The 117,804-nt window shown below is 40.3% G+C and overlaps 3 protein-coding genes across 6 annotated transcripts; 1 reads left to right on the top strand and 2 right to left on the bottom strand.

Annotated features, from left to right (window-relative positions):
* Nucleotides 1–11,674: 11,674 nt before the first annotated feature.
* On the bottom strand, nt 11,675–48,740 carry ACO1 (aconitase 1). Of its 4 annotated transcripts, none has more exons than XM_072154148.1 (21): nt 48,715–48,740; nt 29,840–29,944; nt 29,558–29,726; nt 29,012–29,149; nt 28,383–28,452; nt 28,090–28,273; nt 25,255–25,394; nt 24,326–24,497; nt 23,036–23,136; nt 22,803–22,919; nt 21,556–21,715; nt 21,294–21,429; nt 20,011–20,095; nt 19,672–19,828; nt 19,319–19,443; nt 18,572–18,676; nt 16,048–16,190; nt 15,001–15,148; nt 14,787–14,909; nt 14,401–14,592; nt 11,675–12,649 (listed from the first exon to the last, which is right to left on the bottom strand). In XM_072154148.1, exons 2-21 carry the CDS (start codon nt 29,934–29,936, stop codon nt 12,530–12,532), a joined length of 2,682 nt encoding a protein of 893 aa, XP_072010249.1. In that variant the 5' UTR covers nt 29,937–29,944; nt 48,715–48,740; the 3' UTR covers nt 11,675–12,529. The 4 variants fall into 4 exon arrangements, with proteins under 4 accessions (XP_072010249.1, XP_072010278.1, XP_072010270.1 ...); XM_072154177.1 differs by having other exon boundaries at nt 28,383–28,443; XM_072154169.1 differs by lacking the exon at nt 48,715–48,740 and adding an exon at nt 46,340–46,358.
* Nucleotides 48,741–50,260: 1,520 nt separating this feature from the next.
* CCDC171 (coiled-coil domain containing 171) lies at nt 50,261–91,839 on the top strand. Its single transcript, XM_072139403.1, has 26 exons — nt 50,261–50,297; nt 52,307–52,356; nt 52,885–52,982; nt 55,094–55,208; nt 57,326–57,500; nt 58,655–58,845; nt 59,889–60,035; nt 61,419–61,511; nt 64,900–65,060; nt 65,490–65,628; nt 67,050–67,152; nt 70,806–70,909; nt 74,638–74,727; nt 76,401–76,601; nt 76,977–77,144; nt 77,610–77,798; nt 79,423–79,924; nt 82,035–82,151; nt 82,292–82,476; nt 83,573–83,755; nt 85,799–85,984; nt 87,011–87,156; nt 87,336–87,390; nt 87,842–87,973; nt 88,197–88,349; nt 90,501–91,839. The coding sequence occupies exons 1-26, from the start codon at nt 50,261–50,263 to the stop codon at nt 90,681–90,683; spliced, it is 3,903 nt and encodes a 1,300-aa protein (XP_071995504.1). The 3' UTR covers nt 90,684–91,839.
* A 455-nt stretch (nt 91,840–92,294) lies between these two features.
* Nucleotides 92,295–99,847, bottom strand: OPN3 (opsin 3). The gene is made up of 5 exons (XM_072139312.1): nt 99,837–99,847; nt 98,623–98,786; nt 95,315–95,634; nt 94,609–94,860; nt 92,295–93,830 (listed from the first exon to the last, which is right to left on the bottom strand). The coding sequence occupies exons 1-5, from the start codon at nt 99,845–99,847 to the stop codon at nt 93,558–93,560; spliced, it is 1,020 nt and encodes a 339-aa protein (XP_071995413.1). The 3' UTR covers nt 92,295–93,557.
* Nucleotides 99,848–117,804: the final 17,957 nt, after the last annotated feature.

Here is a 117,804-nt window from a genome sequence, read left to right as displayed (position 1 = left end):
TAATGGGGGGTCATTTATCCTATATATTCGAGTATAAGCCAAGGTACCTAATTTTACCACAAAAAACTCGGAAAACCTATTGACTGGAGTATAAGCCAAGGGTGAGCCCATATCCACCAGTATATAGCATGCCAGCCCTTGCCCCCCAGTATACAGCTAGCCCCTCCCGCTCACCAGTTTATAGCTTGCCAGCCCCCACCCTTACTATGTAGCCATCAGCCTCTGCTAACCCCTCTAGCCAGTCCTTCCCCCAAGTATATAGCCGGCCAGCCCCTGCCCCAAGCATGCCATTCCTATAAAAGAAAAAAATATTAACACTGTACTCACCTTTCCGACTCCCCCCGCAGGACCTCTCCAGGTGGCGGTCGGCACATACAATGACGTCAGCCGTTTGGCGACGTCATTGTGTGCGCCATCGGCATCGCATAGGGACCCGAAGAGGAACTGCGGGGGGCATAGAAATGGTGAGTACTGTGTTCATTTTTTTTATAGACTCGATTATAAGCCGAGTTCGGGTTTTTCAGCACAATTTTTGCACAAAGCAATGGCTTCAGAACAACTCTGTGACCATTCTTGACTGGCCCAGCCAGAGCCTGGACCTAAACCCAATTGAGCATTGTTACGCTTGCTCCTGCGACCCATCCCCCTGGTCGCAGGTGCACCTGTGTGCCTCCCTATGCCCCTGGATCCCTTCTGCAGCCTCACTTACCTTCCCTAGCTCCAGCAGTGTGCCCCCGCCTCCTAGTGCGTATGTGCCAGTTGTGTAACATTTAAAGGGACAGCACAGCGATAATTGGGGCTGGCAGTGCCTTTGAGAAAACTTTCCTGTTTTTACCCTGTGCCATTATAGTAGTTTCCCGTTATGACCTCGATTCCGTTTCTGACTTCATCTTCTGACTTGTTCCTGACTCCGATCCTGTGCCACCTGTCCTGAACTCCTGTCTGACCACGACTCTGTCTCAGCCTATTCTTTTTTTTATCTTATCAATTGACTTCAATGTAACAAAGAGTGAAAAATTTAAAGGGGTCTTAATACTTTCCGTACCCACTGTAAACACAATCGAGAACTCTCTTCCTGTCTACCCGGGGAGAAAACAGGGTTATGGAACAGCGGAGTCATGGGGCCTCTCATCTTTATCATGACATTCTTGGCAGCTAGCTTGTCCGAGGTGGAGAAGAAGTAGGGTGAAAACAAGAAGTGAGACCCAGGGGAGGGTGCGAACTGTGGATTAAAGTTTCAATTGAACCCATTTTTTTGTGTCCAGACAACAAGTTGTTGAATAATAACCTCCATGTGATATAGGGAGGCTTACACCTCAGCTGGGCTTTGTATATTTGGATATTGGTGTCCTGCCTTTTAAAGGAGAATTGAGAGGAAAGATGGCAAGTTCTGTGAAGAGAGACATTCAGTGATGATTCAGTGATGACACCTATGCTTTAGAGAAGTTAACCTTGCAACTGCTGAGGGAACCAACTGGGATGGAGATTGTAGGGTGAGAAATATAGGGGAGAAGACTGTCAGCATAGAGGGTGATTTTATATTGTTGAGGACTATGCACATTGGGGTTGTTACTAGAGATGAGCGAGCACTAAAATGCTCGGGTGCTCGTTATTCGAGACAAACTTTTCCCGATGCTCGAGTGCTCGTCTCGAATAACGAACCCCATTGAAGTCTATGGGAGACTCAAGCATTTTTCAAGGGGACCAAGGGTCTGCACAGGGAAGCTTGGCCAAACACCTGGAAACCTCAGAAAATGATGGAAACACCACGGAAATGGACAGAAAACAGCAGGGGCAGCATGCATGGATGCCTCTGAGGCTGCTTAATCATTATGCACCATTATGCCAAAATTATGGGCAACAGCATGGCGATGACAGAGTGACCAAATGAGGCTAGATAGCATCTAAAACATCCAATAATTGACCCTGACACTATAGAAGACGGCATGCAGAGGCAGCGGCAGCAGCGGCAGGCAAGAGAGTGGCATGGCGACATACCCTAAATGGACTCAGGCTTCACCAAAGGAGGTGAGTAAGAAGCGCTGAAATGATTTCCTATGTGAACAAAAGGTTGACAGTATATTTAGTCGATAACACAGCATGGTGGCGACATAGTGACCAAGTTCCATAACGTATCTGGTGAAAAATTAGCCTGACACAGCTCTTTTGATAAGTGGACGACATGTGGAGGCAGCCATGGAGACGACTTCCATGATTAAGAGCGACAGTATGGGGCATCCATATTGCGCTGCTATGATTGAAACTTCAGGTCTCCAGCATGGCGGCGACAGATTAGCCGAGTTCCATTATGTATCTGGTGAAACACCGGATAATTCTGCCTGACACAGTACGTTTGATAAGGGGATGATGTGCTGTATTTTCTCTCGCGCTCCAGTGTCTGGGGTATAGAGAGTTGAAAGTTGCGCATGGAGACATTGGTGGACGCTGTGGAGGATCGTGGAGGCGAAATGGACAGGAAACAGCAGGGGCAGTATGCATGGATGCCTCTGAGGCTGCCTAATCTTGGGATGGAGCTGGCGGTCCGCTGCCAGACGAGCTTTCGCCTGTCCAAGCCCCTGTCTCTCGGCTCCTCCCCACCCAAAATGGGCCTGTGGGCCAGAAGCGTTTACTTTGAAAAAATTATAATTTTCAAAGCAGACGGGGTCGTTTGAATATTTCATCTAGGAATAATGGAATAGCATAGTGGTTCTATTTTTAATAGTTTTTTCAGAATTGGTTCCATGATTAAGAGCGACAGTATGGGGCATCCATATTGCGCTGCTATGATTGCAACTTCAGGTCTCCAGCATGGCAGCGACAGATGGGCCGAGTTCCATTATGTATCTGGTGAAACACCTGAAAATTCTGCCTGACACAGCTTGTTTGATAAGGGGATGATGTGCTGTATTTCCTCTCGCGCTCAAGCGTCTGGGGTATAGCAGTTGAAAGTTGCGCATGTAGACATTGGTGGATGCTGTGGAGGATCGTGGAGGCGAAATGGACAGGAAACAGCAGGGGCAGTATGCATGGATGCCTCTGAGGCTGCCTAATCTTGGGATGGAGCTGGCAGTTCGCTGCCAGGTGAGCTTTCGCCTGTCCAAGCCCCTGTCTCTCGGCTCCTCCCCACCCAAAATGAGCCTGGGGGCCAGAAGCGTTTACTTTGAAAAAATTATAATTTTCAAAGCAGGCGGGGGCTACAAACAGCACTTCTAAGAACCTTTTGCATAAGATCAAGTGTAGTACTGTTCTTAAAAGTTTTGGTTATGGCGGGTGAGGGGAATGTAAACAGATGCGCAAGAAGCGCTGAAATAATATTGGTAAATGATAAAAGTTTGCCAGTATATTTTGTGGATAACACAGCAGGGTGGCGACAAAGTTAACAAGTTTGATGTGGAAGCCATGAAAACAACCCAAAATTCTGCCTGATACAGCTCGTTTACTAAGAGGACGATGTATGGAGGCAGCTATATGGATGACTTTGGGAGGCAGCTATGGAGATGATGTGTGGAGGTAGCAATGGAGACAACGTGTGGAGGCAGCTATAAAGACGACGTGTGGAGGTTGCTATGGAGACAATTAAATTTGGATAGTGCCTGTATGTGGCAGTCCAAAAAAGTTTTCAAACCAGAGGAGCAGGTAGGTGGTCCTCCAGAAAAATTAAATAGATTGAGTGCCTGTATGTGGCACTCCCAAAAATTGTTTAAAACAGAGGACCAGGTAGGTGGCTTTCCAGAAAAATAAAATACATAGAGTACTATAGCTAGAGCCAGTTGGCCCTGGCAAAAAATAGCCAGTTTCCTCTGCTTTAGTGCACAAAGAGGAGGAGAAGGAGGAAAATGAGGAGGAGGAGGAGTGCATACATTATTCAGGTTGAGCTTCTTTCACCTGGTGGAGAATGGAAATCCTGAGAAATCCAGGCTTTATTCATCTTGATAAGCGTCAGCCTGTGAGCGCTGTCAGTCGACAGGCGTGTACACTTATCGGTGATGATGCCACCAGCTGCACTGAAAACCCGCTCAGACAACACGCTAGCGGCAGGGCAGGTAAGAACCTCCAAGGCATACAGCGCCAGTTTGTGCCACATGTCCAGCTTTGAAACCCAGTAGTTGTAGGGAGCTGTGTGATCATTTAGGACGATGGTATGGTCAGCTACGTACTCCCTCACCATCTTTCTGTAAAGATCAGCCCTACTCTGCCGAGACTGGGGACAGGTGACAGTGTCTTGCTGGGGTGACATAAAGCTGGCAAAAGCCTTGTAAAGCGTACCCTTGCCAGTGCTGGACAAGCTGCCTGCTCGCCTACTCTCCCTCGCTACTTGTCCCGCAGAACTACGCACTCTGCCGCTAGCGCTGTCAGAAGGGAAATAGTGTTTCAGCTTGTGCACCAGGGCCTGCTGGTATTCATGCATTCGCACACTCCTTTCCTCTCCAGGAGAGTGTAAAGATTTTGCTTGCACCGTGGGTCCAGGAGAGTGAATACCCAGTAATCGGTGCTGGAATAAATTCTTTGGCGCATATGGTATATTTCATGCTAGACTGCCTATCCCGTGACCCTCGCGTTCAGAGTCCCAACTCGCAAGAATTCACACCCCTCACTGGCATGACTGTCCATTTCCTCCTCCTCCAACTCCTCTTCTTCTGCCCATACACGCTGAACAGTGAAGGACTGAGCAATACTCCCCTCTTCTGTCTCGCCAACATTCTCCTCCTCTTCCTCCTCATCCTCCTCCACCTCCTCCGATATGCGCTGAGAAACAGACCTGAGGGTGCTTTGGCTATTAACAAGGGAATCTTCTTCCCCCGTCTCTTGTGACGAGCGCAAAGCTTCTGACTTCATGCTGACCAGAGAGTTTTTCAACAGGCCAAGCAGCGGGATGGTGAGGCTGATGATGGCGGCATCGCCACTGACCATCTGTGTTGACTCCTCAAAGTTACTCAGCACCTGACAGATATCAGACATCCACGTCCACTCCTCATTGTAGACTTTAGCAAGCTGACTGACCTGACTACCAGTTCTGGTGGAAGTTGACATCTGGCAGTCTACAATCGCTCTGCGCTGCTGGTAAACTATGGATAACATGGTTAATGTTGAATTCCACCTCGTGGGCACGTCGCACAACAGTCGGTGAGCGGGCAGTTGGAGTGGCAGCATCTGTGCTGGACTTCCTGAAATGCACACAGATGTGGCGCACCTTCGTGAGCAAATCAGACAGATTGGGGTATGTCTTGAGGAACCGCTGAACTATGAACTATGAGATTTAACACATGGGCCAGGCATTGCACATGTATCAGTCTGCCGAGTTGCAGAGCCGCCACCAGGTTACGGCCGTTGTCACACACAACCATGCCTGGCTTCAGGTTCAGCGGTGCCAGCCACAGATCAGTCTGCACCGTGATGCCCTGTGATAGCTCTTGGGCTTTTATCGCCTAGGCTCAGCAGTTTGAGCACAGCCTGCTGTCGCTTAGCGACGGCACTGCTGCTGTGCCTAGAGCTAGCGACTGATGACGCCATGCCCACGCATGGTAATTCAGAGGAGAAGGTGGAGGAGGGGTGGAAGGAGGAGGAGGCATAGTAGGCCTGAGAGACCTGGACCGAGGTAGGCCCTGCAATCCTCGGCGTCGGCAGTATATGACCAGCCCCAGGGTCAGACTCGGTCCCAGCCTCCACCAAGTTAACCCAATGTGCCATCAGCGATATATAGTGGCCCTGCTCGGCAGCACTCGTCCACGTTTCCGTGGTCAGGCGGACCTTGTCAGAAACGGCGTTGGTCAGGGCATGGATGATGTTGTCTGACATGTGCTGGTGCAGGGCTGGGACGGCACATCTGGAAAAGTAGTGGTGGCTGGCGACCGAATACCGAGGGGCGGCCGCCGCCATGAGGTTGCGAAAGGCCTCGGTCTCTACCAGCCTATAGGGCAGCATCTCCAGGCTCAGTAATTTGGAGATGTGGACGTTGAGGGCTTGGGCGTGTGGGTGAGTTGCACTGTATTTCCTCTTTCGCTCCAGCGTCTGGGGTATAGAGAGCTGGACGCTGCGCATGGAGACATTGGTGGATGCTGTGGAGGATCGTGGAGGCGAAGGTGTGGATTTCGCACGGGAGGTGTTTGGGCCGGGGTCCTGGGCAGTGGGCTGACTAGCAGAGGCAGCAGATGACACAGGGGAAGGAGCAGTGGTGTGCCCGGCCGGAGGTGATCGGCAGACTGTGCCTAATTCAATCAAACCCCTAATAAATTGTCCCACTTAGGTGTTTGAGATGGATATGTGTGTCACTAAGAGCTAAATATAACGTTCGCAAGTCTCCCTGCAAATTCGTCACAATATGGTACTAGCTGCACTACTAGTGCCAGCAAGGCCAGCCACAAGCAAAGAAAAAAAAAAATATTCTAGCCCTAACAAGGGCTGTTGGGTTCTTGTAGACTCACTCCTGCCTAACACTAAGCTAATATAACACCCTAACGCTATCCCTGCAGCAGCAGCAGCTCTCTCACTAACAGCATCCAGACAGAGAATGATGCGAGCAGTGCGGGCAGGGGCTAGTCTAATCCAGGGTCACCTGATCAGGCCAGCCAACCACTGCTATCGACGTGTAAGTGTACCACGTCATGCTGGGTGGAGTGCAGAGTCTCCTGGCTTGTGATTGGCTCTGTTTCTGGCCGCCAAAAATCAAAACGGCGAGAGATGCCACTTTCTGGAGCTGGCGAAATATTCGTCCGAGCAACGAGCAGTTGCGAGTACGCTAATGCTTGAACGAGCATCAAGCTCGGACGAGTGTATTCGCTCATCTCTAGTTGTTACAGATGGCAACAGCCATATGTTCCATGGCTAATACATATACGAGAGGAGATAAGGGACAACCTTGCGTATCTGCGCTGTTGGAGCCAAGTGTAGTGCCTTTTTCAGACCTAGGAAATGAGGACCAATCACAATCTGTGTTAGAGAGGTCTAGATGAACCTTCTGTATACACGGTCAAAGGCCTTCTCTGCATCCACCGACAGCAAGCACATTTGTTGCTTAGTCGACTTGGCAGAGACAAAAGAAGCAGAGTTTTGCTAGTGTTAACTCAACCCCTTTCTCCCCTGAATGAAGCCCACCTGATTGTTATGTATAATGGAGGGGAGGGAAGCCACAAGCCGACTGGCCATTAATTTAGAGAGTAATCTACATTGATAAGGGAGATAGGGCAATAATTAGTATATATGGAATAGTCTTTCTCAGCTTAAGGTTAACCGGAATTACTGCCTGCAGGGATTGGCATGGTGTAGGGGCTGATGCAGAGATGCAGTTAAACGTATATGTTAACAGAGGGACTAGTTCAGCCTAGGACAGTGATGGCGAACCTTTTAGAGTGCCGACGCCATGCCCAGGGTCTCTCTGTGCAGGAAGAATGGTGGGTCCAGCAGGATGACTTCCAAATATAATGCAGTTATGTCAACACCTGGGGCGATGGCCTGAGTGCCCACAGAAAGGGCTCAGAGTGCCACCTCTGGCACCCGTGCCATAGGTTCCCCACCACTGGCCTAGGAGCTTCAAATTTTGAAATTGTTTTCTCGTGACACATTGTACTTCATGTTAGATGAAAAATTTTGGTGGTTTGTTTTGCGTTTATAAATAAAAAAAAACAGATGTTCAGTGAAAATTTGGAAAAATTCTCAATTTTCAAAGTAGCAAAAAAATTTGATAGCTAACAATAACCGAATGTCTGCTTTATGTTAACATGGCTTTTCATGCATTCTCTCATTTTTTTACGATATTATGGGGCTTAGAAATCACGCTAGTGAGGGACCGGCTCAGGTTTCAAGTCATTTTGAGAGGCCTAAATTATAGCAAAACCCGATAAATTACCTCATTATAGAAACTACACCCCTCAACGTATGTAAAACAACTTTTATGAAGTTTGTTCACTTTTTAATTGTTTTACAAGGGATAAAGAGATACAAGAATTTTTTTTTTTTGGCTACAAATGTGTTTTTCCAAAAAATTTACACATTCTCACTGGATAAAATACCAAAACAGTCCACAAAGTTTGATACTCAATTTCTCCCTAGTAAAACAATGCTCCATATGTGGTGGTCACCTGCTGTATGGGTACAGGTCATGGCATTGAAGGGTGCGCCATTCAAAGCAGATTATGCCTTGTCACTTTATAATGGCTATACAATCTTTATTTTTTGGGCAATTTGGTCATATAACGGCTTATTTTCTGCTAGATTAGATGCACTTTACAAATACTTCATTTTAGTGGGTCATTAGCTTATTGATTTTGTATTTTTTGGGAGCTGTATACTGTGCCATAAAAATAATAATCTTTATTCTATAGATCACTATGGTTACGGTGATACCTCATTTATATCGGTTTTTTTAATTTATTTTTTATAATTTTACTGTCGAAAAAGTTATATAGAGAAAATCTCATTTGTTTTCGTATTGCCATCTTTTCAGAGACATAACTCTAATATTTTTGGGTTGACAGACCTGGTTTATGTAATAATATTTCTGAGTTATTGTACAGATGGACACGGCAATACCAAATATGTAGATTTTTTTTTTTTGTGAGTGTCTTTTTTTTTACTTTATTAGATGTGTAAAGGGAATTTTTGTGCAAAGGGACTTTAATTTTAATTTAATTCATTCTTTAAATAAAAAACACTTTTTAATAAAGTGTTTTAAACTGTTTTTTTTTTCTTTACAGGTTGGCTTGAACAAACGATGCTCTGATCACCAGTTTAAGCTCTTATTCATATAACACAGTATAACACAGTATAACACAGTATAACACAGTGGGGGGGGGGGGGGGTTAACAATGTGTTTCAGGTACCAGCAGTTTGTAGCTGGAAAACACTTGTCTTTTGCTGCGCCAGATTTATCACTGTGATGATGAATTCTGGGGCAGGATAAGACTGTCGGTTCCTACTTTAGACCTACATTTTGCTGGTCTAAACTGTATGCCAAAATTTTGGACGCAACGACGATTTCCCGCAAGCCACACCCCTTTCTTGAGCGGTCACACCCATCTCCCGAAGGACACGCCCCATTAACCAGACAAGTCAGGAAACTGCCAAAAAGTCTAAAAGCCTTGATGACTGTGGTGCAATGCATTTTAGACACCAAAACCATGGAAAACCACCAGAATTGTGGCACGTGCGTTTATAAATCCCCCCAGTTTAGTTATACAGGTATAGTTAAAACAGTGTCCTGCGAAGAGGCACGCTATCACGGCATGAATAGGGTTAAAGCCCCTAGAGACCAGCTTCTGCTACAGGCTTTAGGGGCCGGTGCCAGAATGCTCCTCACACATGCAGTACTATTATGTCAAATGTTGGGAAGGGCTTAAGGTCTCCCACTGTATTGGAAGTGACGGTTGGGCTCCTGTATGTACAGTGAAGAACTCAGCGATTTGTTTGCAGAGTCTTTCAGCACATTGTCATTGAGTCGACATCACCAGATAGATGAATGAGGGCCTAGGACAGTGGTGGCGAACCTATGGCACGGGTGCCAGAGGTGGCACTCAGAGCCCTTTTTGTGAGCACTCAGACCATCACCAGAGATGACTCCAGGTATCTTCCTGCAGTCCCAGACAGCCCAGGACTTGCTGTGCACAGAGCTATTTTAAAGTGACAACACTACCTGGGACTACTCGAGGGAGTGGGAAGGTGTGGACAAATCTGGGTGATCATTGTAGCTCCGGCCCTGACAATTCTTCCTGTTTATGGGACCTTGGAGGGAAGCTACAATGATCATCTAAATTTCTTCTATTTTCTGCTTTATTGGTGTCCTCAGGGTGCTGGTATCAATGAAAGCTGTGACAGAGCAGGGAGTATAAATCTCGATTTAAATTTCTGTGTTGGCACTTTGCAACAAATAAGTGGGTATTGGTTGTAGTTTGGGCACTCGGTCACTAAAAGGTTCGCCATCACTGGCCTAGGACTTCCAAATCGAGATTATTGGACCACAAAAAAGAAGCTATAGTAGATTCTGGCTTCCATGTGAGGTGACTTAAAAGAACATATCTATCTGGCTGTATGACTGGTGGGTAGTGGAATAGTAAGCATAGTCTCATGCCTGCGGAAGAAGGACACTCCAGACGAGCTATAAGTAACAAAGGGATTGCTGTAATTTCTGCATCTGGGAGGGGGCGTGGAAGGTCGTTACAAAAGCAGTAACATCTACATTGGGAAGTAAAGTAGACATAATAATAATAATCCCTTCATAGGTCCTCCCATGTCCAAATTGGCAAAAAAAAAAAAAAATTGTTTACCCTGTAAAAAGTGACAATGCAAATCTTTTCAGAATGGCCCCGTTTTCCTTCAATGCCATGGTATCGGCATACTCGGGAAATATATCCGGTATTAAACTTTTCGGAGCGTTTTGGTATTTATCCATTGTGAATTTGTACCTTTTTTGAAAAATACACTCATTTAAACAAAAAAAAGTTTTTTTTTTAACACCTGTGAAACACTTGTAAACCAAGCACACTGACCAAAGCATAAGAAGCTAAAAGAATAGCATAGGCATAGGGTGGCACACTCCAGTAGGCCAGTATGCCTTCATCCTGGTGATTGTTAACCCTGCAAAGGACATCTTACTTCATAAAAGTTGTTTTACACACGTTGAGCAGTACCGTTTCTATAATGGGTGAATTTATAAAGTTTAAACATTATTTAGGTCTCTCAAAGTCACGTGAAAGCTGACCCAGCCCCTCAAAAGTATGATTTTGTGGTTTCAATGAAAATGTGAAAAGTCACACCTAAACATTGTAAGCTTCATAACATCCCACAAAAATAATAGGACACATAAAAACCCCATTCCAACATAAAGCATTCGTGAAATGTTAGGTATCAAATTATTTTGGAATTTGTAATTTTTGCTGTATATCTGTTTTTTCATAAACAAACATAAAACATATCAACCCAATTTTTCAACTTACACAAAGTGCAATGTGTCACAAGAAAACAATCTCAAAATCCCCTGGAAAGTGTTCCAAAGCTATAACCACTTACAGTGACACAGGGCAGATTTGAAGAATTGATATTTATGATAGATGAATTACATGAAATGTGCATGCCCATATGGGAATACTCCCATAAGAGATAAATAAATTGAGAAATATCAACACCACATAAAGTATTGCATAATAAATGTTCTTGGACTGGGAAATGGAAGAAAAGAGATTTGACAGCTTGCTATGTGCAGGTACAGGGAACCCATCCATTTTTGGCCAGTGGTTTAGGGATCTAAATAAACATATCCTAATGTCAGGCTACATTAAATAATAAATTACAATTAAAAAAAAAAAGAACTTTAATCTTCCTCAGCCTCTGCTTCCCATTGGAGCAGTGCAGTATGTTGGACCTCTGGCAGAGTCTGGTGTCCTTCTTTGGCTTCAGAACATCTGCATGAATTTGAGGAGTCTTATTCCCTATACAAGCATAATAATTTATTTATAGGAATGCAGCCTTAGACAAAGTTAGGAAGCGCCTTCCCAAGTACCCATATATAATAGACCGACAGGTGCCCTTTTACTCCATGCTCTGAGCCGACTGCTGCTTGGTAGGCATAGTGTAAATTGCTAGTTCCCAAAGCAAAGGAGAACATCATTGCCTAAGAGTTCCCAGTGTAAGCTTTTTAGGAAATAAGGTTTAGTCTACGCTTTTATAGAAAAGTTCTTACAATGTATATCTTTGAAAATAGATTTATTTCCATTGATTTTTTTTTTAAACAAAATCTTTGTGAAAATGACTTGAAGACGGCAAGCAGATTGGAAGGAATCGTAATGTAATCTGAACTGTAGAAGGAATTATCTTCCAGTGGGAGTTACTGAATAATGCTTTCCAGGCGGTTTATGCTCCATAATGTTCGTTGCTGTAGGCTCCAAATAGAAAATATATTTGAAGCAAAAACAGGACACAAATACAGCACCACTGTTATCCATGGGCTCGGTCGGGTGTAATGGCTTGATGTTAATGCAGCCAACAAATAACTTCAATGACATCCCATGAACAAGAGTGAAGATGGAGAATGCAAAAAAAAAAGGTTGGAAGAATGAGACAGAGTTTATTTTTTAAATGTATTTAGACCTAACCATTAAAAATAGTATAATTTGTGCCTGGACTAAAGTGAAAGTCACAATGTATAAAACATAAAATGACAGCTGCAAGGTGGGAAAAAAACCTAAAATAAAAGTATCACACCTTATTATGATAAAATGGTACATGTATTACCAGAGTTATCCGGTGCTATAATTGGAAGGCTTTGAATATGAGGGCAGCAAGCCCAAAAGGAATCCTCCTAACCCTAATACATATAACAGTCTCTTAGGTTGCTATATTAACTAGTTAGGCCGGACTGTGTCACTTTATTGTGGTCACAAAACTTATTCCTGAGTATTGTCATTAGCCTGAAGAAATATGGCAGCATGTGGATTCGCTCCTGCTCTATAACATTCACCAAAGACCCTGCATTGTAATTTAAGACACATGTGACAGTTTTATCTCCACCCTTCTTCATTACTGTACATATTCCAGATTTCTCTCAACAGGAATTGGCCATTTTACGGATCATGTAGTTCAGAATGCCTCCATTACGATAATAGGTAAGTTCCACATCTGTGTCAAATCTCATAATGGCTTCAAAAGTTTTTCCGGTGTCCAACTGTAAAGGAAAGAAAAAGATCATTGTTTGGATAATTCTAAATCGTCATGCCTCATGAAGAAAACTAAAAGTCGCCATCAAATTCATTAGCTGCAGTGATCACGATTTGTGACATCATACTGCAGGAGTATTGCCATGGACTTTTGCAGTACCCTCTTCGCAGCAGCAGTTGATTTTGATGGGGGATTCATTTGCCATTTTTTTCTAACCGCCTCTTGCTTTTAGGAAAATAACTTATGTATCTATGCTTTTAAGCCAAATTCTGTAACATACTTCATTAATGGAAAATTTCTGTAGCCCTGAGCTCTCACTAACCAGTAAGATATAAATATATATATCTATATATCACAAGAAGTAAATAGAGGCATGCACATGCTGCTTGCATTTAAAGAGTTAATATCTGCAGTTGAAGACCACACAGATAGCAGCTCGAAAGTGTGATTTTTGGCTGAAACGCGGCTTTGTAGAGCCAAAAATTATGGTTCCTGCTATTTTCTTACTAAGATTATGGGGCCTGTCCTCATGTCTGAGCTTTAAAAAGCATCTACCATCAGATTCTCTTTGGGCTCTGCCGTGAAGTAACTAAGTCACGCCAATAGAGTATTCAGAGATCATAATAGTCACTGTGAGCCGGATGACGTCACTGGCGGTGCCAGTCGGGCCGCGGGAATGAATAAATTACTTCACAGCAGAGGACCTCCCCACATTCAAAAATCTGTAACTTTTTTATTTTTCCATGTACAGAGCTGTGTGACGGCTTATTTTCTGCATAACAAATTACACTTCAAAATGGTGGTATTTAATATTCCATGGCGTATACTGGGAAGCGGGAAAAAAAGTCCAAATGCAGTGAAATTGTAAAAAAAACGCATTTGTGCCGTATTCTTGTGGGCTTGGATTTTAGGGATTTCACTGTACACCCCAAATGACATGTCTTCTTTATTCTTTGGGTCGGTACGATTACGGGGATACCAAATTTGTATAGGTTTTATAATGTTTTCATACATTTAAAAAAATCTTCTGCCGCTAATAACTTTTTCATACTTTGGTGTATGGAGCTGTGGGTGGTGCTGGCACCGATCGCGGGTGTTACCGGTAAGCCTTTGCTGCAATATGCAGCAAAGACTTACCGGCTATGGAGAGAGCTAGGCCCGCGAGCCTATCATTGCAGGAAGATTCTGTAGGAAGATTCTTTGAGTCCTGTCTGGTGAACTTCATGCTGGGGTGATGGTCTGGGTGCCCATAGAAAGGGCTCCGAGTGCGGCCTCTGGCACCAGTGCCATAGGTTCGCCACCACTGCTCTAGGACATCTTCTATTGTCAGTATTGCATGTAGTAGTGTTTTCTATAGTAGTATTATTCCAGTCCTGTCTGTGATTTATGGCAAGATATGTGCACAGAAAACCCCTACAGAATTAGCAAGTGTCAGTCTATTATTAAGCCTAGTGGCCAAAGTGAGAGCTACAAAAAGAAGTGTCAATCTACAATTCTGGAATTCAAATGCATTTTATACACATTTAACACGGTCTGTAGCTTTGTATGGTCAAAACGGTGTATTTCTTTATTTCTATAGCGAAATCCACATAAAAAATTGTGCTTCATTGGATTTTAAGTATGTTGCTAAAGAGTAACCAGAAAGATTTGCAGACATAGAAAAGGGATGATATCCTTATTATATACAATACTGTAAACATAGCCAATGCATTGATGCCTGAAGGAATTAGAGAAAGGGCTTTCATCCACAGATTTTACCTTGATCTCTACATTCATGCCTGGTCGAAGGTCCTTATCTTCAGGAATAAGGATGTTGTAACGCTCTTGCCCAGTAAGTCCCAATACTTCAGCATTTTCTTCTGGCAAGTACTGGAGAGGAATGATGCCCATCCCTACAAGGTTGCTGCGATGGATACGTTCATAGCTTTCAGCAAGTACAGCCTTGATTCCCTGCAAGTAAATGTTATCTGCGTTATCGAGTGAACGAAGGGGAGGACTAGCAATACAGATTTTTACTGTTGAGAGGGAAACAGCATTGGAATAAAGAACGAGTGGCTAAAGTGACACAGCACATCACATCACAATGCTCTCAAGACAAAGCCGCAAATATCCAAAGTTAACAGTTATGCTTAGGTGAGACATACCAGGAGGAAGGGTCCTTTGGCTGCCCAATCTCTAGAGCTCCCCGATCCATACTCCTTGCCAGTGAGAATTATTAAATTCTGTCCAGCCTCAATATATTTTTCTGCTGCATCAAAAATATCAAGCTAAAAAAAACAAATGCAATGTTTAGAAACTATTCACACACCCCAAGACAAGTAAATCTGTACAGTCTGTGTTGTGGACACATCAACCTACTTCTTCATTGGATGGAAAGTGCTTGGTTAACGGGGCCTGCCGATTGATGAACTTGTTGAATAAACGAATGTTAGCAAAGGTTCCTCTCGCCATCACAGCATCATTCCCTCTGCGGGAGCCATAAGAGTTGAACTCTCTCGGAGTTAAGCTATCAAGAAGAAAGATGCAATCAACAACTGTAAATCATAGACAGTTTCCTGAGAGCCATTTCCCCAAATATAGGTAACATATCTTTCTCTATATATTATATTAAATTAGTGTGTGTGTAGTAGGGTAAGGTGGGGGTGTGCAGGTTCAAGTTATAAAAAGAAACTTATGCTACTTGTCCAAGGGAAACACGTGGATTGTTCTTTAATCTAATTACCCCATTACATAGTTGTGATTTGTAATAAAAAATAAAAATGATCCTTTGAGCACCAGTGCTATACACCTATATGTGTGAAGCTGTGCTGCAGAAGGTCTTTTTAAGGCCAGCTGCAGACAAATTTGTTGGGCCCCTAGAAATGGACCGGTACATTGTTTCGATCCCACGGACTAAACACATTGCACAGGGAGGGAGTAATTGCATCCTACAGAAATATGATGGAAGGACTCTGTCTGCTAGCCGACTAGTCCTGCAACAACTGTTAGAGTGTTGGTGCTGAAGTTCATCCAGCAGACAGGGAGTCCTTGTATCATATTTCTGCATGATACAAGGACTCCCATTTTGTGCAATGTGTGCAATCTGTGGGACTGGAGCTACATATGGAGGCATTTCCACAGATGGCACACATTTGTCTGCAACCAGCATAGGTGGTATCTAGCATTAAAAATGAAATTAGTTAAATCCATAAAGAAGGTGTATCGAGCAAGGTTCTCTGTTAATCAGATGAACATTATTTATCATAGTTTAATCAAGTATTCAACGGAAAGTCTTAAAGAGAGACTATAAAACAATTATTAAATAGACAAAAATGTTTCTGTCTGCTGACCAGAAACATATTAAAGACTTTATACAGATTTTCCTCAAACTTGCTATTAGTGTATGCCAAAAATCGTTGTGCTTACCCTCGGACAGTCAGAAATCGGGCTGCGGGGCTGTTTCGTGCAATGTTTCCAGCTGGAGAAATGTGGTCAGTCGTCACAGAGTCGCCCAGGTTTAGGAGGACATAAGCATCAGTGATCGGTTTAGAAGGTACAAGTTCCATAGTCTAGTAAAAACACACATTTTTAATTATGTCTTTTTCAATCTAACATCCACAAACATTAACCACTTCATGACAGCTATACACGTCATATTTTGTATCTCCTGTACCTACAAACCTATTAAAGAGGAGAATCTCCCGTTTATTTCATCCCAGGATTGTGTTTCTAGGTGGCACCGAACTTGAGATACCCACTGTTAGTTGGGAACTGAGATCTGTATTTAAAAATGTAATTTATTACGGCAAATTTAATAGTGAAAGTCTCTGATTCTCTATCACCTAGAAACACAATCCTGATATGTTCTTAAAGGGGATATGTTCCTGAAGCGCACTTTACTATTACGGCACAGCATTGGGAAGAATCTGGAGAGGTCTCAAAAGCATGGTGGGCGTTTGTTGCATATTACAGCAAACACCCAATGGTAACACCAGTGGTCACACCAACATCTTCCATTCCATTGTCTCCCCTGCAGTATTGCAGTATATGGTAGAAGCAATCACACCCCCAGGAATTAACGTACCCTTGGAAATCTAAAAAAATAGTAAAAAAAATATATATATATATAAAAAAAGTGTAAAAACCTACAAGTTTAAATGACCACCTTTTCCCTATAAAAAATATAAAAAAAAAAAAATCATAAACATGTTATGTTTGCCATTGTCCCAAAAGTCCTGGTACAAAAATATAAAAATGGTCATTCCCAACAATGAACCCCAGAAAATAGCACCCAAATATCTGAACTTCATCATCATCTTGTCTTGAAAAAACTTACAGGTCTGTACGCTTTAGTATGAACAAGTTATTGGCGTCAGATTATGGAATATGGTATACGAGGGGTTAACAGGACACATTAGGGAAGACGCAAAAGTAAATTCACCCTGTACCTCTGAACATGTGAAATTATGATAAATTGACACATTTATAAATGTTCAGAAGCGTTCAGGTAATTGGTTTTCCATAATAAGGCCAGAGCTTACATCAGGGAAGTAAGAAGAGTCCCTTTGGAATAGATATACTGGTTTATCGATTATCATGCATGATGGCATTAGCTTTTCTGAAAAAGTCATGCTTGATATAAAGGGGACTTCCTTAGGCCCCTTCCACACTAGCGTTTTTCACGCGCGAGTTCTGCACTCTGTCCCATTGTTTCCAATTGGCTTATCCTTATTTGCGGTTTTTTTCACGCGCGTGCATGCGTTTGCTTTGACGCATGTCAAAATCGCAGCACGCTCTTCTTTTGCGTTTCATGCGCGTTTTTTCACGCCCCATTCAAGTCTATGGAGACGCATCAAAAACGCATTGCACTCACGAGCATTGCAAGTGCAATGGATGGGTAGCTAGGTGATGTGAAACAAAGTCATGAATTACCAATTTAAGAAGGATGTGATTTAAAAACCGCATGCGAAAAACGCACCGAAAACGCAAGAAAAACGCGAACAACACGCATGTGAAAAACACAAAAACGCTAATGACTCCAAGGAAAAAAGGACCAAAAACGTCAGTTTTTCACGCATTGCACGTGAACTGCAACGCTAGTGTGGAAGGGGCCTTACAAGGTAGCCAAGAAGCAAAGTTTTCTTTATCTTGGCATTTTCCCAGAATTCCCCATTGGAGAATCATCGGCCATGTGTCTCCATAAAGAGTCTTCTTACTTTCCTAACGGTCATATACACTCTCTGCTGGCTACCGGTTATTTACACGCCTCATTTCACATTTCATTCTTTTGCACATGGTTCACCTCTCTGGATACCATTTGTAGTTACAACAATAACAACATTCTGTAATATTGCACTATTTAATCCCTACATGATGCAGCCCTTTTCAGTTTTAGTGTTATCTGTACTCTCACAATTATGTATGATGGCTTGTTTTTTGCTGGACAATTATAAGTTACTAGTGGCACTATTTACTAACCCTGCAATGTACCGAGAAGCTGGACAAAATTACAAATGCAGAGGAATTGACAAAAATGCAGTTATGCTCTCTTCTTGCAGTCTTTGTTTTTACAGCTTTCACTGTGCACAAGCAGAAAATCTGGATCCAGAATTTTGGGCTGCGAAGGTACACTTTTTTAATTTAATTTTATGCCTTCTAGCGAAAAGGGGGCCATTGTATTTGCCACAATTAACTTAATAGATTTCCTGCCTCAGTCCAGCCAGCACCCACTGTGACCTGCCATGGATGGAGAGAACTTATTCTGTGTACCCTGCCCATATTGTACATCCTTAGCTGCACCATGACATAAAATTACGTTGTGATGCAGCAAGGGGTTAAATGAAAATGCAGTGTAATCCGCAGGCAGCATGTCTCGGAGCAGGGAGAACTAAACTGACCAGTAAGTAGGCAAACCCATTGAACTAGTATCTGTACTTGAAACTATACATACCAAGTTGTCAAAAAAAGGTGGAGATTTTATATAGGTTGACTTTGGATCCCATGGATATAACTGATCAGTTGGTGCCTTCAGGTTATTCCAGCTTTCATTGACTTTCTGCAAGAAAGTACAAAAAAGCAAATCCCCATAAATACATCTGATGAATACAAGCAGTCCCTTACTTAAGAGCAACCGACTTACAGACGACCCCTGATTACAAACGGTCCTCTGGATGTTGGGAATTTACAGTACTTTAGCCTTAGACTACAATAAACAGCTATAATAGTTATCACTGTTGTCTACAATGCAGCTTTATTGTTAATCCTGGTTCATATGACAACACAACATTTTTAAAAATCCAATTGTCACAGAGACCAAAAAATTTTTTGACTGGAACTATAATTTTAAAATATACAGTTCCGAATTACATACAAATTCAACTTAAGAACAAACCTACAGAACCTATCTTGTACGTAGCCCGGGGACTGCCTGTATTGATAAATTCAAGTTGATCTTTGGGCTTCCAATAAAGCCAATTTCCAGTCACTTTTAATCTAGTCACTGCAGCATTATACAGAGGCAGCATTCATTTTCCGCATGATCACTGTAAAAAACTAAAGGCAACCACAATCTTCGGACATTACATCGGTGACTACTTATCAGTGAGACCGCTCACAAATAAAATCAGTGCACCTACTTCCACTGTATGTATTCAACACTGGTTCCTGTCTGAAAAGTGCAAAATAAATGCCTCATTACCTCAATTTTTTCATAGACCTCTTTGAACATTCCAGGGATAACATATTTGCGCTCGACAGCCTGGATTTCATCCCTAGTAGGCCAGATATCCCTTAAGAATACTGGCTTGCCTTCCGCATTGACACCTATGGAGAAGCAAGTTATAAAAAGTGTTAAAAATATATAAAAAAAAGAAACAAAATAAATTCTATGATGCAAAAGTTATACATTTGATATAACAATCATCATGTCAGGAGAACTAGTATTCACGAAAGCTGGCCATCAAATATACGCAGTAAGGCAATTATTTTCACTCTTTTATAATAACCATCATCAAATGTAAGAGGTAAATAAATTGGTGCGGCATAACTTACCCAGAGGTTCGGTCTCAAAGTCGATCCTGATTGTCCCTGCTATGGCATAGGCAATAACAAGAGGGGGCGAGGCCAAGTAATTTGCACGCGTATTTGGATGAACACGGCCTTCAAAATTTCTATTGCCAGATAACACACCTACAGCAACTAAGTCTCCCTGCAGGTGACGAATAATAAAAGAGAAACGCCATCCATAAAGAAGTATGAACACAAGATATTTGCTCTGCTCTTTTTAACTATGAGAATCAGTTTAAAACGTACCACAACCTTTCATTAACATGGAAAATGGGTACTTATTAAGTACATTACGTCTGGTTCACAATAAATGTACAACAGTACCTGAACAATGGCTTCCACAACAGATTCAGGTAAAGGTCCACTGTTTCCAATGCAGGTCATGCAGCCGTATCCTACAACGTCAAAACTGAGAAAAAGACAGATTCAATGTGCAACTGATACAAGTCATTTTATGGCTGCCTGAAGTTAAAGGGGGTTCGTGCTAGTAAGAACAATGTCTTATCCTTGTTAAGTTAAAATTCCTAAAGAGAATTCTCTAAAGAGAATGAGGTCCACAAATCCCCTGTGAGAGTGGAAAAATAATGTGCAAGTGTGATCAGCGCTCTATACTGGTCTGTCAGACCTCTGTAAGCCTTCCTTATTATGTCCCAAAGGAGGAAACATAAGGGACTTTGGGGAGCACCGGTTTTTGATCCAGAGAATCCAGACACATATTACATACCCTCTAAATTGGGGGCAATTGTTGCTAGTGAAAAAAACCTTTAACCCTAAACTCTAGTGCTAGATTGCAAGTCAAGCATAGTCATGTAGAGTAATATGTAAACTAACTTAAGATCCCAATGAGGTTTCAATGTTTGTGTTTTTTTTTTTTTTTTAAGAACAGGTTATGGGTCTGTAAATGAAGCAAGCTACATGTTAGTAAATGGATGATTTATGCCTATATACCAGTCCGAATTATTAAAAGTCTATCAACATCCAAGCAAGATTTCAGAATTTGAAAAAAACGTATCCCAATGTTGATATACTGTATTAATAGAGTATTCAACCAGTGTCTATTTTTTGCAAGTGAAGGCACCCCTACTGATCACAAGAGCTCCAAGAATGGTTATGAGAAGAGCCTTTCCAGTCTAGTTGCTGGGCAGCCAACACCACCAATCCAGATAACAGAGCTATAATCTGCACAGCCACTGAGCTGGAGCAAGGAAAAAAAGGCATTAATTCTAGCAACCATGTGAAAAGTAGAAAACTCCTACAAAACTTAAATAAACAACTTATCACCAAATGTTATCAGAGAAAAGTGCTTATTCTTCTAATGGCTCGGCTCTTTTCATTCCCCCACCCACTGCTAAACTAACTTTAACAATGCTGCCGAAATCTGTCTTGCTAGCAAGATGAAGAGAAACCACACATATGTCAAATTACACAAAGGTCTATGGACAGGTGGAAGAGGAGTGGAGCAGCTAGTCTTCATCCACCATTTCTGTGAGAACACTGAATAAAAAGATGCAGAGTTCAAAACTACAGAAAAAAATGCCAACAATGGAGAGAAATATTGTTACTCCGCAAGTAGAAGGACGTAACAGACCAGATTTGAGGAAACCTACCCAAGTTTGGAAAGGTAAGGCATGACGCCACTGTCCCTGAGATAGTACGTCACCACCCCACTGCCAGGAGACAGACTTGTCTTGATGTAAGGCTTCACTGTTAGTCCAGCTTCCACAGCATTTTTGGCCAATAATCCTAGCATATGGAACAGAAAATGTGAACCTTGTGCACAGCTATAACTATAATGTTGTGAGAATCTGACTTTAAGTTTTATGACATTTAAATTTTTTTTATCCAGAAAAATGAAAAGATGGCGCTTACCTGCACCCAACATAACAGAAGGGTTACTGGTGTTGGTGCAGCTGGTAATAGCAGCTATGACCACAGAGCCATGCATCAGCTCATAATCCAAATCATTGTAGGAGAATTTCACTTTGTCACTATGGTGTCCTTGAGGAATTTGGAAGCCTTTAAAACCTTGCTGTGGTATACATAAAAGAAAATCATCTTCACCAATTGCAGATTAAATAAGGCATCTTACAGTAATAAGGAGAAATGTTGAAAAGGTTCCAGGCCCAAGGCTTAAGGCTACATTCACAGCCAACCTAATGGCCATGAGCTGGCTGCAAAAGGATAGAACAGGTTCTACTCATGCCCAGATTTGCAGCATGGCCTCCCCTTCCTTCACCTAGCAGAAAATGGGCCACATCTTCACACCAGTTCAGTCACACAGATGTGTGACTCTAGCCCAAGGTTGTACTACCCCAAGATTCTGTTAGCAACATGTTCCAATTACATTGAAGAAACCTTGTCAGGCTACCTATTGAAATACAATGGGGCACATTTACTTAGGCTTTACGGACTGTGCCCTATCTTTAATGGGAATACTGATTGCACAGGTATGTAAGTAGCGGGTGCGCTGTGATTGTGTTGCAGGTGACCCCTTTTTTGGCGCAGCTGCGTTGGCTTTCATGCGACACAAATTGGGGGGCAGGCCGTCGGACGATCTGATTGATTTGGACTGAGCGCAGGATTTCACTTTCAAATTGTGTCACAAGACAAAGGCACTTACATACAACTTTATATGAACTTGGGTGACGGGGTAAGTAAATGTGCCCCAATATCTACATCCTAACTTACTAATGTATTTGGCATATAAATCCAAGCAAACTATCCAAAACTGTATTCTACTCATAATTGTTGTTTGAACTTGTTTACATAGTTTCTACATAGTACAGACTCCAGTGTTTTTCTGCAATATGAAACAATCTGATTTGAGTATCAAAATGATTGGGTTATTTTTATCAAAATATTGATGGCCTATTCTCAAGAAAGGTCATCATCATCATCAGACTGGCGGCTGCCTGCCATCTGCAGTACTGTGTATGACATCATAGCCCTGTGACACACAGCAGTGTATGGAGTACCCCCTATCTGATGTTAATGACCGACCCTAAGGATGGGCATTTCGTATTCTAGTTTCTGAAAACACCTTAATGTAACTGTATAAAATAAAAGAGAAACACACTAACAAACTATATGAACAATAAATGAGTGGATTTTGTTACCTTTGCTCCCAGGCAACTCTCAAAGTCCGTTTTCATGTCAGACACAGCTACTTTATCCTGAGGCCTCTTAGGTCCACTACAACAAGGCACCACCGTACTCAAATCCAACTCCACCACCTGCACAAATAATACATTAGCCAAACTACTACATATTGCGGATGTAAAGACAATAATTCTGGAATAATATATAGGATAATCACATATAATATTCTCATATACAGGCTTTGGCATACCTGACTGAAATCAGGGTCCTGTTCTGTATTACTGAAGTCCCGGAATAGCCCTGCGGCCTCTAAATACTTCTGAATGTACTTCACTTTATCCTCTTCACGGCCTGTGAGCGGGAAACACAGCGGGTAACAATCCATCATTGAAGCTCATTTGACAGAATTTAGCTACAACTGAAGAACACTGGTTTTCATTGTCTTCCCTAACCACCAAGTATTTATTCCAGGAAACACCATCATTTCTATGTTCCTCTTTCATGGATTCTTAGTATTAAATGTTTTATCCATAATACTTGGAAATAAGTAAGTATCCTATCTAGTAAGTTGTCTTGACTGATGATCACTAAAGCGAAAGGTATGCAAATGAGTTCTTTTTGATGGAAAACGGTGTTTCCTACCATCTATTGCCTGGGGAAGGGAACCTTTTCATTATAGGACTGTTATCTTTTATTAGGGGGTGCTATAGACACAGTATTTATTTGCATACGTTTTCCAAGATTCTATAGTGGTATGACAGCAAATGGAGTTCCACGACAGCAAGTAATGATCTATTTTACAAGCCAATTTACAATTATCAATCCCAATATCAGCCCTGTCAACCCAGTCATGAGGCGCAATCCAGGCTTCTCTACGCTTTCATGCCAAAGAACAGTTGAATTGGTATAGCGCAGCACAGGTGGTCCCTTTCTCCCTCCTTGTACCACAGGAAAGATACGGCAGCAGGGATGGAGTAAATATAATTGGCAATGGCTGCTGGGGGGTGGCCACTCTGGCTGCTGGGGCTGGGACACTGTGGATGCATATCACTCACCTATACTCTCTGTAAAACCTGTAGCAGACATCTGGTTGAGTACTACATCAGTCATTAAAAGCAGAGGGAAAAGGCCATGTAGCAATTCAGATCCAACACTGTCTGATGCTTTGTGTGGTCAAAACTGCTGACAAATTCCTCTTAAAACTTTAAAGTCTTATCCAAGTTAATCTCTCCTGAATAAACTACATAAAAAAATTGAATTCACTCCCAAATACCATCAAGTATGCCATTTGCTAACATTATGGCATACCAGACATGGTAAGTAAGGACAAAGCACCAAAGGGCAATTGTAAGATGTCAGAAATTTAATTTGTAGGCTTAGTAGAAGCCTAGTTTTTTCACACAGTAGAAATCAAGGGTGGCATTCATTAGACATGGCATCTTGCCAAAGGTCAGGATTTCAAGCTATATGGCTTGAAGCCTGTGCTAAACTTCATACAAATAAAATACATGGATTTTTAAGTTAAATGGGCTACTCTTACCAGTTTGTTGTAGATAGTGAATGCTGACCAAATCGACAGGGAAGAATGCTGCAGTGGCTCCATACTCAGGGCACATGTTGGCAATTGTGGCACGATCAGCAATGGAGAGCTGTGCCACGCCAGGGCCAAAAAATTCGACAAATTTTCCCACAACGCCAACTTGACGAAGGTGCTGCAATACAGAAAGGCACACCACTCGAAATTAGGCACATCATATTTTATCACAACTCCGACTCCACCAAAATGGTCTCTGTCTCCACAGCCCTGCACACAGATGTACTCATGATATTTATTTTGTGATAAGAGCACATGCCTACTTTTGGAGATGAAACATCCCGATCAAGCACTACAGGTCTCAATTACTACTGTAAATCCCAGTAGGTTATATGACAAGTTCCAGCCTGCATTCAGCGGGCAGCGTAGCAGTCTTTTTTTCCCACCATTAATGGAAAATAATGGCTCCTCCATTATCCAATATAACTTTAAGAAAATTGGCGTTTACAAGTTATCCATCTACTATGACCCAATTAATTAAAAGGATTACAGGCGGTCCCCTACTTAAGGACACCCGACTTACAGACAACCCATAGTTACAGACGCACCCCTCTGCCCACTGTGATCTCTGGTGAAGCTCTCTGGATGCTTTACTATAGTCCCAGACTGCAATGTTCTGCTGTAAGATGTCTGTAATGAAGCTTTATTGATAATTCTTGGTCCAATTACACCAAAAATTTTGAAACTCCGATTGTCACTGGGGCAAAAGAAAAAAAAATTGTCTAGAACTTCCATTATAAAATATACAGTTTCGACTTACATACAAATTCAACTTAAGAACAAACCTCCAGACCCTATCTTGTATGTAACCCGGGGACTGCCTGTACATAGGTGAAAGCCAACTGTTACAATGCAGGTTTCCCCACAAGTGATACCTTTGTCACTGTAAGCACAATATCTGTAGAAGTCACTAAATGGTGAGGGTTCCCAATCAATTTATATCCAATGACTTGGGGTAGCACCATACTGATAGGTTGGCCAAGCATGACTGCCTCGGCTTCAATGCCCCCGACACCTGAGAAAAAACACAAAAAAACATATCCCAGGTCAGGTATGAAATATACCATGAAACTGAATATAGCTACAAAATGTTATAAAAAACAATTTTTGTTAGAGGGTGGTAAATCTAAATGTTATTTACTCGTCAAGATCATTCCCAGTTTTTTGGAGAACAAGTCAGGCGAGTCACCTGCTAAACACAATTCACCAGAGATGGATCAATGCACAATAATATTGCCCTATATGCGGATGATGCCTTGATGTTTTCAGGTGAAACTGCTACCTCCTTGGCAGAAGCTAAGAACCTCCTAGGGCAGTGATGGCGAACCTTTTAGAGACCGAGTGCCCAAACTACAACCAAGACCCACTTATTTATCACAAAGTGCCATTCAGCTCACCGAGGACACCAATAAAGCAGAAAATAGGAGAAATTGGATGATCATTGTAGCTTCCCTCAAAGATCCCCTAGACAGAAAGAATTGTCAAGGCCAGAGCCGGAGCTACAATGATAAATCCAGTAGTCCCAGGTAGTCCTGTCACTTTAAAACAGCTCTGTACACAGCAAGCCCTGGGCTCTCTGGGACAGCAGAAAGATACCTGGAGTCCTCTCTGGTGATGGCCTGGGTGCCCACAGAGAGGGCTCCGAGTGCCGCCTCTGGCACCCGTGCCATAGGTTCGCCATCACTGTCCTAGGGGAATTTAATCTGATCCATTAGATGGGACCCTGAAGACAGTCTCCCCAATTCCTATTGTTCTGTCCTTTCAATGCTCTTATATTCAATATATGTTTGATTTTATTAAAGGGGTTGTCCACTTTCAGCAAATAAGTGATATGGTTTGTGTAAGGAAAAGTTATACCATATTTCCATTATACTTTCTGTATCAATTCCTCACTGTTTTCTAGATCTCTACTTGCTTTCCTACTATAGAAAGGTTCTATGGTTACTACCAGTGGACAGAAATCTGTCCATGGTCACACAGATGCACGGCTCATTATAGCACACAGCTCTGATTACTCTCTATAATACTAATGAGCCGTGCACCTGTGTGACCATGGACAGATTTATATGGACTGGAAGTAAACATAAAAGCTTCCTATAGAATGACAGCAAGCAGAGATCTGTGAGGAATTCATACATAAAGTATATTGAAAAATTGCATAACTTTTCCTTACACAAACTATATCAATTATTTGCTGAAAGTGGACAACCCCTTTAAGCAAAAATAAAACTAAAGTAATTGTTTGGTCTAAACTCCCACTATATGTCATTGGGCACCTATACTTATTTTAATTGCCCCATGGCTATACAACGCACCTGTATGGCTTACGCTCTCTAGTGGAAAAGATCTTGTCCTACCAAACCCTTGCATTTTCAAAGAAGGCCCAACATCTTGAGAGATGGGGTGGGCTGGGACGGCCAATATGTTATCTATGGTTATTAAATACCTACACCTACATGTGGCGAATCTCCTGCTGACACTGGAAAATGTAAGGATGACATAATGTTGGAGAGCTATGTTAACTAGAGAGCATATAGAGAGCATAAATTGCCACTTTATTTGATCAATTAAAACAAATTCATTTAAAGAGACAACATACACAGAAAAAGTCCACCGATGGTCAAATAACTAAATATACATGATAAATAAATCACAGTAACCTGTATAGAGATATGGACGGTATAGTCCTCAGAACAAGTCAAGGTATTTGCTTACAAACAAGTATTGCACATTACCCAGAGAAATAACAGAGGACAAGGGACACATACACAGGTCTACATACACACATACCCCTGGTGAAGCAAGGTGAAACAGGTGTCGGGTGGTGTTCACCCTGGGTCGGTATATACCTGTGTATGTGAATATGCAATGCTTGTTTTTAAGCAAATACCTTGACTTGTTCTAAGGACTACATCTTCTATACAGTTAATATGATCTATTTATCATGTATATTTCATTGTATTGACCATTGATGAACTTTTTCTGTGTATGTTTTCATTTTTAAGTGGATATGTTTTTATTGATCTAATAAAGTGTTACTTTATGCTTTCAATATTTTGGTGTTCGTTTCCTTTTTTGTGGTGTAACTAGAGAACAGTGTAATAATGAAACCTCCCACTCCTCCCCTCCATGAATCACACCTTCTATCTAGCCATCTATCCATCCCTATCTATTGAAGACTTGCATATGCACAGTGTATCACTGCTCTCTCTCTCTCTCCTTTCTGCCATTTCCTGCCGCCGTGTGGTTAGGGGGGTACGGAGACTGTGTATTTGTTTATATACACGTGTAGGGAAAGCCGAGGGTGTTCAGGGAGAGATATTTATTACATTAGGGAGAGACAGGAAGTGTACAGGGAGAGATTGTTACTACATTAGTGAGGGCTCCTAGCAGCACATGGCAGCCATGAGGAGAATGGAGTATTCAGCCCAGTGTGGACAGAAAGTGCCTAGCAATGGCCATCTGAGGCATCACTCATATCGGGCGGAAGGCTGCTGAATAGCAGTGAAAGGAGCAAGACTCTGGTAACTAATCCACTTGCAAAAGGGCATAAAACTGCATGTCCTATCAAATGTTTTTTTAATCGACGGTTACTCTTCAAGAGATGTATATTGGTAAATTACCTAATACCCTAATTCGACACATTACAAATAAAATGAGGTAAAGTGGCCGACCCCTTTAAGGAGAACGAGTCTCTCTTTTAAACATACCCCAGCCAAGAACTCCAAGTCCATCGATCATTGTGGTGTGCGAGTCCGTCCCCACAAGGCTATCAGGATAGTAGAGGCCATCCTGGTCAAAGACTACCCTGGCCAGATATTCTAGGTTGACCTGATGAATGATGCCAGAGCCTGGAGGGATTATTCTCATATTCTGGAAGGCTTGTGAGCCCCACTGGAATGAAAAAAATCAGCAAAAGCCAGTCAGTATCATCCTCTTTATTACATTTTATTATGACAGTACATTGCTCCGTAGTGTCTTTCTAACACTTTTAAAAACTCACTTTTAGAAACTCAAATCGTTCTCGGTTCCTTTCAAATTCCAATTCCTGATTCTTTTGTAAGCTGTCTTCCCTAAAACAAAGGACATAAGAAGGAGGAGAGGCGCAGATAAAGGTGACATTTCTTAGTCTGAGTTATGGGGAATATGTTCTATTGGCATGCAGAAGTGATGTTTGTAGAGGTCTCCCCTTCAGAAGCTCTCAGATCAAGCAGAATGTGTCTGCCATGCTTCAAAACAGGTCACATGCACCTTGGAAGTAATCAGCCGAGGAATCTGTGGAGAAGCTATGCAGATTGCCATGCACAATTTTATGGACTACATGTATCTCATGCTCAGTCATGTAATACCAGATACACCACATGGACATGGGTGGTGCTATTTTGAAAAATAAGGTAGAACCCATTAACTTGTTAAGGGCATTTAATCCATCCATGACATTGCTTCAAACAGCTACATGCAAGTTTATGTATGATACAGTTCAAAGGATGCATCAGAAAAATCACTAGCGTTAGCCGGCATCTATAAAAGTACTTAACATGTATATCAAGAACCAAGAGTGAGGCAGGCATCCAAGTCATGCAGAAAGTGAGCACAGCATTCAGAAGACAGTCTGCTTAGGAACCGTCTCACCTCCTGTTGAAATCAACTTGTATGGAATGATCAATCACCAAGTCTACTGGACATATGGGGTTGATTTTTTCCGGATTTCCTCCCAAACGGTTTACTGCATCCCGCATTGCTGCAAAATCCACCACTGCAGGGACACCACTGAAAATAATAATAGTAATAATAATAGTAATACTCACAAATCAGGGATATTAGAGAGGAAAAGCAGTAAGGTGAGGGGATCTTCTTAGGGCAAGAAGTTCTAGACTAGTTCTCATGGCTATATTATACTTTATATACATTCCATGTTATGGCATTATGTGTTTCCTGTTTGTACAGCAATGCCACTGATCATTTTATAGGAAATACACAATAAGTGAGTCAAGTTTACTCTAAAACCAACTATAGTACATATTTATATTGTACAGGGCAAGCCAAAAAATGTTCAAATGGTGAAAAATGTAAAAATGCTAAAATGTCACAGGATTTTAAGATAGAACATTTACAATAGTAGACAGGATTTTAAGATTAAGTTTAAAAGAAAGCAGAAAAAAAAACCCTGGTACTTACGTGAAATCCTGCAGAATAACTCTTGCTGGACGGAACGGGACTTCCACATTCTCATGCTGAGTGACTTTCCAGCTCAGGATATTATCAATATCTTTGCTCTTTACCAAAAATTCATCACAGTTTCTAATGGCGGACTCAAGGAGGACTCGAATGGAGAAGGGTAAACGGGCTGAAAAGAAATAGGACAAAAGATATTATGTCCAGAGCTATGAGAAAGCAAACTTCAATATGTCATTACATGGTCCTCCAGCAATGGACAGTGCAAAATAATGTAGTACATACCGTATCTTGGATCATTTAACTTATGGAGATTGAAAAATTTCTTGTTGGGTTCCGCAGGGTTGAGTAGCTCCAATAAGTGCTGAAAGGGGTTACTCATATTTCTTCCTACAAGCAGTGGGGATAAAAGGATAAAATGGTCAGACGTAGTCACAATAATACTATAGTACTATTTTGACTCTGGCCTTTAAGACCAACAATCGCCCAATTCTCAATTTTATATCCCGTTACCACTTCTCCCACCTAAATTGTATACTCTTACAAATTTTTACTCTACCATGCAAGTTCTTGCTCTGTAATGCCTCATGTGGCTCTGTAAAAAATGCTATATAAATAAAGTTTTTATTGAATAACTTTTTTTTTTTTTACTTTTCCACCATGGGACATGAACAAGCAATTATCTGATTGCTTGTTCATGACAATACTCTGCAATACTGATGTATTGCAGGGTATTAGCAGTGTCAGCCTATGCACATGCATAGGCAGAGCGGTCGTGGGGGAAAGACCCCCACAGGCAAGTTAAATGCAGCGGTTGGAGCCCACTCTGACCCTGGGTGTTACACTGGGGCAGGGGTCGGGAACCTATGGCTCGCGAGCCAGATATGGCTCTTTTGATGGCTGCATCTGGCTCGCAGCCAGGGCTCCTATCCAGGGGCATTACTACAGCCGTGGCATCTGCTGCGCTGCCTGTCAAGACCAGGGGCCCTTACCTGGCTCCTGTTGTGCCCCTGGCTGTAGTAATGCCCCTGGATGTAATAGGCAGAGCAGCGCAGGGTCCGCGGCGTTAATTCTGGGGCGGCACCTCCGTCTCCCTCCCTGCAGCAGTCTCCTCCGTGTGTGAGAGAGGGAGGGGAGGAGACTGTGTGCCTGCAGCCAATCCCGGGGCTGGATGTAGCAGCGCGGGAGATTCAGACAGAGGAGACCAGAGAGCTGCATACTGAGGAGACATCCAGCCACAGAAGGAGTCAGCAGCCGGGGATCAGCCACAGATAAGTGCTCCCTCCCCCCAGTGTCTCCTCACACTCTGCACTAACCCCTTAGTGTCCTGTGTGCAGGAGCAGCTATTAAGCTCCTAAGTGTCCCTTACAGACCCCTCTGCATCATCCCCTCATATCTTCCCCCACCACTGCATTTCTACATTAATGTGAGGTTCTGCAGCAGCTGAGATACAAAATAGCTAGGACCTAAGACAAAATTGTGGTGCATGTCAGTAATAAATGTGGCACATGGTCCGGCTTAGCAGTAACAGCAGTCTAGCAGTCTTGTGGGACACAGAGCAGCCGCCACATAAAACTGGCGCAGACACTTTAACAAATGTGTATTGGGATGTTCTGCGGGAGGTGGCGTGTGTATAATAATGTTCTGTGGGGGGTGGCATGTGTATAATAATGTTCTGCGGGGGGTGGCGTGTGTATTATAATGTTCTGCGGGGGGTGGCGTGTGTATAATAATGTTCTGCGGGGGGTGGCATGTGTATAATAATGTTCTGCGGGGGGTGGCGTGTGTATTATAATGTTCTGCGGGGGGTGGCGTGTGTATTATAATGTTCTGCGGGGGGTGGCGTGTGTATTATAATGTTCTGCGGGGGGTGGCGTGTGTATTAGAATGTTCTGCGGGGGGTGGCGTGTGTATAATAATGTTCTGCGGGGGGTGGCGTGTGTATAATAATGTTCTGCGGGGGGTGGCGTGTGTATAATAATGTTCTGCGGGGGGTGGCGTGTGTATAATAATGTTCTGCGGGGGGTGGCGTGTGTATTATAATGTTCTGCAGGGGGTGGCGTGTGTATTATAATGTTCTGCGGGGGGTGGCGTGTGTATTATAATGTTCTGCGGGGGGTGGCGTGTGTATAATAATGTTCTGCGGGGGTGGCGTGTGTATTATAATGTTCTGCGGGGGATGGCGTGTGTATTATAATGTTCTGCGGGGGGTGGCGTGTGTATTATAATGTTCTGCGGGGGGTGGCGTGTGTATTATAATGTTCTGCGGGGGTGGCGTGTGTATTATAATGTTCTGCGGGGGGTGGCGTGTGTATAATAATGTTCTGCGGGGGTGGCGTGTGTATTATAATGTTCTGCGGGGGATGGCGTGTGTATTATAATGTTCTGCGGGGGGTGGCGTGTGTATTATAATGTTCTGCGGGGGGTGGCGTGTGTATAATAATGTTCTGCGGGGGTGGCGTGTGTATTATAATGTTCTGCGGGGGATGGCGTGTGTATTATAATGTTCTGCGGGGGGTGGCGTGTGTATTATAATGTTCTGCGGGGGGTGGCGTGTGTATTATAATGTTCTGCGGCGGGTGGCGTGATCCCCGACAAAAATGTGGCCTCGGGACCCTCAGTAAATAAGCCCCATTGTACGGCTCTCGCAGAATTATATTTTAAAATATGTGGCGCTTATGGCTCTCTCAGCCAAAAAGGTTCCTGACCCCTGCACTGGGGTGTCGGCTATCAGATCTTGAGCTGAACCAGCATCGGCTCTGCGTCCAATATATCGGAGGCTGAGCGCTAAGTCACTGAGCTCAGCTTCCGATATATCGGACGCAGAACGGGAAGGGGTTAAAAGGATCTAGTCAGCAAAGTTATATACAGCTGAAACAAAATTACATACTCTATATTAAAAAATATATACGTTTTTTCTTTTTTCCTCCCAGTCTGTCATGAAATCAGAATAAATGGTTAAATACATTGAATAAACTCCAAAAGAAACAAAAAGCCAAATTAATATTTGCAAAGGAACAAAGCCCTTCATTTTTGTCCTGTGGTCCGACGGAACTAAAATTGGGCTGTTTGGCCATAATGACCATCTTAACGATTGGAGGAAAAGGAAGAAGCATGTCAGCCTGAGAACATCATGCCAGCTGTGAAACACGGGGGTGGCAGCATTATGTTGTGGGGTTGTTTTGCTGCAGGAGGCACTGGTGCACTTCACTTAATAGATGGCATCATGAGGAAGAACATCATGTGGCAATACTGAAGCAGTGACTCAAGACATAAGCCAAGAAAGTTGAAGATTGGGCTCAAATAGACAATGACCTGAAGCATACTACCAAACTGGTTACAAAGTGGCTAAGGATAAAAAAAAGTCATGTAATCTAATCCAGAGAAAAGCGAGGCGGCACTCACCGCTGTGTAGAACTTCTTTATTCAGACAAGGTGCAGTACAAGGGAAGAGCGGGGCCGGGCGACTGGCTGCTTCACGCTAGATCAAGCTTTCTCAAGCCGTTTAAAAAGGTCACGTATTGGAGTGGCCATCACGTCAAGTCATGTTTTGGAGTAGCCACCACAATGCCCTCATCTCAATCCTATGTAAAAATATATGGGCAAACCGGAGAAGGCAAGTGCAAGAAAGGCAGCCTACAAACATGGATCAGTTACACCAGTTCTGTCAGGAGGAATGGGCTCATATTCCTACCAACTATTGTGAGAAACTTGTGCAAGGATATACAAAACATTTTACCCAATTCATACAGTTTAACACCTTCGCGACCGAGGACGAACTATATCGTTCTTGTGCTGCAAAGGGGGTATGGGGAGAGCTCACGAGCTGAGCTCTCTCCATACACAGAGGGTGATGGCTGTATAACACGGCTGACACGCCCCTGTTACTGCCGTGGTCACTGCTGGCACCGATCGCTGCAGTTAACCTGTTAAGTGCCATGGTTGAACCCGACCACGGCACCTAACTTACCTTACATGGGCAACCCCATCGGACGTCATCGGAGGGTGGCGATCGGTTGGCATGGCAGCCTACAGTATCATTGAGACTCGTAGGCTTGCCATGTGCAATGATCTCTAATAACCAGCAGAGGGCAGGCTATTAGAAATCATAGTAAAATAGCTATATACTGCAATACAATAGTATTGCAGTAGATAGTATTAGCAATCGGACCATGCAGGGTTAAATTATCCTGGAGGATCTGAATTTTTTTTTTTTTTAAAATATGAAAAAATAGTAAAAAAAAAAGTAAAAGCTTAAATCAAAAGAATCAGAAGAATCATAAACACTTTAGGTATCATCGCGTCCCAAAACGTCCGATATATCAAAATATATTAGCGATTTTTCCCAGCGTTTAACCCTGTAACGGAAAATGGCGCCCAAAGTCGAGAATGGCAATTTTTTGCCATTTTGAAAAATATAAAGAGTGATCAAAAACACCATACAGTCCTCCAAATAATAGCATTAAAAACCTCATCTAATGTAGCAGAAAATGACACCACCCACAGCTCCGTACACTGCAATATGAAGAAGTTATTAGTGCCAGAACATGGAAAAATGAAGTTTTTTTTTTTTGTACCAAAGGTTTTAATTTTTTAAATGTATGAAAACATTATAAAACCTATATAAATTTGGTATCCTCATGATCGTACCGAACCAAAGAATAAAGTAGACATGTGATTTGGGGCGCTCAGTGAAAGCTGTAAAATCCAAGCCCACAAGAATATGGTGCAAATGCGGTTTTTCATAATTTTCACTGCATTCAGAATTTTTTCCTGCTTCACAGTATACGGCATGGAATGATAAAAACCATCACTATGAAGTGCAATTTGTTAAGCCCAAGCCCAAACAGTGCTCTTTACATGGAAAAATAAAAAAAAGTTATAGATTTTTGAAGGTGGGGAGTGAAAAATGAAAATGCAAAAACGAAAAAGGGCCAAAAGGGGTTAAGGACAATTGTACCAAATATTAATAAAATGTACTGTGTAAACTTTTGACTTTCCAGAAAGTAATAAAAATATATTTTCTCTCTCCCATTGTTACCAAATATCATAATAATAATAATTTAGGTAACCCTAATTGATCTAAAACAGGATATTTTTTCTGATTTCATGTCAGATAGTGAGAAGAACATGCATATTTGTCTTTTTATATAGTGTACTTCTGGCTTAAACTGTTTGTATAACTGTATAAATGCAATTTACAGTAACTTTATGTGTGAAAGGGGACATTTCTCCGGTCAATTATACATATATATCCTAGTTTTGGAATGTTAAGGGTAAACAGAAAACTGTTCACTCAGCAGAACACAGGGTTTCTCTGTTTTCAGCTTTCTACACCTTGGACTCGATACAGGGACAAAGTTCATGGAAGCAATTTTATATTCTTCAGAAGAATGCTACTTTGCAGGAGGAGGGTGACTAAAACAGGAGAGCAATAAAATATATTACAGAGCTTTTCCAAAATAATGACATTTTCCGAACACAAATCTTTGTAAAATTGTGCAGAACACAACTACTATCTATCTATGTATAATCACTGCACTGTGTACCACTAACACACAAGCCACATGCCTATATAAACTGTATAGAAAGTCCTTGTAACAACATGTCTATAACTAGGGGATGCAATATTTACATCAGATATAAAAGGATACAGTGTTCATTTTGCATTTCCTTCTGAAATCAGAGCAAGATAATCTATTGGTAAGAAACCAGCATCAGCCAATAAAGAGCTATCAAAACAATCATCTGTATGAAAGACATGAACACTGGATAAGAGGGATTTTATATGATGCGGGTGAAAACTGAATTTAAAGGGAAACTCAGCAGATTTTAACCCAGATTTTTCAACTACAAGCCCACACAGGTAGGGTATGAAATGTCCTTTCTAGAATTCCATCTTTTAGGTCAAATCTCACCTTTTTGGATGTAAATAATCTCCTCCAAAGTCATGTGAAAATGAGCAGAGAGGAGTCACTTTTAGAGGCTGAAAGAGGAGCATCACTTCAGTTCTATAGAACCCTGCTTTTGGTGTCATATTAAAGATAAGTCATCTTTAAGACTGCATTAGGCTCTCTGCACATATTGCAGACTATCATGCAGAAAATGCACATTTTTATATGTGGATTTCATGCACTTTTTTCTATTTATGGTTGCATTTTTTGTATGTTTTCTATGCACATTTTCCACATGCATTTTTTTTCCCTCTTTTTTTCACATCCCTTTAGGCTGGGGGAATTCTGCATGAAAACCACATACTCATGCAAATTTTCACTCTCCCAGACTTAAATGGAAAAATAGGCATACAAAAATGTGCAAGAAAAGTAACATGATCACTATTTTATTTTCTGCATTGAGAAACAATTTCTGCATCATCTACATTATTTTTTTTACTATTTTTTCCAATTCACAATCACTTTAAACGCAACTGTTATACACAGCAGATTTTATGCACCAAAACCTGCATGTAAAATCTGTACAGAATCTAAATCATGTTCAGATAGTCTTAGGCTTGTGGTTTGGCGAGCTACATGCAGTTAAAGAAAATGATGGAAAAGGGATGCAATCTAAACCCCATTGCACATTTTGAGAAATGTATGGTCAGTTGCCACATCCCGACGTACATGTATGTCTCCGCCATCGCCTGGGCTCAGTAGTAGAGCTTGTGCGATTGCTGCGGGAGCTCAGCTGTATGTGACAGTACTACTGTAATACTTGCGATCCCGGCTGTTTAACCCCATAGACTATGACTATAATGGTCCCCAGGAGTCCCCCACTAAGTGCAAAGCATAGGCTGACTAAGGTAATATACTGCAATACATTAGAGGAGGCACTGGTGCACTTCACAAAATAGATGCCATCAGGAGGAAGAACATCATGAGGCAATACTGAAGAAACATAAAGCGGACATTCAGGAAATGTTATTTATATAGTTATTTGGGTGCTATGCTTATCTACTTGAAAAGCAAAGAATTTAGAACTTTGAAAATTTTAATTTTTCAACATTTTTGACAAATTTCTATTTCTTTCTTGAAATAACGGAAAAAATATCATCCAAATATTTACACAAATTTGAAGTACTATGTGTGACGGGAAAGCAGACCCCAAATTACCTGGATATGGTAAAGCATTTGAAGGTTATAACCACTTATAGTGAGAAAGGGCAGATTTTAAAGAAATCGTGCTTGGTCCTTGAGAAGTTAAGGACAAATTTCAAGATAAGGGAATCTGAAGCGACCCTCCCCCTATAGCCCCTGTACTTGACTTGTCTCAGGTAAAATATGACACATCTCTGCTCATTTCTATGCGACTTTGGAAGGATTTTCAGTATCCTAGATTCAACCCTTATTTTTCAGATGCAAAAAAATCCTGAGCATTTGTGGAACCATGTGGTATACATGAAAAACAACAAAGCACACTTGTCTGGTGACTCAGCAGAAAGCCCTGGCAATGTCAGTCCTGGCCATCCCCCTCCCTACGCACAGAGAACTTTGCCTCAACAATCTACAGTATCAAAGGTGAAGTTTCAGTTCCCAAATCCAGTATATTCTCATAAAAACTAAAACCATTTTCCACAGATACCAGCAGAGATATGAAACTGAGTGAAAGGGCAGTAACTAGATCTCACATATATTATAGTGATAGAGATTACAGAAACACGGACACACAGAGCTGCACTAGCTGTTCACACACGGCAGATTTCTTCTAAACAATCCCAATGTAAACTACAAGGAATCCGCAGCAATAACCAAAAAACTGGGATTTCTGTTACACGTGTGCTAATGGATCCACATGCAAAATGGCTGCTTATGTGTTCAATAAGGGGAGCATTCAATATTCCACACAGTGTTACTGTACTTATAAGCAATTCACTAGGGTCTGAATTTGTCATATATGATGAGAGGTAAGGATTTGGAAATGGGTTCGGAGGTTTGCCCAGTCGCACAGATTGAACACCCTGCACAGGACGGGAGTCCTAGTATTATACAGGAATAGGATACAAGGTGAAGTACTTAACTTAACATTGCTGGCAGACAGAAAACTATTGCTTTATATTTCGGTATGATACAAGGACCCCTGTCCCGTGCAAAGTGTTCAATTCCATAGGCTGCACACAATGGTGTTCAGCTGACTTCAATCCAGAACATGTGAACAAGCCCAGCAGTGGCCAACAGCAGCATGTGCCCCAACAATAGTCGTAGTGCCACCACGCGGTAGCCAGTGGTTACAGTACACCTGCATTCTCCTGACACCCTCCCCAATATGTGGGAAATCAACATCTGTAAAGAGTTTGTATGTTCTCTCCGTGTTTGTGTGGGTTTCCTCCGGATCCTCCAGTTTCCTCCCACACTCCAAAACATACTGGTAGGTTGATTAGATTGTGAGCCCCATTGGGGACGGGGACCGATTTGACAAGCTCTGTGCAGTGCTGCATAATCTGTTAATGCTATATAAATGAAGGAATTGTTATTAAAAAATAAAAATCACTCACCTTTCCCCGCTTCCATTAGCAGCAGTCTTCTTCTCTTCCCCTGTGTGCAGCGACTGTATGCGCCAGCTCTGAACACGGCAGACATGATGGGATGAGATATGCAAGTAGCACAGCAGGGATACGGGCCAGATAACACAAGGCCACCAGCCGGATTTGACACTTATGCATTGAAGGAAACCTGCCATCCGGTTTTAGCCCATTAAACTACTAACCCCCTCAGATAGGGCAAAGCTAGAAAACATTTCATACCCTTTTATGCAAGATCTCATTTACCTATAAAAAAAAAAAAATTCTGCCAAAGTCATGTGAAAATGAGCAGAGAGGAGTCATATTTAGCACAAGGTGAGTCAAGTTTAGAAGTTGAAGGGAGAATGTCATTTTAGACTTCCCTATCTCTGGTTTTTGTTTATTAAATATATAAGAATCTTTAACATCACAATCAGGCTTGTGGTTCTGTAATCTAAAAAACAGAGATACTAGGAAATTCTACGTACAAGAGTACCAAAAATAGATGATTATGAAGTGACACTCCCCCTGGAGTAAACAAGAGGCTCTATGGTCATTGCTTAGGTCCTCAACGTATAAATATTAGGTCTCTTGACCATGAACGCTTTTCTTTACTAATCTACACCTGAACAGTCTATAGTACTATGCAAACTTCAGATCGTTTATACAATTAGAGAAAAAAGCAGCATGCACTTTTCTGTTCCGAGTTGTGGGTGAACGCAAGTGGACAGCACAAAATGCCATCCTGATGTCTTTAAAGGGCATTTACCACCAGGATGAAGGATTGTAAACAAAGTATACTTACAAGCTGGCGTTTTCTCCCTATGGCAGGATTTGCTCGTCTTTTAGCTTCTTATGCCCTGGTTTTTATAAAAGGCTTTAAAAATTATGCCTGGGGGGCTCCATAGTTGTTAATGGAGCCTGAAGCCCCTCAGGCTCATTTGCATAATTGTAAAGTCCCCTTTTCTTAAAAACAAGGGCATAAGAAGCTAAAAGATGAGCGGATCCTGACAGAGGTGGCACACACCAGTATGCCAGTGTGTTTGATTTACAATCCTTCATTCTGGGGTAGATGGCCATCAAATGATGTAACCAAAATTAGACTATTTAAACCGACCAAAATCATAAGATGTGGCACTCCGTTTGTTGGCAACTGACATAAGTGGCACTCTTCCTAATGCAACTCGCTGAGGCCAAAAGCTCACAGTAAAACACTGTCATTCTATACACTTGAGGTGTTTACTGGTGCATACAGACATTTCATTCACTATGAAGAACTGAACAAGATGTCCTCTTTGTTTTCAGCTACCATTAAACGCCTCAAAAGCAGCACTTAAAAAATTTTGTGTGATGATTATAATTCCAGGAACCTTCTACAGTAAATTTATCAACCTAGTCACTCACAGTAGAGAAGTGGCTAAAACATTGTAAATGCGTAATTTTACAATGTGTTACCTAAAGGATCCCTTTAACAAGGCAATCTTTGGGTACGTTTCAGGAATCTATTTGTATTGTAAAACACAATGGGGGTTATTTACTAAGGGCCGATTCGCGTTTTCCTCGACGTGTCACCCGAATATTTCCGATTTGCGCAGATTTTCCCTGTATTGCCCCGGGATTTCCGCGCACGCGATCGAATTGTGGCGCTTCGGCGACGGCATGCACGCGATGGAAATCGGGGGACGGGGCCGAGCAAAAACCCGACGGATTCGGAAAAACCACCGCATTTAAAACAATAAAAGTGACGCTTGGGACGCGCTTACCTTCACTTGGTCCGGCTCGGTGAATTTCAGGGCATTCGAATGCTTTTCAGCGCAGCAGCGCCACCTGGTGGACGGCGGAGGAACTACCTTGATGAATCCCGTCCGGACCCGAAACCAGCGCAGAGAACGCGCCGCTGGATCGCGAACGGACCTGGTAAGTAAATCTGCCCCATAGTGTTGTCTCTTGTATATAATAATAACAACAGAGGAAACAAATAGTAACATGTAAAGCTGTTGGCTATTCCCTCGGACTGTGGTCACGGAGCTGAAATGTATCATTACATCATGTCAATATAACCCATTCAGGCCACAGATACTTTAGCCTGCGGCCACTTTTTTCCTTTTCTTTCAGTCTAGTTCTACAGGCGTAACATTTTTATTTTTAAGTGCAAGTTGTTGGTTGAGGGTTGTGTTTTTGCAAGACAAGAACTATTTTTTGGTGGAGTCCATTTGGGGTGCCTTTAATTTCTTGACTAAGTTTTAACCCCTGCCAGACGCACACCATAATAATACGGCACGCATCGGCTGCTTGAAGAGTGATCACGGGCTAAGCCCTCTCCATAGCCAGAAAGTCTTTGCTGCGTATTGCAACAAACACTTAGCGGTACACTCACACTCTGCTAGCACCGACCGCGTTTAACCCCTCCATCGCTGCCGACAAAGCTGCCAGTGGCTTTAAAAAGTTCAACAAGCGGCACCTCCTTGGCAAAGATTGTCACTCTCAGTGACGTCAACAGGAGGCGGTGATCGGTTACCATGACAGCCTCGGGTCTTCCGAAGAAAAATCCCCATATACTGCCATACTGTAGTATGGCAGTAGGTTGTCTGATTGATCCTACATATAATGCGATCTGCCGGCCAGGGCACACTATGATGCGGCCGCTGGTGACGGCATAGTATGCCGGCAGTTAACATGGCCGCAACTCTGCCGGCTGTTACAGAAGAACGAAGAAAGAAGAGGAGCCACAGGGAAGACAGAGGGAGCTGAGCAACAGGGCCGCCAGAGGGTGAGTATATAAGTTTATTTTTTTTATTGACTCGTGTATAAGCTGAAAAACTCGGCTACCCCCCTTTCCCTAAAAGTTATATTAATATAAATAAACAGTAAAAAACATAAACAAATTAGGTTGGCCGCATCCCAAAATGCCTGATCTATTAAAATATAATAACGGTTTTTCAACCCTGTAACGGAAAATAGCACCATTTCGAAAAATAGAAAAAAAAAAAAAATCAATAAAAGTGATCAAAAGGCCATACAGTCCTTAAATTCATTAAAAGTCACAAAAAAATAACACCACCCACAGCTCTATAAACCAAAGTATGAAAAAAGTTATTAGTGCCAGAAGATGGCAAAATGAAGAAAAAAAAAAAAAGAATTGTACAGGAGGTTTTATAAATTATACAAATTTGTTATCCCTGTGATTGCACCAACCCAAAGAATAAAGTAGACATGTCATTTGGGGCGGAGAGTTAAAGCCATAAAATCCAAGTTAACAATAAAAAGGTGATGCAAATGCGTTTTTCACCAATTGCACTGCATTTGGAATTTTTTCCCTCTTCCCAGTACATGGCATGGAGTATTAAAAACCGTCACTATGAAGTGCAATTTGTTACGCAGAAAACAAGTCATCACAGAGCTCTTTACATGGAAAAATAAAAAAAGTTATAGATTTTTGATGATGGGGAGTGAAAAATGGAAATGCAAAAACAAAAAAGGCCCAGGTCGTTAAAGGGTTAATACCTATTTCTTGAGAGCATGAAAAAAGGAGTAACATATTTCACAGTTTAACATATGGCATAACAAAAATGTAACCTTAATTGTACTGGTCAGTACCATGTCAACAATATTTAATGATCTCATGGGTGCAATTCAAATGCATGGAAGCCCACCATCCACAGTGCGGGTAGTGGAGAAATTCACACCTTAGATCACAATAGACACTGCAGTCAGTACTGGGTTAAATAGCCACAATCGATTTTCACACTGATCATGGCAGTTGTAGCAGGAGCCCGGCTGCTGTTCCATATGTTGGTCCAATCCCATGGACTAAACACATTGCACATAGTATAATTTAGGGCTTATGTAGAAGGGGGTTTTCATGTCCGTGTGCTATCCTTTTTTTTGCGTATAGGAAACGGACCCACTGTTTCCTATGGTTCTGTTCACATGTCCATTTTTTTTTTACGGATGTGCAGACAGTGAGAAAAAATTTGCAGCATGAATTATTTTGTCTCATGTGTGGACCATGTACAGCCATAGAAGTCAATGGCTATGCAAAAAAAATGGACGTCACATGCATGACATCCGTATGCAGACTGTCTTTTCTTCAAATATTGCTAGACAACCAACTGAGCAGGGCAAGAAGTAGATTAGAAACCCATCAGCTTTATTTGCATATGTGAAAAAAAATGGATGACGTACGGATACAATATAGACTGATCACAGACATCACGTCCGCATTTTTTTGCAGATGAGCAGCAGGACACACCGTCTAAATGAGTGGGCCATCGGCCTATCCGACGGATTCGGACAACGCGCGGGATTTAGCCTTTAAATTTGTGTCGCAAGCCATGCACTTACATACACCAGGAAGAAGAAGGCGACACATGCATAAAATCGGGTGCCCGATCTTCGTGAATCGCGGCAGAGTTAACCTTTGTCGGACAGTCCAGATCGGGGATGTGCACAATTTTTATGTGCGTTTTTTTCATGTGGATTTGTCTATTTAGTGTTGCTAATTTTCCACCAGTTTTGTTTCACTTGATTTGACATAATTTCAAGCAAAAAATCTGCATCATGGTGCAGATTAAATGCAGATTTTCAATGCAGGTGAAGCAAAACTGGTTTAAAAAAAAAAAAACACACGTGGAAAATTAGCAACACTAAATAGACAAATCCACATGAAAAAAATGCACATAAAATTGTGCACATTGGGGCACATTTACTTACCCAGTCCCTGCGCAATCCCCGATCCGGACTGTTCGACGAAGATGAACTCTGCCACGATTCACGAAGATCGTGTGCCCGACATTCTGCATGTGTCGCTTCCCCGTCCACCAGAGTTCACCTTCTTCTTCCTGGTTTATGTAAGTGCATGGCTTGCGACACAAATTTAAATGTTACATCCCGCGCATAGTCCAAATCCGTCGCATCGGCTGATGGCCCACCCCCGATTTGTGTCGGGTGAAAGGAGACGCGATCCCCAAAAAGTCGGGAAACTTGACAAAAATGTGGTCGCGGGACCCTAACTAAATAAGCCCCATTGAATGTGGATTTTCCACGTGTGGATAATCTTTTATTTCATTGTATTGTATTAGAGGAGTTGTCCATATTAACGTTTATCTAAAGCTTGTGGGAAAGTGACAACAAATTTATAATTGTCTATTATTCAGGTTGCACAGATACCAGAATTTTGGGTCCAATACCTAAACCCGGAGAAGTATCGGAATACTTTATACCAATAAGATACTGGCAAGAAAAGAAAAAAGTAATGTTTATGGTGCGGTCACATGGGGCATTTAGAAATGCAATGCAAATGTCTGGTTGTGGGGCTCAGCCCAATCGCATATGAGTTTTCAATGAAACACATTCGATTAATAAGGGTGAATTTATCCTGATAATGTTAACAAAAAATGCATAATTTATTTTGTCTTATGCATTTTTATTAATTCAATTTAATTGTACTGCTTATATTAAAAAAAAATAAAAAACTCGACCAATTTGAAATGCTTGTGCAGCGCTGCGTAATCTGTGTGCGCTATATAAATAAAGAATTATTATTATTTATTATTAACTCTCTATATATCAGTGCATTGAACTTGTGTCACAGTGTAACTCTATGGAGGCTATAATGACGATCTTGGTTACATAAAATCTTTCCAATGACAACCAGTAAGTCCATAGACTAATAGATAGAGACTTATCAGTAGCCGTATGTAGCTTCGGGGCGTATAATTTGGGCAAAGTTTTGCGCGGACACCATTTAGTGAGTTTAAATGCCTGTCTGGGCAAAACAATTATTTAATTGAATAAAATGAATTATTTAGAGCCCTTGCGTCAGGGGTAGACCTGGGAGAAACACCATATATGGACAGTTCATGGTATTTCCCTGATGAAAACACACCCAACACAGCCGATTCCCTGCCCGATGTCTCCTCTGGGGATTCCCCTGCAGACAGCTACTAGCAATCTGTACAACAGCAGATGTCATTCAGTATTGAAGGGAGTATGAAAGTATCGCACAAGAATCAAGGTTTTGATACATTGTGCATCCCAAGCAATTATAAACAATATTCCAATCACGCTGTATTACCGTAGTTATGTGTACCAACAAACTAACAACAGAACATTGGCCACACATACAGAACTCTGTATGGCACAACTATAAGCATACAGTATTGTATGATTGCTTTGGTTATGACACACAGCGCTTTATGTTAGTTTACAATGGGTTAAAAGCATAACAAAGCCACCGTAAACTATCACAGTATCTAATATCTCTAGGAGCAAGACTCTGGCAATTGTTGGAACATTTTAGAAAGTTGCAGTTGATAAATCGGGTGTAGAAACAGCCAGACAGGCCAACTATGGCCACAATACAACTCCGTTCTGCTAAGTAAAAAAAAAAAACAAACAACCTAGAAAAGTGTTTTAATATCAGAATTTTGGAGTGCAGGACTTGCTAACCTCCTCCCCCGTGAAGTGGGGACGTTCTATGTAGATTTATTTTAGTAAAAGGTCATAGAATTCTGGCATATTTAATACATTTCCTCCATCACACAACAGAACTGAGTATTTTTTATATCGGTATACAAGACACTCAGGATTTGCTCAGCTTTCACTAACAGATATATCTATTATTATGTGCAGAAACACACAGATACTTACAATACAGAAGTAGCCGGACCTCAAACCCCACTCACAATACAAGCCAGCGTCACCCAGGACTTGAGCAGTCGTACACAGGCTACTGTATCAAGCAGAAGACTTTGACAAGTCACACTGCAGCCAGCTCCACCCTCGGGCCACACGCACGCCTCTCCATACATAGTGCAGATAGGTGGGACATGGGAAGGGAGGGGGATCAGCTGCTTATCCACTGTGCACGTTTCCCCAAGCCTTCTCCGGGTCCTCCTACTATCTCATGTGTATAGATAAGACACTTACCAGCCATCTTCACACAGCACAGCGATATTCAGCAGGCTTTATAGGTGTAGAATATTTCATAGTCCACATATATTCAGCCTCTGACATACCTCTCATGTACAATACCTTAAAGGACACCTGTCATCAGGTCTGTGTCACTAGTCCTGTCACCTCTACCTGTTGGAGCAGCTCACAAGGATCCCATCCCAGCCTTTATCTAGTCAATTCATACATTATTCATTGTAAAATCATCTATTTTTTATCATGTAAATGAGGCTGGTCACATGGTCAGAGGCAGTGATGTCACCCCTGTTACCCCTCCCCTCTCCTCCCCCTGCTCATGTCTGTGTGTAATGTATAGTAAAGCATGGCTAGTGTGTGTGCTGCATCTGCTGACATGCTGCATCCTCCTAATACACAGAGACACAGACATCAGCTACACATGAATCTGACATGTTCTGCTGTAACATGGCTGCCTGGAGCTGCTGTATCTCTCCTAAACACACGCACATGCACACACAGGCTGCAGGGGGCACCAGCACCAGGAAGCACATCATTATACAGCCTCACATCATTATACAGGCTGTCAGTCATGCACTGGGGGTGTGGCTGTGTCTCCCACTCATGAATAAGGTGGACAGCTTGAATATGCTAATGCTTCATTGGACATTTCACAGGTCATTTGCATACAGCTTTAGGACCTCATTGCTTAAGTTTACAGGCATGTAGAGGGACAATGAAGGGATAGAGGCAATGCTCTCTAATGGCAGTTTATGAAAATATATTTAGTTTAGGGGGGTTATTTTGCATGACGGGTTCTCTTTAACCATGGAATGTGATATAAAATGTACTTGTAGTGGTTTTAGAAATTTAGTAAATGCAGGCCCAAAATACATAATAGTGCCCCTAGTGACAGATGGACCTCTCTGCCCAATATGATATCTGGCGGTGCCCTCGGGATGCTGGAAATATACTGAACATTAGCCCAAGGCTGCAATAGTTATCATAAGTGTCTGCAACTAAGTTGCTGCTGTAGCTGATATGCAGCTATTGACGCTTTATCAGCCCTGAGCCTCTGTATCCTGAGTGAGGGGTGGCCCCACAATAAACCAGAGCGCCAGAGTGGGGGTGTATATGCTCTGTTATTTTTATGCCCCCAGGCATATTTATACTATATATAAATTAAATCCCAGAGAACCCCTTTAAGAAACTTAGCCATGTCTCATACATTGGTCTGAACAGGCTGTATGTACTTCGCCTAACGGTACCAAACAGAGTTGGAGAGTTGTTTATCCCTAACCTGTTAGTCCTTTTTCATATTTGGAGGTTTTTAGTACCCATTACACCTTATAGATAGGGTGGGAACTGTATTTACTTACTGTAGCTGTGCCGTCTCTTTCTTCCGAGGAACTGTGAAGCTGCTCAAAGCAGAGATATAGACAGAGCGTGGAGCTCTAATCTTTGAGACTGGTATACAGGGGTTCATGGAAGACAAATCCCCTCCCAGAATTCATTGCATAATGTGTGCTTAAAGTAATGGCAGCATCCTATAACACAGTATGAAGCTGACTCATTTACACTTTGTAATGTGTTTGCAAACAAAAGCAAAGCAATTGTACAGTAATTTAAGCGCCTGGCACCCAGAATCAGGTGCAATGAAATGTGATCCTGCCAGCTAGGAGTTTACCACTGGTGGAAGAGGCCAAAGTTTAGGAGATATGCAGCAAGGTTCTCCAGCTTTATGATGTTTACCAGGTGACCAATTACTTGGTTTTTTAATCTTGAATCACTAGAGAAAAAAATGTTGTAAAGGTGAGACTAAAGAGACGTCCTGTTAGCCACCTAATCATCCTCTGTACATTTTTGGGCTTAAATATGTTTTTTTTTTTTTTTTTGGATCTGGTAGCCGTTTATTGGGGTGGGAAAACTTGTTCCTTTCAGATATACGTAATTGTTTAGGGCTTAACTCTATAGGTTTTACTTTTGTTGCACTTTAGTCTTCTACCTCAGAATAGACATATTTTAGCCAGATCCATTATTATTGTTCTCGGAGTTTGATGTATACTGCATATTATTCCTGTACCCCTCATATCTTGCTGTCCAGCACACTCAGTCTGTGCATCCACCTTTGTTTTTTTTTTATCTTCCACTTTTTTTTTTAATGTGTACCCAATGAAATAGTATTTTATACTTTTGATATTGGTGGTCTCAATCTGTATTTTTGGTAATGCTATTATTTATTGAGAGGCCGACTTAGAATCGATTTGAGCCTTGTTAGTTGGTACCTAGCACCCATCTTTATGTATAATTCTGGTAATCATATACAACCTTTTTTTCGGTTTTGTGGTAGCCCCATTGGCCAGACTAACAGTACATTTTAAAACAAATGCAAAAGGTGTCTCAATCGTACTCCAATAAATAATAATAATCTTCACCATATACTGGCCATCAAATTCTGTAGTGCTTTACAGAATATGGTGAACATATACAAATAAAATAAACCATTACAGAGTAATTACATTGTAGTATGGAACAATAGGAGGGCCCTGCTCGCAATAGCTTACAGTCTAAGAGGATGAGTGGGTGACACAAGAGGGATAACAGCTTGTATAATGGCCCAGCCATTCTTTACGAGGGAATGGAATAAAATAATTTTATAAATAAATGTTGCTGCTTGAACCAGTCATCAGCTGGTTAAAGGGGTTAAATAGAAAGTGGAGCACATCTCAGATAAGCAGGGCCCTCATTCCTACAAAGTTATTGCTCTGTAATGTCCTATTTTGTATATACACAGCTCTGTGGAATATCATGGTGCTATATAAAGACATATGTTTAAAAGGTTTCATGATGATACATTTGGAAGATTTTCTGCCTCAAAATAGTATGTATGTGAGAAATCTGCAAACAAGCCTACAGTACTGAGTGAGCATACACCAACAAGGGTTTCGTCTGACAAGCAAATGCATGGCCTCCCATCATTTGTCCCATACTTATGGTCCTAACTTTTTGTCACACACGTCGTAGTCCTCTATGCATCAGTCATCACCATAAAATAATATAATATTTTGTCTATCACACCATCTAGGTAGGAGCTCAGGGCCTGAATAGTATGCTGTACATTATCATAATACAGTATTTAATCTATCAAGCCCGGAAACATGATATAAATGGTCAGCAGTACATTTTAATAATCTAATATTTCATCTATTACACCAGCCAATAGCCCAGTAGATTAATAGTCTGCTGTACATTATAATAATCTAATATTTAATGTATTACACCAGCTATGAGCAGGGCATGAATAGCCTGCTGTACATTATATTTCATGTACTACAGCAGCCAGGAGCAGAATATGAATAGTCAGATGAACATTATATTTGATATATTACAGCAGCAGGACATGAGTAGTTAGCTGTACATTATAATATTTCATGTACTACAGCTGCTAGAAGCCCAGGACCGAATAGTCATCTGTACATTATAATATTTCATGTATTACAGCAGCCAGGAGCAGAATATGAATAGTCAGCTGTACATTATATTTGATATATTACAGCAGCAGGACATGAGTAGTTAGCTGTACATTATAATATGTCACGTATTACAGCAGCAGGACCTGAATAGTCAGCTGTACATTATAATATTTTAAATATTACAGCAGCAGGACATTAATAATCAGCTGTACATTATAATAGTCCATGTATTGCAGCAGCTAGAAGCCCAGGACATGAATAGTCACTAGAGATCCCCTCACCTGCCAGTGGTGACTTCTCACAGAACCTCCTCACAGACGAGCAGTGACCCCGCACCTGACTCGGACCCTCCAAGGGATCAAAGCTCCACAAGAACGAGGAGGGGCAAGTCAGGGGCCCATAAAGGAAGTATAATATCTGAGCTGAATATCCAATAAAGTTTTTCTTGTTCAATGTTGACACCTTCTGTCTGTTAGTGGAGGGATCATCTTGTAGGCCACGCCCGCTGCGGCCTGATTGGTGGGAGTTCTGACAGAGCGCTGCTGTAAATGAATGGTGGACATTGAATGACGATCCTCGCTAGAAAACATAAGGCGCACACTATCTTATCCTGTCAGTGGCACCTACTGGTCATCGGTGTTACTGCAATGAGCCTTCTCTAACAAGTACTCCACCTTGTCATATTACTGTTATTCAGATAAGCAGATTATATACAAATAACAGTGTGTTACTTTCTATGTACCGGGTACTCCAATTTCCTGAGTAATCTGTATATTAAAGCGAACTCAACTCTACTGCTAGATTTTTAACCCTAATCGGCTTCCGTAGCGTCCTCCTCGTTGTTAATAGTAACTGGGAGTCCCACCGGAGAGTGGAATCCGGCTGCTTCCTTCCACCAATCAGCTCTCGGAGAGAACCGTTTCGACCAATCAGAGGCCGGAGATTGTTCCGGCGGTCGCTGCAGCGGGACCCAGCACCCGGAGGGACGTCATCAATAACAACGGCTGGAGCCTTGGAGGAGCTATGGAGCAGGTGAGTGCCCCGGCCTGCCCCCGATGTCGTCTCAGTCCTAACTTTATATGGCGTGCTGGGGCTTGTAGTTCCCCTTTTACTATACCTGGGGGATTCATGCAAGATCTACGAGTGTTTTCATTAAAAGAACGTCACTGGTATTCAGAGTATTCCCAGGGCCACTAGGTAGTATAGAGGAAATCACGTCCATAGAGTTGGTTATGTGACCAGTGTTGTGAACATGTTTTTGGAATCAATCAAATGTAATCAAAATTAAACTATATTAGGAAGTTATGAAGATATTAATAAGTGGTTACAAAGATTGTTGTAGAAACCTGTAAAACGAACTGGAAGCTCGAGTATCCTGGTAGGACTGTCTCTAGGATGATATGGGATGATACGGGTCGCCATGAAGGAATACAGGTTCCAAATATTATCATGGAACTCAGTGTCCCAAAGATATTGCAGTTGGGCCTATAGTTCCTACACACTAATAGAAGCAGTTTGCAGTCTATTGTGTAAAAGCTTACTTGTCGATTAATCTTAAAACTAGGCATTCTAATCTCATCTAGTGATTAGTGAACCCGATGTTTAAATTCCACGTTCAGGTTCGGACGCCTTACTCTAAATTGGCAACCGAACGCCCAATCCATCAAATGGACGCCAGTAACATAGTAACTATGGTTGCCAAAAAAACACTACAAGTAAATAAAAAAAAATCAATTTTATTAATTTTCATGAACTGGTAAAAAATATATAAAGACCACAGGTGGTGGTGCACAGAAAAAAAAAAGTTAATTGCCTCAGTGGACCAAAATGTCGGTAGAGATTCCCAATGACGGACACAACAGTGGTACTACAGGAAGGATCTCATATCTTAGCCATATCATATTAAATTTTAACTACACTCTGGTACCAGGGATACGGCCGTCCTCAACACATCTTAGATTAGCCGCCATCTGGGTCACAACTTGCATAGTATATTAAGCCAGAGCCAATAAGCAATGACTGCTAAATCATGTGACAGTATTACTTATTGCTCGCGCAATAACCTGAAACAAGTCTTTCGGGGCTGCACAGTAAATACTCAGTATACCCTGCAAATCAGGCTATAGATCATGTATCCAAGCAACTAAACACTCGATAAGGCAGATGTGCTTACGCTCACACACTAGATGTATTTATAAGAATTATTTACATATACAATAATAATATATATACACCGTGCATATTCATATAACAACTAGCCATGACTACAATTGGCCATTTACTCATAGCCATGGCTAGTTGTAAGGGCCGTTCATTTGTTGGATTGGCTGTATGGTTGCCAATCCAGTAGTATGTCTGGGTCATGCGGCCAAACCGGAAATTGAATGTTGGGTACGCTCATCTCTACTGACCAAGGAAGACATTCCTAGGAAATTTTAGTTGAGGAGGCTAAGAAATCCCAGATGTAAGTCCTGCCATTAAAGGCAGCACAGGTGGAGGATGTCCTGAACATGTCATTGCACTGTTAGTGTCCCTTAACTTGAAGGATTACCGTCTGCTGTATGTGGTGGCTCCCCAGATTATGACCAGTAGTTGGGACATTGGGGCATAGTCCTACGTTAATGCACTCTGCTGCGATTAACTAAGATTGTGCATCCTGCAGGTGTCACTTCCCTGTTCAGGTCCGACAGAGTTTACCTTCTTTTTTGTGGTGCATGTAAGTGCTTGGGCTTGCGGCACAATTTGAATGTTAAATCCCACACTCTGTCCGAATTGTTTGGATGGTCTGGCGGCACGCCCCCCCCCCCCCCCCCCCAATTTGTATTGCGTGGAAGCCAGCACAGCTGTGCCAAAAATCAGTAGCGTGCCCCAAAATCCTGTTGCAGACACTTGCTAAATACTAGTCCAAGCCGTGCAATCCCCGAAAACCGGCGCACAGTCTGACGACCCTTAGTGAACAAGCCCCAGTGTGTTGCTCCACAGTAATAGGCAGGATTCACATGCTCACCACAAGGCCACCATACTCAAAAACATTTACCATTGAATTACAAAAAGAACCCAGGTTCATTACTAAAGAGGATACAGTGCAGATTTCTTCACTCCAGTCTACACTGCAGACGAAGGCAATGGTCCCAAGACACGTAATGGGAAGATACAAGCATATGTACTGAAGGTGCCATCTGTGTCTGGGTAGTGGAAAACAAAACTCATAGAGTTGCTTGTGCTTTTCAACACGTCAAATAACGCTCTCTACTGCCGGTTTGATTTCTGGGAGTGTGTGCCCACATATAATAGCTGTTCCCAACAGCTAGGTCAGAAGGCCTGGTTCCTCCGAACTAGCGCCCTATTTATCAACTGGACAAAATGTCTATAAGCGCACCATAGAGGCCTGTCTAGAAGTCACTCACCTCTCACACTACTTAAAAGTAGCATCCAAGAGCTAGGACTTTGTGGAGGCTCCTTTACACCTTTTTGTGGTTAGAACTAGAGTGGAATCAGCAAAATATTTATCTATACACCCATGTTTTACTGCTCTAAACACAGAACAGGCAGCATTGTATAGTCTCCTCTTTCTGCCCTATAACAAGCTGCCTGCAGATGGGGCACCATGTATAATTTTCTAGAACTGTTCCCGATCCTGGGAGAACCTAAAATATATAAAATGCTAGTTATACTGAATCTCTTGCCATCTCCACCTGCTCTATGCCAGCAGATAGCCCTGCATTTTCAGAATGGTTATAGTTTGCCTAAAAATCTCCATGAAGATGTATTACCTCTCCTGACTTTAATAGTTGTATTATTGCTTCAGTTTCTATTCTGGAGCATGATTCCTAAAACCTTTGAATTGTGCTGTTCTTTGGTTTTTCTTCTTAGACATTTATGAGTACATTGAAAACTCTTCTAAAAGAGAAGGACAGTGTCCAGTAAGTGTTGTTTGTGTTGAGAAATGCCACTTCGGCAGTTTTTTCTTACATTTCTTCAAGGAACTGCACAACCCAGAGGATTATGAGAAAATCACTACTTATTAACAATCAGTGGTCAGTTTACTCAGAAACTTCTACAAAGAATAACATATGAATAGTGTAGGATTCTCCAGTTTGTCACTGTGCAGATCTCCTTGTGTTAGATTTCTATGTATATGTATGCCCATAGGTAGTACACCATCCACTCGCTTACATTGATGAAAGGATGCCCTAATGTAATGAATATGTGTCCTGTGACTAAATACACTAGTGACTTGCTGGTGGTTTGGTGTCCTTGTTTTTTTCCAGAGATTAAATATTAAATTAGTTCACTGACGGAGAGCTGGGGCTACGGCACAGTGCCTTTCTTCATAAAGGGTTTAATGTTCTTCCTTTAATAATTACATTTTTTTTCTTTCACACACAGTCATAAATCCATATAAGATGTCATCATGGTGCTCCGTGTCTGGAAGAAAAGGACCAATTTAACATAACAGACATTGTCCTGTTCAGAGCATAACAGCTGCGAACATGGACAAGATGACGTTCATTTCTCAAAACCACACCGCTGCTAATGAAGTTAAAAGGTAAGATTGTGATTAATAGTCATTTTTATTGTAGAGCTCATGTAGCTCCAGAACATGGAATCTGTTATTAACCAGTTGTGCTCCTAATTCTAATTGCACTAGTTCTCTGCAGTGTGACTTTTTGATTTGCTAGTTAAAGAAAACCTACCGTCAGATATCTACCTTTTTAAGTAGATCTGATGGTAGGTTGCCACTTACATACTAAACCCTAATCTATCTTTATCTAATACTAGAATACTATGTTCACTAAACAGCTTTTATTATAAATATACCAATTTCTGGCTAGAAGGCTGCTGTGGTGTGGAGTAGCCTCTTCGTGGAGCTTGAGCAAACGTCACTCCATGCCCAGTAGACTCTGCTGTCCCAGCCTACCCGCTCGTACCCCGGCTCGTACCCCGGCTCGCTTCCTCAGTGGTTGTGGGTCCTTAGCTCTGCTGTGCATCTATCCATGCAGAGCACATGTGCAAAGTGGCATCAGGTACCTGATAATCAGAGAGGCAGATAGGCAGTGATAATTTGTTCAGTGTAATATACTGCAATACATGCATTCTGCACTGTCTGACAAGAACATGTTAGATCATGCTGAAAGAGCGATCTAACAGGCATCTACTGAAGGACCCTTAGGGCTCCGTAGAAACTATTGGCATCTCTCATACCCAGCGCAAAGAGTGGGCTATAGGCTTAAACACCTGGGCCTGTGACTATCGATATCCCAGCTGTTATTGCTGGAGCCCAGCTGTCACATAATGTTGGGATCCCAAGGTGATCGCCTGGGCATGTTCTAACTGTATGTCATGGTGTTGTTACTACTCGCACCTTATGATGTACAGCTGCATCAAGGTGCAGGAAGGGGTTAAATGGGTGTTCCTATTCCACCAAATAATACTATTATTTGTATAATGCAAAGTCATAAGAACCAGGATTAACAATAAAGCTTAACTGCAGACACCTGTGATAACTGTTACAGATGATCATTGTTGCCTGGAACTAAAGTACAGTAAATTTCCAACATCCAGAGGGTCGTTTGTAACTAGGGGTCGTCTGTAAGTTGGATGTTCTTACGTATACTTTTTAGTTGGTTTACTATTTCAAAGACAAACGCTTCTCTGTTCTGTTTTCTTTGCTCCTTTCTTTGCTCCTTCTCATGTACTTGCATCCTAGATAAACAAATAAAGGAAGCTTAAGAATAACTTGTTACAATTCTAGAGAACATTTCCCTTAACGATTCAGCTCAAGTCATTAGACACTTTATCAGGTTCAGCCAGTAAGTCCTTGGTGTGCGATGTTCTACCATCAATATTCAGCATGATAAACCAAGGCACTCACTCATAGATTCAGGCATCGGGACTGTAATAATCTTCTTATATTTTTTTTTTATGGCCTCTTTCATTCTAACATCAACTTTGTGACTCATTAGCATAATTTTCAAAGGTTACTTTGCAATGTTACCAGTTGTTGCTTTACAGCCTGTTACACTAAGCAGGAGTACTCCTCCCACTGTGTGAGGAAACTTCCTCTTCTGCCCTGATATTACAGCAGACAGAGGGAGTGGGAAGTGAAGAGGGAGCAGGGGTGAGGGGGAAAACAGTGTACCAGCCTGTGATGCTACAGCACAGGGGGTCTATGATAGACCCCTTCTTGCTACTTAGCCTAATTTTTAAATTGGCAAGGGGGAAGTGCTCCTGCTTAGTGTAGAAGCTTGGAAAACAAGGAGGGGCTCTGTTAAGGCCACACAAAGCTTTTCAGACATATAATGTAAGCATAATGTTCATAGTTAGAAGAAAGGAGGCCATGGATAACAAATATAAGAAGATTACCACAGTCACAGTGCCTGGATCTATAAGTGTCCCTGGTTTATCTTGCTGAATTTTGAAGGTGGATTTCTTTTAAATAAGGAAGAAAAAGGACACTTGAAAAATTTTTGAAAAGTATATCACACTGATCACTGTTATTATCGACTCTTTTATTTACTTTTTATCCAAGTCCAAACCAGTGAGTATTTACAAATTGTATACGTTGTAAGACTTAGAAGACTATTTAGTTATTGCAAAGTGTGAATGAACTTTGATACTTTTTTTAATCTCTTCTACACATTACTGTCTATATTTTAGGTCTGTTCCATTTAAGCGTGAAAAAGAAAAACTTGATGAAATTGCAGAACTGCGCTACAAACTTACTAAGGCTAAAAATGAGACTGTAGAACTGGTAGCGAAACATAATGAAGAGGTGAGACTTTGCTGCTCTTCTCTCTTATTTTACATATGTATATGGATGGCCTTATTAAAGGAGAATGCAGACAGCACCATGATCAGCTGATTGAGTGCTACCAAGGTCTGCCATGTCATTTTATACTGCAGTGCGTGTTGCCAGGGATATTTAGTATGACATGAAACCAAAAATTACTCAGGCCAGCCAATAAGGAAATCTCTCACATTGAGTGTTTCTAAGTTACGGCCCATAGAAAAGGATCCTCTGCTTCAAATACAGTGTTTCTATGGGCAACTGGAACAGCTAGACATTTCTGATAAATAAATAAATTTCCCCTAGTGTCTCTATGGCAACAGTCATATTACGCACATATTTACGTTTGGAAAACTGCAGTGTAAATCTACCTGACACACAAACTTGCACACAATGGCTCCTTCTCCATTCTGTTTGTGACCTAAGTGTCATCAGCATGTGAGGTTTTCTCACATATCGATGACCGTATACCACGCACACTTACATGCAGGCGTGTGCCCTGAGTGGGCTCTTTTAGCAGCTATGGAGCCTGGAGCCCCTCAGGCTAATTTGCGTAATGTTTAAAGTTAAAAAAAAAACAAAAAAAAACAAGAGCATAAGAAGCTAAAAGAAGAGCAGATTCTGGCAGGAAGGGGACACACACCAGCATGTAATGTGCTTGGTTAACAATACTTGTCCCTGGTGGGAGATTTCTTTTAAGATTGTATTCTTCTTTTATGCTGGTTCTTTTAAAGAACTATTTAACTTATTTATTAATTATATAGAGGAAGGAATTAATAGCACTATACCTATTATTGCAGATGACACCAAGCTCTGTAGTGTAATACAGTCTATGGAGGATGTTCATAGGCTGCAGGGTGACTTGTTTGGTCATCCACTTGGCAAATGAGGTTCAATGTGGATAAATGTAAGGTTATGCACCTGGGGGCTAATAATCCAAAGGACAAAATATGTCCTTGGGGGAGTAAATCTGGGAGATTCCCTTGTAGAGAAGGACCTGGGTGTACTCATAGTTCATAGATTAAATAACCATGTGCAATGTCAATCAGCTGCCTCTAAAGCCAGCGAGATCTTGTCGTGTATCAAAAGTGGTATGGACTCTCAGAGATGTAATATTATGTACAAGGCATTGGTTTGGCCTCATCTGGAATATGCTGTCCAGCTCTGAGCTCCGGTCCATTAACAGGATGCCTTGGAGCTGAAGAGGGTACAACAAAGAGCCCCAAAAATGATAAGGGGTATGGAGGGAATGATTAAAACAACTAGAATGTTTTAGTTTTGAAAAGAGACGACTAAGAGTGAACATGATTAATTTGTATAAATATATGAATGGTCCATACAAAAATATACTGTGGAAAAATGTTCCAGGTTAAATCAAATCAAAAGACGAGGGGGCACTTTCTCCATCTGGAGAAAAGAAGGTTCAATTAGCATAGGCGAACAGTCAATCTGTGGAATATCCTGCTTCAGGCGCAGGTCACAGCAGGGACATCCGAGAGCTTCAAGAAGGGTCTAGATGGCTTTTTACACCTAAATAACATTGATGGTTATATTATATAGAATTGTTTCCCCTAAATCCCTTCCTCATCCAATCCCTTCCTTGCTTGAACTTGATGGACACGTGTCTTTGTTTCAACTGTATGAACTATGTAACATCTACCACCAGGATGAAGGATTGTAAACCAAGCATGCTTACATACTGGTGTGTGCCCCCTCTGGCAATATCTGCTCTTCTTTTAGCTTCTTAGGACTGGTTTAAAAAAAAAAGCTTTTAAAATTATGCAAATAAGCCTGATGGGCTCCAGGCACTGTATCAGTTAACTGAGCCTGACACCCCTTAGGCTAATTTGAATAATTTTTAAGCCTTTTTTAATTTAAAAAAGGGCATATGGAGCTTAAAGAAGAGCAGATCCTAGGGCACACACCTGCATGTAAGCTTGCTTGGTTTATAATCCTTTATCCTGGTGATGGATTTCCTTTAAATATGTGAGTCTGTGCTGTGGTTTGTGGCCTCCTGGGTTGACTACTGAATGTTCTATGATTATAAAGATTTGATTTTTACAATGTTAAATGTTCATATGACATTTTCTTCCTACCCCTAGTTGTCATCTTGTGAAAGCCAGTTGGCCAAGCTTCGCTCTGAGGTGGAGAAAGGAGAAGCCGTTCGTCAGAGCCTAGAGTATGAGTTAGCAGTAGCAAGAAAGCAATGTAGTATAGAAAGAATGGCTCTGCAAGAGGAAAAAGAAAATGCCTTTGTGAAGCAAGAACTTTTTAAAGGTAAATCTTCATATTCTGAAGATGGCCAATATGTCTGCATGAGAGATATTCTATATTTTTACATACCTATTGTTAAAATGCAGAGCTGACCACCATAGCAGCAGTGGACCTCCTCTATGACAAACCTGCAATTTATAGTCCTGGAATGTGTTACCCCACCCCAATACCAAAAATATTAATGTTTGTAAATATTACTTTATGTTGTGCTTTGAGACCAATGTAAGATAAAACACAATGGCTATTGTATATTTGATCACTAACCGGTATAATGAATGTCAATGGTATTTTATAGTACTTGGTTACATACTAGTTTCTTTCTCTCAATGATGGCAAATTGTGAAAGACTGTTGCATATGCAAATGATACTTTTTGTCTAAGAAACATACTGGCTTCTATAGATGTCATATTGCCTCCTAATGTACTGTATCTATACTTCATAAAGTTAGTGGGCATAGAATTTAAAGGGGTATTTCAGGAATAAGCATAATTCATATATAAATGGGTACTCAAAATATAAGCTAATGTGTAATTAGTTGTTATTTAAAATTTTGCTCCCCTTAGCAGAAAACGCTGGTGACATGTAATGACTGTAATGAAGAATAAAAATGCTACTGGCCCTTTAATCAGTCCGTTAATTTCCTCTGTGCGGTCCGTTGCAGAGCATACACAGGACAGAAGATGGGCGCTGGTCACATGTCCACATCACATGTCCTGCACCTGCCTGGGCAGGTCATGTGATCACCACTACTTTTGACTGTAGTCGGTTGGTTGCAGTGCATCCTGTATGGCCAGTGTTGTGGTGATGTGCAGTGATGGCAGTTACACATCATTACTATGGTAACAGAGCAAGAAAGTCTGTTACATCATCACTGGGGGCAGAGCATAAGAGGTAGGAGGAGTTACTGAGAACTAAAGGATAATGGGACTTGTAGTTTCCAGTGGCGGCCATATTAGTGATAACTCCACCTACTTTAGAGAGGCCATACTTTTTTAAATCATAAAATCAAACTATTTAAGCTCCGTTTTGTGACTAATGACATTGACTATTGTTGTATTCATTTATTTATATCATCATGGGTTTTTGTGTCAGACGTTCATATTCCCGGAATACCCCTTTAACTGTTTATTAATATTAACCATCACTATTTAAACAGCACAAATTGATGAACTCCAACAAAAGATGCTTTCTATAGAAGAAAATTTCCAAAGCACACAGTTTGGCTGGCAAGAGGCGCAGAAAAAACTTGAAAGTAACATAAAGGATCAAGATATTGAGATTGAAAATTTGAAGAAAGAACAGGAGCTACTTGTGTCAGAGAAAACCAGCCTGGAATCGTGTATGCAGGTAAGTGTGATGTATTGTACACCTGAGCCTGCTGCATGATCAGAATGAGGGTTTACAGTACAAGGGTGGAGAGAACTTAAATATTACAGATCCACATATGATATAAGTGTAACTTAAAGGGAACTTGTCACCAGGAACCTCATTGTCACTAAAGACCGGTTGCAGAAGTTCATCACACCTGCATTGCAAAAATGTCTTTACTGCCTTCTCTAAGTATTTGCATTGCAATATAACTGTGTGTTGTAACTTACCTGGCTTCCTGTCAGAATCCTTTGTGTAGTCCTAGGGGTTGGGCTTTGGTTTGGATGCATTTCAAAAAACAACATGTGACTGTGCTGCTCACTCCTCAGCTCTCAGCCCCCACCTTTTGTGCACCTTAACAGAAACAGAGCTCACAGGGTGGTGAGCTGACCTCAGTGGGGGAGGAGCAGTACAGGAGCACAAAGGTGGGGGCCTAGAGCTGAAGAGTGAGCAGAACAGACAAGTCACATGTTGGTTTTTGAAATGCATCCAAACCAAAACCAACCCCTGGGACTAAACAGAGGATTCTGTCATGGTGCATGTCAAGTTATAACACAATTATATTTTAATGCAAATGCTTAAAGGGAACCTGTCACCAGGTCCAGCTTTCCAAACCCGCAGTTTACCTGCATACAACCATAGGTGGAGATTTATCAGTGCTTCTATGCCCGTTTTCTGGTGTGGAAGCACTGAAATCATTGCAATTTCTTGCACACTACAAGGAATTGTGATTATTCTGCCCACTGATCCACTATAGCACAGTCCCTCCCCTCAGAGAAGTAGCAAGCTCCTTGTTAGATATTACAACAAAGGGGAGGCTAACTGTTTTTTAAATCCTTAGCAAAAATGCTCAAGATATTGCAGCTATATACTTGCTCAGTAGTTCAGTCGCACTCACTGGATCCTCTTCTTATGAGTAGGAGGGTAGTCCTTTAAGATTTAAAGGCTAAAATATAGCAATATGTAAATCAAAAAGGTCCATAAGGTGTTCATATTTATATAATGTAATCTTTTATTCCCAGAAACAAAGCAAAAACATCCAGGAATTACATCACAAATTAAGTGAATTGGATATAGAGAAGAATAGCCATCTAGATACTGTGAGGAGACAAAAGAGTGAGATTGCATTTGGCCTGGAAAGAGAAGACCGACTGAAGCAAGAACTTGAAGTAAGTCGTTTAAATGGTTCCAGTTTGATATTTCATTATTCAGAAATGATGTATATTAAACCTCCTACACTGCCTGTTAGATATGTACCCTATATACTTGAGTCTAAGCCGAGCAGGGCTTTTTCAGCACATGAAAAACATGTGCTGAAAAAACCCTGCTCGGCTTATACTCGAGTTAGTATAAAAAGCACACCTGATACAGAATGTGTGAGGGAGTCGGGCAGCTATGTCAGCGGGGTGTTAGAAGCTAAATCACCCAGCATAGAAGGCTGGCTGAGAGGCAGAGCGGGGGAGGAAGGGACGAGCTGCTGATCACAAAAACAGAGCTCAAGCACGTGCAAGGCTGAGCCTGCAAACAGGAGAGAGACAACACCTTATTGGCATCCTGAGAAGCAGTGCATACGGAGCTTCAGCAGACCAGAAGGTTAGGTTAGCAGTGAGTGTAAATACAGGGGTACTGTGTCTTCTCATTAATGTACACTCATGCACCCATCATGACAGAAAAAAAATCCCAGAAATGTAGATATTTTTGCTAATTTATTAAATAGGAAAAAATCATAAGTATTCAGCCGCTTTGCTCTGTATTGTGTAGAAGCAGCTTTTGCGCTAGTACAGCCATGAGTCTTCTTGGGAATGATGCAATGGTTTTTTACACCTGAATTTGGGGATCCTCAGAGGTTTTATGAAGCCACTTCTTTGTTATTTTAACTGTGGGCTTTGGATCATCGTCTTGTTAGAAGATGAACCTCCGGTCCAGTCTGAGGTCCAGAGCACTCTGGAAGAGGTTTTCATACAGAATTTCTCTGTATTTGGCCGCATTCATCTTTTCTTCATATGAAACCAGTCGTTCTGACCCTGCAGCTGAAAAAATAACCCATAGCATGATGCTGTCACCACTGTGTTTCACTGTTGGGATTGTATTTCACAGGTGATGAGCAGTGGCTGGTTTTCTCCACACATACCGCTTAGAATTAAGACCAAAAAGTTCAATCTTTGTCTCAACTGTACGCAGCCTTTCATATGTCTTGCACTGAGTAGAGGCTTCCATAAAGTCCTGACTGGTGGACCATGAATGAGGCTGCAGGGTGAATGCTTGACCTGTAATTCCACCCATCAGTGAGAACAGATCCTGTTCTGTGGTGAGCTGGGGGTCCTGTTGTCCTGATGGGTGGGGGCCTCAGCAGTTGGACTCTCCAGTCAGCTAGTTATGACCTATGCTGTGGATAGAGGATAAGCCGGGGCAACCCGTTTTATGAGCATGAGAGCTTGAACTACATCAGTTGTTGAGAATAGAAGATCTGAAGCATTTTAAAATTGTTTGCTGCTTTAAAACCTTTGTCTATTTCATTCTCATCCTCATGTCCTTTTATTGTTCTCCTACAGGCTACAAATCAGAGAGTTAAGAGACTGGAAGGGAGTGTTGAAGCAGAGAGAGCAGCACATCTGGAGTCCAAATTTAACTCGGAAATAATCCAGGTAGATCAGAGTACTTACTACAAAGCAACTTTGTTGAAACGATTCACCACTGCAATGTTGTGCCTGATTTCATGCAGCCATACAGTATGTCGTCTCCATGAATTACCATAATGTATGTGAAAAGCATTGTGGGATAATTTGAAATAGAAGTACCTTTATTTTGTTTTATCCCATAAAGAATTTCTCAAGAATATTCTTATTCTTCACCTATTCCTGATATTTATCACCTATATGATAGGTCATCAGTAACAAGAAATTCTAGAGAATCCTCTTGTTCATTGCTGAACAGTTTATGGTGCTGATTTTTTTAACTTTAGTTACTCAGTATTTCCATTAACATTGTCTATATTTTAACTTTACAATTGAGAAAATTGTTTACATTTACCCACATTTTTTATTTGCTCATATCAATTTGCTTCTGAAAGAATTTTTCTTTTTCAAAAGTCAATAACATATATTTATGATAGAAGGTGGGGCAACAAAGAGCTCATGCTCTTTGCATTGCAGGTAGTTCTCCTGTAGGATAAAAGGGGTATGGGCTGAGCTACTCCAATATCTTTATTTCGCAAGCTTATCGGTGATTCTAGACAGTATAGTAATGGCATATCTTGCTAATGTTTTATAACTTTATAAGATTGGTTTAACCCTTTTGTGTCTATCCAACAGTATACAGTGGTTACGGAAAGTATTTAGGCCCCTTTACATTTTTCACTGTGTGTTTCATTTCAGCCAATTGGTAAGGTCAAAATATTTCTCTCTGCACCCCATCTCACCAGAAATATAGATATGTTTTCTATTTTTTGCTAAAAACTGAAATATTCCATAGTCAGAAATATTTAGACCCTTTGCTGTAATACTCATATTTAACTCACATGGTGTCCATTTCCCTTCTGATCCTCATTGAGATGGTTATACTCCTTCATTGGACTCCAGCTGTGTTTGATCCCTTAACAACCAGGCCCTTTTTGTTTTTCACATTTTCAATTTTTCAATCCCCACCCACCAAAAACCATAACTTTTTTTTATTTCTCCATGTAAAACGCTGTATGAGGGCTTGTTTTCTGCATAACAAATTGCACTTTACAGTGACTGTGGGCTTGGAGTTTACGGCTTTCACTGAGTGCCCCAAATGACGTGTACTCTTTGGGTCAGTAAAATCACGGGGATAGCAAATTTATATAGTTTTTTTTATAATATTGTGAACATTTACAAAAATTAAAACCTCCTGTTCATTTTGCCTTGTTCTGGCGCTAATAACTTTATCATAATTTGGTGTACAGAGCTGTATTTGGTGTAATTTTTTGCGATTTTTGATGATGTTTTCAATGCTATCGTTTTTAAGATTATACAGCCTTTTAATCACTTTTTATAGAATTTTTTATGTTTTTAAAATAAAACTTTTACCCTGTAACGGAAAATTTTGGCCAAACACGGTAATAACCGTTATTATATTTTGATTGGCCAATTTGGGAGGCGACGATACCTAACATGTTTTGTGAATTTTACTGTTTATATAAGTTCTAAGGAAAAGGGGGGGGGAAGAATTTTTAGGGTTTTTTTAAACTTTTTTTTTTTTCTATTTTCATTTTTTTTTTTAAGTATTTTTTTATTTATTTTAACAAAACAATAAGGTTACATACAGTAATTTGTGCTGCCACCTAACAACATACTTGATTGCTTAGTGATCAATGGACATATATTTTGAACATTACAACTGAGTTGATCACTTAGTCGTACATCAGACCCTAGGGTACTTTAAACCTAGGTTGTCATATGGGTATTTTACACATCATGTATTGCAATGTACAAATCGCACATTGTAATTCTTTGAGTCCCTTTGTGTGACCCAAGGCTGTCATCAATATGCAGCAAACACTTACCGGCTATGGAGTCGGCCAGGGGTGGACTGGGAATTTATAGTGGCCCCGTAAAATTTTTTAAAAGTGTCCCCATTCTGTGGGCGAATCAAAGCAAGTAGCCGTGGCAATGTGATTTGGGGAGTTACTAAACTGTTGATAGATGGTATTAATCAACATGTACAGCGTAAAGAAAGAGATTTATAATGCCTCCCTTGTGCAGAAATAAAGCATCCTTTTTAAAAGAACACAACTTAATACCGCTTTATATATACAAAAACAACCCTACTACAATACCTTCACCAATGAACAAGAATGTAATTACAATAAAACTGTCCCTAAGTAAAATATATTATAATACTGCATTTTATGTACAAGAATATAACTACTATAATATTGCCCCCTATGTAAAAGAATATAAATACTATAAAACTGCCCCCTAGGTACGGGAACATAGCCACTATAATAATGCCCCCTATGTGCAGTAATATAACTACTATTACTAGTATGCCATATAACACTGCCAGTCCTCCCCCTGTGTACAGGCATCCAGTCCTCCCTCCAGTACATAGCCAGCCAGTCCTCCCCCCAGTATATATCCAGCTAGCCCCCCCAGTCTATATTTCAAACAGTCCCCCCAGTATACAGCCAGTCTGCCCCCAAGATCATTGTCGAACTTGGAGAAAGTTCCGCAAAGTCAACTATCGCTGCAACCCTCCACCAGTCGGGGCTTTATGTCAGAGTGTGCCGATAGAAGCCTCTCCTCGGTGCAAGACATATGAAAACCCACATACAGTTTGCAAAAAAAAAAAAAAACACATGAAGGACTCCGAAACTATAGGAAATAATATTCTGTGATCTGATGAGACAAAGATTGAAAATTTTGGTATTAATTCTAAACGATATGTGTGGAGAAAACTTGGCACTTCTCATCACCTGCTAAATACAATCCCAACAGTGACACGTGCTGGCGGAAGCATCATGCTATGGGGGGTGTTTTTCAGCTCCAGGGACAGGTTGACTAGTTTCAAGTGAAGGGAAGATGAATGTGGCCAAGTACAGAGATATCCTGGATGAAAACCTCAGACTGGGCCGAAGGTTCACCTTCTTAACAACACAATGATCCTGAACACACAGCTAAAATAACAAAGCCTCGGCTTCAGAACAACTCTGTGACCATTCTTGACTGGCCCAGGTAGAGCCCTGACCTAAACATACTTGAGCATCTAAAGAAAGACTTGAAAATGGCAGTCCAACAAATGTTCACCTTCCATCCTGAGGGATCTTTGATATTCCCAATTGGCTGCAATGAAACATAGAGTGAAAAATTTAAAGGGGTCTGAATACTTTCCTTACCCACTGTATACTTCTTGGCTGTAGCCGGTTGTTTTTAGCACCTAGACATAGACATAAGAGTTTTTTGGGGGTAAAATCAATTGTTTAATTGACAATAAACTTCACATAAAGAGCATTGGTTTGCCCACTTGGAATGAGCAGGGACACAGTAATATCCAGATGCTTCTCTTTCACAGCTGCGCATTCGGGATCTGGAGGCGTCGTTACAAGTGGAGAAGGCCAGCCAGGCACAAAGCACATCAGATTTAGACCTTGTAAAGAGTGAATTTAGAGAAGTGGAAAAAGCCTATAACAGAGAAAAAGCCACTGCAGAAGAATTGGGAGACAAACTGCACACGTAAATAAAACTATAGTGCTTCAACAGGATATCCTAAAAACAACCCATAGTGGAGTATCCTAACTGCTCAGACATCAGCAATTGCCATTATAAGAGTAATGCAGTCTTGGTATTGCACAGGATATACCACAAATGCCCTGTTGATGCTGGGTTCATTGATAGGACCTTCATTTCTCTAAAAAAAGAAAAAACAGGGGCCCCCAGATACTGTGATTTGAAAGGTTGCTGAACACATTTCTAGTCTTTTTCTTTTTTTAAATGCTTCTGTAGAAATGTGAGCTCAGAGAAATTTAATGGGGAATCGGGAGTTCTGCAGCATCGCTGAAGCACAATATGGCGCTCTTGTTGGTTTGTTGTATTTTTTAGTAAATTTAGTGATGTGTGAATCTTTGTTGCAGTGATATATTGTGTGTGTTCTCTAAATTCCAGATTGAAGAAAGAGTATTCCTACATGGTAAATGAGTTTAAAGCGGAAATCGAGAAGCAAAACCATATTATTGCCGATTTGTCTGTGAAACTTAGGACCTCTGAAGAAAGCCTGGCTGTAATGGAACAGAAGCTTGAAAAGGTAAAAGCTTACATCTAGGGGTCCTTCCTATATACATTTATATATAATACATCTTTTCTGGCAACAATACAGCACATGAAGTCCGTTTTTTTAGTTGTCAGCACCGTCGCCGTAACTTAAAGCTCATTTGCATAAAGTTAAAGACAGAATTTTCTCTAAAATTACATAATGGAGTATAACCAAAAAGTTTTATACCATAGGATTATTATTATTATTATGTTTAGTCCATGGGGCATGTCATGACAGGTTCCAATAGCCTCTGGCATGTTGATTTAAAAAAATGCCTTTGTTGTTCATCTGAATAATGTTCTGTTTTGTTACGCTTTATCAGTGAGGGTCTGACACTCTTACCTCACACCACTGTTGTTTCAGGCACACAAGAACACAGTAAATATAAAGAGCTCCCCTCCTATTCTCCTAAGTTACAGGACTCCGGCACGGCCAATATACCAGGCACAGGGCCTACTGATGCCAGCCCCTTTCCACTGTATATTTATGGTGCGCAACTATTGATCAGTGCACGGTCACAGTTTTAGACTCCTACCAATCTGCCTCTGATGACATGTCCTCCAGAGACCAGAAATCCCTCATTTACTTGTTGGGCAGCCATATAGAGCAGGAAGTAATTTGTGACAATTTCATATTATAAGTGTGGTACATGGAAACTGTAATAGGCTGAGCTTTATATGTAACTAGCTGTATCTCCTGGCATTACCGGGGATAGTAAAAAAACTGCTCTTAGCTACAACAAAATAGAATGGGTTAACAAAAATATTTTATATGTATCTATAGACTGTCTCTGACCGTCTCTGTCGCTGACAGTCCCTTTTTTTAATAAACTTTTTGGACGTCTTTGCCGCTAGCACTCTCATTCCAGTGGCTGTCTCTGTCCCTGACTGTCACTTTGTCTATGGGGAGATTCATCAGAAGTGTCTGACTGTCTCTTTCAGTGACTGCCTCTGTCCGTCTGCCCCTGACCGCTTCTTTCAGTGACTGTCACTAACTCTCTGTCAATAACCTTCTCTTTCAGTGACTGTGACTGTCACTAAAATTCCCGCTGATCTCTGATTGGTTTCCATGGGCAACTGGACCAGTTTTACCTCAGACATTTCTGATAAAACTCCCCCTATCTCTGTATCCCTATCCAGCTTACCTCACACGTGAGTTTTCTTCTACTCATTGCCTGTAGTAGCCAATGAAAGCTTAGAGCTCATAATCACCTGTGGCAGAACAATCTCTGCTCAGCTTCCAACTACCACAGCAGCAGCAGACAATGGCCCCTGTGTATGGTGGTTAATAAGGGGATTTTTGGAAAGCACGGGGTGAAAATTTTTGCACAAAACGGACATACATACATACATACATACACTCAGCTTTATGTATTAGATTCTGAATGTAATAACCTTTTTATTGTCAACCAGAGTGAAAAACAGCAACTATCCTTAGAAGAAACTTACAGATCTTGCGTGAGAGAACTACAGACATTGGTAGAAAGCTTTGGCACATCAAGCCATCGTATATCAGGTTGGTTGAAAGTGTAATGTGACAGATGCATCTGTCAGTGTTTTAAATTGACATTGTGGGAATTGTACAGATGTCTCCTTCAGGCACCTTCCACACACTTTCTCATTCGATGACATGATTGAAGTAGTCCTCACAGCAGTCCACTACTCTGACCTCCCAGGAACGGCTAAGGGGAAGAGGACCTGCTGTTGTCAGTCCATGAGTTGATTTACACGTTGTATAATTTTGGAGAACCATCAGGAAAGGGCACACAGGTTACACATTGAATCCAACAGAGAAAAAGGTCTTCTCAATGTACCTGCATAGGGAGCAGATGCTTTCATGGGACAGAGCCAAATCCTACGTCTCATGTAAGGTTGTGGATTCATAAAGGTTATGTAGAACACTAAAGACTGAACAAGACTATTACTTTTCCATCTTTTTGCATGTTCTGGGTAAAAATTACATTATATTTCATGTTATTCATTTGAAAAAGTCCAATTGCGTAACAAAAAAAATCCCATAATTATATGGAATATAGCTCAATTACAGGCAGTTTTTCGGAACTGTATATTTTATAATTGTAACCCCAGCTAAAAAACTTTTTGGTCTCCTAGGACAGCAATCTTTAGTTTTTTTGGACACCTTTTAATAAGTGTTACAGCTGATATTGTAGCCTAGGTCTGAATTACAGTAAATTACCAGCATCCAGGGGTGTTCTTAACTCTGGCACCATCACTGATAATTGTCAAAAATATCCCCTCACAAGAAAATGTTATGAAAAGTAATCAAAAAGTCGTAATTGCCACTAAATTGAACCAACGATTTTCCTGCAAAAAACAACCAGCTCCGTCCTTAGGAAAAAAAGGTTCCTATGGAAACATGGTGATGTTTTTTTGTTCAGCAAAAATAGTAAAAACATGCAAACAAATATTATAAAGGCCGTCATAGTGACCCATAGAATAAAGGTAAACTTAAATATTCTCTATGGGAAATGACAGAAAAAAATGTTAAAATCAACAACATTTATTTATTTTACCCCTCCTCAAAAAAGGTTTGTCATCAATTTGTTATATTTCTGGAAGTATTAAGACTCCTTATGGAGACATTGCCATTTAAAGCTGCTTTGCAAGCATATATAGACTTACAGCCATAGTGGCTGGGGGATTCTGGTAATATACAAATATATTTTCCAGGATTAGACAAGGAAAGCATTGCCACTTGGCAACCTTGTAAGGCAGCCCCCTTAAAATGAGTCATGACTTTTTCAGAAATCATGATGCAGGATTTAGGACAAAACATTAACTCTATTCCAAAAAGAACAGATTCCCAACAGTAGACAACAATGTTTTCAATGCCTCTGCATCTTGTCAGTGCAGGTGTCAGTTGGTTTAGCTGAGTGACAGGCTTTTCTTTTAATACAATTTTTGTTTTTTTCATGGGGAGTAACTCCATACATAAGTTTAGTTTTTGACTCTCAGTAACTACTAACAGAGTTCATGATCTCTCTTATAGCATGAGCAAGATCTTCTTCCATCTAAGACCCCTTCAACCATGGGCCATAATGCAGTGAGAGGCTTTTGACTAGGGTCAGGAAGTTAGAGCTCTCCTTACGGAGACTTTGCCATTTAAGGCCAACCTGCAGATTTTCTTTTTGTAATCTGTGGCAAAATGCATACTGTGAACGAACCCTTAGTTTTGGTGTATCTTACCTTAAAAACATTCAGTAGGATTTTTTAACCCTAGCACGATGTTCTATTAGCACATACTCCAAGCAGATAGCAAGTGTACCCCCCTCCAGCCTGTCAGCTGAAGGCAGAATGTACAAGCAACTGCTGGGACAGGGGTACACCAGCAATGAAGCAAGTTGAGCCTCTTGGCTCAGGCAGCACGACCTCAGCATCAGGGGTGCAGGCATCTGAGACTTAAAATAGTGTCTCTTCACATCTAATGTCCACATGGATGTGAGACACTACATGCAGAACCCATATATTAAAATATAACCTGAGATATTACTACTGGATGGGCTAAAGAGGGGCACCATTGTATAGCTCGCCTCAGGCAGCAAACAGTTTAGGCTCACCCCTGCTGACAGTTTGTGCTTGAAAACCCTGCATCCATAGCTGAAATTTGTAAAGGATGACTGATTCATAGTGTAATTATATTTAACATATTTTAGTAAAGGTTTATTCATTTTTAACACTTATTAAGGACCTTTAATAGGAATAATGAAAAAAAGGCATATTTTCACATTTTTAGTTATTCTATGAAAAAATAGAATGAAATTATCCTATCAAGTCAAAATCTCACATGTCATAAAAACTATAAGTAAAATTGTTATGAAATGTAAAACTGTTCCAAAGATATCATTTAAATAAGAGCAGAACCAAATTGCAAATATTGATCTGGACATTCAGGCACTAATGAATCTTGATTTGTCACCTTGTAGACTACGATCTTTCCTTGGAGTGGAAGACCTCTTATGTTGTGTGTAGTGATCAGATGAAAAAGAAGGGCAGAGACGGAATGGACAGGGCCTGAAGGGAAGAGCATGACATTTTCATTGTATTCCAAGAAACCTTCCTGGAACCTAGAGCCACGCTCCTCCCTTCAGGGCCTGCACAAGTAATAATTTAAATTTAAGGAAAGCTACCATTTGATTAGATGCATTATGAAGGAAACATACCTTGAGAATGCTGTAGTTACACTGATGCAGGATCATATCTTGGTTAATCCCAAGGTCCTAAATGTTATAATTGTTTTTTTTCAGCAAAACCACTTAGCTCAGAGATTAACCAAGATATGATCCTGCATCAGTGTAGCTACAGCATTCTCAAGGTATGTTTCCTTCATAATGCATCAAATCAAATGGTAGCTTTCCTTTCATAAATCAGCTGTGTCTGGAGTGGTTCTTTAGAGGGAGTTGGCCAGCCCGAAATCACTGAACTAGTAAAACCAGCACTTTGTGGGGCACCTTTCAAGCAATTACCTGCTCACCAATGTGCATTGAAATGGTTATCCAATAAAAGGAAATCCAGCATTTGTTTTTTATGCATTATGAACCAAACATACCTTGAGAATGCTGTAGCCACACTGATGCAGAAACATATCTTGTTTAATCCCTGAATCTCTGCTCCAGAGAATAATGTAATCACTGTGTTGTCCCTGACAGGACGTAGTAATCAATTGCTGCACCATCCCCCAGCTGCTGTATATGAGTCATCCATCTCAGGTTGATTAGTACGGTCTGGACAGTTCAGGAAGCTTCGTGTAATGAAGGGTAGCCAGCATGCAACCCAGCTTTTCCAAGGTCATGAATTTTAATAATTGTTTTTTTTTTTTAGCAAAACCACTCGGATCAGGGATTAAACAAGATATGTTTCTGCATCAGTGTTGCTACAGCATTCTCAAGATATGTTTGGTTCACAATGCATGAAAACAAATGGTATATTTCCTATAAGTACAAAAGTGGTGTTTTCTAGAATGACAGATTCACGTGGGGTGACCATTTATAATTGATTATAACGTGTCCTACTGCATCAGTATTCTATTTAACATGATTATTATCACACATACAGTAAAGATGAAAAGTTACATTATCTTGATATATTTTTTTTTTTATAACCTTTAGTGACTCTGTGTCCGTGTCTTATCACTGTGCTTGTATTCTCCAGGGACGTACAATGATACAGATAAAGCTGCTGGACCTGCTGCTCTTGAGGCTCTGAGACATACCTTGACAGATTACCAGAACAAGCTGGAGAGCATGTCTAATGAGGTAACGCTGCCACTTTTTGGCTCCAGACATCTCGCCTCTGGCCTACTATAGTTTTTTTTTCTCCAGCTTATATCAAGGTCTGGGTTCTGGGAATTGAGACTTGACAGCTTTCCAGTACAAGAAAAAGAAATTGCTGCTGTCATCGATTTTTCCTTCCAACATGGCCTAAAGTACTGAATTAAATGAGTTCACTTAAAGGTTTAGTCACATTTTGAACCCATTTTCTGCTTATTTAGTATTGTGTTCACTCAAAATGTAGCATCTTTGTTGCATGCTGAATGTGTTGCTGAAATTCCTTACAAAAAAAAAAATATACACATAATTGTAGCACTTGGACAGCTGTCAGTTAGAATAAAATCATCATGTGTTCTCAAACCTTCTAAAAGGGGTTCACCCTCAACAGCCTTTACACTTAAAGGGGTATTCCCATCAGGGCATTTACATTTAATTAAATTCATTTGCCTTATGTAAACATTTCTTCAATTGGCTGTTAATAAAAAAAAATGTTCCTGTTTGAAGATAATTTATCATAAATGTAGTCATTCTGTCCCTTAGAAACGAGATAGCTTCCTCGGATACGACCACGTCACACTCTGGCAGCAGTGGCCAGACATGCACTATAGAGCCCTGCCGGACCACCAGGATTCAGCAATCATTACCACAGATCTGATGTGGGTCATGTAGTAACGTCCGGACATTTTATATACAAAAACAATCTGTTTCTTTGTGCAATCCCCGCAGCAGAGGTGGCCGTATCCGAGGAAGCAATCTCGTTGCTAAGGGACAACATGACTACATTTATAAGAAATTATCTTCACACAGGATCATTTTTTTTAATAACATCTAATTGAAGAAATGTTTATATATGGCAGATTAATGAAACTTAATGTGAGTGCCCAGACGAGAATACCCCTTTAAATTCTTCCAGATCCTTTAAATGAGTATAACATTTTGCCATTTCTTCTTTTAATGAGCAAAACCAACCTAACTGCTAATTTAACCTAAAAAAGAAGCCGCTCTAGGGGATTCACACTTGATGGCAGTTTCCTACAAGCCCCATAATGCATTGCATCCTGCCACAATTGTCTGATTGCTGGGTCTTCTTCCACTTTGCCGCAGTTGCTACGGTATACATAATAGTCCTACATACAGTGAACCCTAGATCATATGTCATTATCCCCCCAGCTTCACACTGATCTTATGGCTGATATAAAAGAGGATTGTTAGTGTGCAGTGACAGTGCACACCCGTTACAGCTGTACTTGCATTTGGGTACACACTGTCGACATGACATCACCGGTCAGCCTCTGTATACAGAGATCAGTGATGATATCAGTGCAATACCTATTATTTTTGCACCCCCTGGGGCCCATGGGGAAAGGAAATGCTGATACTGAATAACTCTTTAAACCCCCTTCTTTCTGAGGGTCTTGGTGCCTGAACGTCCAAGTCAATTTTTGCGTTTCTGTTTTGCTTTTTTAAATGATGATGATATTTTTGGAATCGCTTAACATACATATATCATAACAATTTTTCCTTAGTTTTTTTCATGTCATTTTTTTATAGAATTAACAGACAAATAACTCAACATTTCAAAAACATGCTTTAACATTTTTAATGGGAAAAATGACAGCAAAACTAGTAAAAATGCAAATCTTCGAATATACAGGGGAATTCTAATATTTAGTAATAAGATAAATCAACTGATGAAATATTGTAAGTTAATCCAGTGTATGCTAGTAGTGGTTCTACTACTTTTATAAACATCCTTTAACTTTTTTACCTCCTTGAAAATGGTTGTGAGTCCAGAAGCATACATTGGATCAACTTACAATGTGTCATCAGTGATTTATTATCCTATTACTACGATTTCCTTGTATCTATTATCTAGTTGTTATTTAGCACTAGATTACCTCGCTCGAGGTATCCAGTTCATGTATATCATAGTATTTCTACTAAGAATTTTCTGCTTTATGCTATTGTGTACATTTCTGTTTGTGTCTGTTGACTATGTTACTAATCTATGCTTGTTTTCTGCGTAACAAATTGCACTTCATAGAGATGGTATTAAATATTCCATGCCATGTACTCGGAAGTGGGAAAAAAATTCCAAATGCAGTGAAAATGGTGAAAAAACGCATTTGCGCCATTTGCTTGTGGGCTTGGATATTACGTCTTTCACTGAGCGCCCCAAATGACATGTCTACTTTATTCTTTGGGTCGGTACGATTAAGGGGATACCAAATTTGTGTAGGTTTTATAATGTTTTCATACATTTACAAAAATTAAAACCTCCTGTACAAAAATTATTTTTTTGATTTTGCCAACTTCTGGCGCTAATAACTTTTTTATACTTTGTTTTACGGAGCTGTGAGTGGTGTCATTTTTTGCGAAATTTGATAATAATGATATAATTTTTAGGACTGTACGACCTTTTGATCACTTTTTATAGATTTTTTTTATATTTTTCAAAATGGCAAAAAAGTGCCATTTTCGACTTTGGGCGCTATTTTCCAGTACGGGGTTAATCGTATTGAAAAACCGTTATCATATTTTGATAGATCGGGCATTTTTGGACGCGTCGATACCTAATGTGTTTATGATTTTTACTGTTTATTTATATTTATGTCAGTTCTAGGGAAAGGGGGGTGATTTGAAATTTTAGTTTTTTTTTATTATAATTTTTTTTTTTAACTTTTTTTTATTTTTACTATTTTTCAGACTCCACAGTATGGCAGTATATGGGGATTTTCCTCCTCATTCATTAAAATGTGCTATCAGCACATTGTAATGAAGGGGTTAAAACTAAATAGCCTCGGGTCTTCGGAAGACCCGAGGCTACCATGGAGACGGATCGCCACTCCCCGATGACGTCACGGGGAGCGGCGATCCCAGGTAAGATGGCGGCGCCCATGCGCCGCTATCTTTTTGAGGCTGCCGGCAGCCATCGCTGTGATAACACCCGCGATCGGTGCTAGCACCGATCGCGGGTGTTACCGGTAAGCCTTTGCTGCAATATGCAGCAAAGACTTACCGGCTATGGAGAGTGCTCAGCCCGTGAGCCCTCTCCATACAGTGCAAACCGACCGGTTAAAGAGGACATTTCACCATCTCAAACATGTGGAAATTATTTAGCATTCTCAAGGGGATGCCACACAGATTCAGGGGCACTTGGAATTTTCTTTCTAACCCCCAGGATTGCTGAGATATCAGTCCCTGTATCTGACTATTGTAATCCTCACCACTGTCAGAGAGCTGGCGCTGGTACAAGTAGAATACTATCATAACACATGCTTCAGCTCCTCCTCTCTGACAGTGAAAAGCATTATAATGGTCAGATACCTTTACTCATAACTTAGCAATCGTGGGGGCTACAAATAAAATTCAAAGTGCCCCTGAATCTGTGTGGCAGCCACTGCAGAACTGTATGTTCTTCTTCATACGTGTGAGATGGCAAAATGTCCTCTTTTAGATAATGACCTGTTTCTGATTCTTGCTATTAATCATGGACTCACGCTGATGAGAAGTTTTACTCATGTTGTTGCATTGTAAGTCCCAGTCCTTTATTTTAAGATCTTTTGTCAAATAAGGGATTTGATAATGTTTAAATGGTTGATAAATTATTTTGCTGCATTATTGCTTCTGAATTAAATAGTAAATCCGCCGCACTATGTTGATTGTATAATACTAGAGACACGACAATGTTCGGTTTTCTTTTATTTATACAGTTGGAGAAGAAAAAACTTGTTTGTGCTGGGATGAAACAAGAACTGGAGTCTTCAAAACAGATGATAAATGTTCTGCGGAAAAATCTTGAGGTATCTACCATATATATATCCAGTAATTATGTGTGTTTTTTTTTTTTTTTTTTTAAATTTTCAGCTGAAAAACCTTTGACAGTGATTTTATCAGCATCCTCTAACCTGTGTCTACTAAACAAAAATCCCACAGCATAAATAGTTTTCAGAACATGACATAAAAAAACATATAGATCAGATCAGCTTTTGTTTCTTTCTGTAATGCGGTGCAGGGGGAGCTGAGCATATATTGCATGAATGCCAGTTTAGCTATTCAGCTATCCCCTGTTGGTTTTTTTTATCTTCTAGCAATAGGGGGCATGGCAATTTGGATCTGTGACATTGGTATTGCTTTCTTAATTTTTATACAGGTGTAAAGGGAATAGACGTTCCCCCACTGGTGCAGGGCACGTCAGATTAAAGCTACATTCACAATGACGTATGCCCGCACGACTACGGCCAGGGGGGCATATGTCAGCCACAATAGAGAAGAGGAGGGGTGACCCCTCCCCTCTCCATAGCGATCCATGGCGTACGGCCTGTAACAGTTGTCCGCCAGCCTACTCGTGAATGCGCCCTTACTAAAGGGTTCCTGTTTCTTATTAAATATGACACGGTGCTTGTGCATTGGAATGAGATCCACATCGAGTCAGCCCTGGCACACAAAATATTCTGTTTGTAGAAAGAGCTTCCTAAAATATTTTATTTCCTTAAAACTTTATAAAATCAATTTGCCCAAATAAAATTTAAAAGTAGGATGCTATTATAAGTGAGAGGTAATTATTGCTATGTAGCGAAGTAGGTAGGTAAGGCTCTTGTAAAAGAAGAAAAATTATACATTTTTCAAAACTTTGCTAAATGTAATCAAATAAAATGTGCAACTTCTATAAAGTACAATGTATCTATGAAAAAATATTCTAAATCTCACTTGGGCAAGTTAAAGTTTTCAAAAGGTAACCACTCAGCAAATTCAATTCTCCACACTATACTGATGAGATGCAATCAAAACTAAACAGTGCTGTCTTCACTTTGGAATTAGTACCTTTTTGAAGACATATATTGGTTTGTCTTTTATCCCATATAAGGCATTGAGAATAAGTCATGCTTTATGTGAAGTGGGCTGTCTTACAACTTTTTAAGAGGCAATGGGGCACATTTACTAAGGGTCGTGAGTTGCACTTTTGTCGGACTGTGCACGTTCTTCTAGGCTAAAACAGCTTGCACAGGTATTTAAGAAGTGTCTGAGCCACTATTGGGTCGCACGTGACCCTTTTGTGGCACAGCTGCGTTAGCCTCCATGCGACAAATTAGGAGGCGTGCCTTTGGTCGATTGCAAATTGTGTCGGTGTACCACAAAAAAGATGGTGAACTCTGTCGGGCCAGTGCAGGAAAACGACAGATTCCTGATTTCTTGCGCGTGTTCTTGAATGTCCCCACGCAGCATTATACAAGGAAATAGCACTTTTAGTACAGTTTCCGACTTTCTAAGTAAGTGTGCCCCAATGTCTTCCTTATTGTAACTTGAAAAATATATTTGTATATTTCCTAGAATCATATCCCAGAATCTTTTTTTTTTTTTTTTTTTTTTAATTATTATTATAATGTGAAAACTCTTTTGTTCCTTAGTATTTATATTTGCCACATAAATGTTGACCAATTGCTATTTTCCTTCTAAAATGTTTCCTGATCTCCAGAATATCAGGTCGGAACAAGTAGTGTCAGAGAAGGAAATACATAGTCTGAGTGCGGCTTGTGCTGAAAGAGAGTCTCAGATCGGCTTACTTCAGACAGAACTAGCGAAGGCACATGACAACTGGGAGAAGGAAAAACGGAGAGCGTTGGATTCTGAACGTGATAACCAGAGAATAACCCAAACCTTTCAAAAGGATGCAGAGGTATGAAATAATGTGTATTAATGTTAAATAGGCATTATTTACTATATAATTACAAGAATTAATTATATCCATGTAGTAAGTCACAGGAAACTAGGTTATCCAGATCAGCACATTCACTGTACCTGGTCTAGATGTAAACGCTGCAATTGACTTGTGATCTGGATCATGGATTACAACCTTTTTGGGTAAAGGGGGTTTACTAGAATATCCAATGCAAAAAACAGCCCATAATAAAGCGTTTTTTGGCTAAGGTAGTTTATTTCTTTCTGATCCTACCCTTATAAGCTTTTTTAAGCAAAAAAGGTGGATTATATATTCCAATTTAAGTTGACCAATTGTTACCATTTTCAGTATCACTGCAATTTTTTTTTTTAGGAGAAGTTACATTTCTTGCATGGCCTATACCAGCGACTGGTAGCAGGTTGTGTGCTTCTTAAGGAACCGGAAAGCATGATGGGTAATTTCTCTTGGCCAGAAATCTGTGTTATACTGCAGGAGAATGTAGATGTCCTAATCTCAGACCTCCAGCAAGCCAATGAAAAGGTAATAAGTGCATGTGACTTTCACTTGAAGGACATCCACCACCAGGATGAAGGATTGTAAACCAAGCACACTGACATACTGATGTGTGCCCCCTATGACAGGATCTACTCTTCTTTTAGCATCTTATGGTTTTGATTTTATGAAAAAAAGGCTTTAAAAGTTTTACAAATGAGCCTGATGGGCTCCAGGCTCCATCAACACCTGGAGCCCCTCGGGATAATTTGCATACATTTTAAAGCTTTTTTTGTAAAAATAAGGGCATAAGAATCTGAAAGAGGATCTTGCCAGATGGGGCACACACCAGCATGTAAGTGTTATTGGTTTACAATCTTTCATCCTGGTGGCAGATGTCCTTTAATATAATAATGGTTTCAGCTTAGTCAGTCTTGTCACACATACATACAATGCACACATCATATTTTTGACTTTCCCATGTTCTCGAATGCCCCCCTTCTTATTCATTAGATATCTCACCTGGAATATGCTTGCCAGAACAAGACTGATGTGTTGCGGGACCTGCAGAAAAAACATGAAGATTCACTGGACAAACTCGCTCAGCAGATGAAAGACCAGCAAAATGCCTGGCAAAAAAAGACCAGGGACTTAGAGCAACATTACTCAGTTATATTTGGGGAGATCAACTCCAGGGCTCAGGTAAAAAGAACTTTGTTTTACCTGTGATTTACACTATCTAAATTGCTTTATTACTCAACCGAAACATTTCTATACGGGTGAATAAACCTTCAATTTTTGAAGAGTGGAAAGTTGGAGTGCTGCTGTACTTTGGTTTTATTACTAGTGGACCTGTTGGATAGTGCTCTGGGATAGCACCCACCGTTCCTATTGCTGTACTGCTTTTTTTCATTGCTTTATCAATATAATTTTGGCTTGTTTTCTTTGGATGCTTTTATTGATGTATGTATATGACTGATGAAATCCTCTGAATACACAGCTGTAGATGCAGATGTACATGTTCGATGACTTAAATGATAAATATTGTACAAATGTATTTATATGCATTTGTCTGTAACTTCAACAGACTTGTCCTTGTTATTGGTAGTAGTTCCAGTGCTAAGACCCATACAAATTGGGTATAGATGTCTTTCAACAAGAAACTTATGGTGTGTGAATATTTTTATATTTAAAGGGGTTTTCCTTTATGCACTGGATACATAAGAGTCTGATGACTCTGACGAGAACTCTGTTCCTGGTACAACTTATGAATGGAGCAGCAAGTGCAATATGCATCCTTCCATCCCTTTCAGGGTCTTTGTTCATGCGCAGCACTTGCTATTGTTGTCACTTTCTTAGTAGCTGAATTAGTGTACTGGGCGCTGTACTGGGCGCGATACCTGAGCGCTGTGCTAGCTATTTTCGTTTTTTGCATAGAACATGCGTATAGCCAGGACGCATGCTCTATCAGTTAGTGGGAAGTTGGCCCCCCTACCAATTATGTTGGTTAGCTAAAACCTGTGGATAGGGAATAACAATCAAACTTGGGAAAACCCAGTTAAAAGTAGTCTGTAATGTCCTTGATGCATCCCAAACCAATAAAAGTAAAAAGAAAAAAGCCTTTAAAAGGAACCTGTTATCAAGAACAATAATAACCTTTCTCACACCCCACTGTGCAGTGGCGGAGGCCCAGCTTAAATCCGCCTCTTCGTCGTTAAAAACGTTCCCCCAATGTTTCCGACCTATGTCTCTGTTTGCTCTGCCCATTGCCACTTCTAAAATCAACTTTTATGATTATGGTAATGAACCTTAAGGGCTCTTGTGATTGTTTCCAGAGCTCCTCATTCATGCAACTTCAAAGGCTGTTAGAATGAGCAGAATATGAAAATGAGCATATCTCACCCGACCCCCTACTCTCTCCCTCCTCACTCAGCCTGTTTAATCCAGCAGCAACAGGGAAAGGGAAGACTTGTTATGCTCATTTTAACAGGCTGTGAAGCCCATTTGTTCATTTGTATAACTATACATTTTAGATAACAAATAGAAGATTGTCACAGATTACCATGGTGCCTGGATCTATATGTAAGTTTTCCTGGTTTATGATTCTTGCTTTGATGGCAGATTTCCTTTAAGCTTTGCTTAATTTTCCTCTGATTCTATTGCAATGCCATATGGCACAATTCTTCACATTCTACTGGTTTTACTTTACATTCATTCAGTTACCGAATTGATCTGGTGTAATTCACAAAAGTTAAAGCGCATAATTGCAGAACTGCTACTGTCCGCCTTGCTTATTAAAGAGATTTTTGTCTTTTTGGTTTTGCAGAAATATCAAAGAATAGCAGAAAAATCTAAAGATAAGATTTCAATTTATGAAAAAACCAAAGATCAGATGGCTTTAGAGAATGTGCGCATAAAAAATCTTCTGATCACCTCAGAAAAAGACCACAAGTGTCTGCTTGCAGCCTGCGCGCTCATGATGGGGGCGTTGTACCCATTGTACAATAGAGCTTGTACTTTAGCTGCTCAAAGAAATTTCCTTCAACACCAGATGAACATGTATGAGGAAGTCCAGGGTGAAATCCGAAATCTAGTACAAGCATTATCTGACAGCGAAATTAAAAGGAGTGGCCACACCATGAGCAGCTCAAAGCAATCTCGATGTATGAAGCTTGTGTTTAGACGTGGTGTATTAGCGGTTTTAGCGGCTAATCGACTTCAGCAACTTGGAAGATCCAGCAGAGCCCTCTTTACCTGGATGGAAACCACCCATAAAGGTCCTGGTCTTATAGTGTGTCCTGGAGGTGTACAAAACTGCAAAGCACTCAGTAAGGCAATCCCATTATTTAGTATATACTAGATACTTCATGAAAACATTTCTGTATTTGGTTCATTTGGGTGATAGGTTTTGATTGGACAAGCCTGAGGGGTGCCCAACCTTTGTTTTCCCAGTGCTTTTGAAAAACGAAAGTTTACAGCCCTCTTGGCTAATATGGGCTTAATCAAGGTCGGCTCCAGGTTTCATTGGGCCCCTGCGCGATAGATCCTCAGTAGGCCCCTTAACAGTGAACTTATGTATCTGCATTAAAAAACAGAAACTTACATACAGCATACATACAGATATACAACATATATATATATATACACACGCATCCAGTATATACAACACATACGCACAGATATACAGCATATATACACACGCATCCACATTCATTTACATATGTACCAATTATACTCACCCCAGCTGGTTGTCACTCGGTCGTGACGTGGTGGCAGGGTCAGGAAGGGGACCGAGTAGGAGAGGGCAGACAGGCCTGCGAGGCGTGCGGCGCGGGCGGGGACGTGCTGCAACGCATGTGAAGTGGGCCAGGCAGGGCGGGGCAGCCACATGTGAGGTGGGTAGGACAGGGCGGGAGGCCAAGCTCCAAAAGCAGTCATGGAAGGTAAAGCAACGGGCTGGGAGTGGATGGGATGCCGAATTATACTTTGCCCCAGGTCCGTCCCACTACCTCTCTGCCCACCTCATATGCGGCCTGCAATCACGGGGGGCTGCTCATTAAATTGGTGAACCCGGGCCCCCCGTAATATGACTACTGTTATGCAACATCGTTGTGGTGGGCCCCTTTGGAGCTCTGGAGCCCCGGCACTTGCCCAGGTCAGCTGGGTGCTGACGCTGGCCCTGGACTTATTCACATATGAACTTTATATCTCCTGAACTGATTGCATAAAATTAAGTCATTGTATGTGGGGGATGTGCTTTAAAACATTTTTGTAATATAGTTTATTAGGAGATTTTGTAAGCTTTTATTGAACATCTACCTTAAAATCCCCTGTCCTGCTCTGTAAAAACCAGTTGCTATGCAAATGCCGTCTTCATCCTGTGCTCTACAGACAGGTCACAGTCTATTACGGTATATTAAATATTTAATGCTCAATCTTTGACTTAGTATACTATTTATTCTTTGTTGATATAAACTGTTAGCTCTGATAGCCGATATTGTCCTTTCACACACTAGCTATCTGCTGGGAGAGGGGAGAGCTGAACAGTAAGTCATCAGAGGTCACTATGTCTCCTTTCCCAAAATCAAGCAGAAAAGGAAAATTATCTACCTAAAAGGGGTATTCCCATTTCAGCAAATAAATCAATTAACAAAAGTTATGCAATTTTACAATATCCATTCTGTATCAATTCCTAACGGTTTTCTAGATCTCTGCTGTCAATCTATAGAAAGCTTCGATGTTTACTTCCAGTGGACAGAAATCTGACCATGGTCACACAGGTGATAACACTCAGCTCTGATTACTCTATATGATATAAAAAGCTATGCACCTGTGTGACCATGGTCAGATTCCTGTACACTGGAAGTAAACATCGAAGCTTTCTATAGATTGACAGCAAGCAGAGATCTATAAAAAGGTGAGGAATTGATAAAGTATATTTTAAATTTGTATAATTTTTCATCATACAAAAAGAACATTAATTTGCCAAATGGGAATACCCCTTTAAAGCTGAAAGCCCAATACTAACATATAGACTCCTGACCTCTTTGGAAAAAGGCAGTAAATTATTTTATTCTTTTTGTATTACCCCATGCAAATATAAGAAAAATAAGTGAAATGATGGTTACACTTTGAAGGACATCTACCATCAAAATCAAGCATAATTGATTTAACTTTTTCATTGTACATACACATAAAACCACCTCAAAGCTGATTGCGATGCAGTTTTAACTGCAACGTGTGAACGCACCCTTACCTCAGACACTTCTGATAAATCTCCCCAATAACTTTTAATTGAAATTTGTCAATTGTTCTGGTCTTTTGATTTCCTTTTTTAAATGGCAGCTCACTGCATTAAGTTACAGCACATGTTTTAGAGACATTTCCAGTTATGATGTGTGTGCATTTCTGGTAACCTATTCCACTCATTCATTCTAGGACCACTGAATGAGACAATGCGCTGTGAAGAAGCCTGGAAGTGGATTACCAGCAGTGATCTTCTGACTGCTATCATCAGCTCCATGTCAGATTTACTGGAAGTATTAAACCAGAAAGGTAATTCATATTATAGAATGACCTAGACAGATATCAGGTGCCCTCTCAGCAATTATTTTTTATGTTATACCGCTGCTATTGTCATGTTCTGTCATATTAGCTCCTGGATAAACTTATATCTTCTTATTTCTCTGCTGTAGACCCAGATTCTAGATCACAGAAACATTTTCTTGACATGACCAGAAACTGTTTTTCTAAGATGATGTCCAAGCTAAATGTGGCGTCCGAAGCTAGATACCCTATTTCTAGGGAACCTGACAGCCTTGTTCACAGAATCAGCTTCCAGACATCCCATACAGACCTTACACATACAACTCCAATTGTGGTAAGAAGTTATTATATTACTATAAATGTTGACCATTCATTACTTTTACTTTGTGTAGTCTGATGTGTTTGTTAATCTCTTTACTCAACTCTAAAAGTAAAGTGTGAATATACCTTTTGTATTGAAAACTATTCCTGGCTGGAGAATGGAGGTGCCCGACTTGTACGTTCCATGAAATTAAGTTTTGTGCTGTGCAAGTTTATTGCTTCTTGTCATATGATCAATGTAAGGATTTAAATGACCATTTAGATCAATGTTCATATCATGATTTTCATTTTCTTAGTGATTCAAAACCTTTCCCAATGGCAATACTAAACCTGCAAAATCAAGCAGAAAAGAAAAAAATGATCTACCTTAAAGGGGTTGTCCACTTTCAGCAACTATTTGATATTGTTTGTGTAATGGAAAGTTACAAGTACAAGTTTCCAATATACTGTTTGTATCAAATCCTCATGGTTTTCTAGATCTCTGCATGCTGTCCTTCTATAGAAAGTTTCCATGTTTACTGAATAGAAATCTTTCAATGTTTATATGATGGAGAGGCACATGCACAAGCCATTAGTATCACACAGCTCCTATTACTCCATGTGATAATAACAGTTCATGCACCTGCATGTCCATCACATCACCATGGACAGATTTCTATCCACTGGAGTAAACATAGAAACGTTCTATAGAAAGACAGCAAGCAGAGATCTAGAAAACCGTGAGGAATTGATACAGACAGTATATTGGAAAATTGTATAACTTTTCATTACACAAACAATATAAAAAATTAGCTATAAGCAGACAACTCCTTACTAACCTATAGTACCCTGACCTCTTTTGGATATAGCAGTAAATTACTTTTGTATGATCCAATCCATATTACGGTAAGTACATCTTTGTCAACTTAAATGGATGAAGAGGATTTAAAACGCATGTCTGCTTACTTCCAAGTATAACAGCTCAACATTCTTCCATACTGCAGTACATGTAGACATAAGTTATGTTATTCTGAGGAAGCTTTAATATTCTTCTAGTCCTGGACAACCTCCATTTCAGGCTTATATTTATTATCTTTTCTAGTATTTTCTTTCTTCTCCTCTGTTAATAGAAATGTCTGAAAGTGTTAAAAAAGCAAATCCTTGCGTTTACCCAGCGGTTACATACAACTGAGGTAGAAAGGCGATCATTACGCCAGGAGCTGTCTGTCATAAAGCAGAAGATCAGTGAAATCAGCAGAGATTCTGGTGGCACAGAGAAACCTAACACACAAGACCAACAATTCCAGCAATCTGTACGTGAATTTAATTTTTGTTCATTCTTTTTTTTTCTTGTTTGCATTTTATTTTTATTATGTTTTTTTAAGTAAAAATACCTTTAAGATAGGAAAACGGATTTTTTGGAAAGATTATATTACAATTGTCTGATCAGGGACGACCCCATTGGTGCAGCCCAGAATTATCAGACCCCAGGTAATGCACAGTCTCGAACTTTTTTCCTATCACAGATCCATAATCCATCACAATTATTCAAGACAATTCTCCAATTATTTAAGACAATTTATGACCACAATTTCATTTACTTTTTATTTTTTCTTATAAATGATCTAAGGAGATGGTTGAATGCATGCATTAATAATTTATCTTGAGCTATAGCCTGCATTGTAGTCCAGAGCTGAGTTTATAATTCTGCAGGTTTCAGAAGTAAAATATTTTAGCAGGTTCTTGGAGAGTCATGAAAAACCAAAAAAGGCCCCATGTGCAATCTAAACCGCCCTCCAAAGTATAAACCAACAAAGACCAAAAACAAGAGAGCTTTATAAACATAAAATATCTATTTTATTCAAAAATAACACATATAATACATATGAACCACTTTCAAGAGGGATTCCTGAAAGTCGAAAGAGGTCACCTCCTGACGAAGCATCAGTGCGAAACGCGTGTCGGGGTGTTCCTGTTGGCCCTCCATCTGACTGCCTCGGTGCCCTTTATACAATGCCTCTGGGTAAGTGTGGCCTGCTTTTTTGACTTTTTCACTAGTACCGGATGGTACCTCCGGTGACTGCACTGTATTGCCTTATAGCATATGGGTCCACTGTCTCCCAATATTTGTCCCATTTTCGGACTTAATACATTATTGATGCGTCTTTTTGGCACATTTTTTGAGGCATAAATAGGATAGGGGGGCCATGGGTTCTCTGTGTCTGTCCCATATCCATCTGGGACTTTGTCTGTTCCCTCAAACTTTCGACTTTCAGGAATCCCTCTTGAAAGTGGTTCATATGTATTATATGTGTTATTTTTGAATAAAATAGATATTTTATGTTTATAAAGCTCTCTTGTTTTTGGTCTTTCTTGGAGAGTCATGTTATGCAACAAATTTATGAGAATGTATAAAAATCCCCCACTGCATTCTAAAAGGAAATCTACCACCAGATCTACTGATTGTACACTGTCCTGATCACACTGCACGTTACCTGCTCCTGCTCCTACGTTGTTTTTGGCTGGGGAACAGCGGTATGCATGAAAAAACAACTTTCACATACTTTTACAATGAGTCTGAGGCGTTTCTGCCAACATCAACAGAGTGCCTCTTGGATCCACCATGTTGTATTAGATTCACGCACCCCTAATCTTTATTCACCCCTCCGTTCCGCCCCCTTATCGCACATCATCCCTCCATCCCACTCGCTTATTGCAGACAGCCAGTGACGTCGCTGTCTAGTTGTGATAAGCGGGCGGGATGAAGGGGTGAATATTGATTAGGGGGTGAATATATTACAGCATGGTGGAGCCAAGAGGTGCAACAGTGATGTTGGCCATAGCACCTCAGGCTCATTAGCATATTTTTACAAAGTTCTTTTTCCATTCATACGGCCTTTCCAGAGCTAAAGAAAACAACGTCTTGCAGCAGGAGCCGATAACGTGCAGTGTGATCAGGACAGTGTACAATCAGTAGATCTGCTGGTAGATGTCCTTTAAAGAGAACCTGTCATGCAAAATAACCCACCCAAAATAAATACTTCATTAAAAATGATGACTAAAAAGCATTGCCCTTATCCTTAAATGGTTCCTTTCCATGGCTACAATCTTAAAAAAGAATCCGTTTTTAAACTTAAATGCAACTGACCTTGGGTGAGTCCAATAATCGTAATGACGTCCAGTATATGCAGTTCACTGCACTGCCCTGCCTTCCTGATCTCTTGCTGGAATGTTGCTAGAGAGACACGCAGACAGGGGCACTGTTACATTGGGCTTAGGAGGTACAAAGCACTGCTTATATATAGATTTGATCATTACTAAGATGGTGTTGAATGCAATTTTTTACTTTTTATCAGAATCTTGTTCCCTACGATAAATTCAGTACAGTCTTCGATGAGCTGAATAGCGCATTGTTACGTGAACAGGAAGCCCAGATTCTCTTGAATGAACAGTCTCAGCAGTTACTGGAGCTTAACTACAAAATAGAACTACACTCCCAGGAGGAAGCAGAGAAAGATCAAACTTTATCAGAAGCAGTGAAGGTTTGTGCTTTTTGTGTTGTGTAGAATATGTCTTTAATTCTATGTTTATGTCTAGCTCAGATTTTCTTCCTTTCTGCTGCAAATCCTTTGTGACTTTAATGGTGAAACTGTTGCAGGTTTGTCACATATGGCTGAGATCATTGTCATGGCAATTTGGGACACTAAACCACTGATGTGGTGGCTCTTCTGCCCACAGATCGACAGTGGTGCCTACCATTTACATTTTAAGTAATAATATATGGTTCTTCCATCACACATGCTAGAAACCTTGTGAAATGATTGGTTAGAAGTTAGTGTACTGTAGAAGTAGATGTGCAACTGTGTTAGAAATGCCTTGTTGTACAGTTTGTATGTGGCTTAAAACATGGAAAGAAATCAAGCTGTTGTTACAGTGTGGATCTGGTGAGAGGTGATTGTCTATCATTGGCTTCAATGCGGATAAGTGCGGACCCAGTAGTGTTTGAACTTATCTCAGTAACCCCATGCTCGTTCTGTTCTGAAACTGCATGGGTTCTTATTGATCTTACTGTCACCTGCGAATGCGGGTCTCTGCTGTAGCCAGGTATTTAAAGGGAACCTGTCACCACATTTTTCAGACCCTTTAGCCTCCTAACATTAGCAAACTGTACCCCATGAATATACCTTAAAACATGAAATCACAGCATGCCTGCATGGAGGTTGGTCCCTGAAGGCTGCTGTGATTTCATGTGATCAGAAATATGACTCGCTAAAGATATCCCTGGTTACCAGGTAAAATTATAAAGTTGATAAAGTATGAGGGGAAACAATTTTTACCTAAAAGAAGGTAAGATAATAGAGTTCTATGGAACCTGTCAATAGATGTTTTTGAAAATGTGGAGACAGATTCTCTTTAACTTGGAGACAAAGATTAAGGGAAGACCCAGGCAGCTTTAAGTAACCGCATGGGTAAACCTTTTTTGTGCCATATATCTAGTTCAGTAGTTCATGGCAAAAATCTGGAAGTGTACTCTAACAACACTTCACTGTTCCCTCTACTGCTTGTAGAGTCTCTCTGAGACAAAAATGGAACTGAGAAGAAAAGATCAATCTTTCCGTCAACAAAACAAACTGCTAATGCAGTTGGAGCAGGACAAGCGTCGACTTGAAGAGAGCATCTCCAGTGCAGAGAATGCCCTCCGCACAGCAGCCAGGTGAGCATGAGGTGTGCTATGATGCTATACACCAGATATATGACATGGAGGATATACATGGGGAATGTACACTTTAAGCATACTAATTTACAGACGCCTCACTCTCCACATTGTGTACTTGATGGTCTTGTTCTCAATTACTTTTGATAATATGATTTATAATAACTTTACTATTACAGGGAAAAGGAGGTCCTGACAAACTATATGAAATCAGTTGCAGCAACAGTACAGAAGGTAAGAACTGTAAAGTCTAGTTCCAGATTTAATAGCAGAACTTGCTAACTCCTTAAGAACCTCTCCAAAAAAGAAGGGCGTCTCCAGCAGTGCAGTGGGCTGGCTCGGGGCATTCCTGCACCGGGCCTGCTATAGCCAGCGCCCTTCCAGTTTTGAATAGACGCAGGCAATAGCACGATTCTTGTGCACCAGTGCAGCCGGACACTGGATGCATCAGGAGGCCAGAGCTGATATCATACGCCTGTGCACGCCTCACCATATGATAAATATTCCCCATCTGATGTATCTTTAGAAAGCCGCTAATCTTTCTATTAAAATTTGCCTTTTTTCTGCGTTTCAATTTGATTGATATGGTAGTGATATCTGGCATGTGGTATTTATACCAAGATTTGTGAACTCGGGGCAAGTCGTTTTTATCCTCAGTTTTTATTTTCTATTACTAACCATGCAGATGAGAGATCAGACTTCTTTGTCACGAGTAGTGACATCAAGACAGGATGTAACTTTCCAGCTCCCAAATTTGTCACCTAAAATGTTTGAAACTGAAGACTATACAGGCGGATCAGACTTCATTGTTTGCCAGGTAATTGTCATGTGCTTGTTGTATAGTGACTGTGGTCACCTGGAACTTTATTCATTAACTATTACAAAGACACAGAATTTATGTGTAATAACTTTATTGAAAATGTTGACTACTTTTTTTTTTACCATTAAAAAAATCCTAAAATGTATCTATTAAAATGCCTCTTGCATGGAAACAAATAGTATTATAATGTAAAAGCTGAGCAATGCTATCTTCATTACAGAGCATGATAAAGGGCTTCTTGGACATCTATCAGATCGCACGCACCAAGGCAGCTGCTCTGGAACGGGAGATAGTGTTCCACAAAAAGCACATTACTGCTCTTAAATCTGAGTTGCAGACTGCTTGCCTTCGTGAAACCAAGAGCTTATCTTTGGTAAGTGCTTACCCAGGTTTTTGGTAACACAATACACGTCTCTTCAGCATTTATTGTTAACCTGTTTCCTATGTTCTTTCATCACCTAGTTAAACAATATGTATATTCAATCTATTCACACCACATACAATATTCACCCATCAGTGCACTCTAGGGGTCTTTATATCAAACAGTATTATAGGGCTATCGTTATCTACATTTCTTATTAACAAGAACAGGAATATGGGGTCGCCCTAACAGCTTTATGACATCATGTCAACCCTTAACATTATCTACACTTGGTCAAGTGGCAAAATAAAAATCAATATATATCCAAGAGTAATGCCAGACTAAAGACACTGTTTGAAATTAAAAATGGAAAATCTTTATTGCTAATAGTACATATAATGAAAACGCATATTGTTTACACAATTTTTGTTAAAAAATGCAATACATTGGTAGTGGTCCACAGACTAAGGGGTCATATCTGGACAAGAATATGGAGAGACATAGATCATGGCAAGGTAAGGAACTAACATACGGTCCTGGTGGAGCTTTCAGCATCAACACGTACATGTATAGACACATATCGCTGTATGCTAATAACTTTCTTGCGTCATGTAGCTAAATGCAAAAAAGCCCACCCTAACGAGCCTCCTTGTGAGCCAAAACACACATCGGGAATGGAGTCATCCTGGACATTGGAGCACCACCACACCACCTTACTATCTGGGTAAGATTTCTATTTTTAGGGTGGGCTTATTTGCATTTAACTACATGACACAAGAAAGTTATTAGTATACAGTGGTTATATGTCTATACATGTACCTGTTAAAACTGTACGTTATTTCCTTCCCTTGCCTTGATCTATGTCTATCCGTATTTTTGTCCGGGTATGACCCCCTAAGTCTGCATACCACTACCGATGTATTGCATTTTTTTAACAAAAATTATGTAAACATTATTCATTTTCATTATATGTATTGTTAGCAATAAAGATTTTCCATTTTTATTTCAAACAGTGTCTTTACTCTGGCGTTTCTCTCTAAGGGGTACCCCTAGAGGTACAATTATATATATATATATATATATATATATATATATATATATATATATATATATATATATATATATATATATATCTACATTTCTAATGCAGGATGAGGCTTCCATGCATATATATCATCCTACCTCCTGTATTTTAAGAACTCTGTACTGAGAGAAAAAAAAAGCAATTCACTAATTTACTCTAATTAGCAGTCTACATGTGTTTAGCTGTTAACAGAGGCTTAACATTGTCCTCCAGGCTAATCTCCATTTTCCTTGCTTTCTGGTAACCATGGGAAATGTATGGGAGGAAAACAGGCTTGTTGGGAGGGGCAGTAGTAGAAGAGTGCAAAAAAACATGACTTTGAGTGATGTCACAAGCATGTGACTCATCATATGCTTCAAGTCGGTCATTTAAAAACATGCTTTCCTGATTCATATGAATGCCCTCAGTGAACTTAGCTGATGTCACAACCATGAAGTCCCACCCAAAAAGCTGAATATGATTTTATAAGAAGGGCTTATAGATATACTAGGCTGTATCTAAGGCTAGGAAGATGCAGGGAATGATATAAGTAGCGTTGGAATTGTTGTCAGAGGAAAATATATTACAGTTAGGCTTAGGCTATATTCACACGAACGTATGGGGGACGTATATACGGCCGACGTATATACGGCCGATATACGTCCCCCATACACTCCTATGGGCGCACGGCACCCTACGGGAGCGGTACGGTGCAGCACACGTGCGGCACCGTACCGTTCCGTACCCGGGAAAAAGATAGGACCTGTCCTATCTTTTCCCGTAATACGGGGCCGTGCGCCATAGGTTGCTATGGAGAGGGGCGGGGGTGAGCTGCGCTCACCTCCTCCTCCTCTCCCCGTACACTGCCGTTGCCCGCTACGGTACGGTACGGGCGGGCAACGGCAGTGTGAATATAGCCTTAAACATGTGTCAGATTGGAACAAAAACTTTATGTATAAATCCAGCAAATTGTAGATAAGTGTTAAAGGTAATTCTTAGTCATTTCTATAATAAACTTTTAAGCATTTATTCAGCTGTGTTATGAGCTTAGAATATCCATTTTTAGTATACTTTATAACGTTGTCTGTTTTTTACATCAGGCAAAGCTTGATGCCAGCCCTCTGCCAAGCTCCGGATTTTTACCGCTGCAGGCTGAACCAGACTTCTCACAAAGCTATATGAACTTTAGTCATGTGAACAGCAGAACTTTCCAGCCCATTGACTTCTCATCTGCTAGTGACCTTACATCAGCTACAATGCAGGAGCTGCCAGCTAAAACGTAATGACTTCCCTCCCGGCAATGAAATTATTCCCATCTGTTATTAAAGACAGGGTGCCAAGGTGTAAATGTTCTCTATTGTTATCATGTCTGCAATGCACTGATGTTTTATATGCCTTATATTTATATACAATTTTTGATAGTTTTATTATTTAATTTGTACAGAATTTTACACTTTTCACATTTTTATATTTTTAAACTGTAATGTGATTCTGCTGAGTTGTATAGATGTTAATGGAAATCTACCATAAAAATCAAGCATGATAAACCAGGGACACGTCCTCGAAAATCCTGGCACTGTGACTGGGGTAATCTTCTTATATTTGTTATTTCCTCCTTCCTACGAAAATTAACTTCAGGGGGACATTACCAGAGCCTCTACATGCTGCAGCTTCACAGACCCTTACACTCTGCAGGAGCATTTAGTACACACTGGAAGGGAGGAAAATTCATTGCTGTCGACAAGGGAGGGGGAGACTGTTTAACAGCCTATGAAGCCAGAGCATGGAGGTACTCTGGTAATGCCGCCAGAGCCCTGCTGGCTCCTAAGCATCATTTCAAAAGTTGACTTTAGAAGGGGGGAGGCCATAGACAACAAATATAAGAAGATTACCAAGGTCACAGTGCCTGGATCCCTAAGTGTCCGTGGTTTATCATTGATTTTGATGGTAAAAGCACATAAGAGCACATGGACATCTACATTTATAAAAGAGAATGTTCATCTGACCATTATTTCTATCTTGTTGCATTTGATCTTATAGAGAGTAATTTGAGTGATGGTGGGCGATGTTGAAGTGTAGTTCAAGGGGTCCAAAAGCACAATAATCCATATACCGAATAATAAGTTGCCCAATGGATTGCACACTAAAATCTGGAAACGGTATATGCAGAACCCAGTCTGCACAAGTGACCTAATCTCTCCCCAATACTAAAGAGTGTGGATAGGTATCACTGATTAAATTAAAAAAAAAATATTATGTATTGCATAAAAACGCATAATACACATTATTGTCTCCAAATATAAAACCACCATTAATGGGAAATCAGTGGAACCATGTGCAGTGCATAAGCTTGAACACCAAATAAAAGGAAACAAACAAGAAAAATCCTGAAGATGATTATGCTTAGTTATATAATGCATAATTAACCAGCTACAATTAATAGCAGAGAAACTTCAAAGCTTCACCTTGATGCAAGTACATTTTCATCATGTTGGTTAGGCATACATTGTTTCACCACAGCGTGACCATGCATGTTAAATTGTGAGACTTTCCTATATTTCGCTGTGTTATGGCGGCTGCCCTGTGCTGCTCTATGGAGAGGGGAGTGGTGAGAATGTGTGAATGTTGTGAATGTACCCTAATGCTGTTTAGACTATATGACTACTGCAGTGCTTGGGACCAGTGGGCACATCATTGCTGGGAAAAGTACAGATTTCAGCAGGGAACAGGTATCAGTAAGGAGAGTATGACTTCTTCAGTTACGTTATCCCTTTCAAATATTACTACCATTATTCTAAATGGGGCTGAAGTGCAGTAACAAGCATTACCTAACTACTTTAACAATAAAAAGCAGCCATATCAATAACAGATGTTCTAAATAGAATGCTTACAAAAGTCATACAGTACACATGTCATCCAGCATTTTGGTAAAATAAATGTGTTAAAAAAATGGAAAACTGTTTTCTTTAATGTTTATTAATTTTCTCATTACGGTATTAATTTTCAGATTTTTTTTTTTTGCGTTTTTGATTACTTTTCACACTTCAGGAAATCATATCATTTTTAGGATTTCCAACTGTTGTCCACTAGAGGGAGCTTCAGCTCTGTACTGTGTGGTTGCACACAGCATACAGCTGACTCTAGCTATAGCTATCTGCTATACTTCATGTAACTATTGAACAGGACCTGAAATGACATCACGTTTGGGCAGAAGCAGCCCCATTTACACACTTCTGTTTTCAAACCTTTCCACCCTGCTTTGCGATAAACAAAAAGCAGGACTTTCTCCCCTGCTCAATCATGAAATGATCGAAGGTACAGAGTATGAAGATACATTGGGGCTCATTTACATGCGACACAAATCGGGGGGCGGGCTGAGCATGGGATTTAACATTTGAATTTGTGTCTCAAGCCATGCACTTACATACACCGGGAAGAAGATGGTGAACTCCGGCGGACCTGAGTGGGGAAGCAACACATGCAGGATATCGGGCACACGATCTTAGTGAATCACGCTGCAGTCCATGATCGTCGGACAACGCACAGCGGGGATCACACAAGGGATAGATAAGTAAATGTCCCTCATTGTGCAGATAGAGACAAAGAGTTGTCACAAGGTTGTGCAGGATCACAGACTGGGATGGAGGGACTGATGGGGAACAAGACTATGCCCCATGAATTCTTGTCCTCTAACTTCTGCATCCACATAACTGCATGGATGAAAGGCTTTCATGCTAACTTCAGAGGGTAGCATCACATGGTCTCTCGCTTTAAATTACTGTTACTCTGAAGTACTATAGAATAGAATGAAAGTAATAGGCAATGTTGTACAACATGACAAGAGCTATGTATTTGTGTAAAAAAAAAGTTGCAAGTAACTTAGTAAACCCATCACTAACCATCTGTAGGAGTATGAGTAGCCACGCGCCTCTACCTGCTTATCTCTGAGTTATAGTGGCCAACAGTCTTTGTGGGTGTTGGTGCCTAAACTCCTCTACCTGATTGTCCTTGTGAGTATCTGTGACCACAAGCCTTTTCCTGGTGATCCACTAATCTGTACAGTGCCAGACCTCTTTATTCACTGGCCACCAGGTACTTGACTTTATTCAATGTATTTATTTGATGTATGCCACTGATGTCAGCATCAGTTGTCAGTTTCAGTTCAGAACATCTGGTTGCTCTAGTGGACGTACATAGATTATTTTCACTTTAGTTCCATAACTGTTTTGAGTCTTTCCAATTGACTCTACAGTATCCGTTTCTCCAGTCGCTACTATAGAACTGACCGAGGATGAGCTGAACATGACTCTTCTTCTCGGTCTGCTACATGTATTACACATTTTCACTGAGGCTCCAACAAACTTCTTTCTCCCTGTTGTTCGCATTCTCCAGTACCAGAAGCAGAAGAACTTTAGAAGGCCTTGTCTGAACTAGGAAATGAAAAAGAGGTTACTGATCTTTACCACCATGACAAAAACTGGATTTACTAGTGTTCATTTACCTGTGCAGTCTTGAAGTTACCACCGCTATGTTTTTTTATTTTTTTCTCAGGGGTTGGGCTAGAGGGGGCAGCTGGTGTGCCTGTGTCAGTCTCCTCTATGCATTCTTCCTCTCCTTTACACCATCCCCCTCCCTCTCCTGCCTGCTTAATGCACATGGTAGGAAGAGGAGAAAGGCAGAGGGAGTTGGATGAGTATGAGGTGGAGACTGACACACAAGCACAGCCCCCCCCCCCCCCCCCCAAGGATTCACCGCATGTTTCTGTCAGGGAGCTAGGTAATATGAAATAAAGTTTTATCATGTGGTGGTATTCAGAATGCTGAAAAGGCATTTTTAAAAGCCACATAGTATGCGTTAACGCACCTCTCAACAGCTAAAAATGACATTTCGCTTTAAAGGAAAACTACTAGTACATTTAACAATAACAAACTACACATATTCCCCTACAATCCCTCTTCATCCTGATCAGGATGAATGTAATGCTAGTTTTTCTTTATGCCTAAGTCAACATGTTTATTTTAATAAAAGGTGTTTACTGCTTAGCTGCGTCCCACTTTTCTGCAATAAGCACTTCGCCAATATAGTTTGCTTAGTACATGCAAAGCTTCAGGTGTCCAATCTGGGCAGGTAAACTACTAATCTACTTTTGCATAAATAAAGACATTTTTGATCTGCTTTCTAAAATAAAGTATTACATGAAGATAGTACCTTCTTGCTTGTTAAAATGTAGATGAGCGGGTTTATGGCTGTATTTAGTTTTGCCAAGATAGAAAATACAGTGGCTACTGTGGGAGTCCTGAAATCCTTGTTACCACATATTACCAGCAGAGGCATGATATAGGAAGGAATCGAAAAAATAAGAAATGTCAGGATCATCAAGGCAAACATTTTAGCCACTTTAATTTCATAGTCCTGTAATTTCTGAGCACAACCGCTTTGGTAATCTTGTAGTCTTCGCAGCTGAAAGTAGAAAGTAACGCATAATAATTACTTAGAATATGTAACTATATGATACATGTAACAGGAGATCTGTTCTGGTGGTTTCTATTGTTACTCTTTAATACCACTAGTGATATGTCACAGGGCAACAATTTTCTCATTCAGCTGCTTTTCATTTACTGCTACTTCATTTCTACTACATATGTTTTCCACTATTACCACTACATTTGTATATCAACACCAGTTTTTTGGTATTCATCTATTGTAAAGATCTCCACATAAAAGATTTTTCCCTTTCCCACTGAACTCCCTTCCTTGGGAGTTATGAGTTTGGCAGAAAAGAAACTTTGAGTGGTACTGGGGCCACCTCCGTAAGAGCGATACAATACAGATAGGTTATAAAAAAAATTATTTAAAAAACAATAGGCTTGGTAGATTGTTTTAATGTACTGTCTGGAAATTTGTTCATACTCACCATTCTGATACAATACAATATGTAGCCATAGCAATATGTCATAATGCTTACTGGGGCAACTAGAGAAGCAAGGAAGACGAGAAGAATGGAAAAAACCTGGCTGGAATCTTCCAGTGTGTAGTCTAAAGAGCAATCTAGGCCATGGAGTTCCAGAGTGTATCTGTTCAAACCAAGTATTGGTGCTAAACTCCAGGCAAGTGAATATATCCAGATGAAAGATATAGCTTTACGTGACCATGAGAATTCAATGACTTTGTTATGCTCTACTCGAATGTAGCGTTCATAGGCAATGACTGCAACAGTACCAATTGACACGTTACCTGTAAAGCAAGTGATACTATTAGTGATATGATATGCATACACAAATTATATGTCAGTCGTGGACTAACAAGTTCTTACTGGTACAGAAGAATACATGGCTGTCCACCTGCTTACCTGTTCAGTGTTTCAATGTGTCTGTCACGTCTATTTCGTGATATGAATAAATGGACAAATGCAAATAGGTCTGGGGGAACACACATCCACTGATAGATGTCATATTTGTAGAACAAGAGCGGTAAGTGTGACTTTGGAGTGTACTAGAGTATTTGTTGGATATTTTAAAGTTTTGTAAAAAAATAATAAACTTAAAAGTGGCAATATTATTCGGCTCCTTTACTTTCAGTGAAGCAAACTCACTCCAGAAGTTCAGTGAGGATCTCTGAATGACCCAATCTTGTCCTAAATGACTGATGATAACTATAATCCATCTGTGTGTAACAAGTCTCCATATAAATCCACCTGCTCTGTGATAGTCTCAGGGTTCTGCAGCATGAAGACCAAGGAACACACCAGGCAGGTCCATGATACTGTTGTGGAGAAGTTTAACGCGGGATTTGGATACAAAAAGATTTCACTGCCGAGATCTACAGCTGAGGTGGGAGAGTCTGTCCACAGGACAACAATCCATCTTACACTGCACAAATCTGCCCTTTATGGAACAGTAGCAAGAAGAAAACCATTTAAGATATCCATAAAAGGTCTTGTTTAAATCTACCTAGCAGCCAAACATGTGGAAGAGGTGCTCTGGTCAGATGAAACCAATATCAAACTTTGTGGCCAAAATGCCAAACGATATGTTTGATGTTAAAGCAACACAGTTCATCACCCTGAACACACCATCCCCATTGTCACACACGGTGGTGGTAGCATCATGGTTTGGACCTGCTTTTCTTCAGCAGGGACAGGGAGGGTGGCTAAAATTGATGGGAAGATGGATGGAGCCAAATACAGGACCATTCTGGAAGAAAACCTGTTGGCGTCTGCAAAAGACCTGAGACTTGTACATAGATTTATCTTCCAACAAGATAATGATCCCACACATAAAACAAAATCTACAATGGAATGGTTCACAAATAAACGTAGAATGGCCAAGTCACAGTCTAGAACTGAATCCAATCGAGAATCGAGAGTTGAAAACTGCTGTTCACAACCACTCTTCATCCAACATCACTGAGGGCTCATTCACATGGCCGTCTGCAGGGACGTACATGCAGCCCACACGGCGGGCATACCTCGTTTGAATGTACCCTGAGCTTGATCTGTTTTCCAAGGAAGAATGGTCAGAATTTCAGTCTCTCCATGTGCAGCACTGATAGAGACATACCCCAAGCGACTTGCGTCTGTAATCGCAACAGAAGGTGGCGCTACAAAGTATTAACTTAAGGGGGATGAATAATATTGCACGCCCCACTTTTCAGTTTATATTTATTATTTTTTTCAAAAGTGTGAAATATCCAATAAATTTCGTTCTACTTCACAATTGTGTCCCATATATTGACACAATGAAATCAGAAGACATCATGTAGTAATGATAAATGAGGCTCATCCTTTTTGAATATGTTATGCTATGGTACATGCATAGCATATGTGCTATTTGATACAACATAATAGAAACCCAATTTTCTTTCCATGTACCTTGTAGCTATGTTATCTATACTGTGCGCCAGTCTATAGCTCAATTCTAAAATAATAATAAAATACTTGTATTTCTTTTCTGCTACATTTTGTAAAGTAAATAGTCAGAAATACAACAATAATTTTCTGCACACCAATTACACAAGTTTAAAACATTATTCGGGTTTGTTCAAATCTCAGTTGAAATTTTGCATTAAAATGCTGTACAGAGGCCATACAATGCCTTGTGTGAATGCAGTAGTTCCTAGAAAACCCATTTCACTAGGGCAGAAGCATTACTAGAGGGTGCAACATGTGCCTCAGGTGTAAGTGGCCATAGGGAGCACCAAAAAGCCACCTTTTATTTATTGGAATGCAAAGTAAAGGCAGTGACTTGAACATTTGTCCTCGTTGAAGGAACACCAGCTTTAGCTCACACCAAATAGAGAATAACCAGGAGATGTTGCTATATATCTGAACAGGAGACTCAGGAATTGTAAATGTGGCTTTTGATTTTAGTGGAAACGAACAATAATGTACAGTATTTTTCGGACTATATGGCGCACCGGAGTATAAAGGCGCACCATCAATAAATGCTTGCTAAAATGTCTTGGTTCATATATAAGGCGCACCTGATTATAAGGGTGAATGACCAGCAGGTGGCAGACCTGTGCACAGTTCAAGGCAGCTGTTGTCTGTAAGTATGGTTGATATATGAGGCGCACTGGACTATAAGGTGCACCTTTGATTTCTGAGAATATCAAAGGATTTTTTGTGCGCCTTATAGTCCGAAAAATATGGTAATAGTTCAGATGTGGTCAAACAGAAAGGATATAGTCAACCTGTCCATCTGGAAAAAATTACCATGATCAATATATCATATATGCAGTCTGTACTATGTGCAGTGTGCCTGTGGAGTGTGCAGGGTGCGGTAGATTAAACAAAACTGGTGCACGTTCTTCATTATTCTGGTGCCCCCTGCATTGCTCTAGAATTGTGCACCATTTTTTGGTGCATTTTGTTCATGCTGCAGAATTGTGGCGCACGTCAGTAATAAATTTGACGCAAACTCCGAGTAAGCAGTTACATGCCCCTTTAGGTGCACATTTTTGTCTTGTTGGACTCAGTGCAGCTGTGACACAAAACTGGCGCAGGCACTTTATAAATACATCTGCAAGCAGTTTTCACATTTTTTTTGGGCCACTGTAGTAATATTTTGTGTTATCCATGGCTTTACATAGGGCTGCAGATAATAAATAACTTGCCTTAGTATAATAAATTAAACAAAAAACAAATTGTGCACACCTATCCTGAATCCATGCTTTTTACTATGATGCATGTAGTACATAGCCAAATATTCTTGATCTACTTACCAAAGACGTTTTTGCAGAATCCGACAAAAACACATCCTGCCTCATTCCAAATCCACTGTCTGCTTACACATGAGGCAAAGTGAAAACTAAATCCAAAAACTGACAACAAAAGGTCACTGAAATTGATGTGTACCAGCAGAAGGTTTGTAGGAGTCCTCAAAGTTCTAAATTTGAAGTAAAGGATTAATATTAAAAGGTTACTACACAATCCCCAGACACCAAGAATAGCTAAAATTAGAGCCAGGAAATCATATGTGTCCCGGGTAAAGAGCTCTTGAGCATATATCCTGCTGTTATTCTTGACGTGTGACATACTGCAGCTAGCTATTACATTTTACACCATTGAAGAGAATTTGGCTTTTCCTTTCAGAAAAAAAGACACATGTTACATTGCACCTAATCCGGTCTTAAGCCTTTACCAGAGCTGGATTACCAAACAAGATTATAGCACAGGAATAATTACAAAAATTGGGATTAGAACTGGATAAGTAATCACCTCCAAAGTACAAGTGCTTCCTACTTAAAATGATCATAGTTTCTACCAGTGAAGGACACAGGTGGTAGAAGGGCCTTTGTGTAGGAATAGTATGTTATCCTACAGTGGTACGGAAAGTTATCAGACCCCATTAAGGGGAACCTGTCATCAGCAACTGGCCTAATAAAGCACTACCAGTACTGTATATTGTAAAACAGAGTAACACCTTCTAGTTTTTGTTTCTTTCCTGGTACTGTGTGAGGACATCAACCTAAAAATCAGAAACTTTGAAGTGAGGTGCAAATTGATTGTATGAAGTCAAGGAGGCAGAGAGTTTAACACTAAAGTCAAGGCGAGGAGCTCTGAACGCCTCCTCCTCTGTGATTGACATCATGCATCAGAAGTCAGTAGATCTAGATAGTGATGTCTATGGATGCCGGACCTCAGTGTTATGACTTCAGTGTTAAAATCCCTTCCTCCTTGACTTTATACACCAAGTTTACCTTTCAGGGATTACAAAATGGTGGGTGACCAATCTAAAACTTAACTTTTAATGAAATTATCATAAAAAGACAAATATGAGAAATACAAATAATAATAAAAAACACACCCCTGTTGGAATGCTAAGAACACCAACCAGCAGTTGTGCCAACTCCAGCTCCTGGAGTTGGCACAAATGTGCAATAACTTCCTATACCCTTGTATGCGTATCAATGCTCAAATAAAGAAGGACACATACCTGTAAGTCATTAGGTGTAAGGACATCTACTGTATGCGCTGCTGTAGTAGGCATTCATCAATTGTAGATGAAAGGGTATACACCTTTAGTGTGGACCAATCACTTGTACAAGAGCAGAGAAGATGATGTGAAAAGGAAGGAAAGACACGGTGTGTATATAACCCTAAGAGAGGAGGGGGGCGGGAATTCCCTGTTAAACCCTAATAACTCAACACGGAGCCACAGCCGTAACCAGCTGTCACCCCGTCTGGAAACCTCATCCTAATATAGGTCCACTGACCCTAGGTAAGGTGAAGGGATGGGGGTTCGAGAAAGTAGTCTCAAATACACATGTACAGTATTAAAAGAAGAACCTCTATATTGAAGGGATAGTGGGCCCTAGACAGTAGAGATAGTAGGCATAAACAATAAGTAGGCAGGTATAGAGATATTGTTAGGGTCACACCTGGTCAAGAACCCTAAAAGAAATCCATCAAAAAGGTGAAAAAAGACACCCTAGGGTGGGTTTAGAGGTAACCTGGGGTAAATGATAAATATCAAAGTGCCCCAGTATAATATAAGTGGACAAAAAAGGGCATAGATAAGTGTCCCTTAGTCGGTCTAAGATTAGGCTTTGTGGAGGACTTAATGTGCAGTTAACTATGAGTACAGGACTTACAATAATATAGAGAGATGAGTAATAAGGACACCATAACCAAATTATTGCACATTTGTGGCAACACCAGGAGCACATAAGTATATTTTCGCAGCTGGTTGGTGTTCTTAGCACTCCAACAGGAGTCTGTTTTTTAATTATTATTTGTATTTCTCACATTTGTCTTTTTATGATAATTTCATTAAAAGTTAAGTTTAAGATTGGTCACCCACCATTTTTGTACCCCCTATATATCACATTGACCTGGTGGTTTAGGGAGGGGGTTCATACTACCCTCCTTTTTGTGTATTTTTCGGTTTACTTTTGACTTCAGAGATGATTTTCTGGATGATGCCACCACACTGGGTCATGAAAGAAACATGATCTGGAAGGTGTTAAGCTTCTTGGCAACATACTGGTAGTGGTTTATTAGGTCAATTTCTGCTGACAGGTTCCCTATAAATTGTTCACTCTTTGATTTATTGAAGCCAATGAGTAGGAGCAAAAACATTTCTCTCTGTAACCCATGTACCCCTGTGTAGATATTTTTGCTAATTTATTTAACAATAAAAACTGAAATATCACATGGCCATGTATTCAGACCTTTTGCTGTGACACTCATATTTAACTCACATGCTGTCCATTTCCTACTAATCCTCCTTGAGATGGTGCTACAGCTTCATTGGAGTCCAGCTGTGTTTAAACTGATTGGACATGATTAGGAAAAGCACACACCTGTCTATATAAGACCTGATACCTCACAGTGCATGTCAGAGCACATGAGAATCTTGAGGTCTAAGGAACTGCCCAAAGAGCTCAGACACAGAATTGTGGCAAGGCACAGATCTGGTCAAGGTTACACAATAGAGAAACGGGAGCACTTACTCATAGATCCAGGCCTTGTCGTAATCTTCATATATTTACTATCCCTGGCTATTTACTATTCCTTATAAAATAAACTTTTACAATTATGCTCATGAGTGTGAGGGGCTCTGATGGGTGTTTCCAGTGCTGTACATTTACAGGCTGAGTAGATGAGCAGAACATGTCTTGCACTCCCCTACTCTGCTCATCTTAACAACAATCTATAGACATCTTTGAGGGGCTCTGCAAACAGCCACTAGAGCCCTCAGGCTTTTTAGCATTATATCAAAAGTTTATATTAGAAGGAAGCCATGAATTACAAATATAAAAAGATTACCACAGTCATGGTTCCTGGAGCTATGAGTTGGTGTCCATGGTTTACATGATTTTTATGGTAGATTTTTTTTAATACCAATTAATACCAACAGACACCTCCTGGACACAATGGCTCAAGAAGGGCACAGGAAATGAAAGAGAGTGGCCCTTGCAACATTGCACAACAATCGCTCAAAACCCTGACTGGCTGATTCCCTTTCACAGAGCCCTGTCAGACAGCAGGACTGCCACCAAATCCTCGCTAGATAAACTCAGTCTGTAAAGGGATATATCAGGTCAGAAATTAGCCCAAGTAGCGTATAACATTAGATTGAGAACATGGATGTATGGATCTATCCATCTATCTATTGGGTACAAGAGCAGCCAAGGTTACATTTGCATATTTAATCACCTTAATCGCACACTAAACAAAACACTAGATACATGTTGGAAATATATACAGTATATAAACTTTATATGTATATAAAATGCTAACATATTCAAAATAAAGGTGATGGTACAACAAGTTTCAGCAAGTAAACAAAAAGATCAGTAGGCCTTGGTGCTGCAACCACTATGGGGTAGGTCAGGGGGAGAGCAGTCACAGGTTTTCTCCAGCACAATGTTCGATGTTATATCCCCAGAAGAGAACAGTGGCGTGAGACCAGCTTGGGAACATTACCCCAAGCTTTCCCAAAAAGATGTTGGTTCCTTGAGCTAGATGTCTATAGCGAGCTTTCTAAACGAAACTTGACATGTGTTACAGGGGAACATTATTCATAACTGGACCCTCTGCTCTATTATTATACATATTACATATAGCGTAAATGGATACAGTATATACTGACCACAATCACTGATATTCTGTGGTGAGATTTCAGTGTGTACTGAAGCCATTGCTCATTAACATATCAAAAGGCTTTGAACAGTAAGAAGCCACCATGAACCAGGTGTGAGATTCCCTGCACACACCATAAGAGGGTCTTAGGGTGGAGTTATAGGCAGTGGGCAGGGACTACACATAGGGATATTTAAGGTGGAAAAACCAGAAATTAGTCCCTCTTGCTTCCTGGCCCCCCACTTGGATGAACAGCACTTACCTAAGGAACCAGGTCATATATTGTGTGTGCTTTCTGTGTATGTATATAACTTAATAAGAGTAATTATAACATAGTACTTATTATAATATAGTAGACTTTATACGTGCCCCTATAGATATCCCAGGTGTTATGTGTTTTACCATATATACATAGCTAAGTGTTTACAGTGAGTGTGTATATATTAGTGTAACTACATGTATAACCTGTAGCCGTATCCCATTCACACGTGGATCTGTGTTCTTCATGTGTATTGGAGGAGTAGATATATAGATGCTATTGTGCATGAGTCTCTATATGTACATGTATATGGTAAGGTACTGGATGTGACTCCTGCTTCAGGGTATATCCAGGAGCTTCTGTAGTGTTAGAATATATTGTATATACATACACATTACTCCGTCCGTCAGGAAAAGAGGTTTGTGTGTAGTTGTGTTCTCTATGTATTTTGTATTGTATTTTATGTAGTTACTTTGTCACATGTATGTTGTTAGTAAAGTCTTTTTGTATATAAGTATCTGCGAGGGTTGTATGTTATTCCTGTGATATATGAAGGACTGGAGTAGGTGCTTATGGTAAATAGCACAGACTAAGGGGCTGGACAGAACCACTGAAACCCATAGGAACTGAGCAAAAACCCAACTCCCAAACTCCCCTTTATCAACATGACATAGTGGACATAATATTATATTACTGCATTTACTCGAGTAAAAGCCGAGTTTTTCAGCACAATTTTGGTGCTAAAAATGTGCCATTTGGCTTATACTCGAGAGTAAAAAAAAATAAACATAGTACCCCTCCCTCCGGCCTCTTTTCCACACAGCACTTCTTCAGGTTCCTGGCTGCGTTGGCAGATGAACGTCTATGCCATCTGCCGGTGCAAAAACTATGACACGGCAGTGTCGCTTCCGGCTGACATCATAGTTTGTGTGGCGGGAGATCGCATAGACGTGAATCCACTGGCACGGTCATAGGGAGAAGAGGACACCGGGGTTCAGTGCTGGTGGGTGAGTACTAAGTTTATTTTGTTTAAGGGAGCACTCTGCTCTGTTCCTTTAATTAATGGTGGGCTCTGCTCTGTTCCTTTTATTAATGGCGGGCTCTGCTCTGGATATGTTATTAATGGGAGTGGCCTGCTCTATGCATTTTATTAATAGGTGCTCTGCTATGGACATTTTATTAATGGGGGGACTCTTTTGGACATATTATAAATTAGAAAGGCTGCCATGCCCATTTAAATAATGAGACTACAGGTCATTTTATTAGAGAGTAGCGGCTGCACTTCCCACATTTCTCCATTTCTCTCCACAACCTATACCAGTGATGGCGAACCTTTTAGAGGCTGAGTGCCCAAAATGCAACTCAAACCCAACTTACTTATAGCAAAGTGCCAAGACAAAAATTTAAAAAAAACCCACATAGGTGTTTAATATAGGGACTCCTGTAATAAACGTTAAAAAATCCTGGCAGTGTACTGTTGTCCGCTGCTCGCCTAAAACTGTTGTATACTGTTCAGGGGAAGGATTGGGGCAGAGCTCAGGTACACCTGCAGCTGATAACCAGCATTATAGAGAGAATTGCCCCATTTTAATATTGATGTATTTTATTTATAGCTATGTCATATGTCACATATAGGGGTCTGCTGACCTTTATATGTGACCCCAATCCCAGTGGTGTAACAAGACACCAGTGGGCCCTGTTAGATAGATAGATCATTTTTCTAGATACATAGAGATAGATATGAGAGAGAGATAGATAGATATATAGATAGATAGATAGATACATAGATAGATATATAGATAGATACATAGATAGATACATACATAGATACATACATAGATAGATATGAGAGAGACAGATACATAGATAGATAGATAGATAGATAGATAGATAGATAGATAGATAGGAGATAGATAGATATGAGAGAGACATAGAGACAGATACATAGATAGATACATAGATAGATAGATAGATAGATAGATACATACATACATAGATAGATATGAGAGAGACAGAGAGACAGATACATAGATAAATACATAGATCGATAGGAGATAGATAGATAGATAGATAGATAGATAGGAGATAGATAGATATGAGAGAGACATAGAGACAGATACATAGATAGATACATAGATAGATACATACATAGATAGATATGAGAGAGACAGAGAGACAGATATATAGATAGATACATAGATAGATAGATAGGAGATAGATAGATAGATACATACATACATAGATAGATATCAGAGAGATAGATACATAGATAGATACATAGATAGATAGATAGATACATAGATAGATAGATAGATATGATAGATAGATAGATAAATAGATAGATATGAGAGAAACAGAGACAGATACATAGATAGATAGATAGATAGATAGATATGAGAGAGACAGAGAGACAGATACATAGATAGATATACATAGATAGATATGAGAGAGACAGAGAGATAAATAGATATGAGGGTGCTGGAAAGATATGAAATAGCTGCATGATGTAGTTTATATTTACAGGATAGCAGGGGAGGATGAGCTGATGCTATACTTTATTTATGTCATTTATTACCTTTCTATACTGCAGCAGCTACATGCAGCCCGGGCTCTGGTGATTCCTCTTCCCTCCTCTCCTATTGGCTGGTCGGGTCAGGTGACCAGCCCTCTGTGTGAGTCCCGGCTTTAGCAGGGGGGAAGGCAGAGCAATGACTGCCTTCCTGCTGACATTACTTTGCTCAGGGGTCCCAAAAGAGCACATGGAACAGTGACAGCTGCTGGACCCCTGTATCTAAGGGCCAGATCCTTATGCCCCTGCCCAATTCTATTATGTGGGAGCAGCTGTATCATGCTGCTCTCTTCTCCCCGCAGTGGTTTCTATGGGAACCACAATAACAGTCAGCGCTCCCGACAGCCGGAGGTGCGTGCCCACAGGAACAGCTCTGCGTGCCGCATGTGGCACGCGTGCCATAGGTTCGCCATCGCTGACCTATACTAACAATATTACTTTAGATTTAAACTTACTAGAAATGTGAGAGTTTTCTACACATTCTTATTTATATTTTCACGAGTTCACTTGTATTGCTCCTAGTGGGAATGGCTCCCTCAATAGTTTTCACTTACCATTCAAAGACCCCCTTAAAAGTACTTATTTTCATTTGTTCCACCTCCAAATAAACACCTTAACAGTTATGTACAGAAGATCCAAAATTGTAGATAGCAAAACTGTGTTTTGTTCTGACTAGTACAGTTTAGACAGACTGGACAATCTACCACAAACCTACATTCAACATTTCTCAGATGGAACAGTTCAAATGCAGATTAGGCATAATGATGTATCCAGATTTTTTCAGACAGTGAGGATAGAAAGCAACACCTCTTAATACTAAGAAGTACCATTCTACACAGGGCCAGTTTTAGACAAAGTGGCGCCCCAAAATACAACTATTTTATGAACAGTCACAGCCAGTAAGAGGCTCCTTTAGCCTAACACTTTGTAGTTTCACAGAGTAGTAGGTGAGTATCTGTAATATGGGACTGTAGGAGAATTTTATAGGAGAGAGATGATAGGTAGATGGATGATAGAAGAAAAATATGAAAGACTATATATGGTATATAAAACAGTAAGATGTGAAGAATTCATACAGACCCCACATGTGTATATTCACCAAAATAGCAAAGGGAACGTTGAATCCACAAGGGACACCAAACATTTTTTGCAGAAAATTGCACGGAGCGTCACACAGATCTATCATTATATGCTCCCTTACACAATGGTAACCCAAATAAATAACAATATATCCATAAACGAAGCTAATGAGATAATATAGTGTGCGCCATTTTATTAGCGGCGCAATAACAGAACCCTCCGCAATTCATAAGAATTTGAGTAAGAATACCATAACATAGGTGTAAATAATGGAGGACGGTGTCAAATAAAAACTTTATTCGGAACATGTGTGTGTTTTTGGTGTTACATAAAACTTTATGGGCATGTTCTGGGTCACGGTGCTAATATGTATCCACATTAGGTGAAGAGGATCGAATGTTCATTGTATCACCCAATTTTCAAAAAAAACCCATCACAAAATAGGCAATCAGAAAGCAAGTGTGTTCTTAGATTGTTCTGTATAGAGATGGGTTGAAAGCATGAACATTATTTGATATTATCCCTTATCAAAATTTAGTAACATTTAAAGTGAATATTTACATTATCTGTGAGGTACAGCAGCTCCTGTGTGCAGTTGCAACATCCCCCACTGGGGCCTAGCCTTTTTCTCTTGGGGCCTGGAGACAGCCGGGGCCCGCAGTACCGGAGTGGCTGGCGGTTGCGGCTGAGGCACGCTAGTGTCACGGTGCTTGGTATGGGGACTAGAGGGCTGTCCTACAGCCTGGCAGGTCTCCAGCAGGTGGTGTTGGCAAGAAATGATGAGGGAGATGCTGCTGTAGTAGTTCTCCCTGGGGCAACCCTTTGGGGTCTGGAGTTTGAGTCCCTGTGTAGTGGATAGGGTGCCCGTGATGGCGACAGCTGTAGTAGCAGGGATCAGACAGGAAGGTGTTGTCTAAAAGCAACTTACAGTTCTTTATTCGAACCAACAGGAACAGTGGATAACGTGTCCAACGAATCTTAACAATGGTAGCAGGCTGGGGATGCACTTGGAGAGGGAACCACAGGGATTGATCACCAGCCTGGATGCAAGGGAAGGCTGGGAGATAGCTGTGTCCTAGTAGGATGCTTCAGCTTGTCCTGGTTACTTCAGATATCACCCTTGAAGGTAGGATGATAGCCCTTTTCTCTCCTCAGAGCTACTCAGGCAATCAGCTGGCTCTCCTCTGTCTGACTAGACTGGTCTGATCTGGTTTACTGGCTGCACTGTACTGGTCTCCTCACTACACTGACTGAACTGACTGTTGGCACTCTCCAACCGTCACTTCTCCTCAGCTCCTGGTGAGGTGGTGGTTACTCCTCCAATTACATCCCAGCTTACAATAGTATATTATAACAGGTGTGATTGGCTGATGGAATGACATCACATTAAACAATTAACTCCTGCCAGGCAGGATCTACTGCTGCAGTGTTCCCCATGTTGTGTAGTGACCTGTTGTGGGGTTGATCAGACTCCACACAGGTTGCGAGCTACATATTGGGACGTATTCGCAACAACTCCTCTGCCTTGTATCGGCAGGGCTGTTGCACAGTCTCCTCCAAATTCTCCCTGCAGCCTGATGGCTATGAATCTGGAAGGGGTGTACAGTTCAGGGAGCTATACCTTTGGCTCCGTGACAACTAGAATCTCACTCCTTTTTTCCAATTAAAGAGGAGAGTCTCTTCTTTTCTATAGTGCATTATTATTTCTAGGTGTGAGGAAAACTGAGATATTAACGGTTAAAGTGCCGTCAGGAGTGATTTTTATATCTAAAAATTGCACTAAAATTATTTTTTTAAATGTGAACATCTCTGGTTCCCTGACACATACTTTTAGATTCATTTGAAAGAAGAGATTCTCCTCTTTTAGAGGTCCTGGCCATGATCCTACAACAGAGGTATCATGCATTAGGCATAGATAAACAGATTCACACAGATACAGGGGCAGCCTCCCCTGTTTTTTTTAGCTTTGGCTGAATACCTTTTACATACTTGTAGCACATCTAGGTACTGGATAGTGTGGGTACTTCTTTATGTGACTCATCTTATATATATTTATTACCAGGGATTGTTCAGTTACTACAGATACTATCTATCTTTTGTTGGAGGAGGTTTGTTGTTGGCCAACCTTATATGGTTGTGCCAACTACTTGATCATTATATGTAGCATATATACTCGAGTATAAGCCTAGTTTTTCAGCACAAAAAATGTGCTGAAAACCCAAACTCGGCTTATACTCGAGTAAAAAATATATATATCAAAACTCATCTTTCCGGCTTCCCCCGCTTCTGGCTATAAACTGGGGCAGGAGGCTTGTTATATACTGGGGCAGGGGGCTGGCTATGTACTGAGGCATCGGGCTGGCTATATACTGGGGTAGGAGGCTGGCTATATACTGGGGCAGGGGGCTGGCTATATACTTAGGAATATGGGCTGGCAGGCTATGTAGTGGGGGGCAGGTGCTGGCTATATACTGGGGAGGCTGTGACCAATGCATTTCTCACCCTTGGCTTATACTCGAGTCAATAGGTTTTCCCAGGTTTTTGTGTTAAAATTTGGGGCCTCGGCTTATACTTGGGTCAGCTTATACTCGAGTATATACGGTACTTTGTACATCTTTTAATTGCTTTTATATTGTTCACCTTATCCCTATCGGAGGGAATCTTGTGTTTAAATAAAGATTTATTGTAAATTGTTGACCGTTGTCCAATGGCACATTTCTTGCTTCTTTAGAGTATGTGAAAATGATCAAAATAATAAATAACAGAAAATAAATAAATATAAAAAATACATAATATTAGCATATTGTTAATGAAAATCAAACTGCACTAATTGTCTCCCAGCAGTGATCCGATGGTCCAGTCAAACCCACTCCTTTTGCTCTGACTCCGCCCCTGAACAGAGGCTCTCTATGATATATTTAATAATGAGCCGTTCAGGAGCCAGTAGAGCTGACTCTTTTTTAGTGAGCTGAGCCTAATGATCCAACTCATTGAAAAAGAGCCGGACTTCCTATCACTAGATGATTTATATAAAATGTATGGAGGACATGCTTGCTTTGGTTAACAAACATTGATTTAGTATAAAGACAAAGCAATGTTGTGTAAAAATGGCCTTGGTGATTGTTTTGGTGATACAATTCTAATGTGCCTTATTTTTGTAATAAAGAAACATCAAAAATATGCTTTTTCACCATTTTCAAATATTTCTTATGCATCAGAATAATGCTAGAAAGTTGTTATTGGACCTACTCTAAATTATGGATGAACCATGTTTTAGTTCCCAGTTTTGGTACCTTTTTATCTAAGCTTTTTTTTTTTAAATTCTAATACTCAATAAATGCTTACAGCACCATCTAGTGGTTCTTTATCAGTATTACTGCAGCAGGAGATCATACGCTGAAGGCTCTTAAATTGATGCAGCCTTTTGTGTAGTGATGTATGAGGTTTACTATTAGTTTTTAGTTCAGCTACTGGAGATTAATCCCATAGAAATCATGAACTGGATAAAGCAGATTATAATCAGAAGCAGTCAGAACCAATGTTTGCACAGCTGTATGAGGTGAACTGGATGGTGCAGAACTATTGCCTCTTCACAAGTTTCTATAGATGCTCCACTTGGGCAATCTACATAACATTACCACTATAGTTAAAAAAAATATAAAATGAAATAGATCTCAACTATTATAATGCTGGAAGTATTGAAGTCTTGTATAGTAGTAATACTAATATGTGTTTTGAGGCAACACAATCTCAGCACAATATATGGAATGTCTAAAAATATTGTCTCCTATCTGCAGTCAAGAAAACTACTAGGAAATAGTAGACTAAGACTCTGTTGATTTGTGTCAGTGTGACATTTGTTTTTCACGGATCCTCAAGAACTCTATAAGAGATCAGAACAGATAAAATAATCGGAACATCCATTGGAACATGATCCTTTAAAAACTGTTGCATTTAACACAGCTGTATGCCATCTGTTCTAAAGATGGATGGCACATGAAGGATTTTCACTGTCATGTTCTTCTATTCTAATGCTTCATACACACGACCATACAGTCTTTACTATTCTTACTTTTCTGTGTATACGGCTGTATTCTGGTTGCAAATCCGGGATGTATTGCAACAGTATGGCAACATATTGCAGCGTATGGCACCATATCCATATAAAATATGGTGGGCTGGTATATAATGGATGGCTGACTATTGGCTGGCTGACAGAATACACCCCCACTGGTTGTGGACACTCCAAGTGTATAGGGCAGCATGTGGTGCACAGCCGTATGCAGCACATATTTAGTCTATATTGTATACTTCCCATTGACTTCTATGGGCCACATGGGGACGGAAATACAGTAGAAAATAGGACATGCTCTATATTCTTATACGGCTCTCTTAGGGTACGGTATGGTGGACAGTATGGCCATGTACATCGGTGGCCGTATTGCTCATTGGAATGCATGGGGCCGAATGCCAGCTGTATATACGGCTGTATATACGGCCGTTTTAATACGTTGTCTACACGTTTGTGTGCACAGGGCCAAACAGTGATATTAATCACCAGAAAATAATTTTGTCATATCACACCGGCAGCATTTCCCCCCATGGCATTGTTACGGCCGGTAACAATGCCGTGGGGGGAAATGCTGCCGGTGTGATATGATTGCTGCATTGCTAGTGTGTGTGCTGCATCTGCTGACATGCTGCATCCTCCCATACACATGTGTAAGACACAGACATCAGCTACACAAGTACCTGACATGTTCTGCTATAACATGGCTGCCTGGAGCTGTTGTATCTTTCACATACACATACACATGCACACACAGGCTGCAGGGGGCGTGGCCAGCAACAAGCACATGGAGCAGCCATCACACCATTATACAGCCTGTCAGTCAAGCACGGGGGGTGTGGCTGTACCTCCCACTCATGAATAAGCTGGACAGCTTGAATATGCTAATTACTCATTGGACATTTCACAGGTCATTTGCATACAGCTTTAGGACCTCATTGCTTAGGTTTACAGGCATGTAGAGGGACAATAAAGGGATAGAGGCAATGCTCTCTAATGGCAGTTTATGAAAATCTATTTAGATTAGGGGGGTTATTTTGCATGACGGGTTCTCTTTAAGGGGTATTCTCATCTTGGCAATTACATTTAATTTAATTCATTTACCTCATACATAAATTTTTTTCAATTGCATAGAGAACCATTAATTCCATGGTGCTGTGCAATGAATAAGGGATTCACATACATTACATAAAGACAAGTACACATGCAAATACTACAACTACAGAGATTTGGAACAAGTACGAAGAGGACCCTACCAATGAGGGCTCACAATCTATATTGCGTGTTATTTAAAATAAATCTACCACGTGAAGATAATTTCCCATGAAAGATTGTTCTCCCTGGTTTCGACCAACATTGCTGGAGTGATTGCGATAAGAAATCAATTGTTTTTGCATATGAAGTGGCCGGGAGTTATTGCATTTTCCACAGCCACCCTGTGGCAATGACTGCTGCATGCAGGTGCACAGAAAGGGCTTAATAGCCCATGCGTAACCACCGCTGGCAGGGTGAGGGAGTGGATGTATCCAATGACAGCTATCTTGTTTCATATGTGTACTGTGCACGGAGAAAAGATTGGACATGTTCTATCTTTCACCGTGTGCATGGCCCCCCTTCTTGCCATCATGCCAGACGTATGCTGCCCATCTGAATCTAGCTTAAGAGATATATTTTATTTGCATTAAAAATGAGTAAATATATATATATATATATATATATATATATATATATATATATATAACTATATAGTAACTATAACTATATATACATATATAAAAGGGAGAAATCCTCAAAAAATGCAAGTTGAACAGCAGCAATGCAATATAAATACAGAGTAAAAGTTAAAAGTACAGTCAATAAGTTATTGCAAAAATTCATAGGACATAATGTGGTACACACATTACACAGTAAACTGATAATATATAACATTCAGTACAATTAGGTATCATAGCATATAAAACCTTTTTTATATATATTTACAGGTGTAGCACAATCACTTTCACTAAAAGGCACTATATTGCAATACAAATTCACCACGCTTAGTATAAATGCCACACCAATATAAATATACAGAGCCTTGTTCAAATGCTAGTGCCACTGCCACCCTGATGCACCTTTCAGCATTTGAGCCTTTCTCATGGGTTGTAACTAGGTGGTACAGAAGTGAACAACACTTAGTTTTGAACTACTTTTTCTATGCTTCCTAAATATCATTTCCTCTACAGGGGTCTAGGTGATACCTAATACATGGGCTTATTTCTAGCTGGATGTGTTATTATTAGATTTATTCGGGGGTACTTATATATTGTATGATAACCTTTATGTGGGTGGGTTCTGGAAGAAATGGCAAATCTAACTTTATTTTTGTTTTTGGCACTTCGCCTTGGATATATACTCATTTATACAGTATGCAAAACCCAAAAACCACGACGGGGACCAAGGAGTTTCTCGCCAAGGAGTTTCTCACGGGTATGTGCAATAATATGATAGGATGATTATTTAAAAGTTATGGACACTAGTCCTTTTACACTATATTTACCTTTTTAGTAAGAACTTAGTTTAAACAAATGTTTACTCATGAGTTTTTTATGCACTATGCACTTATAATATTGGGAATTTACTCCTGTATGTGTCCCTGGTCTGTATGTAAGTCGGAACTGTATATTTTATAATTGTAACCCAAGTCTAAACTTTTTTGGTCTCTATGACTATTGGATTTTAAAAATGTTGGGTTGTCAGGATAACCAGGATTAACAATAAATATTCATTACAGACACCATTAATAACTGATAGAGCTGTTTATTGTAGCCTATGGCTAAAGTACAAGAAATTACCAATTACCAGAGGTCTGTTTGTAACTAGGGGTTGTCTGTAAGTCGGGTGTTTTTAAGTAGGCGACCACCTGTACATTCATTTGGAGTTCTGTTCTATACATGTTTTTATGCATTGTTTGTGATATGTGGCCTTTTAAATGTGATTAATTAAATAAAATTGATTTGTTGGACCATTATACTCCGAGTGTTTTGGGGTTTTGTAGACTTTGATGGAGTTGGGTCATTATGATTTAGTAGGAGAGGCACTTTGTGGCCTCTAGCCTATCACTATAATTGTCTGCAATATTTGGTGTTGTGTCATTTATACAGTATATAGAACACTTTCTATAAGCTGCTACTTTTTATATTTCTGCTCCTCCATTCTTCCTCTACTAAGCTGTTCCCTTCACCTTCTCTGACTTCAATTGTTAACAACTGTAATCTTATCCCTCAGTAGAGCTGATAATCCATCTTATTTTATCTTCTACTAGCAGCTCATTGAGAGTGAGTGACCAGGTAAAGAGACAGGGAGAGAAGAAGAAGAAGAAGTGTCTAATAATTGGATAAAGAGTTTTTCTCTGCAATAATATCTTTTATGATGTTTCTTATTTTGTTTTTGCTGAATTATACCAAGCTTGTTGAAACAACATTTTCATGTGATTTAACATTTAAAAAACACTGTCAAATAATATTAGTGATATATGATGGATCTATTATACACTTTCTCTGAATGATCTTTATATATATACACTGTAGTTTTCTACAGAAATGCTTATAAACATAACTTTCATGTGGACACTATTAGAAAGATTTAACACATCAAGCCATCATATGTCAGCTTTGTTGAAAGTGTAATGTGACAGATGCATCTGTTAATGTTTGAAAGTGACTTCATTGTGGGAATTGTACAGATGTCTCCTTCAGGCACCTTCCACACACTTTCTCATTCGATGACATGATTGAAGTAGTCCTCACAGCAGTCCACTACTCTGACCTCCCAGGAAAGGCTAAGGGGAAGAAGACCTGCTGTTGTCAGTCCACGAGTTGATTTACACGTTGTATAAATTTGGAGAACCATCAGGAAAGGGCACACAGGTTACACATTGAATCCAACAGAGAAAAAGGTCTTCTCAATGTACCTGCATAGGGAGCAGATGCTTTCATGGGACAGAGCCAAATCCTACGTCTCATGTAAGGTTGTGGATTCATAAAGGTTATGTAGAACACTAAAGACTTTAAAAGGCATTTGGCGTTATGGTTATTGCATATCATGTCCTAGTTATACTTCATTTTGAGACAATGTCATTCTGCATATTAGCCTCTTTTCCGTATGTCAGTTATTCTGAGCTCCTTTTAAATCTGATTCTTTATGTGTACGGTCATATTTTCCTAGTTCTCTGTTGTAGAATCAATGTGGCAGCAATATTATGAAATTGTCCTTGCGGCCCTGTCGTCTAGATTGGTTTTGAAAAGTCCTTGTTTGCTTTGGCACCTGGTTCTTAAGCTACTATAACATTCTGGCCACACTGATTAACTTTACCTACGGGAAATGTGAAATGTCTCATATCTGTAAACATTTCTAAGAACATTTTGGCCTTGTCTTTGCCATTAGAATCTTTGGAAATCCAATTCTAATTTATGAGATAAGTTACACAGGATTGAACGTACAATCATATTTTATAGCAGGAATGTTTGAGGCTTGGCTATGCACATTTCTCCCAAGAGATATCAGGCTCAATGGCCTTTTGAAGTCAATGAAAAAGTTAAAGCTGCAAGGCAGATAGCCTGAGCAACTCGAAATGTGTTCTTTGATAAATGTAATTTTTATAAACATGTCATACTTTTGTTTTACATTTCTCTATACTTTCTTATTGTACATTTCAAGAAAGTGATAGTCTCAGTTATATCCAAGTGAGACTTAGTGTAAGTCATGCTAGGTCAGTCTGTAATTATATAGGTACATTAATATAATTACATATAAACGTGTGTTATTTTATATCATTTACCTTTGCTTAAACTAGCAAGATTGATATTTGTTATGACTTTTGGTAAAATTAAAAACCTAAAATAGAAAGATGATGTATAGTGATGGCCGTTATGGAGTGATATTCTACACCTAAAAATTATTCACATCATTGGTAAATAATGTTATGACTTGTTAAATTGGTGGATTTCAGAAAACAATTAGTAAGGAACATATGAAAGGGACAATGGAGAAATGCTAATGCTTGGTGTGTGTGTTTGGCTAGTGGTCAGTTTGATAACATATTAATCATTTAGTGTCATACTGTATATTGGACTATAGTAGAGAATAGTTAATCTTTAAAGGATATAAAATAGTTTACTTGTGTACTATACTATTTCTACAACTTTCACAGATTAGACTTTAATAAAACTTCCAATTTTCAGCAAGAATGTCTTTCTCATAAATAATGCTACCACCCTAGTCTTTTTAAACTGTTTATATTAAAGTATACATATTATACAGAAAAGGTAATCAAGTCATATTGAGCATTCCAGTATCACAAGTATATTAGCAGCACTCGTTCTGTATAATAAAGCATTCTCTCATAGTTACCTTATACCCATCGTATCTGTTGGAAGGTCTGTGTATTCTAAAACTGCTAGCATTTTACATTGTCAATTAACAACTAATATAAACGTCCTTAACAAACAATTCCAAACAGTTAATTTACACCTTCTGAGGTGCACACACATAGAATAGCGGAAGGTCGTTCAGTTTCAGTGCATGTAACATGTATATGTAATATACAGCTGACAACCAGCTGCCTCACTCATAAAAGCAAATTCAATAATTAGTTATCATGGTCAATAGTGACATCAGCATCTAAGGGGTTGTTTTCAAATGTTAACAGGCCATACTAGCCAGATTGGCTTACTGGCAACTAGAAGCTGACAACTGGTATACACTGCAGTACTTAACTGCATTTTGTCACAGATGGCATCATCCTATGTTTCATAAGGAGATTACAAGAAGTAAAAGGAAAAAAAAAAGTAAAATAAATAAAAAAAATAGAAACTGTGTCTGCATTGCTGAACAAAAATAAAATTAAAAGTTAAAAACATCAAAGTACCTTAGCTAAAATTTATAAAATTGTAACCCATTCTGCAAAAAAAACAAACCCTCAACCAACTCCATTAATGGAGAAAATATTAGGCATCTCTGAATAGTGCATTTAAAAAAAAAAGTTCATATTGTGCGTTTGTACATTGGTATGTTGTTTTTACGGGAATGGTACAAAATTTAGGATGTAGAAAAAACTGTGTAAAATTAGTTTTTCTATTCATCCTAGAAAGAGTAAGTAAAATGTATTTTATAAGTTGTATGCACCGTGAAATGCAACTTGTCTTGGAAAAACAAGTATAAAAAAAAGTATGGATGGAATTATATAAAATTAAGTTAGAAGGATGTACAAACACAAAACTATCCTTAAAAAAGAGTGTTTTAGGAAAACTACCACTGTGCCTGTGGTAATCTTCTTACATGTGTTATCCATGGCCTCCTTTCTAAAATCACCTTGTAAAATAATGCTAATGATAATAATCTATTGAGCCCGGAGACCCCTGGCTCATTTGAATAATTTTTAAAGCCTTTTTTGCAAAATCAAGGGCATAAGAAGCTAAAAGAAGAGTGGATCCTTCCAGAAGGGACACACATCAGTATGTCAGTGTGTTGTGTTTACAATCCTCAATCCTGGTGGTAGATGTCCTTTAAGGCTCATATGAGCTCTGTTTTTAAAGGTTTACACATATGTAAGATACACACACAACAATTTCAAATAATATCCCGAAAGCACCTTGGTATTTTTATGTTTAAATTATGTTCCCTGTGCCCTGTCTGGCATTTCCTTAGGGTCTGTAATGCATCATTTTGTCTATCCATCTTGCTTGTAGCTGTGTACAAAATGCATTCCATGTTTAGTAAACATACTGTAGTCCAATAAAACGTTTTATGCATTTTTGTTTTTAACAATTTTCTACTAACATACTTAAAGTGCTGGATTAATTATAGTTAATAAAAAGAAAACGGTTCCCAGTGCAGCCTGTCACAAAGCTTAAAGCTGCTCACTGCCAAGATGTGATATTGAAGTATATGATGCTGATCAGGCAGTTGTTTCCACCAGACGCCAAAATACTGTACATAAAAATAATGAATGTCCAGGACACCAGATCAGTTGCAGATGTTCTATATTTATTACATGTTCTTTTTCATTTAGCCAAAACTGTTTGACAAAAATTAGATTTTTGCCCTGACCTGGAATTAAAGTTCTGTAAATGTATGAGCTGCATGACTGGCCATTCATCTAATTTTTTTTAGACAAGGGGAAACCTATATCTGAGATTTAGGAAAGACAATGAGTGAGCAAACCAATAGTATTTATAAATGCAGACACAGATCATATTGTAGGTATATTCCTAGGCTGTGTTTCATTTGTCATTAGATCTACAGGGTCTTATGTTTCATTCTCGGTCTACTTGCTGAAAGTCATGGACTTTATTTATGAT

The sequence above is a fragment of the Engystomops pustulosus genome, chromosome 1 (assembly GCF_040894005.1).
Source record: "Engystomops pustulosus chromosome 1, aEngPut4.maternal, whole genome shotgun sequence".
In the NCBI taxonomy this organism is placed as follows: Eukaryota; Metazoa; Chordata; class Amphibia; order Anura; family Leptodactylidae; genus Engystomops; species Engystomops pustulosus.
Note: the sequence above shows the minus strand (reverse complement) of the source record. Positions and strands in the feature narration are given on the sequence as shown.

What these genes read in the sequence shown, in the direction of transcription:
- ACO1 (XM_072154148.1), bottom strand. Translation starts at nt 29,936, where the DNA reads ATGAGTAACCCCTTTCAGCACTTATTGGAGCTACTCAACCCTGCGGAA. An exon ending in AGGACCCTGATTTCAGTCAG is followed by an intron (nt 22,920 to 23,035) that starts GTATGCCAAAGC and finishes TTATTTGTGCAG; the next exon opens with GTGGTGGAGTTGGATTTGAG. An exon ending in CTTTGAGACCGAACCTCTGG is followed by an intron (nt 19,444 to 19,671) that starts GTAAGTTATGCC and finishes GCTTCTCCATAG; the next exon opens with GTGTCAATGCGGAAGGCAAG.
- CCDC171 (XM_072139403.1), top strand. Translation starts at nt 50,261, where the DNA reads ATGTCGGTAGAGATTCCCAATGACGGACACAACAGTG. An exon ending in TTAACTCGGAAATAATCCAG is followed by an intron (nt 61,512 to 64,899) that starts GTAGATCAGAGT and finishes TCTCTTTCACAG; the next exon opens with CTGCGCATTCGGGATCTGGA. An exon ending in ACAAAACTGCAAAGCACTCA is followed by an intron (nt 79,925 to 82,034) that starts GTAAGGCAATCC and finishes CATTCATTCTAG; the next exon opens with GACCACTGAATGAGACAATG.
- OPN3 (XM_072139312.1), bottom strand. An exon ending in ATTCTGCAAAAACGTCTTTG is followed by an intron (nt 95,635 to 98,622) that starts GTAAGTAGATCA and finishes CTTGCTTTACAG; the next exon opens with GTAACGTGTCAATTGGTACT. An exon ending in TATTGTATTGTATCAGAATG is followed by an intron (nt 94,861 to 95,314) that starts GTGAGTATGAAC and finishes TTCTACTTTCAG; the next exon opens with CTGCGAAGACTACAAGATTA.